The sequence below is a fragment of the Falco biarmicus genome, chromosome 11 (assembly GCF_023638135.1).
Source record: "Falco biarmicus isolate bFalBia1 chromosome 11, bFalBia1.pri, whole genome shotgun sequence".
Lineage (NCBI taxonomy): Eukaryota > Metazoa > Chordata > Aves > Falconiformes > Falconidae > Falco > Falco biarmicus.
In genome coordinates, this window is record NC_079298.1 from 1,894,476 (window position 1) to 2,017,861 (window position 123,386).

The 123,386-nt window shown below is 50.5% G+C and overlaps 1 protein-coding gene and 1 pseudogene across 1 annotated transcript; both read right to left on the reverse strand.

The window, feature by feature from the left end:
• Positions 1-14,296: 14,296 nt before the first annotated feature.
• LOC130157032 (hydrocephalus-inducing protein homolog) lies at positions 14,297-81,530 on the reverse strand (annotated as a pseudogene).
• A 36,143-nt stretch (positions 81,531-117,673) lies between these two features.
• Positions 117,674-120,952, reverse strand: LOC130157033 (E3 ubiquitin-protein ligase RBBP6-like). The gene is made up of 5 exons (XM_056356181.1): positions 120,935-120,952; positions 120,093-120,181; positions 119,888-119,984; positions 118,909-119,048; positions 117,674-117,995 (listed from the first exon to the last, which is right to left on the reverse strand). The coding sequence occupies exons 1-5, from the start codon at positions 120,950-120,952 to the stop codon at positions 117,809-117,811; spliced, it is 531 nt and encodes a 176-aa protein (XP_056212156.1). The 3' UTR covers positions 117,674-117,808.
• Positions 120,953-123,386: the final 2,434 nt, after the last annotated feature.

Here is a 123,386-nt window from a genome sequence, read left to right on the forward strand (position 1 = left end):
GGCCACTCAGCGCCCCTGGGGGAGGGGCCTTCATCAGCCCCGCCTGGGCCGCCGGTGTCCCTGCTGTCCCCCAGCCTGTCACCGCCCCGTGCCCTGTCACCCCCCAGGCTGTCACGGCCTGCTGTCCCCTCCTGTCACCCTCGATGCTGCCACTGCCTGCTGTCCCCTCCTGTCACCACGCAGGCTGTCATGGCCTGCTGTCCCCTCCTGTCACCCCCATGCTGTCCCAATCTGCTGTCCCCTCCTGTCATCCCCAGGTTTTCACGGCCTGCTGTCCCCTCCTGTCACCTCCCAGGCTGTCATGGCCTGCTGTCCCCTCCTGTCACCACCCAGGCTGTCACTGCCTGCTGTCCCCTCCGGTAACCCCCAGGCCTGTCCCTGCCTACTGTCCCCTCTGGTCACACTCCACACTGCCACTGCCTGCTGTCCCCTCCTGTCATCCCCAGGCTGTCACTACCTGGTGACATAAGCTACATAAGATAAAAAAGAAAAAAGAAAAAAACCAAAACGAAAACCTGCTTAGGTGAACACCAAAACACCCATGACTTTCTCAGACTCTTCACTACCCCACATGTGAGTCAAGGGACAGGATCTCCCAAAGGCTCTTTTGCAGGCACTTCCTGAAGACACCCCCACCCCCCACCCCACCCTGCTTTTCTACAAGTGCACAAAGAGGTGAAGAAGAGTTTCATGTTTAAGTTAAAGGAGGCAGTTTCTGAAATTAGCTTAGGTGAAAAAACCAAGGTGGTGTACTCATGGATTTTCTCCTCTGCAAAGCCATGAAGAAAACATGAACCGCACTCCCCAAAGGCAAAGGAGCAAACTGAGGGAGAGCAGCTCATCGGCGCCTTTCAGAGCTTCAGCAGTCTGGGGAAATGGGAAAAAAACCCATACAAAGAGAAACAGCAGCCAAGAAGCACTTTTATAAAATGCATATTGGGGCCTGTTCCAGACCTCAGAATGACTTTCAATATTGCTTTGCATGACTATTAGACCAAGGCCTAAAGTGGAGTGATAGCTTCTGCTTGCCGGGGCATGAGAAGATCCCTCAAATGAGCGACACAGTAACAAGTAAACACCAAAGGCAACAGCGGAGCTTACCATTTCCCTCCACTGGCGACCAGCTGTGCAGTAAACCAGCTTAACCAGCCTCCCTAAGGATGGCTCTAAAGTCACTGAAAAGGAAAAAAAGAAGGTAAGTTCCTAGCCTGGAATGCAAAGGCACCATCTTGGCTCCCAGGCAGGTGGCACTGATGGCCCAGCAGGGTCATGTCCCCACGTTCCAGGAAAGATAAAAAAAGGGCAGGACGTGTTTGTGGGGTGGGTTTGATGCATCCTTTCCGTTTGGTGAAAGCCTGAGGAAGGATGTACCCCACGGTGGGACCGGTGGCACTTTAGACCTGAGGTTAAAAAAGTGCTGCACATCAGTGACACTGCCCAAGCTGCTTTCACCACCAAACAATAAAAGATTTGCTTTCTCCAGTATGGTGGGAATGATGCCATAAAGTCGGTCATGGAGAGAAACCCTCTAAACCTTGCTTGCAAGTTTCAGAAGGCCGGCATTCTTTATGGCAGTGCTGGGAGCACGGGGGAATGTTTCCTCTGAGCGTGCTCACCCAGTTACTCGAGGGCACGCGCTATGGACAGCAGAGCACTTGCACACTCATAGCGCATTACACATGCATTTTCAGTCAGGCACAGGATGGGTTACAAGTTTCTTGCTTTAATACAAATGAGCACACACCCTCAGACAGCACTGCTGAGGTTTTTTACTAGCTCCCCATGCTCCCCAAGCGGGGCCTTGCCCTCTCTCGGGGGGTATCTGAGTCAGAGGTCGCGATCTCCCCCCACAACAATTACCTCTGCCCGACTTCCAACCAACATTCTGCGGATCGCAGCACTCTATCGGCTTGTCTCCTCCTGTGGCCACAACGTCCTCACCCAGAGGCTCTTTCTGCATCACTGAAGAGAACGGAGATCTTTTCCCCATCCATTCTTTGTTCCCCATCCTTCCCAAGGCTGACTCCCTGGATGAGAGGTCCCTTAATTTGTCACTTCTAACAGCTTTAGAGAGTCAGCTTGGCCTAACCTTTGTGCGCAGGTGTGTTTAACGTAGAGCTAAACACCAAATCAGTGTGGTAACTGGGGAGCTCAGACATCTTGTCCCTTTGCCGAGCAAGCAGCCTTCCCTTAACAGAATCCCTGGACATAAACGTATATACAGTGGAATCTATACGGTGGCATCAAACGTCCACCCAGACACCACATCCGTCCCTAAAATCCTTCCCCCCAAACAACCCTGAAAGACTTCCCTTGACCCCCTCCTCCACCCTGGCTGTTCCTGAAATCATCCCCCACCTCCACCTCCCCGCCCTGTCCCTAAAACCTTTTCCCCCAGACCCTGGTCCAGCCCTCCCCCACCCTCGGCCCGTCCCTAAAATCCTTCCCCCAACCCCCCGGTTCTTCCCTAAAGGCCTCCATTAACCCCCCGTCCGTCCCTAAAACCCTTCCCCCAGGCCCACCTTGACAAAGTGCAGCAGTGCTCCCTGGAGAAGGTGCCAGGCAGGAATTCTCTTGCTGCTTCTCACCGTGCCCGGGCAGCCATGTGAGGCACAAAAGAAAATTTCTGCTCCCTGCTTTCTGTGGTCAGAAAACAGAACCATCACTTTTGAAATGGTGCAGAACCAAAAAAAAGTCACCTTGTCCAAGTGCAGCACAGCTCCCCTGGAGAAGGTGTGAGGAAGGAATTCTCTTGCTGCTTCTCACCCTGCCCTGGCAGCCATGTGAGGCACAGCACAAGAGTTCTGCTCCCTGCTTCCTGTGGTGAGAAAATCGACCAAAACCTTGTGCACTCATGCAGAATCAGAGCTCACCTTGGCAAAGTGCAGCACTGCTCCCCTGGAGAGGGCTCCAGGCAGGAATTCTCTTGCTGCTTCTCACCCTGCCCTGGCAGCCATGTGAGGCACAGCACAAAAGTTCTGCTCCCTGCTTTGCGTGGTGAGAAAACTGACCTCTCACATTTGCAATCATACTTGACCTTGTTGCCCCCAAACCACAGCACATCGTAGCCCTAAGGCAAGACAAAACGGAGCACAAAGTCCCTGAAGATCTCCGCCAGGGCAAAAGCAAAGCACAGAGCCACACAGGAGGGTGGGGTTGGAAGGGACCCGTGGAGGTCCTCTGGGCCAAGCCCTCTGCTCCAGCACGCTCGCCTCGAGCAGGTTGCTGAGAACTGTGTGCCCTTGGCCTTTGAAGATCCCCAAGGACAGAGACTGCACAACCTCCTTGGGCAACCTCTGCCAGCATTTGATCGCCCCGAGGTGGAAAATTTGCCATTTCAGTCTCTCCTTTCACTGTACCGCATTCCAGAACAGCCATGAGATGACAAGCTCAGGCTTGAAAGCCAGTGCTGTGGCTGGCCTGAAATTCTGTCCCCCTTTTTTTCATCCACTAGTAGCTAAAGGAGGACAAAGAAGGATTTCTTTCAAAGGAGAACTTCTCTTTTCCTCTGTCCTTCTTCTCTACCAGTGATCTGGATTCTGAGTGCTGTGCCACTGTCCTAATGGCTGGGATAGGGATACTTCTTGTAGGACAGGGAGGAGGTGACAGTGGAGATGATCAGGCTGGGGAAGCTGAAGGGAAACGCAAGCAACTGGAGTTGCCTGGAGCAAGAGTGGCCAGCTTCCGAGCTAGGTCACCTTGTGTCCTCAGCTCCCATGCAGGAGCTGAACCACACACATGGACTGCAAAGCAGTGTGACCCATAGAAAAAAGTTTGCTTGGCTCGGGATCGCCCAGGGGCATTTAACTGCAATTCCGCCCTTGTCAGCAGGAAGGAAACATGCCCTGCAAGCACACACTGAGGCACGACACCTTGCCCGGGGCTAAAGGGTACCTCAGGAGACCTACATGGGACCCCCCAGCACCTGGATTGCTGGCTGGAGGATGGGTAGGTCAAAGGACCCTGATGGGAGCCCTGCAGGCTCTCGTACATTGGACCAACGGGCACCTTCCCTTGTCATACAGAGCATCCTCTCGGATGCTCTGGACAGTTTCTGGTAGATCTCTGGAGAAGAGCTTCTCCCCAGGCCTCTCCCATGGGCTTGCTCACCCCCGGAGCCCTTCCCAAGCACAGCCCCAGCAGGTGGATGCAACCGGCGTTGCAGGGAAGAACAAGCAGCAGGCACCACAGTCAGCACTGCGGGAAAGCTGGGACCCCAGACACCCACCCAGGCTCTCCAATCCCAGCCTGGCCCACAAGAGTGCCTTTATCTCCCTTTCCCAGAAGTGCTGAATTCCCCTTCCAGCATTAGCCACTGGACCCACGCTGCTTCTTGCTGCAGTGTACAACAGCCACAAGAGAATTTGCTAGATGTCTCTGATTTCCTGCATTTTTCCTGAACAGGGCGGGTGTGTAACTCTCTGAATCACTTCTGTTTGAAGCAAGGCATTGCTTAGGGTCAACAGTGAAACGAGACACGGGCCATCAAAAGCTGACTACTTTTCCCCTTCTTTGCCATGGTCACGGCCTACCCCACAGACTCGCCCCTGGCCGTGTCGGCCACCGGCTGGGTGAAGGTCATGGCTAACAGGGCAGGGGCTCCTGTGAGGCGCTCATCCAGCCCTGATTGCCAAGGGTGAAGCCTTAACACCCAGGTGGGATAAAGCCTTCCCAAGCAAGGGTGGTGCTCCAGGGGCACCACAATTCCTGCCGAAGCTCACCACACATTTCATTTCCCTGTGGCGCCTGGCAGGACACGAGCGGCTCTTGACTGCTGCTAGTCCCCCCGTCTTTTGGTAAAAATGGAAGTTTTTCCTCCTGCTGGGCCTGCTCCAGTTCCAGCGCCTTGGGGCCTGAGGCCTGGCACGGCCTGTGTGCCAGAGGCCTTCCGACCGCTAGGCCGGCCTCCACCAAGAGGAGTCTGCCTCAGGCCACAACGGTCATCTCTAGGAAAAACGGCTTCTTTTATCGAGCAGGACCCTGTCCAAACCCCAGGGCAAAGCGCTGGCCGCAGGCGCAGGGAGGTGGCCCTTGCCCCCTGCCCTGTCCTGCGCGGGGCTCCCCGGGGCGAGGCAGGCCCGGCCATACTGGAGAGGGCCCCAGCCCCGCCCCGCAGGCCCCGCCCACTTTCCGTTGGGCTCAGACCGTTGGTCACGGGGAGCCCACGGCCACCACAGGCAGCAGGGCAGAGCCGTGCTGGCACGCAGCGGCGCTGGCAGGAGGCAGCCTCTGGCCCAGCAGCGCTGCCACAGCACCAGCACCCCGCTTCCCAGCCTCGCCGTCGCCGGCTGGGCCCCCTCCTCGCTGCACGGCCAGGGCCCTCCTCTCCCGGGCAGGATGGGCCAGGCCAGCTGCTGCTGCGGCTCCAGGTGGGCTCCCCCCGGGCTCGGGGACACGCGGGCACAGCTGGGCCACGCAGCACTGGCGTTGCTCATGCCCGCCGCTCTCTGCTCTGCAGGGAGGCTCTCAGCGACGCCGAGCCGGTGCTGAGCGCGGACGTGCGGCTGACGCGGGGCCGCAAGAGGAGCGAGAGGCGCCTTCTGCTCCTCCACGAGGAACTGGTGGTCGCCAAGTTGCGGTAAGACCCTCAGAGCCCAGATCCTTGCCCCCAGCCCCGGCCCAGGGACACCCTGGCACCAGCCCCAGGCCCCGGCCCCTCGGTGCTGGAGGCACCAATGTCCGTCCCAAGGGCAGGTGGGGGACAGGGCTCTGCGCGTGGGGACCCAGCCCAAGGAGCCCCCCTCCAGCTCAGTGCCCGCCTCTGCTCTCTGCAGACATGGCACCAGCCTGCGCCCACAGCTCCGCCTGGCGCTGGACCAGCTGTGGGTGCTCAGCAGCGGGAAGGAGGCTGCGGGGCAGGATGGACAGGAGGAGGAGGAAGGCACCGATGAGGACAGCACCTCTGTCATCCTCGCCTGGCCCACCGGCTCCTGCATCGCCACTTTTGGGTGAGTTGTGGTCGGGCAGCAGAGGTTCCCAGCCGTGCCCACGCCATCCCATGAACACAGGCCTCTGCCTTGCGTGCAGAGCTGGGCAGGGAGCAGGCAGCCCGGTGGCAGGGAGGGAGGGATGGGGGATGTTTCCCCATCCTGCATCCCCTGGTCACCTTTTGGTCCCCAGAAGGGAAGGGCAAATGCAGCCGCTCAGGCAGGACAGAGCGACCCAGGGCTTGGACAGCACCTCTATCCTGCCCCACAGCACAGGGCTGTGCAGGCACCCACCTTTGCCCAGGGCTGGGGGCAGCAGGGCCTGACGCTCTCTCTCCTCTCTATCTGCAGATCCCAGGCACTGAAGGAGCTGTGGGTGGCCACGCTGCTGGGGTAAGCCGGGGGGATGCTCCAGGAGAAGCTGGATGGACGGGGGAACACAGCCCCCAGCTGGGGAAGGTGCCCCCGCGGCTGCGAGCAGCTCTCGGGCACAGCTGCCTGACAAGAGACAAGAGACGGCTTGGGGCTCACCCAGCTCTCTCCCTCTCCCTTCCCGGTGCACAGGACACCAGAAGGACGCAAGGGAGCCCGCGTCACCCATCTGACATCCATCAAGCTCCTGGAGAGGGAGCTGAGCCGCCGCCACGCCGTGAGTGTCTCTCTGCTCTGGGCCCTGTCCCCAAGCACTGCTCCTGCAGCCGAGCAGCAGAGCCATGGCTGCTCACCTTCTTCCCCTCCTTCTCTCCTGCCCAGTGGAGGACACTGCGCGCCAGGAGCCTGGAGAGGCTGATGGAGGCACAGGCAGAGGTGAGAATGGCTGCCTTGCACCTGCCTCTGGCTGCGCCGGGATGCGCAGGGACTGGGGTGAGCTTGTGCGGGAGGGACAGAGGGTCTGATGGTGCCACTCAGGGAGCAGAGAGTTTTGGGAAGCCAGCAGCACGCCGGCACGTTCTGACTGGTGACACTGGGAGGAACCCTGCCACATGGGGAAGAGAGCCCGGGAGGGCAGAGGGTCCCAGCTCTGCCGCGCTCAGGCTGCTGGTGGCCCTTTCTGCTGCGGGGCTGCTCTCCAAGCACAGCCCGATTCTTGGTTCTTGCAGGCTCATCCCAAGCAAGGGCCTGCGACGGCCCCATCTGCAAACGCAGGGGGACTTTGCCCCGCACCAGGTGAGTTTGGGAAAGCAAGGCAACCTCCTGCAATGCTGTGCTCACTTGTCCCGAGTGTCGCCATGCAGGTTGGGCAGCCCACGGAAGGATGTCACCTGGACGGACAAGGACAACTGCTGGGCAGTGCCTGCTGGATATGCTTCTGCGGGGACACGGAGCCTCTGCTGCTGCCCGCAGCTTGCAGGAGGGCAGGGCGAAGGCTGGCACAGGCTGACCCCGTGGCACGATGGCTCTCAAGAGCCTCTAAGTCAACACCGCCGAGCCACAGCCGCGGTTCCAGCTGCTGCCTCCCTGCCCATCCTGCCGCACCACACAGCACCGTGCTGCCGGCAGGGCAGCGCAGGGCAGGGCAGGCGCTGGGACCGCTGGCCTGGGGTCTCCATTGGTGGTGTCTTACTCTGTTTTCCTCTGCAGCAGGAGGGAGCAGCAGCGGGAGCAGCACCAGCAGGAGGAGGATGGGGCTGCCCTGGCCCTTCGCCCTGCAGCACACCCCGGCCGCTGCCCAGGCGCCAGGGCAGGCGGGCTCCAGCTGCAGCAGGGTGCTCTTTGGGCAGCCCCTGGCAGCCCTCTGTGGGGAGGACAACACGCTGCCCCGGCCCATCCAGGTAAGCCAGCCTGGACAGACGGGGTCCCCAGCCCTCCCTCCGGCTGCTCTGGAGAGGGCCTGCGTGTCCCCAGCAGCTGCGGGGACAGGGCACTGGGCTCTGCACCCCCAGAACCTGCTTCTGGTCCCAGACCCTTTGTGGCGCTTAGGCAACCACATCTGGGGCAGAGCTCTGGTCCTTGCCACCGCTTGGTTCTTCAGCCAAGCAAGTGGCCTCCTGCCTCTCCTGCAGGAGCTGCTGGCTGTCCTGCGCCAGCAAGGACCAGCAACGGAGGGGATATTCCGCAGAGCTGCCGGTGGGACAGAACTTCGGCAGCTGCGCGAGGCCCTGGACCGTGGCAAGAACATCGACGTAGGAAGCCAGCCTGCGCTGCTGCTGGCCGTCATCTTGAAGGTGAGCACTTCTGACGTGCAGCTGGAGGAGCTCCTGGCTGGCCTGCAGCGTTCAAAGGCTCACCTGCAGCCCTTGGCATTGCAGGACTTCCTGCGAAGCATCCCCACCAAGCTCCTCGTCGTCGACCTCTACGAGGACTGGATGGCAGCCATGGAGAGGGCCAGCAAGCAGGCCAAGGTGGAGGAGCTGAAAGCGTAAGTGTGGGCAGCAGCCTGCCTGGTGAGCAGGGACCGGGAGAGTTCTGGGACCTGCCTGCAAAGGCACGGGCTCCTCAGAAAGCTGTCTTTTCGGGCAGCTGCAAAGCTGTGCAACACGGCCGCTGGCTCCCACCCGCCTGGGGCCAGCTGCAGGGACGGCTGTGGGCACCCTCTGCTTCATCAGCCTTGTCTTCCTCTTCCCTCAGGGTGGCCAACAAGTTGCCTGCGGCCAACCTCCTCCTCCTGAAGCGGCTGATGGCCCTGCTGCAGCACATCGGCCACAACGCAGCCACCAGCAGAATGAGCTGCAGCAACCTGGCCATCTGCGTCGGGCCCAACCTGCTGAGCCCACCCAACGAGGACCTGCTCCCGCTGCAGGCCATGCTGGCGGTGACCGAGAAGGTACGCCCTACCCAGCAGCCAGTGCTGCCTTCCCGGCCCATCGGAGCTTGGCTGTTGCGAGGTCCCTGGCTGCCTCCTCCCTTGGGCCAGTGCTGGTGGGCTGGGTGCCTGGAAGAGCAACCCCCAGCCGCAGCCGCCTGCGCAGGCGAAGGGTCAGCAGTGGGAAAGGCTGCTTGACACGTCTGCAGGCACCTGGCTTGAGACCAAGGCTTTGATGTCTGCAGGTGAACGTGCTGGTGGAGTTCCTCATTGAAAACTGCGGGGACATCTTTGGGGAGGAGGTGGCCGGCCTCTCCCCTCCATCAGCCGAGGAGGTGCCAGCACCCATGGACCGGGGCACAGGTAGGAGGCGGGACTGAGGCTTGTCACAGACACTGGGGCTTGGGATGCCAGAAACCTCAACGCTGACGAGACAAGTGGTGTAGGGCTCGGCTGGGCTTTGCTTAGGTGTTCTTGACTTCCAAGAAGTCGCGCTGCTGCACGTGCTTTTGCTTTCCAGAGCTGCGGTGCGAAGAGCAAAGTGGCCCTGCAGGCACAGCAGAGACCCAGCGTCCAGCAAAAGCCTTTCTGGATGCAGCCGCCTCTCTGCTGGGCATCGACAGCGGAGATGGGGGAGACACAGGGGCAGGGCCCAAAGCGGCAGAGGTACGGCAGCTCCACAGACGCTGGGGCAACATGTCTCAGGTGGGACAGTAATTTCCCAGGAGGCCAAGCAGCCGCTGGGCCTCCTCCTGGCAGCCGCTCTCTTGTGCCTTTGGGGTTCCTCCTCTTCCCCCAGAGTGGTGCGTGTTAAGGAAAACTGGAAAGGCTGTTTCTGGAATGCACTTCATTAAGTGTGATCTGCTTCATCAAACAAAACATACCTACAAAATACCCACAAAAGGACAGAAAGGAGTAGCTGCCACCTTGAGAGGGCTTTTGCTCAAATCCGACTCCGTCGCAGCTTCATCAAGTCTAGGCTGCGTTGGCTGGACTGTGCAAAATGTGCACGATGCAAACCAGCATCTCCTCTGTAGAGCTCATACAGCAATTTGGCAGTCAGGCCCTCACTACCCCAGGCTGTCACTTGCCACCCGTTACCTCCCAAGTTTCTGGTTTAGGCACCTCCAGATTTGCCTCCAGGCACCCCCGAGGGCACGGCAGAGTCCCTGGCACGCCTGCCACAACTGACCAGCCTGCCCCAGGAAACCAGGTAGGAAGAGCTCCCCTTGCCTGACCTGAGAGCTCGCTGCAGGGGCTTGGGGCTTTCCCCATCTCATCACGCTGTGGGATGGAAAGGTTTGCAGGCTCCCAGCAGGAGAAGGAAAAGTCAAGGAAAAGGAAGAGAAAAGAAGCCTGGGCAGAGGAGAGGGACAGCCAAGCACAAATAAAAAGGAGAAGAGAGGAAGTGATTTTGTGGACCCAAACCTGAGAAAATGCAGGAAGCTGCAGCACGTCAGGAAGGCCAGGTGCGTACCACGCGCTGCTGCCCATCTTTCCCAGCCCTGAACACGGCCCTAAGTCAGCCCAGCTGGCTGGCAAGGGCCGGCGAGGGCTGGTGCTGAGCAGGGTTTGGGATGAGCCCCACGGCAGCTCCCCGGGGGCTCCCCGTCGAGCCCTGCTGCGCGGCACAGGGGCACTGTCAGCATCCCTGCGCACGCACAGCTCCCTAGGGACATCACCCCTGGGGAGAAGGCACCGGAGCCGGCCTCGAGTGGAGGCCAGCAAGAGCTGTCCCTTCTGGGCCATGAGGAATTCCTCGGAAACAGCGTCCCCCAAAGAGGGGGGAACCAAATCCTGCCTCTTCCTGCCTCTGGGGGCTTATCAGAGCTTTCTGACTCTGTCGTTGCAGGTGCCGACTGATTTTCACCGGCTGAACAGCTGTGACTCCTGGGCCCCTGCAGCTGCTGTTGACAATAAAAGAATCTTTTCCCTCTCCTGACTGTGTCTGCCATAGGGTCTTGTGGAGTGGGGAGCGCTTGTGCTGGGGTGGACCCTCGGGGAGGAGATTGGGATGGTCCCTTGCCCCAGCACCCTTTCCAGCGGGCATTGGGGCTGAGCTGAGGGGCTTTAGGAGGAAAAGCAAAGCACAGAGCCACACAGGAGGGGGGGTTGGAAGGGACCCGTGGAGGTCCTCTGGGCCAAGCCCTCTGCTCCAGCACGCTCGCCTCGAGCAGGTTGCTGAGAACTGTGTGCCCTTGGCCTTTGAAGATCCCCAACGACAGAGACTGCACAACCTCCTTGGGCAACCTCTGCCAGCATTTGACTGCCCTGGGGGGAAAAATTTGCCATTTCTATCTCTCCTTTCACTGTACCACATTCCAGAACAGCCACGACATGACAAGCTCCCTACAGCTCTGGCAAAACCAAACCGGGTGGAAATCAGAAACTGGTACTGCTGTATAAGCAGCACAGCCTTTAAACCCAAACCAAGGGTTTAATTCTAAAGGTCAGCTGTTGGAGCACCATGAGGCTCTGGTGGGACAGCCCTGGAAAGAGTTAAGCCTATGCATCTTCAAAAGTTCTGCTCACCTTGGAAGAGGCCACATATGCAGGGCTAGCGCTGCCCGTACCCTGGAAGGTTAATTTAACCCTAATTTCTAAATAGCACTGCAGATACCATTTGAAGGGCACAGCACTGTCTGCCTCTGTCTCACTAGGAGCAAACACTGACCCGCTGGCTAATTATTCAGCTGCTTTGGGGGGCGGGGGTGGGGGTGGGGGTGGTAATTTGCAGTAGATTTAAAAACCACCCTCTTGCCAATTCAAGTCTGCTCCGACTTCAGTGAGAGCAGCTGGGGAGAACTGCAGTCAATGCTGACATGCTCTTCAAAGCCTTCACTGCCCCCAGCCTGCACGGTTTGCTCAGAGAGCAACAGAATTGCCCGTCAGCCAGAACAAGGAACAGAATCACTAAAGCAGCATCCCCTCATCGGCACTGTTTTTAAGTTTATCTCCTCCGTGTTTTGCTGTCTCTCCATATGGCCGTTTTGTTAATAAAGGCAGTGTCGCCAAAGGCTTGAGGTAATAAACAATTAAATTAGTAAATGAAAAAAATTGTGTGCTAGAGGGGAGAAGCCAGTATGGGAATGGGAACTGCGTGTTCTGCCCTTGCTTACACCACACCTGACCAAGAGCCTTTATACATTGCCTGAAAAATCAGTTATCTGCAGTGAATCCCAGTGACAAGACAAATAGTTACAGCTTTTTTTCTTTTTTTAAAAAACAAACAAAACTTGGTCTCTTCTGCAAGGTCAGCTCCAGTTGAATGTGACAGCAGCGCATCCCTGGGAACGCCGAAGGGGATCTGCACTGAGCCACCAGGCACCCTCCTGAAGACGAAGCAGCTGGCTGTACGACCGCTGCTGGAAACCAGGCAGCAGCGAGCTTCACCTGGAGCACAGGGCTCTGGATCAGGGAGGTCAGGGACCAGGCTGAAGGAGACAGGACCCCGCATTACGACTGTCATGAGAAGAGGAAAACCCAAGGAAGGTCTTCTGCCTCCTCCCTCGTTACAAGGCGCTGGGAAACCATTTGCGCCCTGTGGCAGCACATAACAGACCCAGCACGGGGGTTATGCAGGCAGAAAAAAGCTGCCACTGATTAAGAAAACTTACACCCTAGGCCTGTCTCTTCTTTCCTGATCACAGAGACGTGACATGCAGCTGCCTTCTGTGATGCCAAGAGATGTCAGCCTTAGCAGCCACATAAAACATCTCCGAGAAGACAGCATGACAAAGAACAAGTAGGAAATGACCTAAGAATGGTGCTTTTTCCTTTCTGCAGGGAGAGCAAACACTTCCATCAGTCCATAACAAGCCTTTGGCACTTGTCAATACGGCAAAAATCAGGCACTTAGGGAGGCAGGAAAAGAAGATGACAATGGAGCAAGGAGGAGAAACAGCCACTTTTGTCAGCAGGTTACATCAGCCCCCAGCTAAGCTGCAACAGCTCCTTCATGTTGACTCATTCCTCCAGTCTTTTTTTACCCAAGACAGACACAAATCCTCCCCTTGCTGGATCCAGAGGATTCCCTAACACGCTGGGCTGCCTGGCAGCTGGGAAAGCAATCTGACAGGGAAAAGCACACCCGACAGACACAGGATTTGACAGTGTGAGCACAGGACGACACACTGGTCCCAAGGGTCGCAGATCTGCAGACAGCCTGGCAAGCAGGGATAAGCCAACCGAGGACGCAGGTATGCAGTCCCTACACCCCTCTTCCAACCCAAAAAGCCCCGTCTCAACACACAGATTTGGCGGGTTTTTACTTATTTTCTTCTGGTGGCAGAGATACTCCCTCCGTGCTGCTCCCTGCAACTGAGAATAGAACAGACACAACTCACCCAGCAGAGAGGAGAGGGGTACAGGGAAGCTGGTGCCTGAGGGGGACTGCAAGGAATTCCTGAAGTCACTATCCCAAAGTGAAGTTCACCACAAATCATGCTGGCTTGCTCAGGTAATGATCTTGTCTCCCACAAAGCCAGCAGCAAGCTTGCCTTAACAGGAAGAGCAATTATCACTCGAGGGTTAAGAGTACCACCGGGGTGGCAGCACGGCCACCTGCATTACAGCATTTTCCTTTTCTGTTTCAAACGAGACACCAGCCTTTCGTTTGCCCTGTTGCCGCCCCTTAAATTAACCTCATTCAGTTTGTCAGGCTGTCCGTCAGTCTGCATAACATTCCCGATGCAACGCTCCTGTGAAAATTTCAGTCGATAACTCGCCCTTTCAAGTGGAGACCATGATCTCTGAGCCTCACAGCCACCGTTTGCAGATTGGCCAACAAACGGGAGACAGGGAAATGATGGCTCACCACCCTGCAGCAACCTCCAAGCAGGAACCAGAGCAGCGGCTTTGGCGCTTTAGAGGACACAAGGCTTGGGTTCAGGGACACGGGGGAATGAAGGATGCCCGTGTCACCCATCAGCTGGGCTAAGGCACAGCGCAGCCTGCTCCGCTCTCAGGTGGACACGTGCACGTCACCCTGACACCCGACTGCATCTCAGGCTTTATCTCCACAATTATTCAGTCCCCTCTGCTTCCCGTCAAGGAGCTGCCAGGCAGCGTAAGGCAGCCAAGGGCAAAACTTCAACTGGGGCAGCAAAAGAGCGGCAGAGCAGGCAGCTGCTGAGGGCCAGGGCGCAGCTCGGGCACATCTCGCCCACGCCCGCGCTGCTCCCATCAGGCAGCCTCAGCAGCACCGTGCCCGGAGTCTGTCTGAAGAGCCTTTGGTGAAGCGGCTGATGGAGCAGGTTCCCAGGACCTGCCTCCTGGCACGTCTCCATGAGAGCAGCAGCTGCCCTGAAAAGCAGAGATGCTCACCATGGGGGAACTCAGCCCCGTGGAGTCAGCAGGGGGGATCATCACACACACAGAGTCACAGAGCGGCTGGGGCTGGCGAGACCTCTGGAGATCATCTGGTCCAAGCCACTGCTCAAGCAGAGCCCGTCTTTATTGCAGGGAAAGAAACCGTCCCTGAGCCGCCTCGTATTACTGCTCTAGTGACTGATCAGCCCCAGGACTGGCAGAGATGGCGGTGAAGCACGACAGGCTTTATTGCCCAGTCCCATGGGTTAGGGCCCTGAGGCAACGGAGGGGCAGATGTACCCTGCAAGCCCCCCGGCTACACCGCGAGCTGCCCGGGGAGGAGGGAGGCATTGCACCGGGGCAGCAGGACCCGAACAGCTCTGCGGGTCACTGCCTGCGACAGGCATGCAAACCCATCATTTCAACACCAGTACCAGCCATCCCTGGTGGCTTGCTCTCGCCACAGGTGGAAAGCGGGTTTTCATGGTGGATTCAAAGAAAGCTGCCCTGGGAATCCCTCCCCCACTTGGAGGTTACTGTTGTCCCCCAAACAGCTGGAAAAGCAGCAAGGAGGAAATTCGCCCCCCTCCCCCTTGGCCCAGGAGGCTGAGCCTGGCCTCTCGCACGCTGCCTGATGCTTTACCCGCAGACCCAACCAAGCCCACAGAGCCAGGCCTGGGTGAACCAGCTCCACAAATCCAGCCCACCTAGCGTGGAGCAGAACAAACCTCCTCCCAACCCTGTTTTTAAGCCCCTCACAGATCCCACCTCCAGTGAGCGGCACATCCCACCCAGCGTCCGCACAGGAGCCCTCCCTGGCTGCACCAGCCCTGCCCCCCCCTGCCAGGGCAGCGACCCAACCGCCTCCTGCCACCTGCCACGCAGCTTGTCAGCTGCAGCCTCCATCAGTTCAACGGCCTTTCCCTGCGGCTGGCCTCCGGAGATGCCCTGCAACGCGACGGAGCCCACACGCTCTGTAGCTACACAACCCTTACCGTTATATTTTTGTGCAACACCACAGCTGGTTGGGCCCCCAGCAGGTGTGAAACTCACCTCACCACAGGCAGGCTGAGGACAAACTTCACACCCCAGACTCTGTCACAAACAGCAGTCTGACACAAAGCAAACGCAGACCTAATGGGGAAAGCGTCGGGAAATCCATGCCCTTCCAGGAGCAAAGGGCCACAGGGGCCTCTTGATCTCAGAGCTCCAAAGACACGACTCTCCGTTAAATACCGTCCAGAAAACAGAGGGAAAACTTGTAAAGATGATCCAGACTCATTTCTGCACAAACATCTATGCAAGCTGTCTATTTTACTGAGGGGTGCCCCAGCTAAAACTGCCCCCAGAGCCAGGCTCCTCTCGCTGCGTTGGGACGGAATATCTTGCTTTCTCTCCGAGACAGCAATATGGGAACGTTGCATGTAAAAATCAGGCCACAGGCTGCTACAGACCAGTCAATTTTCATTGGGAAATAGTCCCACAGATACTTACCATCTCTACACAGAAGGAAGCAGGGATGACAGCCTGATTGGAGAGGTGGAGAGTTTTGGACGCATCTTGTAGAACTTCAATACTGCTGGAATTTATCTCACTCAGATGCACGTAGACAACCCGTTCTTCTCCAATGCTCACTAAACAGGTATTCTGCTCCAGGAAGCAGGTAGGAAAGAAAAAAGAAAAGCAGGGGAAGTTAAAAAATATGAGACAGCTCTAAGTGTCCTCCTCGACTGGGCGATAAGTACGGCTGTTGGAAGTTTTCAGTGTTGCAAGGCTGAAACAGAAGGCCTGGGGCAAGTGCAGGCTCGGGAGTGACCCCATCTGAAAGCCACAAGCTCCCGTTCTCAGGGGACAGAGAAACCCTGGGTCCCACGCTCTCCTTTCCAGACCTCCTCCACAGTTAGCTCTCCTTTCTCTGCCTTGTGCCTGCTCCCGCTCCTTCTGCCGCTCAGCCTTGCCCCAAACCTCCCTGACCGCTGCTGCTGCACAGCGACACTTGGACAGTTACTTCTCTGACATTCCCAAAAATGCACCTCTGAAAACCAGCACAAGCCAGAAGCGAAGCAGGCTCTTCAGAGCAGAGATCGTGCAAGTTATGGCCTCTGATGTGTGCTTATGTGTATTCCTGGTATGGCATGAATAACAGGCATTAATTATTCATTACATCATTCAAGTGGTGTTTTTTCTCTTGACAGTCAGAACCAAAAGCTTTCTCCTTGCAGAACTGGCACAGACTACTGGAGGAGGAACACAGATCCCTTTGCTAAACCACCTTCCCACATCATTAAAAACAACGAGAATTTGTGCACTCTTGCGGTGGATTTCACTGGTTCCAAACACCTCAACACTTCAACAGGATCTGAATGCATAGAACTCCCAACACTGACCAGACGCCGTATGATTCACTGGAGGGCACAGAGTACGATTTAACCGAAAAAGAAACCAGCTTCCACGATGTAAAACCTTTAATGATGTCTGGCTCAAGGAAGTGGTATTGACCGCTGTCAGAATCACCAGCCCAACTCAGCCAGAAGCAGCAGCATCCAGAAATGCTCATCCCTTGGCAGGGCACTGCTGCGTGCAACTAAGAGCCAAAAACCTCACCTACCAAGGCTGGGGCCTCCAAAATAAGGAACTGAAGCCATGCACGATGATGCATGTCTGGGCGATGCTGCCCAAAGCTCCCGGGAAGGAGGAGCTGCAGGGAAGAGCTGCGCCTCGCCAGCCAGCTCAGCTTCCCGGTGACAGCGGGACAGCAGCAGCAAAGGCAGGGCAGAGCCCTTTGGGGATGAGCGGAACAACATCTGGAGGATGCCCAGGAGAGCTGCCTTCTGTCAGCCTGTGTACTAACACCACGCATCCTCACCACCAAGGAGAGGGCTTCAAAAACCCCAACCCCTTCATCTACAGGGTTCTAAAAGGGACAAGGAAAATGCCATGCAACAGCGTTACAGGCAACATGGCACAGGGAAAGGCAGCAACAAGCGATGGCAGCTCTGCCACCAGTAACGCCAGCGCTGGGATTTACCAGCTCCTTCATGCAGATGACACACGCCAGACTGGAGCTGGCACGCGTTCACCTGCAAACAAAATACCCGACAACGGAGCTGTGGAGGGACTCTGCACAACCTGGATGAAAGATCTGTACCACGTTCTGCCTGAAACGGTGGTAAAGACCAGGCATCGACACTGGGCACCCCAGCCTAAGGCAAGAACGAGCTTTGAAGTTCTACTGGAACACACTGCAGCGATTCCCAAGGTCAGACTTGCAGCCATACGGGTAGGATCTGCCACCAGCGCAGGACACGTAACAAGACAGCCAGCTCTTCTGCCAGCCCAGAAAGCTTTGGGTGCGTCAGCTACCAGGGAACTACTGGAACTGCACTGCAACCAGAAGACAGACCTATAGAAAATGCAACGCATCTAGTCCTTTCTTTAGGCACAGCTACGCTTCTCCAGCTGAAATGCTCGCCCTTTGGGCAAAACATTGACACGTTCACGTCCAAACAGAAAAGATTAAGGTAAGGTCAACTTTCAATTTATAAATTGTTAGCCCAAGCGTAAAAGCTTTTCAAGGTACCTGTAGTTCAAAATCCAGCTGACATTTAAACAACTGGTTATTCCAGTGGGGAGAAACCCTCCTCTTTCGGGGAAGCATGCCTTCTGTTTGCAAGCAACTGTTTTGTCAAACGTGAGACTTCCCTGCAAAGCCTGCATTGCCTGGCCTTGCTGTTGACTGGTTTACATGCACATCCCCAGCAGCCAGGGTTGAGATGACCAGTGGCATCCAAGGGATTTGGCATCATCGTTTCAATTCGGTTTATAAAAAGTTTATATCCCTGCAATTGTTTTCAAAATGTCAGCCTTCCTTTCTGTTACAGAAAGCTTCACGTTCTCGGGAATCCTCTGATATCCCCTTCCGTGCTCAGAGAGAGGACAAGACATTTTAAAACAGCTGCTTCAAAAGTTAGTATCCTTTTAAATTAAAGTTTAATTAACTAAATTTGTTCTCGATTTCAGCCAGTGGAAGCCAGGACACCAGATACAACGTTCTCTTGCCTACACTTTGTTGTTGCTGCTGTATATGCCTGAATGCAAATGTCCTGTAGGAGCCTTTAGTCCAGGAATGCTTTGCCTCACCCCTTTTCAAGCTTGGTAGGGAAAAAAAAAGAAAAGAAAAAAAAGCTTGTGCTCCAGATGCAAGCAGTGTGGAGTCTCATGCGTCTTTGGCTGGGGCTTTTGGCAAAGAGATATGATGGATATTTCTCAGGCGGGATGGACCTGACTTTCAGGAAAGCTTAAATCCAGCTTTACAGAAATCATCATTTCAGCACGGTCTCTTACACCGCTCTTGCTTTAGTGGTATTCAGCGATGTCCCCGTGCGCTCCCGAACAAGAGTTCTAATGAAGCAGCGGTTGCTGCTCATCTCGTAACGCAGGAGAGCGAGAGACCCAGGAATTGCTCTGGGTTTCAGACTGGGCTTGTTATCCCGCCTCACACGTCCGTAATTAAACACCATCTCAGACACTTAGATTTCCACCTAAGAGGACACCACCCTTCTCTAGGCATTAGCTGCTACTTATGCCATGAATCCCTTCTTTCCGTGTCCGCACCAGCCACGTATTGTCACGTTCTCCTTTTCCCTGGCAGAACCCCTGTACACTTTATGCCCACCAAGATGAGTCACACAAAGGCACGCATCTCGCCTAGCACTCACCAGCGGGGATCTTTCATTCCCAAACACTGAGACACTAGCCACAGTGTCCTGCCTTCCTATCGCCTGGGCTTCCAGCGTCAACGGGATCTCTACCGAGCTGTGAGGCTGGATAATCCCACACGGCACAGGGCTGGAGTACCACACAGCAGCATCCTCCTTGTGCTCCTATAAGGGACAGAATCAAAGACAACTTCAGAGTGACCTCTGAGGAAACTCCAAGCTTCTTAACATCCACCACAACGGCAATTCACCCACATTTTTAAAAATCCCTAGGAGAAAGCAGAAAGGCACAACACAAGGAGCAAGATTTGTATGGGCCTAATTAGCATCCTCACAGGGTCCAAAAGCTGCTGCACTCACAAACGCCCACTCCGGTGCTGGCGGCCTCCTTGCAGCAGCTTTTCACAACCCTCAAAGTTCTCCTGCATGAAAGCACCCCAAAGACTAGAACCGAAACTGCTTTCTGAAGAGTTCAAACCGCTCCTGAAGTTCATATTCAGGTAGCTTCCCGTTCTCTCCAAAACTTTAGGTTTGAATATAAAACAGCAAGGTCTTATCCAAACCCCGTTTTTTTCCTAACAAACCCCTCGATAACGACGTTTGAGGGCAGGAGGCGAACACGACGCCAAGCCTGAGGAAGGACTCCACAGCAGCCTGGAAGATCGCTGTCGTTCACAAGGGTCAGCATCCACTCGCAAGGGAACTTCAGAAAGCACCGTCCAAATGTCAGAACAGGGCTGAGCACGGGCAGTGGAGGAACGACACATCCGGGTGAAGAGATGACCAAAGGGAATTAGAGACACTGAGAGAATGTAGAAGTTGTTTACTCCCCAAACAGCATGAAACAGACACAAGGCATTTGTCTCTGCCAGATAGACATTTCCTACCTCTACGGCAATCGATCACCTCTAACTTCTTCTTACTCAACAGACTCTTGTAAAGGAGGGGCAGCCCCAGACTCCCGTGGCAGAGGCTGCCCAGTGCCCTGCCCCAGTGCTCTCTCATCAAGCTTTGCCCCTCCCTTGCCCCAGGAGGCCGGCAAGGACCCTCCCACAGTCCCAGCAAGGCACGAGCTCTGCGGGAGCCTTCCCGCTGAGGACCAGCGCTCCCCAAAGCTCAAGGAAAACAAGACTCCCGCATCTCAGTAAAAGCAACTCCCTCCTCTCCCGTACCGCTCTCGCCCTGCCTGAAACCTCAGCCGCTTGCCCCCGCGATGGAGGGCACCAGCACCGCCTGCCTCTCGCGCTGGGTGACCAGCCTCTCCCAGCTCCTGCAGCTGCCTGGGTCCTCCACACACCAGCCCACACACCGACTCTTCCCATTCCCACTCGTTTTACAAAATTGCAGCCCAGGCACCCAGTGGGTGACTCTGCCGGGGAGAGGGAACAGCACCAGCAACTGCGTCCCTCTCGTCATTAAACTGGCACCCGCTGCGGCGCAACGGCATTGAACGACGCTGCAGCTTTTGGCTTAAGTCTGGGAACGTTCATGCTCAAGAGAACCAGAGAAACCTGAGCTCACCTGCCACACCAAGGACTAGTTTCCCCTCACCACTCCTGCCGTAAGCCCCTTTCCCATTTGCACACGCCTTCACTAACTGAGCCAGACCCCAGCTTTCAGCAGGCTGCTCGCCGCCTTCCAAACAAATGCTGCATTTTGGGCCAACCCAGCACGAGCCCACCGCTTGCAGGGAGAAGCAGGGGCAGTCCTTTGGAGATTCATTACTCCTCACGTCCCAGACAACAGGCCAATAGTGAATATAATCACTGCTCCCTTAAAAATAAAATAAACCAAAAAAAAAAAGACAGAGGCATGGCCCTGAGCACTGAGCACAGGTGCCTCTCAACATGGGCTGCTTTCAAAGCACGGCTGTGCTCACAGCGAGCTGGGCAGAACTAGCTCGTTAAGCAACATTTCTCATTTGGAGCTGAAGCCAGGACACCCCACGCCAGGCAGTGTGCTGGGCATGGGTACGCGGGGAAAGGTGGCCAGCTGCAAGGAAAGCGCCGGTACCTGGCTGTGAGAGGCACGCCAACACCTCCTGGCCAACACCATCCACGCCCACCACCAGCGCCAGCTCGTATCGCCCCACCGTGTTGGAACACAGGGTGACCTGGTAGAGGAGAAGAGCGTCAGATACTTAATCACTGCCAGAAGCCATCAGCCACGCATGGTGTCCTCTGGCTCTCACCCACGGTCAGGAAAGGGAGCGATATTTTGCCTTAGTTCTCCTGCTGGTCCACGTGTAGACCACTGTCTTTCCGAGTAACAAAACTCTTCTGGCGATATCCGATTTATTAAGTACGCCTTGCATACCAGGGCATATGTAAGCTAAATTAAAGCACAATTCATGTTCTACTTGCCACTGGGACCAATTTTTACTCTCGACTACAACAGCATAAATCCAGAGGAAATCTGTTGACTTTCACAGAATGAGTCCAGCTTTACAGTGGGAAGCCGAGGGCAAAACGTGGCCCAGCAGCAGCTGTGCAGCTCACGGCTGCTGGAGCTTTTCCAGTCCTCGCTGCAGTGGATGCAACCATTCTGCTCCACACGAGAGGAAAGATAAGACCGGGAAGAATAGCAAACTGCTTTATGCAATGACATCTTTCTTTTAACAGTCACCTTCTGTCCCCATCCTTCCTCGGCCCACTTTAAATCAAATTGCTCTAAACAGCTCAGACACACACGCATGGCTTCTGTGCTTCACCGTAGGGTACATGATCCTTGGCTTACAACTTTGGAAACAAAACGGTGCTCCGCCCCAGAGTACCCCAGCTCACAAAAACCTAACACGAACACCGATCTCTTACTTGCGTTATGCCCAAAGCCAGCAGCACTACAGCCCTCCTGCGCACCAGTGAAGCTTCAGCTCCACCTGCTGAAGCACGTACGGCCGGGCTCGTGCCATACCTGGATACCCAGGGCTCCTTGGGAGCGGATGGTCCCCTTGCAGGGCATTATGGTGAATTCAGTTGGCTTGATGTGATGTTGGGCTCCCTTTCTCCAGGACGGGCAAGTGTTGTCTGATATCTGAGCAAAACTGGTGACGCTGCGCTGTCCTGAGCCTTCGCCAGGGATGCGAAGGTTGAAAGTCATGGGAACCAAGGAGGTGTTAGTGAGGCGACACGGCAGGGTGCGAGGAAAGCCTGGGAAGGTGAGACAAATATCAGTCAAGTCCCCGGTTATCCCGTGATTCCTGGTGTGACTCTCCTGTTAGGACAGACCGGTGCTTGTTGTTTATCTCTTTTCAGTGTGAATGAGAGGTAATGGAGAAGCTCAGGGAGGAGTGAGTTGTGACTGAAGTTGCTTTTTCCATGGATGGCACAGCTTGCTTCCTTGGCAATGGGCAGTGCCGTTGGTGCTGAAGAGCTGTCTCTACCTGTGAGGAGCTCTCTCACCTGCCCCCAAACCAGCCCCAACTCTTTCTCACTGATCAGTGTGCACCCAGACAGAGCATTTATTCTGAAAATTCAGTCTGTAAAATCCCCCATTAACTCCATGAACATTCCCCCAGTTTTCAATATATGAAAGTAGGGCATTGTCATGTAAGGAAAAGAAAGGATGAGACCGGGCACTACAACATGATGCATTGCACTCTAATGCAGTTTCTCTAGGCAGGACCCTTAAGGCATCTCCTGTTTCTGGGCAACCAGACTGAGCACATGACAACTCGGCCCACCTCACTGCAGGCAAACCTGATGCTTCCTTAGAAATGAGCAGGAACTGTGTCTCACCTTACCTAACAAACGGGGACATCACATCCACACTGCCTTTGATTACTGCCCACAAAGCCTGACATCACTTCAGCTCTGACACTTGCTTTCCACAACGGAAAACCAGTGGTACAACCACACTGGGTGAGGGGGTGGCTGTTCTGCAGAGGCAGGACACCAGCCCGCAGCTTGGTCTGGAGCGGACACCAGCTCTGCCAGAAGACACCTCCCATGCCCTGCTTACCAAGTGCTATTTGAATAAAGACAGGGAGGAAAACCACCCGCAGACACAGCAGATAGTTCCTCTGTGCCCAGCAGCAGTGACCATTGCCCACCGCCAGCAATTACTCCGGCAGGGAGGCGGGGGTGGGGCACAGAAAGGACATGCACCGACTGACCCACTGCACAGCCCCAAATGGGACCGAAGTCACCAGATGCAGACAACAGCCAGCAGCACAGTGACAAGAAGCAAAAATACAATAGCTGCCTTCAGCTGAAAAGGCCTTGTTAATGAAATCAGATTAAAGTAGGATGAACCTCCTATTACACAACCGCATTTCTGCCGGTGCGTTTCTTGTGGGTCTATTTATTCAAAAGGAAGCAGAGAAGTGGCCGAGTGGTGATGCAGGGAGAGGGGGCAGTGGCTCAGGGAAAGTATTGAGATTTCCTAGAAAGTCCACGAACCGCATGAAACCACAGAGGCATCCTGGGCACAGAATGATCATGGCCCTTCAATCAATCCCCAATTGATTTCACATGTAAACTTTAGATCATCTCAGTACAAAGCCTTTTCTCTGAGACTCGAGATGGAGAATCAGAATCTGCATTTCAGTGGAGATGCTCTGGGTGCTCAGCCACCGGCTCCGTCAGTGGAGCAGTGCTTCGGCTGGGGAAGGAGAAGGAGCCCACATCTCTGGAGACATCACTGCCCAAACCAATGCCGAGCTACTGCCTGGGCTTATTACCGGGCAGGTGATAACGAGGAGCCCTCACAGCACAAATTAACAGCTCACACTAAAGGTCAAGTGGGTAAGTGGTGTCCTCGCCTTGCAACAGGAACGTTCACCCTGAGCAGCCACAGGCTAGCGTGTGGCTCCAACTCCCTTCTCCTGCAGCCCCATCCCCTGGGCCCTTCTGGGACAAGGGCTTTCACCATCATTCTGCCGCCAAGGATTGGGAGGTTGGGGCTGAGCAGGCTCTGAGGGCACCAGGAAAATCCTGACTTTCTATTCCTTTGGTCCTGTTTGATCTCACGGCAGCAAAATACCACCTGAGCAAGCGGCAGCCCTGGTTCTAACACCCTGAAGGCTGCTGTGGAGGAACACAAGCGACAGACGCTCCCAAAGCGCTTCATTTCAGTAAGGCACAGACCTCCCCACCAGCGGTCCAAGCCCAGGGCACACTCACCAAAGGAGACGTCGCCGAATGGAGGGAAGGTACATGGAAAGGGAAAGTCGGTCCGATGACACAGCCCCTGTAAGGACAAAGGCAGAGGAGGAACTGGCTTGGTTAAAAAGAACTGCAAAGTGTTCGGCTTTCGTTACCACCGGGACGGATAGAAGCTGGTCTCAGCAGCACGGTGGGTTTCAAACCAACCCGTCACCCCTGCGCTCGGCACAGCATCCCTGTGCACAGGGGCAGCCAAAGCAACGTGGTCAGCAGGTGGCAGCTGCTGAGGTGGCTCAGGGCACCAGGGCAGGCAGGGTACACCCCCAGGTTGCTGCTGGCCCAGTGAAGGACCCTGAACAAGTGATGGCTCTGTGCCTCAGTTTCCCCATCTGTCATGTGACGGGCAGAGCTGTCCATGCAGAAGCAGGTTCATTGTAACTAGCCCTCTCAGCCACAGGTTCCCTGCTTTGGTATCTCTTTGCTGGAACTGGCCTTTCCACGGGCTAGATGGACATCTTCCTCAGACCTTATTCCACACTACCATTATGCGTGCAGGATTTTGAGGCACGAATCCACAGGAGCCCCAGACATCTACTGAGAAACGCAGCACAAGTTCTACACAGTGGATGGCGGAATCTTGGAGGAAAGTATCAGCTTGTCACCAGTGCACCGGCTGACACATCCAAGAGCAAGACTATTTGCACCACCAAACATGAGTGTCCTGAAGCCACCACATCAGCCCGCCCATCCCTAAATTCAGAGAGGTTCCAAACTCCCAAACTCACCAACATCCACTGAAATCAGCACTTGAAGCTGCACAACATTCATTAATTTCATGGTTGATGCCAATCAATGCCAGCTCTGCCTCTTGGTGAAAAAAACAAATACAGATCAAGGAGCACAGTGACCCGTGCCTCCTAGTTTTATTCACAGGACTGCCACCGGGTCTCTCGTACACATGAACAGACCCCAGCCTCCCGCAGGAGGGACCTGCACTCACCCGTGGTGTCCCAGTTCCAGCATCCCTTTCTAAAGAGCAAAAGAACAAGCGTTCAGGACCTCGTCAGGTCTGTTTCCAAGCAAAGAGTGATCACCTATGGTTTGGGCATCTTCTGACTGCACGATCAAAAAGCACTCAAAATCTGACTTTCAGGAGTTTCAATCCCATGCTAATTCTCGATTCCTGGAGCTGAATCCGTTCCTGAGAACAAGTTAGGTAGCAAATCCCTTCTGGCAATGAGGTTCCCTCTCCAAGGACCTCACGTAATCAGACTTAACCTGCCAAGCCCCAGCATCCTACTCTGGATGGAGCAAAGGGAGCAGACATGCTTTCCGTAATAGCACTTGCCAAAAGACAACAGAAAACTGCCTCCAAACCAGCCACAACTGGGTCTCACACTGGGAAACTGCCAAGGGTGAGCCTTGCAGCGAGGGGGGAAATAACTGCCGTTTCTGCTGAGCACACAGGAGCTGTGCTCAAGGAAGTCAGACCTGAAGGACTGCCCAGAGGGCTCGGCCAAGCAGCCAGCCCAGAGCCCTGTGCGCTACAGCCGGTAACAGCGCAGCTTGCAAGAGAACGGGGGAAGAGGGCAGTCTTTATGGCAACAGCCACATCTTCCAATAGTGCTTCTGAAGGGAGATCGGGGTCCTCGCAGAGCAGGAAGGAGCACAAGGTAGGAGAGGAACCACCTGCACTCCCACCGCTGTTCCTTCCTCTGCAGCCCCATGTCCCACCAGCCAGCTCATCTCCACTCAAAAGAACTGGGAGTTTTTCCCTCCCTGGAGAACTAAATCCAGTGCACAACCCCCCCTGAAGAGGGAGGCTCGGCTTGCCCCGGTGGGTGGGCATCTCAAAAGCATTTGAAACAAACAGCTTGAGTTGTGGGGCTGGAGAATGAGAGATAAGGGCTGGACAGGGGTCCTTGGAACAAAGGCAAGACAGAAAGCAAGGAGGCAGATGCCATCTCGAGGAGAGGAGTCTGCAGTGGGAATTACTGTGGAGGCACCCCCCAGGCTCCTGTAACCCTCCTCACCTGACGGTCAAGGTCACGGGCTCAGGGGACCCATCCACACTGAACCGGAATCCTTCTGTGAACTGCCCCAGGGCGGTGGAACTGAAGGAGATCTGGATGACTTGGAGGACATCTGGTAAAACGATGCCCTCCTGGGGGAGAAAGGAGAAGCAGGAGCCCAGAGCGGTCGCCGGAAGGACCAACTTGGAGGGGGCATCAATGACTCCTTTGTTAAACAGGATCACCTGCAGCAGCAAGAAAGCAAAATGGAAATACATGAGGAATCTTCTTTCCTTACAGAAGGCTGACTTGTTTTCTAATTAAACTTCTACAAAAGGCAGAAGATGCTGTGTGCTGCTGCTTGGCTGAAGCCAAAGAAAACACAACAGGACAGTTTCTGCCTTTGGGTTTTTGCATGCAAAAAACCCCAGTGATAACTTCACATAAACAGAGTCACTCTGGGTTTATTCCACTGACACAGAGCAGTCCGCTTGGACTTGCAGGGCTGAGGATGTGCTCAGCATCACCAAGGCGATGCAGACCTGCCCCAAAGAGCAGCAAAGGGCGGTCGCAGCATTACAGCGAATCGTCACCTAACTGCTCCCGCTCCAGATGAGCCCAGTCCTGCCAAGGGCAAAACACATTCAGCTCCCGTTACAGCCAGCAAGTTTACTGGATGTAGAAAATACCTTGGGACAGCCCCATAACCAGCTTCAGCAGCACTCCCCGACTCTGCTAGGGTACGTCAGTGAGGCGCATTTTGTTCTTTTCTTTGATCTGAGAGTCTCTTTGTCTTTGCTCAACCAGACATGTCAAGAAAGGATGAGAGTGAGGGGCATAGCAGCTCCACCTGCTCTAAAGAATCTCTTTCATAAATATTCACAGCCATCATCTACTAATTTACCATTATTTACTGTTCCAACAAGCTACACAATCCTGCAGCATTTGCTGAGATTCAGCAAGAAATGCCCACACCTGCCTGTGAGTATCAGCACACTGGTGGTCACCAAACCTACCCAAAGCAAAGCTCTACAGTTTCCGAAGGCTGCAGGTGAAATCCGGCCATTTCTGTGGACTTATCTACCTGCTTGGCAGTTATTTTCCCTAAGTTTTGTCCTCGCAAAACCTGTCAGAAAAACTGAGACAGAAGCAGAGGTACAGCCCTTATTTTTTTAATTTTGCAGCTGCTGTTGAAAACATTCCTGTATTCAAATTCTGCACTGGTAACTTGGAAACTACTCATATGTTTTACACCTTAATTACAAATTGCACTTAGGGATCCTACACTGAAGTTTACCTCCGGTCTGGCTACTTAATACAGCACTTGGAGTATCATCTACTTATTCACATTTTCTCCAGTAATGAAACCAACACATTGATATATATAGAATCAATAAAGAATCAGCATTAAAAAATGCATACATACAGTGCACAATATTTTGGCAAGAAAACACCTTAACGTGTCCTTCCCTGCAACAGTCAAGCTTTTGAAAGTGTCTGGCACCATGTACTGCCTCATTTTCTACCGCCTCCAGTTGCTGTATCTTGGGGGTTTTTTTGGTTGTTTTTTTTTGAGAAAACTTGCCACCATCGGCGGGGGGAGGCAAATACCCAGAAAGCTCCTTTGCTTCATTTCCAGAACTGCCCTGCTCTGTTCATAGAGCCAGAGGGGCACCAGGTCTGAAGGGTGGCAGGAGGCTGCTCAGCAGGGACAGCGCTCCCGGTGCCTGCGCGGGCAGCTCTGCGCGGGGAGGCTGCCCGGCTTCCCTCCGGCGCCAGGATCCAGCAAGTTGCGCTTCACTGAAAGGTGTTTGCAACGGACTCGAGTCGGAACACAACACCTTTGTTCCAGCTGCTTTTTAACCGCCAGGGTACCAGGGCGCAGTGCATCTAGGGCTGAAACAAAAGCCTCTGGATCCTGACCTTTTTGACCCGGTGTTGCTTTCATGTGTCAAGGGCTGGATTTTCTGCATGAAGCCTCCCAGCTGGTCTCAAAGGGAGGTTGCCAAAACGCAGGGATCGGGGCTTTGTGGACAACATACACACCTTTCAGACCCCATCAAAACTATCCAGATTCTGCAAAAACTCCCACATTTAACTTACATCAAATAATGCGTGCACATAACTGCCTGTGTTGCCAGAAATCCAGCAGGTGCACAAAGCTCACTGCTGCCCCAGGGGCCATCAGGATCCACCCCAACCCCAGCAAGCCCCACTGCTCACCTCGTAGCTGGGGGCTGATGCAACAAAAACCTTCCCGATGTCCAGCTGGTCAAAGCTGAAGCGCAGCTGGGGCCCTATGCCGCTCCCTTTGATGCGCAGGGGCAGCCTGGTCTCACGGCCTGGGGAGAGGTTGCCATGTCAGTACAGAATTCCTTCGGTTCGCCTGGATTTTCCAGGCAGCCTCAGAGCCAGTCCCCGACTCCGGGCTGGGTGGCACCAGCACTAGATGCTCCGCGAGAAGATACGGGACCCTTCTCTTCCCTCAGCACATCAACTTTGCGGCTGGTTTCTAACTTCTGACGGAGCCCTTGGGCTGGTTTGTAACTTAGCGATCAGTTTGCACCCTCAGAAAGTGATGCTGCGTATAAAACATGATTTCTGAATTCCTTCCCATGCACTTAAACGAGCTTTGAAATCCATTCAGAGAAGGCACAAAGCTCACAAAACAGAGCCGGAGAGAAAAATCTGCTGTCTGTATCGCTGCAATCGGAGACGACCGCACGGGAGCTGAGAAGTATGAGCCCAAGCAAGGCAGAGCAGCCTGCTGACAGCGATACCCCAGCAGCCTGCTGACAGCGACACGCGCACCCGAGCGCTGCCTCAAGCAGGCAGAGCATCTCAGCCACCACCTGCGCCTAACGCAGGGCTCCGTACTGGGGTGCTCCAGGGCTCACCGCCTGCAGCAGCGCCTTGTTAAGACGGGGCTTTACGGTCTCCAGAGAGCAGCACTCACCTGTTCCCACCATCAAACCAAGAGCTCAGCTTTGTAAAGACGCCCCACCTGAAGCATACTGAGCAGTTACGGAAAACCAGCCTCCTCGCTACTGAAACCAGATAAGCTCTAAGTGTACTGCTAACACACATATCCCTTGCTGCAAAGGCAACTGAGACCACAAGGCTTACAGCTGAACTCCAGGATGCTGAGTTTCTTCCTTAAGTCTGCTAAGATGGCATAGTGCAGGATCTTTCAGTCTGAAGCCTTTCCTGAACCACTGGAGCAGCCTAAAGTGCCTGAATTCTAGCTCAGGTTTTGGCTTAGGTCCCCCTGCTGTTATAGATTTGCTAATAAGTTAAGATTGATTGACTTTATTTGATTGATTATTTGATTTTATAAAATCAATCATGTAATAGAAATATAAGAGGATAAGAAAATATATTTTAATGAAACTTATAGTTATAGTAAAAAGCGGCTATAGAAAACCCTCTGTACAGCCCCGTACCAAGGCCGGAGGAATTGGTCAGAATCACCTAGTAGGAATGTTTAGAACTTAGATAACAGACTTAAGATTTGAGATGATTGTTTATATGTAACCTAGGAGGATGTACTAAAATGTCAAAATGAGAATTTATGTGAACTGGGAAGAGTCGAGTGAAGCAACCCATAGTTGCCGGCCAAGAAACAGTTACCTCAAGTGGCAGGTAATTCCGGCAGGGGGAGATCGAGACCACCGACTCACATACCACCTACCCAAATCGTACCCCAGACCCATTTCCGGACCTTTCTAACCTTTACTGCGCAGAATCGGGTACGAGAGGAGAGTATGTTAATGATTTATGGGAAATCTTACGATTATGCATGGATATTTAATGAATATGTATGAATGAGTTCTATACAAGGTGTATGATTTTGAACCATGGTGTGCGTCGATCGTGAGGGGACTCGCTCACGCACCCGGCCGTCCATAAAGAAATGTCTGCTTATCTACATCACATTGGTGTCGGTAAGTTCTTCATTCCGAGATTTCGGTAACAGTTTTGGCGACCCAGATGGGACCTCGCTGAAGGAGACCGGAGGAGTCGGGGACCTGATCGGTTCCAGCCGGCACCGAGGATTTCTCGGGGATACCCATCGATCCCCGATCCGTAAGGCTCTTCGCGACGTTCCCTGGATTTTGGTAAGACACTTCTTCTTGTAATTGTAGTAAGTGGGTAGGAGTCCCACTATAATAAGTGTATGGTAAGGAGTGGGTTGGAGACCCACCAGTGGGTTTGAGTCTCACTGAGTAAGTCTGCCTGTCAGACGCGGTGAGAGCTGCGCAGGGTTGGACTATAAGGATCCTTGTGGAAGAGGAAGCCTAGGCGCCTGCCCGTAAGACATAAGCGAAAGCTATTGCAGGGTTGGACAAAAGTGGAAACGAGAACCTACATGCTCTAGTGTTCTCTAAGGTAGTGCCTCTAACAAGAAGTTAGGAGGGGTTTTTCTTCTGATACAGAATTGTTTATTGTGTCTGTGTATCGAGAAGAAAATTAAGAAGTGTATAATATTGTGTTTTATGTCTTTGTTTAAAGTAACAATTGTGGAAAAGTGTGAGTGTGGCTGTAAGGGTGAGACGTGCAATTAAGCACGAAAGCGAGTGTGGAGCGTGGATCCGCGGATCGGGGAGACAGAGTTGAATAATTGTGTATTGTACTGTGAGTGATTATACCATGGCATCTAAGTTAACTCGGTTGTTTAAAAGTAAAAGCATGCGTAATCTTGCTGTAAATGATAAAATCCCGAAAAACTCTCCATTGGGATGTTCATTGGCACATTGGGGAGATTTATATGAGGATTTGCCAAAAAGCCAGATGATTGAGTATTGTAATAATTGGTGGCCTCTGTATACATTGGAAAATCAGGAAAAGTGGCCCATAAATGGAACACTGAATTATAATACTATTCTGCAGTTAATGTTATACTGTAAAAGGGAAGGGAAATGGAGTGAAATGCCATATGTGGATTTGTTCTTTTACCTGAGACAGAGAAAAGACTGGCAGGATGAATGCAAGTTAACTGATGGAGATAATTTTGTGATGGCTGTAACTGCTGATAACAAGAAAGTAAAAAGGTGTTGCTCAACTTGTGAGATCGGGAAAGGTTGTTTAAAGAAAAAGATTGTCACTGAGAGTGATGATGGACCAGAATTAGATATATCCCCTCTTAGGAGAGAAAGGAATCAGGGTCGAGAATCTAGGGCACGAGAACAGGCGATTGAACCGGATAGCAGTGGAACAGGAGATGTGGAAGAGAGATTATCGGAGATTGTAATTCATACTCCTGTTTCACGGAGAACTCGGCAACAGACACAGACTATAGCTCCCCTGCGACAGGGAGTTGGTAGTGATGGACCGGTCTATGTGAAAGTACCTTTTACAGCTATGGATTTGATGACTTGGAAGCAGGCAGCAGGAAATTATAGAGAAGATCCTGAAAAAGTGGGCAAGGTGGCAGATACTAAAACTAGAACACAGAATCCAGACTGGAATGATTTACAGGTGATCCTGGATAATGTGTTAGATGATACAGAGAAGCAAACGGTATCAAAAGCTGGTAAAGCTCAGGCAGAGTTGGATGTGATGAGTGGAATTACAGGTGGAACAATAGAACAGAATTTTCCATCTGGGGATCCGCAGTGGGATCCAAATAATGTAACACATAGAGAAAGACTGAGACGGTATCAGAAATGGGTTTTATATGGGATTAGACATGCCATGCCTAAATCTCTGAATTGGTCTAAATTATATGAAGTAAGACAAGATAAAAATGAATCTCCCTCAGCATTTTGGGAACGATTAAAGGAAGCTGCCAGAAAACATACTGATTTGAGAGTGGAAACAGAGGCAGCACAAATGCAACTGGCTTTGATTTTTATGGGGCAATCGGCACCAGATATAAGGAAAAAACTCCAGAAACTGGAGGGAGAGAATTCAAGGAGTTTGAATACAATGCTGGAAGTCGCATGGAGGGTATATAACAACAGAGAAAGAGAAGAAAGAAAATCAAGGAGAACAGATTTATTGGCAGTAATGACAGGAACGGTAGACAGAGGAAGGGGCAGAGGAAGAGGATGAGGATTTAATGGGAGGGGAGGTTGTATGCACTGTGGCCATCGGAAATTTAATACCCCCTTAGGAGTAAATCAGTGTGCTTTGTGTAGAGAGGAAGGACATTGGAAAAAGGATTGCCCTAGAAACAAGAGTGTTTCTCACGACCTTGCCAAGATAATGATTTTAGACGACTGAAGGGGACCGGAGGGAACCCAGCTGAACCTCTGGTTAAAATTTAGCTGGGAGATAAAGAAGTTAAATTTTTAGTAGATACAGGAGCGACATTTTCGGTATTAAATACATGTAAAGGAAAAATAGGAACAAAACCAGCCAATATAATAGGAGCAACAGGGAAAGAAGAGAACCAGGCCATTCCTGCAACCCCTAGATTTGAAATTTGGAAATAAGATAATTACACATGAATTTTTCTATGTACCAGAATGTCCGATACCCTTGTTAGGAAGAGATTTGTTGTCTAAATTAAATGCACAAATTGTTTTTGATGAAGGAGAACTTTTCTTGAAAATACCCGAGTCAAAAACGGGAGAAATCTTGATGATACACGAAAGAGTAAAGGAACAAGAAATTCCACCGGAGGTGGATTTGGCAGTGATCCCTACTGTATGGGAAACAGATATTCCTGGTAAATCGAAACTAGCAGAGCCTGTTAAAATAGATTTGAAGGAAGGCGCAGGAACAGTGAGAATTAAACAATATCCAATCAAATCAGAAGTGAGACAGGAATTGAAGAAATTGAGTGATAAATTTTTGGAGTATAACATTTTGGAAGAATGTGAATCTGAGTATAAGACTCCTATTTTACCAGTCAGAAAACCCTCGGGTGAATATAGGCTGGTACAAGATTTGAGAGCAGTAAATCAACTAGTTAAGGACATTTATCCTGTAGTAGCAAACCCTTATACACTGTTAACAGCATTAAGGGACACTTATCAACGGTTTACAGTGCTTGATTTAAAAGATGCTTTCTTTTGTATACCTTTGGAAAAAGAAAGCAGAAAACTGTTTGCTTTTGAATGGGAAAATCCTCAAACCGGGCGAAAGATGCAGTTGACATGGACTAGATTACCCCAAGGATTTAAAAACAGTCCAACTATCTTTGGAAATCAATTAGCAAAGGAACTTGAAATGTGGAAACAGGATAAATCAAGAGCTGGGCATTTACTTTTACAATATGTGGATGACATATTGATTGCTACAGAAGAAAGACTTACCTGTATACAGGTGACTATCGACCTCTTGAATTTCCTGGGACTAAATGGATACAAAGTGTCCAGGAAGAAAGCCCAGACAGCCTGCCAGACTGTGATATATCTGGGCTTTGAGATTTCAGAAGGACAACGACAATTAGGAAAAGATCGCAAAGAAGCTATTTGTGGTATACCTGAGCCGAGAAATATTCATGAACTCAGAGCATTTTTGGGAATGACTGGGTGGTGTCGCCTTTGGATCATGAACTATGGGCTAATAGCTAAACCGCTGTACGAGGCCCAAAAGAACCCTCCCTTTGCATGGGGCCCACAACAACAAAAGGCTTTTGTAGAGTTGAAACGTGCCTTAGTGTCTGCACCTGCTTTGGGACTGCCGGATCTAACCAAAGATTTCCAGTTGTTTGTTCATGAAAGGCAACACCTTGCACCGGGCGTGTTAACCCCGAGGATAGGAAGCTGGAAACGACCAGTCGGTATTTCTCTAAACAACTGGACACAGTGAGTAAAGGGTGGCCAAACTGCCTTTGAGCAGTGGCAGCAACAGTGATGCTCATACAAGAAGCTCGGAAATTGACTTTGGGAAGAACAATAACAGTCTATGTCCCACACATGGTGATAACTGTCCTAGAACAGAAGGGGGGACACTGGCTGTCTCCCAGCCAAATGATGAAGTACCAGGTGGTATTGACTGAACAAGATGATGTGATTCTAAAGACAACTAACCTGGTAAATCCTGCAGTGTTTTTAAGTTCCATACAGGAAGAAGGACGACTGGAACATGATTGCTTGGCTGCCATCGAGTATGTTTATTCCAGTCATGAAGATCTGAAGGATGTACCACTGGAGTGACCAGACTGGGAACTGTATAGTGATGGAAGCAGCTTCATGGAACAAGGAGTCCGATACGCCGGATATGCGGTAACAACAGAGACTACAGTTATAGAAGCAGGAGCATTGGCGAGTACCATATCAGCCCAAAAGGCGGAACTCATCGCTTTAATTCGAGCCTTAGAGATAAGCAAAGACAAGAAAGTAAATATCTGGACTGATTCAAAATATGCCTTTGGGGTAGTGCATGTCCATGGAGCTTTGTGGAAAGAGAGGGGGTTATTGTCCTCTCAAGGATCAAACATTAAGCATCAAACAGAAATTTTATGATTATTGCAAGCAGTTCAAAGGCCAGATCAAGTAGCAATCATGCACTGTAAGGCACACCAGATTTGGAATACAAAAATAATAGCTGGGAATAATTTAGCTGATAGAACAGCAAAAAAGGTAGCAAAGAAACAAGCATTGCAAATGGCAATAATTCCTTCTAAAACAGTAACCCTTCCTAGGGAAAACCCGAGATATTCAGAGGAAGATGACAAATTGAGTCCGTTATTAAATGCTAAGAAAAACTTAGCGGGATGGTGGGTAACCCCTAATGGACAGGTAGTAATTCCACCTCTTCTGATGAGAGAGATAATTCAAACGAGACATCAGGAATGTCACTGGGGAGCAGAAGCCTTTGTAACATCTTTACGAAAACAAGTAATATCAGTTAAGATGTTGGGAATAGCTAAAATGGTAACTGCAAAGTGTGAAGTATGTTTGAAAAATAATCCAATGATTAAGAAAAAGGTTCAAATGGGTAGACTGAAATCTGGTGTAGAACCTGGAGATGATTGGCAAGTAGATTTTTCAGAGCTACCCAGACAAAATGGGTACCGGTACAACCTGGTAGGGGTTGATACTTTTACAGGATGGCCAGAAGCCCTTCCCTGTCGCACTACACAAGCAAAAGAAGTGGTGAAGTGGTTATTACAAGAAATAATTCCGAGATTTGGAGTTCCTATTGGAATTTCTTCTGACAGAGGTCCACACTTTGTTGCTGAAGTAGTCCAAAGTGTTAGCAAAGTATTGGGTATTAATTGTGACCTACATTTATCTTGGAGACCCCAATCTAGTGGGAAAGTGGAAAGGATGAATCAAACTTTGAAACGACAAATAAGTAAAATTTGTCAAGAAACCAGTCTAAAGTGGCCTCAGGCGCTTCCACTGGCATTATTACGTATCAGGGTACAGCCAAAGAGTGGAACCTCACTCAGTCCTTATGAATTATTATATGGAAAACCATATGAGTCTCCAGAACCAAATCCAAACGTACATGTAAAAGGAAAGCAGGATGTATATAACTATTTGCTTTCTCTAGGAAAAACTCCGGCTGCAATTCGGAGTGCAGTAATTTGGAATAGACCTTTATCCCTGGAAAATTCAGTGCATGATTTCCAACCAGGAGATTATGTCTATGTGAAGACCTGGACCTCTGAACCTTTACAGGAACGTTGGAAAGCACCTTTCCAAGTACTGTTAACCACTTTTACGGCTATCAAGATAGCAGAATCGGATGCTTGGATCCATTATACTCGAGTGAAGAAAGCACCTATTCCATGGAAGATTATCAACCGTGACCCAAAGACTTTAAATTTGACTTTGAAAAATGTCTAATTTTTCATATCAGGTTATGATCGTTCTTTGGATTCCATTTGGGTTGGTAGTGTTGGCAGGATCATGGGCTGACTTGGTGGACAGGAATGGAAGACAAATAGAGACAGAACAAGTGATTGAAATTCCCAAACAAACGGCTGAGGAAAATTTGATGGTAGGATTGATTAAAGGATTTGCCAATTTACAAAATGTTATGCAGATCACTGCTTGTTTACCAATACCGAGGGCAGTAGGTGAATCTATTCCATGGGGAATCTTAACCATGAATCTGACCAAATTAGAATATGAAAATGAGACAATGGATTGTAAACAAGAACCTAGGGAAACTTGGGAATTGCAAAAGGTTAAAGTTGGGGAAGAATCACCAGTATATTCAACCATTTGGGAATGTAAAGGATGATTTGTAGCTAAACCGGGATTATATGGAGATTTAGGGAACAAGGGATGGTGTTACTAGCCTAAAATGGCTACAACAAACACCAGTGTATGGATAACCGAGACAAAATGTGAGAAAAAGAATCGAACCCTACAGGAAAAGGAAATAGTTTGGGATTCGGTTTGGTCTATGACCTTATATTCCCATTTTCAGTATATGGCAAAAACTCCTTGGTGTTTTACCTGGGATGGAAAAGTGTTTTCAGTATTACCCTGGGTCAATGATAGATCAACTTCATTGGGAGAAAAGGAGAATAAAATAGTGCCATGGTGGAAATGTGAAAAAGTGTATGATTGCAGCAATGCAGACTTAATAATTCAAAGAATCCCTCCTTTGGCTGCCGCTTTAAAATATGGTTGTTTTTGTCGAGGTCTTAAGAATACTCTCAATCTATCTAGCGCCTATATACCCAGAAGAGGAATTATGTTTAGTTGTAGAAAATCTACTATTCAAAGTCCAGGACATTTAATTTGGGCATTGAGTGATGGAACCTGGACAACTCATCTACCATTAGATGGTAAAGTGAAACAAATAACTTTAGGCATGCCAACATTGTGTCCGATTTGGAAGAAATCACCGTTTAGAGGATCTCTAGAAAATTTAGAACTGAAACGAACAAAGAGATCTGAGACAAATGATGATAATTGGAATGAACCATCTATAGGAGTGAAAATTGGCTGGGCAATTGAATCACTTTTAAATCCTATAGCATCATATAGAAACAGAGCATGGCTTTATAAGTTAACTGGTCAAGTGGAAAAATTAGCAAACGTTACCAAAAAGGGGTTTAAGGAATTGAATATACAATTACAGGCGACCTCTAGAATGACTTTACAAAATAGAATGGCACCAGATATGCTCCTACTTAAAGAACATGGAGTATGTGGATATCTCAACGATAAACTGGACCACTGTTGCATCCCCATTTCAAATGTCACACAAGATGTGGAACATGATTTGGATTTATTAGATAAAATTGAAAAAGAAACAGAATCAATTCAAGAAGATATGTCAGAAGACTGGTTAGGGAAAATTTTTAACAAATTAGGAAGGAACTTGAGCTCTTGGATACAATCCCTAATCAAAACTTTGTTTCTGTTACTGATTGTCTTTTTGATGATCATGTTGGTATATGCATGTTTGAAGAAGCAGTTTACCAATAGAATTGCAATCAATCGTATGATCATGAGAGAAGTACCAACCAGTCCACCAAGGTATAGCCCACCACCAAAATATGTTGAAACAAATGATATGTAAATAATGTGAAAGTATTGAAATAATGATTTTCAACACTTTCAAAGGGGGGAAATGTTATAGATTTGCTAATAAGTTAAGATTGATTTACTTTATTTGATTGATTATTTGATTTTATAAAATCAATCATGTAATAGAAATATAAGAGGATGGGGAAATGTTCTAGATTTGCTAATAAGTTAAGATTGACTTTATTTGATTGATTATTTGATTTTATAAAATCAATCATGTAATAGAAATATAAGAGGATAAGAAAATATATTTTAATGAAACTTATAGTAAAAAGCGGCTATAGAAAACCCTCTGTACAGCCCCGTACCAAGGCCGGAGGAATTGGTCAGAATCACCTAGTAGGAATGTTTAGAACTTAGATAACAGACTTAAGATTTGAGATGATTGTTTATATGTAACCTAGGAGGATGTACTAAAATGTCAAAATGAGAATTTATGTGAACTGGGGAGAGTCGAGTGAAGCAACCCATAGTTGCCGGCCAAGAAACAGTTACCTCAAGTGGCAGGTAATTCCGGCAGGGGGAGATCGAGACCACCGACTCACATACCACCTACCCAAATCGTACCCCAGACCCATTTCCGGACCTTTCTAACCTTTACTGCGCAGAATCGGGTACGAGAGGAGAGTATGTTAATGATTTATGGGAAATCTTACGATTATGCATGGATATTTAATGAATATGTATGAATGAGTTCTATACAAGGTGTATGATTTTGAACCATGGTGTGCGTCGATCGTGAGGGGACTCACTCACGCACCCGGCCGTCCATAAAGAAATGTCTGCTTATCTACATCACATTGGTGTCGGTAAGTTCTTCATTCCGAGATTTCGGTAACACTGCCATCCCATTCTACTCTTGTACGGAAAGCGAGTAGCACAAGGAGCAGAAGATAGCCCCAGAAGTTGTACACAACCGTCACTGTGGCTTTTGTGCAAAACTATTCCTCTATCCTTTGAGCTCCTTTTGTGTGACACCCACCATTAACTAAAGCTTAGGGACTGAAAGTTGATTTCTTTTTTTATAAAAGTCTGCTGCTTAGTCATTCCAGAATGTCCAAACCAACTTCTTACTGCAAAGAGCAGCCCACGTGTGACTAGATCACAACTCGGAAAAAACCCTCCTGGAACAGCCTTTTCAGTGATCCCTGACTTTGGGCTTGCAACCGTGGCACGGGGATGTTTGATCACGTCCAAAGCCAGAAAGGAAGAGCTAGGGAGCTTTTGCTGAATTCAGTGGTTTTTCAGTGGATCCAGCCGCAGCCCAGCTGACAGCAGAGATGAGTTACACTTCACAGCTCAGGCACGCATCAGAGGGCTGTGTACTTCTATTGCACAGACACCCGAAAAGAGGCAGTACTGGGTGCTCGCTGTTCAGAAGATTTTTCCATCTTGCATCACATGTGGCCTAATTTTCATTAAAAACTTGATGTTCTAAACCATCAAAGCTCTTAGGAAATGACAAAGACTTCCAAGGGACAAGTTTTGCCCATAATCATGGGTGAGGCATGCCCCACGGCCACTATCATCAAAAAAAATCAGTGGCCATTCTTTCCCTTCTGCAGCAGGCCCTCAGCCTCTCCTGGAAGGTCTGCGGAAGCTATCCTTTCTTCTGCCCCACCATTGATGCTGGAACTTTAGGAAACCCTGGGAGTTTTATGCTCTCTCCTTCCAGGTGAACCTCAGAGAGTGCTCTCCTGAAAGGAGGAGGAGCAGAGTAAAATACAGACCATTCAGGACAGCCGAGAGAAAAAGAAAGAAAAAAGAGAGTATGTCCCGCTCCTCGCTAGCAGCTGGGGCTTCCAGGAGCACCCAGCCGCTGGCCAAGGCCTGGGTACCCCGGGCTGGGACCGTGTGATGCCCCCACCACAGCATGTCCCAGAGCACATGGACCAGGGCATGGAGGGGCCGCAGCCTCCTTGTCCTCAGTCCCAAAGCCACACCTGGTTCTGTGGAGTGAGAATTCGGATCTCAGTCGGGTTAACACCTTGGCACATCATGGAGGGATTACAACTCGGCATTCAAAGAAACAGGGGTGTGGGTGGCCCAACAGCACAGAACTGTTTCCCAAGTCCCTAACTTCTGCTGCTTTCTGGCACTCATTTTTTTGCCCACGGAACGTCCCCAGGTTTTGAGGTTGGTTTTGAACGTGATTCTCAACCAACCACATCAACACAGAGATCCAGTTTTACACGATGTAGGACACGGCAAGTGAAGGAGGGATCAGCACTTAGGATTTTGCTTCTCCCTGCAAAAGCGGCTTAGAAATGGGTTTTGGAAGAAATCAGATGTAACCCAGTACATTTCCATATCCAGAAAAAAACAACAAAAAAAGAATTTTAGGTGATTGAGCCCCCCCACCACGTGCTTCCTTCCAGCACTCAAGAGCCATGGCTTTATTTGCATGAATAACTAAGAAAGTTCATTTTGAGCTTAAACAAAACAAATTTCAAACCACTTCTTAACCGCTGGCTTTGCAAGTTGCACAGTGCTGATGAGTTCTGTAAATCACCTGATCCAGAAGCGTTCGGCTAAGCAATTTATGGAGGCAACTGCAAAAACACACATGGAGGCCAGCCACTTCCCCGTGGGGCTCGAGATCCAACTGCAATTTCACAGTGCTGCACTAGGGCAAAGCTTCTAAATATTCCCTGCAAGGGGCACACGCTGTCTGCAAATCGTCCTCCAAAGGGATCTGTGACTGGCATGCAAATGCACGAGGAAGGCTGTCACACTGCTCAGAGTCGTCAAGAAGCAAAATTAATGACTCCCTAGTTAAAGATCACGGGTTTCTTCTTTAAACTCTTTTTGCACCCTGGGACAGTCTCCACCCTGACGATACAGCAGCTCAGCTCTGTTTTGTGAGGGATGGGGGGTAGGTGACCTCCTTGAGGTCCTCTCCCAAGGGGCCCATGGAAGAGTTCAGATCTCCTGAGGGACCACGAGGGTTTTTCCAGAGCAGGCTCCTCTTTCTAAACACCGATCGCTTGCCCAGCTCTGTTTCCTGTAACTCCCAGGTTGCATGTAAGTAATTTTCCTATTTCTCTGCCACAACAACAACAAAAGCTCTCCAGGCACAACCCCTGGAGATCCCTGCAGCAAAGTGATGGACAGCCCCACCACCACAGCAAAAATCCCAGGGCCAGGAGCACAGCGCTGAGCCAGGATTCCCTTGGGAGCAACTTTTTAAATCAACCCTTTCCTTCCACAGCTCTAACAACTGCAGCTGGCGGCCAGGAAGGCGGTTTGTTAACACGAGCCCTGGTTAATTACTGTAGGTGGCATTTGCCAAGTAAACCCTGCGCAATTACCGTATCAATAAAAAGCTGTTTCATGGCCTTTGTATCTGTCAGCTTGGAGCAGTAAGGAATGGCTCGAAGCAGCTGGGTTAGTGATCTCAGCACCCTCCAGAACGGGAGCCTGGCTGCTGGGGACCACGGGCCTCGCACCTCCTTCCTCTTAGATGGGGAAAACCAGAGCGTTCCCTGGATGGAAATCTGACAGGGACCTCCCACTCCTGAAAAACACCTCAAGCAGCACCACACGGACGGAGAGGAAGGACAAGGTAACCTGAACCACGGAGCTTGCTGCAAGCATTCCCTGCCCCGTGCCAGCACAGCAAGGCCATCACCTCTGTAAGGGCAAAGGCGGCGTAACTCGGTGGGTCAGTGATAACTGCTCCCAGAAAAAGACCTGACAGCACTTCTGTCAGCCGGGAGGAGCATAAAGCTTGTCTAGCAGGCTGCTCGCACTCTGACTTCTGGGGAGGGTGCTCACCCTGCTGAGGACAGCGAGCCCTGTAACACGCGACCCAGATGAAGCATAGACTTGAGCCACGAGGTGACGATTCCCACGCAGGGACAGCAGCACACGTGTGGTACGTTCACAGACACCCTGCGCTCAGCAGGGCTCAGCCACTACGGTCTGGCAGCGCCTGGAGAGCGGGAGGTGACCCAGGGGCAGGGAGCACGTTTCACTCAGCTCCTACCGCCTCAGGAGCCCGATGGTGCATCCACGTAATAAAGGCTCATCCTGGAGGTCTACAGGGGCTTAGTGCTCGTCCACCAAAGCTCTTCTGCTGTGTACCTCTCTGCCTTTACAAACACCTTGCAGCACAACGAATGCATGGTATGAAAGCTCGCTGCTTTGGCTGCTCTGGGATCAGCGGTCGGAGCCAGGCGCGCTAAGCCCTGGCTCTGCACAGACCAGCTGGGAGCCACAGGGACAGCAGGAAGGTGCTGGCACTGCCCTGCTGACCACCGGCTCTTCCTAGGAATTCCGTGGGAACCAACTGGGCTGGAAGAGTATTTGTGCCTCGCCTTTGCTGTGGGTAGCAGGAGGAGGAGAAAGGAGCTGTACCTGAGATGTCGCAGCAGACTGTTGATACACTCTGGCTTCTCGGGGTCTGAAGATCACGTAAATTTCAACTGAAGAATTTGGCCAGACATCTCCCTCCTAAGACAGGAGACAACAAACCATTTACCTTCAAACGTTACATTTCTTGTTTTCAACCACAGCCCTGTAAGCCTTTATTTAGAGCATCAATGATGAGCAAGGAGCAAACAACACTTACAAAATGTGTAAGACTTTGGAAGCAGCTGTGAAAAAAATTAAGTCCCTTACCTTAACTAGCACCCGGTAAAGGCTTGCCTTTTTTTTTTTTTTTTTTTTAATTAGGGCTATAATAAAGGAACTAAACTGGCTGGCTTCGGCATATCAAGGATCTCTTCAGAAGTGCCAGCTGACCTAAAGAAAAGATACGGTTTCCCTCCAAACCTTCCCTTATATCCCTGTGTCACTACAGCCATGTGAACACGTCTTCTCAGATCAGAAGAGATTTAGCAAGTCAAATGGATTTTTCCATTCTTAGTTACAAAGACAGAAAGAAAGAAAACCATGCCTGCCTTCATCATTGCAGAAGAGATCTGTAAACCAGCTCACAAACAAAGGCAAGGTCCCGTCAGGGCTGGCTACCCCGGCCAGGGCTCACTGTCCAAGCCTCCCTCTGCTTGCAGGCAACAACTGGCAGAAGAGGAATATCAGGGCTTTGCAATCTGCTCCAGCTGCCTGCAGGTCTCCACAGGGGGTATGAGACATTGCCCATGACACAAAGCCCTAGTTGTCCTGGCCTCCTCCCGTTCCTGCATCACCGCTGCTGTCGGAAGCGGAACCGGAGCTGGGTCAGTGCCCACGTGGCATTTCTCTGACACTAGAATGTGATCCTGGCTCAAAATAACCCAAACCGAACACCAAAATGGTGAACTTCCGCTGCACAAAAAAAATCCAGCTTCAGCAAGAACCTGGGAGAACCCTGCAAGCGTAAATCTTCAAACAGCGAGGGAGTGGCGATGGGTCCCTGCAGGTGTTATTCCCAGCGGCCGAGGCCCCAGCGGGATGATTTGCCCAACACCACCGAGACCACGGTGATCGCTGCAGTGTTGCTGGCATCTCTCTGTACGCTGTATAACTCACCAGATGTCCTGCCATGCTCCAGGAAGCCAGTCAGTGGTGCAATAAGATCCTGGTAAGGGACATATCTCCCTACATCCAGGGTGCTGCTGGATCCCAAGGCACAGTCAGATGAGACTGCTCTAAGGCATCAGAGGAGACAAGCCTACGGACGAGCAACACAACCCATCCATTCATATGCACCCGCACAGCTCTCTGCAACAATCCTAACGCAGCATTATTGATGGAGCCTTGCACTCATATCCTCACTCCCAAGAAAACCTGCACCAGCAGTTAACAGACTCAAACCTCTTGAGCTTCTGACATGAAATCACCATTCTCCAGGATTCAACGTATTTGGACAGAAACTTCAGGCAGTACGTCCACAATCAGCTTCCCTGTATTGTCAGTGAAGCTGCACGCCAGACTGTTTGACTCAAAGGGAGAGGGCAAGAAGAAATCATCAGTTACACATTATTCTACTATTCTGTGGCTAAAAAAAAATTGTGAAGGACATGACTGTTTTGGGAAACCTTTGTCATTTCTCCCTTCATTACTGCTGTATGTCAGACCATAAAACTGGAAAATATTGTGACCTATTTCTCCTGGGAAATGAAAATAGGCTGTTGGAAAGGTTCCTCACATTCCTGCTACCCCACGGGGAAGAAAGAATTGCTGGTTAAAAGGATACACTTCACTACTCACCCTTGCGGGCTACTGCTACATAGGCGTACCAGCCCTAGGACACGGCAGGAGCCAGCGGTCTGCCGCGGCTAGCATATTCTCCGTAAGATGGCAGTTGAGTCAGATCATGGAAAACTACCGTGGATGCTTGCCAGGGCAGAAATGCAACTATGCAGTGCTGTGAACACGATACTGCAACACTTCTGGCTTAATGTCAGCCTCAGGCAGGCTGCAGCTGGCAGGTGGCATAAAATACAGACGGTGGATGTATGATGATCCAGCACAAAAACTCCTGCTGTTGTGCCCTGGCTTTGCTACAGCATATGCCAACGTGATACCCGAGGGGACGGCACACCATGACTCACCGCTACAGAAGTGACCTCAATAAGGAGACCAACCATAAATAGATGCAGATCCTATTTCCCCTCCCTCAGCCCCTAAATAATGCGAATCTCCTCAACCTCCACCAGCCTGAAAAGGAAAAAGCTGGTCTTGGAAAGCGGGGCACCACCAACTGTCGGCCTGCTTTGTTTGGTGGAGGGAGAAGGTGATCCATGGAAAGGAAATCACTGCTCAAAGCACACCAAAACCCCCAAAGGCAGAGCTGGCAACACAAGTACTGAAGTGACTCCCCAAAGTGCATCCTGTTAGTTCAGGGCACTCAGGGAAAAGGCAGCGCCAAAGCCAGTATCTGCCCCTTCCCATCAATAACCGAACCCACAGCGAGCGGAGGGATGGACCATAGCTCCCACTGGAGATGGCGCCTTCTGCCAAAAACCAAAGTGCTCTGCAGTCCCCTCTCATTTGGATGGGGACCAGCTGGGCACCTCAGCTGAGGTGGACGTTTGCAGGAACAAATATCGCTGTTATCTCCTGGCCCAACCTCTGCACCAACAGCAGTAGCACTTGCGTAACCTGCACATCTTGAAGACCACCTCCATCGGCTCAGAGCTGACACGTGGCACTGAGGAGTCGCTACCAGGCAATGACAAGACAGTGATGACTTGTCAAGGTAAGAGCAATGATTACAAATCCTTTTCCTCCCTTTCCTCTGGTTTCCATTTCCAAGGAGTCAGCTCCCACGTGTCTGTACTGTGACTTACAGCTAAGCTGTGGTGGGGAAGGTGCAGCAAAAAGCAAGGACTTTGTCCTTTGACAGCCACCTGGGCTTCTACCACAGATGCTTCTGCTGACATACCATGTGTCTTTGCAAAAATAAATCAACTTTGAGATGCACTCAGGAAGTCAGAGTTACAGAACAGCTTGTTTCCCACAGGCTTGGACGGCTGCTCAAAACGTTCATGGTCACAGGCTGACTGCAAAACCGCTCCTCCTCTTTTCTCTTATTATTTTCATCAGCAAGTTAACCTTATACAGGCTGAAACAGCCTGCTGCAGCTTCCACTGAGAGCAACCCCTGGCAGCTAACGGCCCGCTTACACAGCAAAGCTGCTGCACAAACCCTGCAAAGCCACCCTGCCCAGAGAGCCTTTCCAAGGCTATCGTCCCTCCAGCGGCCTCCTAACCTCTGGGAACCTCCAGCCACTTGTTCCAAGGGTTTGATTCTTTCTATAGGGTGCTCCCAGGCACCACAGGTGATAGGTGAGAAGAGCAGCCGCCGCTTTTGGCCAGAAGGTCCGAGGCAGCAAGGTCCCAGCTCTGGTGGGGCCCCTCCAGCAGATTTACACGGCGCTGCAAGAAGGGTCTCTGTCCACGCTACAAGTTACGGGACTCTCACCGGGGAGAAGGTTGTGGAAGTCAGCAGCAGTGGATTTTTAGATTTTACATTTGATAGGAAAAAAGACTAACATTTGATGTGAAGACACCCGTACGCCAGGGGGGAAGACAGACATCAGCAAAACTATGAATGTGAAACCCATTGGTCCATAAATCATGGAATTAATGGAAATCTAAAGATTGATAACGCTGTACAGGACAGGAGGGGAACGACTCCTGTAGTATCCCACTTACACCCAGTCCTAAGCAAACTGTAACATCAACACAGCCATTCAGGAAAGGTTTCCACTCAAGACTTGAGGCCAGGCTACACTCTGGGTCCGTACAGCGCTACACGGAGCACCAGGACTCAGCGGGCAGCCAGGCTGCTGGACCTCACCCTAATGCACTTCAGGAGCCCAAGAGCAGGTTAAGCTCGTTATGGAGACCTAGCCCAGTTGTAATGAAGCAGGAGCCCTGCGACATGCTCCAAAACCAGCTGGCACAGCTCAGGCGATCGGCTCCCGCTCTCTGCAATACCCCCGCTGCTCTGACACAGGCTCTTGGTCCCATCATGCTGCTCTCAGCTGCAGTGGTGTGAAACTGCAGCTGTGCTCACATGGGGGGCTCTCAGCCTCATTCGGGCTATAGGAGTAACCAAGAAGAGAACAAGATCCCCTTCCTTAAAAAAAAAAAATAATAGTTTCACCTACTATAAAAGAAAGAAGAGGCTCGGATTATTCTAGCGTTTGCAACAGGATGAGAAGGGATTTTGCATTGCTCAGGCAGCAGGCATTCTTCATCTCAGACCATGCAAATACTCAGTCAGGGCTCTGTTTCGTTGAAGGACATGAGGTTTTGATTGCGCAAACACAAAAGCAAAAAGTTTTCTCCAAGTCTGCAGTGAAACTCAAAAAGTTCGTTTAAAGCTGCCAGCCTTGCGTGCAGGCTCACAGACGATGCTGGGAGGGAGAGTCACACATGGTATAAATCCAGATTATATGAAGGGATTGGTCTTTCCGTGATTAAACGGGCTGAACTTGGCCTCCTTTCCATAGAGGACCTTTTCATTCTTCAATAGGTGAACTAAAGCCCATGGTTAATCCCCATACGCTACGTGTAAGGCCTGCCCTTATATATAATAATCAGTACCCCTGAACACTGTAAGGACACTTATGAAGTGCCCTTAATTTACAGCCCTTGCAGCAGAGCTCAGCTTTAGGCAGGCTCTCGCCGCCTGCCAGGAGCTCACTGTTTAGAAACGCTTTTTGCAACAACCTCTCCCAGCCTCACTAGAAACCTCATGTCTTCCCTCTCGGCACATCAAGACGCTGACGCGGGTATCTGCCAAGTGACCTCATTCAGGGAGGAGGAGGAGGAGGAAGAGAGGTTCTCAGCTATCGCTTACCACCGGCTCAATGGCAAAAATATCACTGGAGAAAAGCATAGAGTCTTCTCGCACCTTTGCCCTCTGGTTCTGGAAGGCACGGGAGAGAAGGGAAAGGCGTTCTTGGAGCGTGGGGTCCATTGCACGCTGCTTGAGAAAAGAATCCCTCTCATTCTCCTCCTGCTTCTGCAGCCTGAGACAGCCCCTGCAGCCATGGGGAGACACAAACCAAGCAGATCATTTAATAAACAACATATTTGCAGAGACTGTCGCGTAAGCGCAGGAGCAGCCACGCACTGGGGGAGGAACAGCAGGAGCAGCTCAGCAAGGGGCTGACCCCAAGCCACGGGGTCCCAAGCAGATCAGGTTATCACTTGTTCGCTGGCACGGCAGGTAGTTTTACGCCACACTCACGAGCTAAGAGGAGGTTTTTGAAAGCTAGCAGCCCTCAGGAGAGCCTCCTGGCTCAAAGCTACTGCCACGACTAATGGACAACCCACCAACACCCTCAGATGGATTTTCCTCCCGTAGAGGTGCTGGGGGAGATGGATGAAGATGAAGGAGCACACACTGCAGTGCTTCGCTGGCAAGGGGAGAGCAGCTGGGATTCAGCTGCAGGTTACCAGCATCACTCTTTTTTACCTTCCCTTTTGGACTGGCAGGGATAAGCAAACTAGATCTGCTCCACTGCCTACACTGCCATCCAGCAGAGGATCCCAGAGCATTTGAAAAGCCAACTCACGGACTTTCAGGCATTGCATCACTTCAGTGAAATTAATGGGTTTATATGCATGAAGACAGAGGCCCCGAGAGGTGAAGGGACTTTGCCTAGCATCACCCAATAACGAAGGCAGGACCAGCATCTCTGAATGCAAACCCTTACATCCAGCCTTGAACCACTGCAACATTTTTCTCTTTTTGGCCTTCTCCACAGAGCTTTGACACAGGTCACCTCTCCCTCACTTGGTAGTTGTAGCAGCAATCATTCTAGTGTTTAAAGCTCGCAACCGAGAGGTGAGAAGGGAGCACTGCTGCAGAGCACTTGCTTCCCAGCTGGCACGTGGATGTGCCCCCTTCACGCTCCAGTCCCCTGGCCACCAAGGACCAGCAGGTGACTACTCGAGGGCGATGAGGGGAAGGCTCCATACACAGCACATCAGGGCAACGTGGTATAAACAGGACCGCAATCACCACCCAGCTAAATTCCAATGCATTTAGAAAGGAAACACAGCCATGGACATTACTAGCAGCACGCAGACAGAGCCTCGGGCAAATGCTGTCACCAGTGCCAAAAATACTTTCTTTGGCTTGCTCCCTGTGGAGTGTCATGAGAAATGTTTTTCCACGGCTGACCTACAGCGCTGTGCATGAGGGGGGCTTCCAGGCACCGAGATGAGCAACCCTCAACTAAGCCTTCATCAACAGACAATAATTCCATTGTTGAATCCCAGAAAGTCCTGCAGGAGGGAGACAGAGCAAACCCCTGGGTAGACCTTGTGATGATCCAGGTCTTTTGGGGTGACAGCCAAGCGCAGGGTGCTGAACTGCCTCCTCCCATTGGAAAGGTCCTCTCTGCTCTGACATCTCAAAAGCTTCTGCTACAGCAGCACAGAGGCCTCGGAGCTATGACCACCCCTAAGACTGCAAGTAAGGAAGAACAAAGCACTCTGCTCAGAGTATAGAACACGAGCTGGCATAAGATCAAGTGCCATTGGAAAAAAATGGGTTGAAGTTAACTGTGGGGAAACCTGGTTGCTTCTGAGGGGAGAGAGGATCACTCAGGGTCCCATCTGAGATAGGCAGGTGGGAAGAGATGCTAAAAGAATGGCGCAGGGACGTACTAAGAGAAGGTCATGAGACTTTTTCTGTTAACACACTGATCTTGCACAGAAGTCACACACTGCGCAATTAAAAACAGAGAAGAGTGGAAAACTAGTTTTGGCCTTCAAGGCATTTCTGACCTAATTACACTGAACTTTATTTGCTCAGAAGCCCTCAAAAAGTTCTCCAGCTGAAGGCAGTTTCCTGACCAGCTCTGGGTTCAGACTAACTCCTATACACCTACAGCCATTCAACTCTGAGAAGGCACACAAGGACTCCCTAAATCACCCCAGCTTCTAAGTGTCTTTTCCAGTGCATCCCCTTGGGCTAGAAGTGTTTCCCTGCTGCCCCAAATGGAATTTCAAAGCTTCAGAGACACCCTGTGGAGAGCCTGCCCCACCTCTCAGCACCACGAAGACACAGGTGCTGACGCCCAAAGGCACTTCCAAGTCCTGTGCTGCCCTGCCTTCCCCGCAGAACCCTCCACCTCCGAACTCTCCGAGCCCCGGAGAAGGGGCAGGGATACCTCGCTGTGCTGGAAGCCGGGACAGCGCAAGGCAATTCAGCATCCTACAGCCGGATGGCCTCAACGTTCGGGGCCAGCAAAGCACCCTGCCCTGCGCACTACTGGACAAGAAGGCTGAAGAAGGTTGCCATCTTATCAAAGCTGGAGGGGAAGAAACTGCAGTGAATATCACAACAGGTACGCTGCCTGCAGCTGTTAGGTGCTACCGCTCAACGCAGTCCCAGGTAAGGAGTGCCGACACCTTCCTCAGCCTCACAGACCCTCTGCGAGCCCAGGGACCTGGCCTCACTGACTTAGGGCTCCCACAGATGGGAATTTGCTCTCCGAGGAAATGCAGCCTTTCCTCCCCAAAACATGAGCTGGAACATGGATGGAACCGGAATGGGAAGCACTGAGCTCCATTACCCTGAAGCCCAGGGGGGGACACCCTGGTGTCGTGGATGGTTTACTTGTCCTACGCCATTCAAAAAAGCACCAACATCCCTCTGAGGCCGTACGTTAGTTTTACCCTTGGGCAGCGTGTCTTACTGAAATGAATCTTCCCAATGAACCTCAGCTTCTCCTGATCCTCCCCTTCTTGACTAACAAAAGCCTTCCACTGGAGTGGGCTATGACTTTACTCCGATTGTGGATGACCACGGATCTGTGGTTTGACAGCGTGATGTAGGTCTTCCCAGCTGTCAAGGAGTTCCTGTCTAGCCTGATGTTGACATCTTCAACTACTGCAAAATGAACTCCACGAAAACTATCATGATCTCGCTGTCTAAACCCATGGCCAGGTGGGTCTTGAAATAATGGGTATAGTTCTGATCTTAAAAACCAGGCTGAAGCCTTTGAAATTTCTGCCCTTCTCCGAAGTACAGAGCAGCTTCTATACGAAGACTGAACAGGATTCCTCAACCTAGAAACCACACAGGAGATAGGTAGGTTTGTAGAAGTATGAATGGCCTGGGAAAAAGTGAACAAGGAAAAAATTGTCACAATTTGTTGTAAAACAGGAACCCGAGGGCCTGAAATGGTATTAGTTAAAATGAGAGAAAAGTAGTTCTAGTACTTTTCCTAGGAATATTCCTTCCTTTGGAACGTACTGCCATAGGTGCCTACAGGCGCTCATCGCTATAAATCCACAAAGCAACTGGACAAAGGCTTGGAAGGTAAAACCATCAGAAGCGATTAAACAAAGATGTGAATAAAGCCTCCAGCACAGAAAAATGCTGCCTCCAAGGCCCACGAGGGAGAAAGCATATGCACTGCCTGCTTCTACACGCTTTGCTAAGCATCCCCTACCGCTGCTCTCCTGGAGAGCACTTACACTCCCGGCTGCAGGCACCGAGGACGCTTCTGAAGGCTGGAGGGCTTTGCCGGAGCACCTTCTACCACAGAGAGAAGGATCTGGCATCGTGCTGACTGTGTAAACCCACAAACCTCCCGGTACAGACGAGAGCGTGCAGACGCCAGCGAGTCAGGAGGGAGCAGCAGGTCTTTCTGCCAGGCAGATAAACCGACACAGCAGAGCTGTCAGGGTTGGCCCAGGGCAGCTTCAGGCTTCATGGCCTGGGTGCCAAATTAGATGTGACATTTATTTAAGACTCTTGATGGTTTACTATATAAGTCTGGAGGAAAAGAAAAAAACAACAACAAAACAATCTCTGTACTGTACCAGCAATGTAGCCCTAGGTATTTCACTTGATGGGGTAATGTCCGTGGGTCTGTGCTTTGGGACGCTTTGCTGCCATGAAAGCACATTTACTGAATCCAGACGTACCTGCCCTATCGTTACTTACACAACACAATGATCTTATTACAGGCTGTCAGCTCTCTCATTCTTACAGGCTTTTGACGTATTTCCCAGAGACAGCAGGACACAGCTCACTCTGCAACCTGAACAAAGCAACACCTGAACTTGAAATTAAAAGAGAGGCTTCTTACACAGCAGTAGAGCAGGTGCTTTGGGCTGTGCACTCCTGAGCGATGCTCTCTGAGACAGCGGGAACACCACCGTGTTTTATTCCAGCATCCGTCTGCATGGCTATGGCCACCGGTATCTCAGCACATCATGGTAACTTTTAACTATCTGAAAGTAAGAAACCCAGCACTGGGTCATCCTCTGGGGGGCCTGTTGTGCAGGAGGAGAGGGAATTTACAGAAGAGCTAAAATATCTTTCCGAATATTAAGCAAACCCTTGAACAAGATTTCAAAACAAATTTCAGGTTTTATGAAGAATGCGTTCCCAGCATTCAACAGCCAGTACCTTCCTCCATCGATTACTGCTCTAAATATTAGGAAGCTGGTAGCCAGATGGATTAGACTGAAGAGAAACAAAACAGCACTCTGCTGCCTTTCGTCCTCACCGTAATATTCTCCCTCTATCCCTGTAACTCCCTCCTCGCTGAATTTGGATTTTAAACCTTTCTAGGAGTGCATGACAGTCAGGTTCAGAATATTTGGGTAACAGGGAAAGCAAGTTTAAGTTAATTTGCCCAGTTTGTCAGAAAACTATGCCTGGCTCTCACCTCTTCTAAAAGAGACAGGTCCTGCTGCTTTTTCACTGAAAATACAAGCAAGCAACGAAAGCCGAGCTCTTCACTCAGAAGTGTCATTGTACCTCCACATCGACCCTTTGAGCAGTTCTTTTGCTCCTGCTACTATCACGATACCCAACTGCCTCACCATCACCAGCATATTCTGGTTTTTCAAACAGCATGCAAAGGTCTGCTGGTACCACTTCACCACCGGAGAAGGGAGTCACTTCACCAGGCTAACGATCTCTGGAAAGCGAGAGGAGTCCCCTGCGGCTGGATCCAGCCCTCCCCACCATATGCTTTTGGCTGCACCTCCCACAGAGCTACCTCGGTCAGAGTCAGGAGCGCTGCTCTGAGCTGTTTTGCTGTCAGGAAGCTAATGGCATCACCTACAAAGTGTGCTGGGTCTCTGACAAAGGCCACCTGTCAGTCCCCACGCTCGTATTTCCAGCACTAGAGCAAAACACAGGGCAGCGACAGTCATTTTTAAGTGCTTCTCGGAGGCAGTGCTCATGAGCTACCTTCAGACATCATTAAAACCATCGTGCTAGTTACTCCAGCCCTAGGAGCAGCTTGTTTATAAACCTCACCATTAAATAACTGCTGCCAGCACAGGGGTTTCTACAGGACCATTGCCCAGGCTACAACAAAGCTCAGGGCACCCTAATCATCACTGCTGCCACAGCTGATGCTGTCAACAGCTAAAGCCCCCAGCAAAGCCCCCTCTGAGCCCATGCAGCCCATCGCAAGGAAAGGATCTGCTACCCCAGAGCACTGCAAGCCACCGTGAGACAACAGATGGGCAGGAAAAGGGAGATGGAGAGCAATGACCAGCCACAGCGTCTACGGGACAGGTCGCAGGCTCTTCAGACGGCTCTCCTGCACTTAGGAGTCACCTTGCTTTCCACCAGGCTCCTTGTTGTGCATCCTCCTGTAATGGAGCACCCAAAGGATTCCCCATTACCTCCTCCGCACTGTGCTTAGGAAGGGCTGTTGGCTTTCTTACGGGATGAAATACTCCAGCGCAGGAATATCTGGGAGCCAGCACAGAGCCTTTGTGCTGCCCAGTGTGAAGGAGCCTCGCAGAATGGACTGAAAGGACAATGAAACTGTTGGATAACACAAGACAGCGCTGCCGCATATCCAGGATGCCGTGGGCTATATATAATCATTATTGGTACTACAGCCATGATACGCTGGGGTTGCTGATCACTGAAACACTGCTTTTGGCCCACGGGGAAAGACAGGGCAGGAACCTTCCTTCTGATTGCCTGGCAAAGACATGCTTAGTACGCCACTTCATAAATCAATCACCCTTCAAGCTACTCTTCTGCTTCTCAGCGAACGCTGATTGATCCACCAGGAAAGGAGACTAATGAATGGTCAGTTCTGCCCCGAAACGCATCCAGGGTTCATGGCACCTAAGAACATACTAGTGATTTCCACTGATGATAGAAGAGACAAGCTGCAGTCCAGGATGCCCTGCAAAGAGATGAAAACTACATTCTCCCAGAAATCCTTCACAGGCTAAGAACGGGATAGGCGGCGTCACATGGAAGTCTGCTTCTGGGGATGAACAAAAGAGCCAAAAGGAGACTTTTAACTCCAAATAACCCTCCGAGCACCCACCCCCAAGCCGTGCTCATGCAGTCAACGCCACGGGTTGCTTTAGCAGCTTTTTTGTCAGAAGGGGTGTTACATAGTTTGGGAGATATAAAGCCATGACTAACAAAAAAAAAACCGATCAAGCAAATGAAGCACAAACTTAATTCCTCTTCTTCTACCCTCAAAGCGACAGACCATCGGCTTTGAAACAGAAGGCCCTAGAGAGGGGCGAAGGCCATACTCTGTTTGCAAGAAATTTAACAACCTTATCTAAAACAGTATATATAAAGAAAAATCATTGTTACAGGCAGTTGTGGAAAAGGGGAACAAAGACAGGAAACAGTTGTTAACTGTTAGCTGATCTGACATAAAGGAACACTTTGGAGAGCAATTATACTCACCCATCAATCTAATTGATTTGAACCATAAAAGCCTATATAACCAATTATTTGTATAACGTATTAGTTACCAATCCTCAGTCCGCTGCAGCACTGCTACGATTAAGATGCAAAGTCAACATATAATTGCACAAACTCCTATTTACACCTTTTTTTGCCTACAGTATATGCCACCCTGCACTCGCTTTGAAGCAGACGTACAAGAACATAAAAGTCCAACAGAAACTAGCCAATCCTGCTGGGAATTCTCACAAGTGAAGGAAGAAAAGCACAACATGCACCCACGACCTGAGGCAAGCAGAAAGGAAAATCCCTTTGCAAAGTTCTTAAATGCCTGGCAGTCCAAGGAAAAGCTGGAGCAGCCTCTTGTAATAACCACGGCGTCAGAGCCTGGCTTACACCTTAGGATAACACAGGAAACAAGATCTTTAAAAACTCACCAAACAAAACAAGTCTGTCTGCATCTGCTAGCACTAAACACAAACGGAAATAATTACATCAGTTCACGCACTACAGTAAAGCTTTGGAGCCAAGAGAGGCTGCTGCTTAGGGAAGCAGAAGGTTTCCCCACCTCCCAGCACTGGTAAGAAGCCACTACCAGCCTGCCTGGTGTTGAAGGATCGGAGAATTGCGCGGCGATGAAGAGCTACAGACCTGACCAGCAGTGGCACACAGCGGTGGCCACCAGAAGCTATGGGGCTGTTGCCGTGAATTTAGCTCGATAGGAACCGAACACACTGCGACATCAGAGCCGCTGTGAACGCTCACACCAGACCAAGGTTAAAACCAGAAATGGTTTTGGCATTCCCACCCTGGTACCCTGCACGACACAGGCACAGCTCCGGTCAAGATGCAGCGAGGCAGAGGGTTTGCTCAGGCAAGTCCTGAGCCTCCTCTGCTCTGGCTGGAGTCAGCACAAACCGCGAGGGCTCAGCAACCTGAGTGATCTCAGGAACGTGAAACGCAACACAGCAAGGGCTGAACCTCAGCTAAACCCTGCTGCCTATCCACATCCATCCGTGGGTTTGCAGAGAGAAAAGACAAAGGCTTGATCTAGAGGCTAAGTCAATAGGATTTTCATTTTGTTTTCAAACAAGTTCCTGGAAGCTACTGATGGTAGTGCCAGCCTGGCAAGATGACAGGACCTTCGGTAGAAAGGGGGTTCTTAAAGGAAAGAGAAGAGAGGCATGCAGAGGTGGTTGTCTTCTCCAAAGTCTGCACAAAACCACAGACTAATATCACAGCAAGGTAATGTTTTACTCTTGCGAGTAGCTGAGATGCCCAGAGGTGATGGCACATCCGTGCTGCCGTTACTCGTTCAGCCTCAAACATCAATAAACACGTAGGGCTGGGATTTAATGAGCTTCCTGCGTGTGTACAGTGGCCACTAACACACCGCCAAGCCCTTGCAGAGGTGGCCTCATTTACCAACGTAAGCTGATCCAGCTAAGCCCAGCATCAATTTCAGCTGAAGAAAGGGATTCAGCACCCCAACACACCGACATTCCCGGCTGGGAACCCCATGCTGATCTGTGCAGGAGCTGAGCAGTCAGCAACGCCCCTGACAATTCCCCTCGGCCCATTTGCAACGCGATGCAGCCCCTACCACAGTTTCCCACCGCGGCCGAGATGCACAGGCTGTGCTTGCCCTGCTGCCAGCCGAGCACACCCGGTTCTGTAGTTACCGTCATCTTCACCAAACCCAAATGGCTCTAACACACCACACCAAACTCTCTGTCGTGCCACAGGTGACTGAAGAGCTCCACATCAGCTCCCTAATTAATCGTGTTTCATATGCCTTGATTTTTCCTGTGATCTCATGCCTCATTTTCCCCCATTTGTGATGAAACCTCGGTGCTTTCTCAAGCTGGCGGTTATCACTCACAGCTCCAGAGGCTGCTGCAGCACAGAGAAGCTGCCTGTGGTTAGACCGAGAAGGGCAGAGGCATCTCAGGGCAGTGGCTCAGGCCGTCCTGCGTAGGGCAGAAGACCCAGATCCTCTTCTGACATCCCCTGCCACCCTGAGCATTGCTGCCGCACTAAATACAGTGATCCCCAGCCAGTTCTTCCAGATCTACCCAAGAAATTCTTTTGTTATTATTTTTTATGCTTACGTTGCCCTAAGGAGATCTTGTCTATCGTGCAAGTGTTGGTGCTGGCTTAGAGGAAGGGGAAGATCTGAGGCCAGCTCATCACGCTTACTGACCAACCCAAACCACACATCCCAGTAGCTCTCCGGTGCTCAGTACCAAACCCCCCTGCAGCAGCCCCCCGCGTGCGGGCAGCCTAAGCAGCAGCTGCTGGCCAGCCTTCGGGACTGGGGGGCTGGCGGGAGCCTGCCAGGGAGGAGACGGCTCCGGCAGGGCTTGCTTCTCCACGCTGCAGGCTGGAATCACCACCCCTGACGTGTTTGACAAACACACAGATGTGGTGCTTCGGGACACAGTTTAGTGGTGGGCTTGGCAATCCGGGGTTAAGTTGGACTTGGTCATCTTCAAGGTCTTTTCCAACCTCCATCATTCTATGATTCTACGAGGCTGCTGGCATTTGCCCCACGCCTAGCAAGCAGCAATGGGGAGAAAACGGTGCTGGGGACCCCCTGCTTCCAGGGCCAGGCAGCAAAGCTCAGCGGCGGGGGAACAAGGCAGCCAGACCCCTCCCTGACCCAGGGCAAGGCAAGCTCTGCTCCACATCCAGCTCCCAGCGTGCTGCACTGAAGAAGTCTGTTTAGCTGCTCTCTCCTGCCATATAGGAATAACCTGAATCTGGCACAGAGCAAGTTTTGCTGCCCAGGGCTCAGGAGGGGAGACATGACTTCACCCACTTCCTACGGGGACAGGAACTGAGCCAGCGCAGGAAAACTCACTCTGATTAACAACCACGGAGCCAGAATCAGACCCTGCTCGCACTTTCTACCTGCCCTTGAAGTAAGCAATTGAGGAGCCGAGGCTGAACTCCCCCATCTGTGCCCTGGGCGTGCAGAACCACAAAGGATGCTCTGAGCCTGGGTCTGCCATCCACAGCAAACAAGCCAAGATTTGCTTTAGCACAGCTCCTGCTCAGCAGCTGTCAGCCCTCCTGCAAGCTGTGTGGGAAGTTGAGGGAAAACAGGGTATTCATCTGCCAAACACCTAGACGGTTCCTCAGCAGGCTTTTAGCACAAGGCTGGAGGCTTCCAGCAGGACTAAAACCACCGAGAACTACTCCTGAGCCACACACGTTACCTCTCTTCTGGGGAAACCGCTTTTTGGGGCTCTGAACCAAGGGGAGACAGAAGAGTAATGGAATAGGCAGTTCTGCTTGAGGGCTGCCTCCTCTTGGGTGTGCTGTCTCCTAAAATACTCCTATGGGTATGGGTTCTGATCTCCCCCCTCAAAGAGGGTGAGATCCTGCCCCAGGCTTTTACTTCTGCATTAGACTCACAGAGCTACTGAAAGAGAGCCATCCGCATCACTACTTTTATTACTGACAGCAATAAAAGCATCTCAATACATAGCGTCCGTCGGCCACGCACAAGCTCAGTGGTGCTTTGCTAATTACTGAAGTTTTCTGTGCTGACAAAGAGATGCCAAGGGATGCAGCAACCGATGGGGAAAAACTGCACAGAGGAATTTCAATACCGCACCACAGATCCCCTGGGCTAGAAGCGTGTTGTAGCGCCTTGCCACAAGGGCCAGTGGGCACTGGAGGCACCCACATACAGGCACAGGATCTGGTCCTACACCTTGAAGACCACCCATCATACTATACTAGTACTCGTTGGAGACAGGAGCCTAATGTGAGTCAGCATTTAGGGAGCTCTGAGTAGAGAAGCAATTCTCCTTCCACAACTCCAAGCATCTCGCCGGCACCTCCTGTCTCTGGCAGCCTTCTTCACCTGCATGGAGCACCTGCCGTAGACGTTATTGTTTTGGATGGCATTGGACTGGTGGATTTGCTTTGCACCTCTGGCACACCTCTGGGAACCCGTCATGCATCTCCTCAGCCACGTGTCCCTGAGCAAAGCTCACCTTCCCACACCAAGCTGGTGCTACGCTGCCAGGCTGCAATAAATGTTGTTACTGCAGCAAACTGGGTTTGGTGTACAATCAGCAGCACTCAGGGCAAGCAGCTTGGGCATCATCTCACTTGAGCAGGACTTGACAGCTGAAAGAATATCGAAACTTTATGAATACTGGATTGGTTGAGACTAGGACTTACCTCCATAAACTTATTTTCCCACATCCACACGGTCCACACAGGGTGGGCTGAACGTCATCTGGGAAAGGCCAAGTGACCGACAGGACTTTCAGTGGTATTGAAACCTTTTCCAAAGCTGTACGAGTGCTTCGCACGCAGGTTTCAGAAACCCTTTCAAGTACCATAATCTGATGTTAAGGTGCTGGACAGGGATATGCTGGAGCCCAGAACATCCCAAGTCACCCTCATTTCAGTACGAGCTGGGATTTTTCACACCCAGACACATGTACACAGGCGAAAAGGAGGAGTTTAGGCATGTAAAGCACTGAAGGACAAGTTTTCATTGTAAATCATTACGCTCATAGCAGCAAACATTTTCTCCACACTCATCCATAAATTTGTAGCAACAGAACCGCCACCACACACACAGTCTATCCAGGGGACAGTACCTGTGCTCCTAACCAGCCCAAAAGACACACAATTTAAATCAACCAAATCACACGCTAAGGGAAAAATTGTGACTTGTTCACATGGAAGAGCTCCATGCTTGCTTAAGCAATGCTAGGGACAGATCTGACCCAGCTTCAGCAGAAATTTAAGCAATGTTCACCTGATCCTGCGTAAGTCACCCTAAGAAGGGTGTGATCCATTGAGAACGACTGCTGCCTGCGAGCAAGTCAGTACTGATACACAGCCAAGCGAGGGAAACGCCTCCCAACACCTTAAACTGCTGTTTTGCTCTTAGCACTTCTGTTTCTTAATAAACACTCTGTTGGTGGCTCTGAAAGAGCAACCCGGCTGCTTTCTGTACGCGCGTCACAGGGAGCCTGCCGTGGTGCCGGACACATGAGCCAGGGCTCGCCACGCGAGGTCAGGGAACGCTGTCTGGTGCTCTGCACTACTCCTGCAATAAACTCTGCACCACACCTCGAAAGACTGATTGATTACACGTTTCTGCTTCACTTTAGCCATTCATCTCAGCAGCCTTTCACTTACCTGTACGCTTCAAAGCTAGAGAGATAATCCCTTCATTATCCCCTTGCTCTCCTTCGCAATTCGTAGTTTATTTCAAAATAACTGCAACATTGTACTGGCAGGCAGGAATGAAATCCTGGGTTCATCTCCCAGGGAGCTGCACGTGTTCCTGGGAAAACACCCATCTCAGAGCCAGCAGAGAGTTTATCCCCGTGGCCTACCCACACAAATCACTTTTGCAAAGATTGACTATGGGGGAACCAGCTGTTTCAGTAAGAACAAGACTCTCAGGTTTTTCAAAGCGAGCCACGAAGATCCTGGCCCTAATTATTCGCTCACTCTGTTCCGTCACAAAGTATAAACCCTACGGCCCTAATCTCCACTGTCACTGCTCATCTGCCCCAGAGAAATTCTAGCCCTCTGAATTTTATCCTATAGATTCTGTATAGGCATACAAATAAGGCACGTTTTTGTGCTTCCCTAGCTGGTATTTCAGTCACCCGTCCTAGAAACTGTTACCCAAAACAATAAGCTCCTCTGAGTGAGCATCAACCATTCTCCGTGAATATGTCAATAACTGGAAAACATTAGACAAAGCTGAAATAAGTCGTGAGGCTACATAAGTGTTTGGAAGATACAGGAGCATTTGTAACTTCCACAAACCCAAGACAACTAAAATGCTCTTTGCCGGGCTAAAGCAGCACACAGTATCCCCTCGGTTAGGACACCACACTTCCAAGGACCAACGCTGAGGAACAGGGACAAACCAAACCTCCCTCTCAGGCGAGAGGAAACACACGCCAAGTGCCTTCACGCAACTGAGGAAGCGCCTCGTTCGGCACCACAACATACCCCTGCTGAGCCAAGGCCGACAGAAGCATTCTAACATGGCGCCTTTTCCTAAAGATATTCCCCACTTACTCTTCAGTGAAGCGTAAAGCTGATGGTGTTTCTGTGGCCTGACCTCAGCTTCTCCTAGCCTAATATAAATGTTACACCTATCTCGGGAGGCAGCGAGCTCTTCCTGCCAAATCCCAAGAGCCCTCAAGTCCTGGCTGCATTAGTCCTGATGTCGTGAGCTGTGGGAGAAGGCAAAAAGAAAGAACAAGGCTCTGCGGCAAAACAACGTAGAAGCAGTGCAGGGGACAGATGTGTAAGAGACAGCGGCATTGGAGCGAGTCTGACAGAGGCACGCATTCCCACGTCGCGCTTCAAACATAGCACCGCCAAGGAATGAAGCTTCACACGTGCATATGCACACCGTAACGGAGAATCAAGGTTCCTCCCGCCTCCGACTCAGCAACTCCCAGCAAAACCGGATTCCAAAAAACCTCATTCCTGCTTGAGGGGATGCACTTTAAAAGCCCCCTAAACACCAACTATTTGTCACTTTTCTTTGAGGCAAAGCCGGGACAGGGGAGATACACCTGGAGAGGCAATTAAGGTGACCGGGACAACAGGGAATGATGGCAGATGGCAGTCATGGGGGGTGCTGGGTGGAGAGCACCCAGCCGACACCAGCATCCCCCAGGGAGAGACCGGCACACAGCCACACAGAACGAGGGCACACGCAGCCTTTGCCCCTTACCTGCTCACTTAAGCACCGAAACATACAGAGGTTTTGAAAGAAAAGGTTTTAGAAGTAGTCTGCAAAGCAAGCTTAACATTTTTCTGCTTTGAAAGGTCTCTGTTTTGAAGGACGCAGAGACTGGGCACCATGCAGTGCCCAGACCTTACCTGTGTCATAGTGAACTGTCAGGGGCCTGGAATAATCACCAGTCTTCTCTGGGTGGAAGTCCACCGTTACTTGCATGGCATCGCCAATCCCAAGAGTCCCAGCAGAGGCATCAACAGAGAAAGGGCTGCAACACGGAGAGGCACATCAGGATTATTGTGGGACCTTTGGGGACTACGTTCCTTCTGCCGTCCAGCTCACTCCAGCTCACCTGTATTAGCAAGGGGCCAAGAAACCACAGTCAGCAGCAGAAAAAGAGAACATACAGGGCCAGGAACTGAGCCACCGACCCAACTCCTGAAGAGCTCCAGCCCTCAGAAGATCCTAAGCGATAAAATGACCTCGTCTCCCCCATACCCTGCATCCAGTTTTCTGCAGCAAGGCTCAAGAGTCTGACTGCTAGCGATACGATCGCAGGAGGGTTTTTGAAGGGCACGGAGATGGCAAGAGTTATTTGCATGCACAACTTGACACTGAGTTCCTCAGGAATCCGTCTTTTCCTGCCACCTATAAACCTCAAGAGATGCAAATGTCAAGGCAATACCTGTCCCAGTGAGATTACAGCCTGGAAATCAGACAGGGAGAACAGAAGTTTATTCTTGAATGACCGGAGAATAATTAGACTTTAATGGCAGAATTAATCTATCTTTCTTTTTTTTTTTTTTTTTACCTTGAAAGCATCCTGGGTTTGCCTCAGAAAGGGCACATTTTATCAGCATTTCAATGAAAGCTGTTCTAAGCAAAGAAAAATCTGTACGAGTGCAAAGGCAGATTAGAGTGATACAGAAACAAGAAAACAAGACACAAAAGGAGTATCCCATTTACAGCCTGAACAATTAAATCTCTAGCTAAATGAAGCACCGCTAGCAGGAGCATATCAAGGCACCTTCAACAGGAGGTTTTCTGCGTATTCACAAGCAATGCAGTCTGGGGCTCTGGGTTGTAATCCAGGCTTGGTAACTGTTTGCTTGGCCTACTAGAGAAATTCTGTGCAATGTGTGGGAAATAGTATGAAAATGTGTCGGTGTACTTTAGATTTAACAAGAGCAATTATGATTTGTCGCCAGGTAAACAGCTCTCAGCTGACAGACACATAATTCAGTCCTTTAATGCTCAGGGAAAAGTCAGATGCAACATGTTTCTGCATAACAGCAGCTGGGCTTTGCGGCTCTTGTACAGCCTCACTTAGAAAGCAAAAGTTATTGGATTTAGTGCTTTGCTGGTGGTCAATTTGTCACCTTAAAAATATTTTCTGCAGAGTTTTACAGTGATTGGGGAGTGCAGCCCACAGAAATAATGAGAAAAAATGGAGCCATGCGCAAGCTTCGCTTCGCTCATGGAAGCAGTGACAGCTGATGAAACTGCTGGAGTTCCTGCTCGTTAAGGAGACACTGATGCAATTGGAGGCCTGACCTGCTCCCATCACGACTAGCAAGAACATCGCCAGTGACTAACGGGGAAGCATTGGGCCCGCAATGTTCACGTGCTGGACCTGAGGCTTTTGAGAGGGAGGAGGAAAGCCAAGGCGCCGCCAGCCTCAGAACCGGGCTGCTCTACATGGCCCTGCACCTGCGCTGGGGGTTGTGCCTGGTTATACTGGGCAGGGCTCTGCTGGTGCTTGGCGGGGATCACTGCCTGCTGTGGGAAAGGCACAGAAAAATTCCCCCCCACCTCTTTTAGTTTGTTGTTTTTACCAGAAACATTGCCAGAACAGAAAAGCTGCCGGGTAAGGGCCACACTTCAGCACTACCTCCCATCCCATGCCCTTCCTACTCCATCCCCATGTCTGCATACCCCTGCCCTCGGATAGCTGGGATGGGAATGACACTCCTGAGGATGACTTCAGGGGATGCCCGAGAAAGTAGATACCTTCACATCTTCAAATTACCAGAGAAGAGGATCCCACCGAGGTCAGGACTCATTCTCAGGACGGAGAAACAGAGCACAAGTCAGACACCGCACCTCCTGCCTCCCACCCCACGCTGTACCCACAGGACAACTTGGTTCCTGATGTAGCAGGAGCTTGGTATCCCTCACGTAGACCTGCTTCTCCAAGACCCAGAGGGATGTAAGGTCCGTGCTTCACCTGAACTCTGAACTTCAGTCCACATCACTAAGCTGTTCCCTGCAGCCTACAGATAAGAGATGCTAAGGAAACGTCCCTGACACACTAATAGCCACACGGAAACCACTGCCAACAGATGAAGCTGGCAGGCTAAACTTTGGCCTTTTAGCCATTAATTGTGAGCTGTTCTTTACGGTAATTCTTGTCCTGTTAGATCTACCCTTGTAATGAATAACTACTGCTCCTGACAAAACAGGAAAGATAAGGTTTGGAGGTTTATTAATAGCTCTTCTTCTGACATGCTTTTCAACTACGTCCATTTGTACGTTTGCTTTGTTGTACAACATCTAAACTTTCACAGGTCCAGATCTCCCAACGGTGCCTTGCAATCCCCAGCTTGTATAAACTCATCTAGCCGCACCAATCTGAGGGAGACCTTCCCAGCAGAACCTGCTGAGATCTTGCCCGTAATTGCCCTTCAGAAAGGGAACAACACCAGATTAGTAAGCAATTTCATTGTGATCTGCCTTGGCGTTTACATCTTGCTTGCTTTCACCAGGCATCAGCTCCCCAAGCTGGGCAAAAGTTAAATCCCATGAGGATACCACAGGCAAAATACTCCTGACAATTTAGCAACCAACTGACAAGTGAACAACACTGACAGTTCTGTGGCTCAGGCTTTCCCGACTACCGCGCTGCCTTTCCTCCTGGAACCATACGTTTAGTCAGTGCAGCGTGCAACGAGGCTGCAACATACTTCGTCCCATGGTATGTTTCTCTTCTACAGCCAAAACCCCTTTACTCCTCTGGTGCCTTAATTTGCATTATAAAATCATCTGAGTTTGTGAGAATTGATTTCATTAAAAGCTGCCTCCAACCCCAAGACCGACAGTAAAATTACTGGTGATTGAATTGCCCCCTCTGTCAACTAAGACCTATTGCAGGAAAAAAACCCCAAAGATCACTTAATCTTGGCATACATAATGTTTTGGTAATGGTATAAAAGCCAAAGTCGAGCACTGTAACCACTCCAGTAAACACAGTCTGTTAGGTCAAAGCATCCAAGACTCCATCTCCATACTGAAAAAATCCTGCACAGAGCCAGCATCTCACAAGCTCTCTCTTTCCCTCTTTCCCTGCACGTAGGCTCTGTTGTCACATCCCTGTACATCCCATGGTAACTCTCCAGCCCCACACCTCCATGTAGTATAATGGGTACTGCAGGGAGGGATGCAAGGCGGCTCCTGGCACTGTGCCATGTAGGATCATTTCCTGAGCTTCCAGAGCTTGGTGGGACATTCCTAAATGGACCTTCTCAGACAGATCCTCTCTAACCCATAGCACAGCACAGCACAGTGTAACGTCAGGAAAAGGCAGTGCTGCACTGAGATCTGCTTCCAGGCACCATTTTCAACTGAAATGTACTGGAATGACATTTATCTCCGTGAATGCCGTGGAGAAGAAACTCACTACCCAGCCTTAACAATGAGAACGGCAGGAAAAGACTTTTTATATTTATACTATTGTTATTTTTTTTTATTACTACACTATGCAGTGAACAGCTGGGTATGGGCATGCAGGGGGAGGACAGGCACAGAGCCAAGCTGCATAATGGGGAGTGCTTTGGTGTCAGGGTTCCCACACACACACACACACACACCCTTTACGAAAGAGGAGTCAAAACATGTCCATGTTTTCTGGTAGATACCACGGCAAGGGAGAGTTCTGAACAAGCAACAGCAGAAGGATGCTGAACTGGCCCCGTGGATTCATTTGAGAGCTCTGCCGTGGAGTAAAATACACCACACAAGTCCTTAGATAAAGTTGTAAGAGGCAAGGAATGTCCTTATGAAGTGACCCGCTGCAAGAGCAGAGCTCGCAGTACTGACCGAGAGGAAAGGTTAGCATTGGAGATGGGCTGAAAAATGCACTGAAGGTGAAAGCTGGTAGGTTACACTTGATGCCAAGGGAATTTTGAGAAAGGAGGCAGAGAGAAGTGATACGAGCGGCGCATTGGACTAGGAAACTGTGGCGCCTGCAGCTGCCTTGCAAAGGGGCAAGAGCCTGAATTCGCCCAGGCCAGAAGACAGAAGTTGCAGCAACTAAGAAGTCTCAGTTGTGCAGAGAGAGAATGAAGGACACAGAGGCCAGCTGATGGTCCGCAAACTTTGATCTCTCATTCCCTTCTACTCCACTAAGCCTCCTCCCCCTCTCACGTGCACGCATGCTTACACATAGCGGCACACAAAACTATTACGTGATATTGATGTTGGCTTTAACACAACACTACATCCGTACTCAGCAAAAGTTAAGCACACACTAAAGCTGCTTCAGTTCTCCACTAAATAGGAAGAGACTAAAACAGTCCTGAATGTAAGTCTGTAAGGCTGGCACTCCTACCACCTATGCCATAACTCTTAAATACTGCGTCTCGTATCTACACATTAAGCTCTCCAGGACAGGAAACATCACGCATTAATGTCCAAAGCACAGGTTTAAGTGTTTGTGATGCTGAACAATCATTACGGGAGTCATTCAAAAGAATGCAATGACATTAAACTAAAAACTTCCCCTGTCGTTAATAATGATGCAGCCTTGGTCACAGCCTCTAACGCAGGGAAATTAATCCCCTGACATGAGGAGGAAAACGGTCTCTCCCGCGAAAGCCTCTGTAAGTAGAGTTGTTCAAAGACAATTAACAGCTAATGACCTACTCGCCTGTGGAGCAGTGTATTGGTGAGACTCTCCAGCCAACTTGTCATGCCAGCTGGGAGGCCAGTTCTTTTCTGCTGGGGCTGCTGGAGCCACTGAGCTCACCTGGGACCTCGGGGCAGGCACCTGAGCAACTTCTCACAGCACAAGCAGCAGGGAACCCACTGTCACCCAGCGCAGTCCCCAGCACTGGCTGGAGAAACCACTCCTGGCACACCATGGCCTCATCGCGCAGGGAGAACGTGGTTGTTCTGCTCCCAGGCTGCAAGGGGACGTGGTGACCTGGTCAAGAGTGGGGAGCACTCGGATTTTGAGTGGAGGATACAAGCTTGGGGGAGTACAGTCGAGATACTGGAGGGCTGGGCTGCTATTCAGGGGACACAGCAGAACCGCATGCAGCCGAGGGATGGAAAATGCAAAAACCTGTATTTGGGATGGAAGAATCCCTGGCAGTGCAGGCTGGTGGGCACGAAAGCCTTTCTACAGAAGAGGAGCTTAGGGGCTGGAGCACAGCACATACAGGGAGATGCTGGGATAAATGGCTTTGCACAGCCTTGAGAAGGAAAGACGAAGGCTGGTATCACTTGGTCTTACTTTTCGTGTTGAGTGCACACCTGATCAAACTTTGACACTGGTCTTGCTTTGAGCACTGTGTTTGCTCACATGATCTCCAGAGGTCTCTTCCAAAGTTATTCTAGGATTTTATCTTCTCCAGCAGCCCAATTCCATTTCACGTGTTCCCCAAATTTCTCATATTATTTCTTATACATCTGTGCATATATATAGGCAGATGGTAGACAGACAGGCATTAGAGGAACTCAACCTTTAAGAAAGTTCCCAATGAGGAATTCATTATGACATTTCGCTGAACACTTAAAGCAAAAAAAAATAAAAGAGCAGAAAGACAGGAACCTCAGAGTATTTAAAAAAGAAATCTGAATGAAAGTGGGGGCGACCTAATTAGAATAAAACGCTGCTTATATTCAAAGATCATCAGTTTGAAATTTCAGACTGGCTTTCAAAAGTTCATAACGAAATGGAAGAGATGACTGATGCCTTTGGCTGACATGGGAAATCTTACCAGCTTTTGATCTCTGCGCACACGCAATCCAGTTATTCAGAATTGTACTTTCTTGTGTAGTTTGAAATAAAGCTTTCGTAACGCTTCCCATCCCTTTGTTGCAAGTCAGGACTGAAACATTCAATTGGTGAAGTTCAGCATAAAATCCATATCAAGCAGGATTCAACGTACGCCGTATCACGCGATAGAACAGTTGGCAAGGACATTGCCAAGAGATGCTACACACGACTGGGTACTTGTTTTGGTGGTGACAAGTAGATCTGGAAATCCCAGAGGGAAGCTGTACAGGGATTTACAAGTTCCTGCCTATGTATTTCCACAGTGAAAAGAAGCAGCCTGCTTGAACAGCATCCTGGAAGCCTGCTTCAACAGCCTTGCCAGGCTTTGGTAGAAGCCTCTTGGACCTTCGCATTTCCCAGGAGAAAGAGCAAAGAGCCTTCTCTTGACCCCTGTTTTCCTGGGGAAGAAACCGAAGCAACTCAGGTGCACTAAGGCAGATGGCACGTCTTTGCTGCATTCTGGACCTCAGCTCCTACACCAAAACCTCTGGGACCAAGCAACACGGAGCTAACTACCAGCCAGCTGAAGTGGTTTCCTTGCAGGTGCAGTTTCCAAAACGCATTACCCTCTCCAGTTCAGCAAACTGGAAAACCAGTGACTGTCTTCTCAGACCAAGAGGAACAGTACAGGCTGTCCACGACACAGCACACATCAGGCGCTTGACCAGGAGACTGCCGAAATGCCACGTGCTTGTGGCCTCCCAGGGAATGGGTATATTTGGCCAATAGGGCCACACAACCATTTCAGAAGGTACTGAAGATCAAGGGGGTTGCTGGTAGCTACCACAGCATGCTAGAGCACTTTCCAGGAGATCTGAGAGAGACAAAGCTCTAGAAAAGGCTCCCAACCCACGCACCAGGTATTTGCTGCACCTTTTGCCTGTGCGCCCATCGGCATTCTGCTTTGGGGCTAAAGTGCAGGTTTGAAGCCGCTGCCAGCTCATCTCCACTTAAGAGCTCATTCTAATGAAGAATAGTGGATCCCAGGGACCAGATCAAACCTACTGGAAAACCAGGTTCTGGACCCCACAGGGTTTTTGTCAGGGTCTCAATACCAGTTGCTTTGATCTATCATCTCTGATTGCACTTGCTACTATAGACAAACTGCTGGTAAAGCTGATGATAAATTCTTAAATGTCTCTTCCACCAGCTCAGAGCTTGCCCATTTCTTAACACTGCCTTTGGTCCTCAGGAACTGAGCTCCTAGAGCTGTCGTCTGCCACGCAGGATCTTACACAGCCCGAGGGCAGTCCAGCTGCCTTCCTACATTTGCTCATTCAATCTAACAGAATCAGTCTTGCACGACTGTGCACTGAAGACACCGTTGCACTATAAAACTCCACTCTGCAGCTTGCAGAGTTTTAGCAGAGGCTGCGCCATGCTTCAAACACTATAATCAACAGCAAACCCCACGTGCCCTGCCCATTTCCAGCCACGGCAGCAGTACAGCAGCTCACACGCTCTGGCTCCTTTTTGTCGCTGTTTACCAACTGCATTATCACACAACAGTGTTTTGCACAAAAAGAGATGAGCTCCCTACCTCTGAGGGCTGATGCAGTAGCGGGCCGCCCCGTTACCGATGTTGCGAACCAGCAGTGTTTTCTGGGTGCTGTACTTGACTGGACAGGCTGAGAAGTTCACCTGGTCGGGGAAGTCCAGGATAGCTCGGGCACCTATAGCTCGGAGAGGCACAACAAACTTCTCCCCTTTCTGTGATGCAGATGAGCTCGTGGAAATAATCCTGCGGGGAAAGAAACAATCTCGGCACAATGCTTTTAGTACTTTCCCCACGGCAGAAGGAAAACTGCTGTTTTCTATGGCTGTAGCAGTATCATTCAGTAACGCAACAGTACTTTTTACCTTCATGAGCTTTCATTCCAGTAGCATGACTTGCACAGGGTCGTTAACTTGCAAAGGAGAAACAACCCCATTGATTCACCTGCTTTTGCAGCAAGCGGGCAGCACCACAATTATCTGATGCTTTGATTCTGAGACACCAGAACAGTCTCTTCATGCAAGGGATCACAGCACTAACGCAACCTGCTTCGATCGCCACTGCAGACTATTGGAAGCACCACTGAGAACCCAGCTGTGCCACAGCACTAACTCCAGTGCCAGCAACGCGGCGACCTCGTTGAAGCTTGGCAGGGGATGCTCAGGTACACTTTCAAAAGGACTTCACCACATGCATAGTCAATGGTCAGTCTTCGGTGAAATACTTCACAAGCTGGACACGGTAATTGCGGCAGCGTCAGGGCAGTGCAGGGTACGGCTGTATTTCCTGCCCCTTCTCACAGCGTTATAGGGCCAAGGCTGGGGACACGCACCCTTCAAAAGCCACCTGATCCATCTCCCCACACCAGAGCTGGCTCAGCTCCAGACCCAAACTGTTTTTGCGAGAGGTTTCACAAGTACCTAGAAGTGCTAACAGTTCCACCCCTGCCCTCAGCACCCTATGCCACCTCTGCGCTAGAATTAAAGGGTGTTAGTTCTTCCTGTGTCTGAACTCCGTTTCCCTTTACATCTCACCCAGCCTCAGGGGGCACAGGAGACAGCTCTGGCTGATGCCGTAATCACACCCCTCTGTAAGGTCTGTTCTAGAGGAGTAAGTGACGGCGTGCCTGGTTAGCACACCCACCCCAGGCAGGCGGCATCGGGAGCTGCACACGAGGGACACTCAGACACCCCACCAGAGCAAAGCCGGCTGTGCAGTCCCAGCCACTGCCTTCTGCAGAACAGAGCCAGGCAATCCCCCCCGCGCCCCGGCTGTCTGGCGTTTAGCAGCAGGAAGGCAAATCAAATTACCAAAATCATGTTACTGTAGAGATGAGCAGAGCAGTCTCCAGATGTATGGCGTGGCATCGCTGCGCTGGAACTATCACCTTGCCCCCACTGAAATCAGTGGTAAATCTGCTGCCATAGGGCCAGGAGCCATTACCCCCAGCAGCGCTCTTATGGATGAGCTGATAAAAACTCTGCTTCTCGTCACTCACTGGCTGCCCTGATTTTTTCCTCAGTGCTTTTAATTAATTTGATATTTTTATCACTGTTGAAGCAGCAAGCGCTTTAGGATTTTAATGATTTAGGAATTGCATACAGCAGCAAACTCCCTTCAGCAGAACCGATCCAGACTCCCCCACAGCTGGGATTTCCTGCTCCTGTCCCCATCCCCTCCTGGAAGGGCCCTAAGGCAGCCAGCCCAGGCACAGACACGCACCTATTGCTCTAACGCAAGCGCTGACAGCCAGCGCCTCACCCACCACCCAGCACCTCGCCTACCACCTGCTCAGCTGGGGTTTAAGCTTGTCAATACAGATGCTGCCCCATCCAAGACAAAAAGAATAATCTCCTTTTCTAGACATCTCAAATATTCACCCTAGAAACTGCAGAAGGGCTTTTGCTTTTCCTATTTGGAAGGTAAAATACTAGGAAGGGAACTGCAGCAAGCAACCTGCATGATTTAATACCGCATTTCAGGAAAGCGTTTCATCTTCAGCAAGTCGTTCTGAGTTAGCAATTTTGTACTCAATCTTGCAGCCTAAGCCCTCTAAAATAAAAGCTATGGGCAGCCCATATGAATTTAAAGCACCTATTATCTGGCTACTTCACGTCCTGCACTGTTTCGATCCTCAGAAACTCATTAGCAAATGAAGAATGTTATTTGCTTTTGTTGTTGTTGTTCTTTTGGCCACACTACTGTAACAAAGGCATTGCAAAGCCAATTGAAAGCTACCTGCCTTATTAAGTCTTGGCATGCCATATTTACTTAGCTCCCTCTTCCAGGTGCCAGGTAGGCAGAGGAGGATGCAAGTTCAGATCAGCAGGAGGATAAAGAAAAAAGGAACTTCAACAACTGGAGCTACTTGGAGCAAGTAAAAGGAAGTAATTGTCAAGGTGTTGTCATTGCTAAGGAGCAAATGGATCAACAGCAATGCAATTAAGAGCCCAAGAAATAAATCCCCCCCAAAAGCAAGCACAGGCAGCCTTCCCAGCTCCGTTGCTGGTGAGGGGCGCTGGGACCACCTGCACAGCAATGCACAAGGGATTTCTCCAGGGACCTGAGGGCAAGGCTAAAGCAACAAGGATTTGGTTTCACAGAGACAACCACGACCCTGAGAGAGAAAGATGCCTCTCGCCATTCATGCAGATGCACATTATGCTCCAAGCCCCCTCTCCAGGGACACCGTGGGACATGGCATCCCGTGCAAGGCTTGACTCAGCACTTCAGAGCGGGCTGACCCTTCAGCCACGCTCTACCACCCCACCAACGTGGGACCTTGCACCAGGCTGAATGCAGCGCCAGCCCAAACAGGGGGAAACCCAAGGCAAGAGGGGTGCTAGGCAGAAGCTGGCTGTTTGTGCCACTGTGAACCCATGGTCCCTTAAGCTTTTGAAAGCTGAATTGCCCTCCCTTGGGGGCAACAGGTTGCAAAGTCTCTACTGCAGCACTGCCTCGTGTTACCAGGGCACTAACCCTGCTACGCACTTGCTTGCAGCCTAGGGGCACAGTTGAGACCAGTTCAAAATGTTGTTCTGCTTCGCAACTGCAAACCCTTAGCAGACTGTTTAAGACCAGGTTTCTAAATAAACGTGCCTGGATGACAGAGGGGTTGCATCCCATCTATGCTTTAAAGTTTGCTGTGTTTAGACACAGCTTCAGGCTATAGGTTTTCATGAAAACACGACTTCATCCTGCATACAACTCCCCTCTCAGTTTCACGGAAGATACAGACAGTTGTACGATGGCTCCCCTTCTCGTGCTCCCCTGTGACAAGCAGTAAATTACAAGCTCTGGCCTTCCAGGTATCACCACTGGCGTCTGAACTGGCACCCACTGAGACTGAAGCAGCTGCTCGTCTTGGGTGTTGTTTCAGGCTCTTTGTAAACTCAGGCTAACAGTAATTACTGTCGCAGCAATATCAAGCCTAACTGCCCAGAACCCCAAACTCAGATGTCAGTTTCCCTGCATAACCTATCCCAAATGCTTCACTGAATTCCTTGCAGCAGCCAACTTGCACAGAAAAGATCCTTGTAGCATGAGGTAACACAGCAAGCCAAGCAGGGAAAGCTCCTGCTGAAACCCTGATATAAAAAAAGGCTGGAAAATAAGGGCCGTGACAACAGAGGAGAGACCAGAGGATGAAGATCCGTTCGCAGCAGAGGGGGTGCCCCTGCGCCTGCCCCCCTCAGCCGCCGGTTCGCAGGAGTCTTTGAAATGAGTCACTTGGCTTCAGGTTCCTGTGGCGCCGCGCCATTTGCCTTGGTCTTCTGCCCCTTTCCTCCTCACAAGAGTCATCTTAAAAGTATTCTTGGAATAGCTTCTGTGCACAACAAAACATCTAGCAGGGCTGGGCTGAATTTTAAAGGACTTCATTTCAGTCATGCAATAACTCACCGTCCTGTCATATTTCAGAGTAATCAATGTGCATTAATTCAGTCTCCACTGAGCATCAGCAATGAATTTCACAAACCTCACAGACTGAACTTGCACTGCCTGAAAACAGTGCACTGCTACAGTGAAAAGAGCAAGAGGACAACACAGAATAAGCTCTGCTATGGTTTTATGTGCTTCTTGCTTCCTTCTTCCTTTACAATAAACTACTAATAAGCCTGAAGGACGCACAAATGGAAGTATTTCTGTCTGTTGTTTATCTGCCGGTCAGTGCCACAATGGTTTCCAGTTCAGCAGAGGCCGTCAGACCATAACGCAAGAACACACGGGAACAGGGGCTGGCACGAGAACACCCACGCTGTACAATGGAGCCATAAAACAGAAACGTGCAAATCAGAAGCAGCAAGAGTAACAAACTGGAAATGTTGCCCAGCAGAAAAATTAGCAGTTCATTTATAACACGAGTGCCAATAAACCAAGAGGCGCGTCAGCTATTCCTTTTCTGACAGTCTGACCACGTGGCACATTCCCAAATGACTGCGAGACAGTAGGAAACTGCTCATTTTCCAAGAAAGGGCTACGTGGCATTTCAGCCACTAACAACTCACATGGCCCTATTACTTAGGGCTGAGGCACAATTTTACTCCTTTCAATCAGGAGTGACTTCACTGAAGTCAGACTTACTCCAGGGAAGAACAGATTCAAAGCAAGAGAATGACACAAACCGGCTCCTCATCAGGAAGACCCAGACCCCACTTCACTGGGTTACCCACAGTCCCTGTGGATCATGCAGTATCAGAGATGTAGGAGTTATTCAAAGGCAGCACTCCTGAGCCTTCCACAACTAACACACAGATACTCTGCAGGCAAGCAACTGCAAGCCCAGCACAGGTGGCTTTACAGAACCATCTCCCAAAGCCTGCCTCTTGGCTAAGGGCTTTTCAAGGTGCTCTGCACATCCTGACCATGCTACTGATGCATTTCTAGCTGAGCGACAGCACTCCGGCACTTTCCTGACTCACACTCCATCAAGTACGAGACAAAAAGTTCGATTTATACAACATTCTGGTTCTGCTGTAGAGTCCCCATGTGCTCCTCACCAAGCAGCCCACATCCCTCTCCCAATGCCCTGCAAGGAGCACAAAACCCAGGTCGGCAGAAACCGCCAGGGTGTCGCTCAAGCTGTGCAGAGGACCTCGCTGGCACAGCTCCCTAATGCCACACACTCACCAGTTCAAGGGCAAGACAAGGGACAAAGTACTGGACATGAGTGTTCCTGGGAGTTACCTCACCCTACTTCTATTTGGGGTGATGTTCATGTGTTGCTCTGCTGCTTCTCTGTAGTTGAAGAGCAGCTCTTTGCCCTTCATGGGAACCGATTTACTTCCATCCCAAAAATGAATGCTCATGAATACTAGTCAATCACATTTTAAAGGAAGCAGTGTCCCCTGCAAAGCCTACCTCGGTGAGGTTAAGCTCTTATGTCACTTGGGCAGTATGGAGAACTGCCCTAAGCCAACATCATTTTAACCTTCCATACGAATGACGTAAAACAATTTCTCAGTCCCTCCGCAAAGCAACAGATCATTTCACAAGCATGGGGAGCCAGGCACCACAGGGCATTTCCTCTCTAGTTTGCTACAGCCATGCTGTTTGAGGATAGGACAGGGTGTTCAACTACATCTAAGCAGCAAACAGAAGATGAGAGAACAGCTGTGCCCAAAGAGAGCCTGCACCTCTGGCCTGGCACAGAAACACCAGCTGGCTCAGAGCGACCCCCTCACCTTGCATCACCCACAAAGTCACGCAAAGAACTGTGCCAAGAGGCAGCAGAGTGCTGGTGTAAAGAGTCAGCCTGTCTGTCTGTGTTCCCCTGCAGGGCTTCCTCCCTTCCATGCCAGGTACTAAACCCTTTTGCGTTAACAAGCCTCCAGGTAACACCGCCGCCCCTTCACATCACGGCACAGTGCCAGACTTGCCAGGGCCACAGCACCGATGTTCCAACCTCCGAGCAAAAGCATGGCACACGGGGCAGGGAATAGGTGCCAGCTGACACAGCAACCACAGCCCCATGCACGCAGGCACAGCCACACCAGCGTGACTGCCCAAAGGCTCCAGGCTAACACTCTGCCTGCAGATGCTACCTGCCCCTTCACTCCTGTGTGCGCTCCAGATGCCTCAGTCCTCTGCAGCACACCAGCCTCCTGCTGGTTAAAGACATCTGGAGCTCAGCGTGTCTGGGCCAGGCTGCCTCCCTGCCACGAGCACAGCGCATCTTCTCCCCTAGAATCACAGCTGGAGCACAGGTGGGCAAGTATCCTCAGGGGCAGCACAGCGGCAAGGCTGGAACACAGAGGGTATGAAAAAGCATCACCTTCGCTCCAGCCCAGGGTGAGGCAGGGAACTGGTTGCCAGACGGGAAAGGGGAAAGCTCTCTGGATCTAGCCATTCCCCTAGCGTTTTCCATCATAATTAAGCCCCTAACATCGAGTAGAGAGGTGCGATGGCTAAACACCTTACCAGCACCCCTCCCTGCCATTTCCCTACTGTCCCACGTGCGCCTTCCCCTGAAAACGCCCAGGAAAGCACAGGGAGGGAACGCACAGCTCGTCAGTCCCTGCTGCGGTGGCATCGCATGGTGCTGCCAGCCAGGATGTGACCAGCTGCAGGCTGCCTGACCACAGCCTAGAGCAAACCTCGCAGCACGGCATGGGCTATGACCGGTGTGCAAGAAAAGTGCCGGCTTCAGACAGAACGTTCCGCCGTCTCACTACTGCGGCCAACACGCCATGCATTCAAGAAGCAACTCCAGTTTTCAAAGGTGGTGGTCCTCACTCTGATCAGGCTCAGCTTTGGGTCCTCCAAACAACAGGTTTGTATTTATGCAAACAGGCTTTTGTATTTATAATTATCAGAGCAAACCCGTAATTATGCAGCAATAGTCAGATACTAGAAACCAACACCATGAGAGGCCACCCCACCACACAGTGCACTCTTATCCCTGAAGCCAACAGACATGGCATTAAACGTTCCAGCACCAAAGGATAATCACAGTCTGAAGCATAGAAGAGCCTCCAGCCTATGACAGCATCATCTTCACCACAGGAAAAGTTTCCCCCAGCTGCAGATCCAGTGCAATGCCACCGAAACCAGGACAGTGCCTCAAAACCCACAGCAGATGCCCTGTTCTGAACCCAGCCCCGCAGGTTCACCTCCCACTGAAGGCACACACCTCTCGGGACCTCCAGTCTCACCTTGTTCTCATCAGGGGAGAAAACGATGCGGAAAGTCGCAAGCATGCCAGGCAGTACCTTGCGGCACACAGCATGGTGGCTGATCAGCTTGAAATAAGGTGAGCTCTCCAAGATGACCTTCACCAGCCCAGGAACCTGCAGAAAAGAGAGGAAAGTATGATCTTGCAGCTTGTGGAAACAGGAGGAGAAGAGGCCTGGTGATACCACCTTCACAAAGCACTTTTAGCTCTGGAGGTACATGCACGTAACACATAAGAGTGAACATTAATCCCTTCTGCCTGGGCAAAACAGCTCGAGGCCAGAGGCAGCAGGGCGATGAAGGAAGGGCCAAGCAGGGAAGACACCAGCAGCACGGCGGTATAATATCTGAATCAAGTCACCCGTGTATTCAATAAGCCCAGAGAATCTGCTGGCTTCTGCCCGTACACATCCAGGCAGACATGCCCCTAGAAGGGGCATGTATTATCTGAACGCCAAACAGTACGTGTTAATCCTGGCGGAAGGAAGAAATTCACTTTAACGTGCTGGGTTTGAGTGGGGCAGTCAAGCTGCGGTGCTACAGTCATGTAGGCAGACCAGCAAGAGGGGACCACAGATACTGTGGCCTTACTGGGAATAAAAGCAGCAAATGAAGAGCAAAAGGAGGAACCACAGGAAGACAAAGAGACAACCCCAGAAACAGAGAGATGGCTGGGAAAATCCAAAGGGAGCTGGAAAGAAGCAAGGGAGAAGCACAATATGCTACAAGGAAAGGCTGATGCAGAGGATGAGAGCCAGCAACCTGGCCAAGTGATGGAAAGCCAGGCGACCCCCCAGGCTGTGCCTATCAACTAGGGGCTTCAAAGGCATTTTCTGCCCCGAGATACATGACTGGCACTGCCTGGTGGTGGTTTCATTATTAAAAGCCAACCTCTGCTCTCCGGAGGCTCCTGCTGCCTGTGACTGTAGCCAGGCAGCTGCCAGCGCGGGCAAGCCAGATCCCTGGGGACCCCTGCCCACCCCCAGCAGTCCCTGCAGGCACCCTGCTGCACGGTTCTGCCCTCTGGGGCACCACCAGCACACAGACAGCACACAGGCATTTTCCTAGCACATAGAGAGCAACCCCTGAGCGCCAAATCTCAAAGTCTGAAGCAGGTGATTTGGACTGGTGGGCAGCTTCACGGATCAACAACAACCCCACATGAGGCTTGGAAAAAATGGAGGCTCACTCTGCGCCACCCACCCGAGCCTGGTAACCCGTGGCCAAGGCAGTCCTGAACTCTCCAAACGCCCTTGGAACCCAGCAATGTCCTGGGGCAGCGAGTTCCAGGAGCCAACTTCACAGTGCAGACAAGCATTTTGGTCACCATGTCCCTTAGAAGGGGAGCACGTGTGGCTCAGACCTTCAGCAAAAGCCACCCAGAACATCTGAGGGTGCTGAGGAACAGCCTGAAAATAGAAAAGCAATTTTTACAACACAGGTAAGAGCAGGAAGTATATAGTACAGCACTTCTGTAGTTGCATGATTACAGAGCCTCTATGCGGAATATATTTTGCTGTCAGCTGGATTTTTATGGGGCAGACAACTTCAGGCTACCATGCAGTGTAACTCAGTATGATTCAGAGGAATGTGGGAAACTGGCACGAAAAACTTGAGACGGAGCACAACGTTGCTTTTCTCCAGGACATCGCCAAAAGCCAACCAATTTAGAATATAACACCCTCGCAGGATTATCCTCTCTGTCTTTCTGTATTTAAAACATACCAAAGATTTTCCTGGAGCTTATCTTACTTTTACACCCATGCTCTCCAGTGGTTGAGCTCTAACTAGCTTCAAAACGACATTGTTTTGGGAAAAAAACCACAGTTCACACATTGCCTCCCCCTTCACAGGGCACGTAAATCCCAAGGTGCAGCTTTACACAGTACAAGTTTATTATCATTTACTGGGAATGGCAGAAATGTTAATGCAGATGATCTTTTCCACTTGAGGAAGCATGAATAGAGCAAATTAACTGTTTGCCTGTTGGCTGGTACTTGGCAAAGATAAACATTTTGAAGTGCTGCATGGATAATGGAGCAGGTGAAGCCAAAGACTCAGTGGGAATGAAGCAGAGAGTAGGAAGAGAGAAACTGAGGACTGAGGCACATTTTAATCAGGGACGAGGATACCTACAGCAAAGACTGCCCAAAACTCAGCGCAGATCACACCAGTGGCATCCCCCGGGTGCAGGCACACATGCTGCATCTTATCAATGTTCCCAAGTTAAATGCCAGACCAGGAATGGTGCAGTACTCTCCCGGAATAACTGAGGGAGCACACCCGCATCCTTCCTTGCCAAAGGGTCTTCCATTTTCACCCATATCCCTGTCACAACCTGTTATCTCAGGAGATACTTGGACTTGCTGTTCTTCCACCTGCAATATGCCTCGACAGCTTTTTTTTGTTGTCCACCTGTTTGCCCTCCCCAACAGGGAAATTTGGAAAGGAGGCGACTTCACCGTCTCTTGTGCACACTTCCATCTTCCCATCCCACCCTGCCCTCACGCATACCCCTTCCTCTTCATTACAGAAGAGTATCCTTAATTACACCCCTCTTTCTGACCTGTCTCTACTGCCCGTGCACTTACTGCTATGTATCAAGAGAAACCCCTGCGTGTATGAAAGTGCGCAGGGAGAGAACACCGAGCTCAGCTCCTTTCCTCCCTCCTGCCTTTTCCCACCAGCTTGCCCTTGGCACATGCCTCATTCCAGCAAACGTTTCCCCAGCTGAAGTTCAAAAGGTCCCAATTTCCCTCCTGACAGTGGAACAAAACTGCTGACATTTTTCAACTCTTCCATTCTCAGCTTTCTTGGGAAGTCTCAAAATGATCGTTTTTTTCAAGTAAAGGTGGAGACCTTTGAGGGCACTTTACTCCAAACAGGCCGTGGCTCTCCAAAGGGGAAGCAGAGCATCACGTTGTCTCAGGAAAACCTGAGCAGAACCCAATTAAGCTTAGCAGGAGCCTGAAGGGGCACCTAAAGGCCTCCCGCTGCTGCTGCTAAATCAGCCTGCTTCCACTGCTGTTTCAAAACACCTTTCCTGAAGCGCTGTTACCACTAATTATAACTTACTCCAGCATAAAGTGGAGAAGACCCCACCCCGAGCTCTGACAGCCCGTTCAGCTCTCTGTGCAGCTCACCCAGAGGCAGAGGTGCCCTGTGGAAACTGAGATTAACCACGGAGCCACCAGGACGCGGTGCACACTCGAGGGAAAGCACGAGGGCAGGGAAGAACTGTACAGCCCCCAACATTCCCACCCGTGCAGGGCTTCCACGGGGAAAGGTGCTGACCAGAAAAGCTCCTTTCAGCTAGGTACCACCAACACACAGCCAAAACCAGGGGGAGAAACCTCAGCACGGCAAGATTTCCACCGTCTTGCAAAATAAAGGCGGTGAGACGTTTTATTCTGGATGCGCTGTGCTGCAGCAGGCGACTGGCTGTGCTGTGCACCGCACGGATGACACTGCTCTCCAGTTCCAGCACAGGGTTAAACTTCCACATCCCAGCACTTACCTTGTCCACGTTCCTCAGAATCAGTGGCACTTCATAGACCTCATCGGGGACGTAGCTCTGAAATACCACCTCTGATGGGAAAGGCCGGAACAAGCTCTGTTCCAGGGCAACTGCCGAGAACTGGAGATGCAAAAGAGAGCAGAGAGTTTCAGCCGCGGGGAGAAAGACTCATCGGTGAGAGAATACAACACTGGCCTCCAGCGAAGGACAGTCCCTTGGTGAGTACGCCTGCCCAGCTCACGCTAGGGGAACAGAAGCTCACCCACCTGTGTTCTGAGCAGATCAAAAGTTTCTGGGCCACACTAGAGCAGGCTCAAGCGAGCAGCTCTTTTGGCAGGTGTTTCTCCAGGTCTCCTTCTCCAACAGGCAAGGCAGCACTTACCTCCGGCAGAGCCCTGGGCTAACACGGTCACACAGCTCCAGAGCACTCACTGCAAGAGCTGTAAGCACTCGTGGAGCAAGGGAAAGCCAAGAATTTACAGGAGACCCCATGGGAAACAATTTGGGGATCATCTTTACATTGAGACACAGAGACCGAGCCCAACACATCCTCAAATCTCTTTTTTGACACACAGCCCAGAAACCAGGAAGAAGAGAAGACAGGCCAGAAAGGAACACCGCCGTTAAGAAAGCGACAGATGAGGTGGTAAGTTCCAGGTACTTTCCCAGCATCACTGGGCAATCTGAGTAAAGCTGGACTTGGCATCTCCTTTTCCCACGAGCTTTAAATGGATGCTTCATTATATTCTATTATTGCCATTTTCTTTAATACCACTACAGCAGCAGGTCTGAAAACATACAGAAACAGCAAATGCTTACAGCGCCGAGGCGTTACTTTGAGAAAACTCCTCCCTGCTCTGCCTCCCCCCTTCCAGCTGAACTCTTCACACTCACAAGACACAGGCACGTCTCCTGCTTCTCCACAGGAGTCAGGGTCGTGCTGAAGCCAGCGGCCACAGCACACGGCCAGTTCTGTGTGCGCTCGTCCGAGGCGTTCCCAACCTCACGCGCTGTCTAGGGCAATCCTTAACCAATTTGCTACAGGTCTCTCGCTGGCAGTTTTCCACTCAACAGCCTACCTCAGTCATCTACCCCTTTGGAACGTGTGTTATACTAAGCAGATCTGTAAGAAAAGCAGCTTTAAACACACGTGTAAATAAACATTGATCCAGATAAAGCACACCCACTCCCCTCTGCCCAGGGCCATTCCCCTGTGTACCTGGCAGCCTGAAAAATCTAACACCCTGTACGGGTCCCACTCGTTGTTCCAACCCAAAGCATTCATGCAATTGCTTTAGCTACACCTTGAGTAGTTACCGTAGGCCCTCAGCCCTCAAAGGCCAACGCTGCCACCACTGAGGGCATCCTATGACCCCAAGTGTTCGACAGAGACTACACCAAACCAAGGGCTGGCTATTTCAGCAGGAAGGTGGGAAATTGCAAGCTTGCATCCTTGTGGCCCGCCCCAGCCTTCCCCCAGTATCATGCTTTAGCCGCAGTAGCTCATCTCCAGCAAAAGCCACCAACTTCAACAGAGGTTGTTTATATGGGCTTAGCGCAGGTCAGGACTTCAACATCTCACTGGGGAAAAATGTTTTACCTTTCCCCCAGCAGAAGGAACTCCACACCAGCAGCAGTCTGAAACAACAACAGGACTTAGTCACCAAGGCATTTAGATAAGCTGGAGGCAAGCCTGTCACAAGCACGCGCTCTCTTCAAACGTCACATCAAACAGCAAGGAAAAGGGCAAGAAAAGGCTACCTTACCATGGGAGGCTTCACTCATGTCTAGAATCTGGATAATCTGGGGTCGCCGCATCTCCCGAGTGCTGGCCAGCCTCTGCTTGGTGGTAAGAGACATCTCCTTCAGGAGGGCAGAGGGAGTCAGCTGAAATGCAAAACACCAGCAAGAGCTACAGAACTGCCTTTATTCAGAAAGGCTTTTCTTCTTCAAGAGCCACCGATGAATAATTTGTGATCATAGCCGCTAGGATAGTCCTGGAAGTCCCATAACTACCTGTTGAAATATTTACCATTAGTAAATTAATGATAGAGAGCGCAATACACATGCTCCAAACAAGTAGCTTTGTCCCGTTAGCTTCTCCTTCGTGATTTGATGTGACATGTTGGGGGTTTTGCTCTTCGGGCATTTGTTTCCTTTCCAGTTTGGCCGGAGTGAGCCAGTGACCTTTGAAAAAGGTTGGGAGGAGTTACCAGAAATCCCTTAACTCCACCCTTGCACAACGCTCACAACCACCACACATGTGGAGATGTCACTGCTGGGTGAGTCAGGAAAGCAGAAAAGCAGTGTTGTGCCAAGACTGAGGTGGAGAGGAATGGCTCCAAGTTTTAGTTATCTCTTTTGAATTAGCACTTGTTTTCTCTGTTTGGGCCTCCGAGACCCCTCCACAGAAGTATGCAAAGGTATCTCCTCGACAGAGCTTCAGCACCAGGTCATCTTCAGCCAAGTGAGCTCTGGTCAGCAAAGGGCTGTCTGAGGATGGGGAGGAGGAACTGCCCTGACTCCGCTGCTGTCTGCAGCGCTGGATCTGTGCTCCACACGGGATACGGGACAGAACAACTGTTTTGGAACCCGTTCCATCTGGGACCAGCCATACCTCTCGAAACCTTCAAGCAGAGTTTGAGCAGCCCACCACGTGCCCAGCTGCCTGGAGGGCAGGTATGGTCAGCGCAGCGCTGGCAAGCATCCCGAGGTGACAAAACGTTACTGCCCACACAAAGGGGGCGGAGAGAAGCACACGCTCACGCTTCAGCTATTCCGGTGCAATGCCCGGTACGTTCATTTAAATGGCTCCAGTGGCACATCCAGACACAACTCTGGACTTCCCCTGAAGCAGCACACAGTCCATCCCCTACCGCACCATGGTCACCACCTCTGACAGAAGCATGGCAGCAGAGAGACGGGGAGGTGGTGTCCAGCTTCACAGTGCTGCCAGACAACAGGAGGGGCAGGTAGAGGAAGGACGCGGGGGCAGTTTCCAGCCTTACACAGCTCCTACCTGGCCGCAGCAGGTACTTACAGTTGCAGGCTTCTCTGTCCCTCTGGCTAGCTTCGGCTTACGAGGCACTACCACTTGGCTCGGGAATCTACCAGCCATCCTGGAGGACCCCGTGAACCAGCGGGGCTTTCCAGTGGCCATGCCTCAGTTGACCTGCAAGGAACAGCAACGGGACTTGGAAAACCCAGCATCCCCTTCCATGGCAGACCCAAAGGAGACAGCTGTGTCTCCGGGCTGTGGCTCCTTCATAACTGGAGAGCAGCCGGCATCCCCACCCTGTTTCATAACTAGACCATATTTCAGTGGCAGAGTTAAGACTGATAGAAGTAAAAGCCCAGAACAAACACTCCAAAACAGCCTTTTGCTGTGGGCGCAGTCCCACAAGCCACAAACACACATCAAAGACTGCGGCCACTTCTCATCTTCTCCCCCTCTTCCATGTATTTTGGAACTATTTGCTGGAATTATTATCCAAATCTCTATTAATACCCAAACTGTCCTTTATTACTCTTTAAAAGTTTTTTGGTGGGAACAATGTCACTTCACTGCTTCATTTTGCAAAAACAGCTGACCCGATGTGACTTTGTGCCTGACCCTACTAAGTGCTCAGACTATTATGAACAACCTTAAACCCAGGGATCGCTGCTGCCCCAAGCATCAAAATCAGACTGCTCTCCTACTTTGCAAACCAAACGCCCATCCTTTGTGCAAGGAGGTTGGTGATGTTTTTAACTAAGGGACCATAGAGTTCAACACTCTGATTAACAACTATGGTTTCTCAAAGCTAATTTGGTTAGGTTACAAAACTTATCCAGCAAATATGACTCCTTCCAGGCATGAAATTACCATGCCCAAGAGCCTTTCTCCATGGAGAATGAGGGCCTTATTTTTCACTTACTAACACCCAAACTCTAGGCTCCCTACAGGCATGAAAAGCTGTAGCAGCAGAAATAAAAGCATGAAACCATTAAAGTCGCATGAGCAATTAGCTCAAATAGAAATACAACAGATGTGACAGCTTGGCCACTTCAGGCTATCCTAATGGCAGTTCCTCTCAAGCATCCTTATCCTGCAGGCAGCATGGCTTGACAGGTCCATGGGCCATCCTTCTTCTATCACCAGCCTGCTGACAACCTCCCCATCTGTCTCTCAAAAAGTGGGTGTGCAAGAAAGGGAAAGAAAACACCCCCAGAAAGTGGGTCTCAAGCACCGACAAAAGTCAAAGGTGAGTATGTACAGCATTTACTAAGCACTACTTTGGACGAGAAATCGTTTCCCCTCCCTTTCTGGCTAACTGGACCAAGGAACAGATGGATGTCCCCACCTCTTTTTTTTTCTGGGACTTGAAAGACCAGTGGCCTCAAACCCAGCTCTACCCTAAAATTATTTTACATCCTGACAATAAGTAAAAAATCACAGATCCTACCCCCTCCTGCTTCCTCCTGTTCCACATCATTTTTCTTCATGTGGACTTGCTGTACACAGCTAGACACCATTCTATGCAAAGACCACCATTCCCTTCCCCTCAAGTTTGACCCACATCCTGCAAACGAGGCAATACTTTCAGCTCATTACTCCCGAAACAGCTACAGCATTGCGCATGTTCACGGTACCAGGCCCTTCATAGTTTCAGGGAACAACAGGGTTGCCATTTCCTTTTGTCCTTGCCCGGAACATGAGAGAACAGCACGGTCCTACGGACACAAGGGCATGCTGCAGCTGGAGCTCGGATTGAAAGCCAGAAATAACTATTCGTTAAGAGAGAAATCTAATGGGGATGATACAACACTAATCTGGGTATCAGTGCTTTATTACTGGGTCTTGAGAGTAACTGGATTATTTGTTTCAATTTTCTAACTGTAATTTCACTTCACTTGAAACTAATCCTGCTCATCATGCCCACACCAGTTATTTCCAGAGGGCTTCCAGTCTGCATGCCCCCATACCAGTCCAGCAGCTTCCCCTACCCTCTAGCCCCAGAGTTAGGCACTTCCACAGCCCCACTTCCCTGGAGCCTGCAGGGACCAGCCTCCTGCATTAGGAGGAAAGCAGCAGAACTAAGAAAGCAGCCACATTCTCCTGCGGGGGCAGGACAAAACAGCAACCGCAACACAGCCCACCTCCAGCCACCACCCCTGGCTGCTGCACGGGGAGCTCCATCTTCCCCACCTCAGAGAGCCCTTCACCCCCCCCAGAAATTAAGGACAGACTGCAACTGCCCCTCTGCTCCAGGCTCAGGGCACAGACGGCTCGGGCACCTCGACTGTGGGTTCAGAGCATGAACGCCCCAACCCTGGGCAGGGGAACCAGCTGCGCCAGGACACAACAGCTACCATCACCTCAGAAAAGCAATGAGGAAATATACCCAGGGCTGGGGTACAATTCCTGACGTGTCTCAGGAAACCCACATGTGCCAGAGCAGGGTGCCAAGCTCCAGCCCCCTCCCCCACGCTCCCTTTACTCCAGTACCTACTACTATGTACTGCTCTGCTTTTGTGCTGTGCCTCACATGGCTGCCAGGGCAGGGTGAGAAGCAGCAAGAGAATTCCTGCCTGGCACCTTCTCCAGGGGAGCAGCGCTGCACTTTGCCAAGGTGAGGTTTTTTGGCTCTGCATGATTTCAAATGTGAGGGGTCTGTTTTCTCACCACAGAAAGCAGGGAGCAGAACTTTTGTGCTGTACCTCACATGGCTGCCAGGGCACGGTGAGAAACAGCAAAACAATTCCTTCCTAGCATCTTCTCCAGGGGAGCAGCGCTGCGCTTTCCCAAGGTGATTTTTTTGTTCTGTGAATGATTCCAAGTATGAGAGGTCAAATTTCTCAGAACAGAATGCATGGAGCAGAACTTTTGTGCTGTTCCTCTCATGGCTGCCAGGGCACGGTGGGAAACAGCAAGAGAATTCCTGCCTGGGATCTTCTCACCATGTCCTTGCAGCCACGTCAGGCACAGCAGAAAAGTTCGGCACCCTTCTCTCTGTGGTGAGAAACTGGACGCCTTTACATTGGCAATCATGCAGAGCCCCAAAGAGCCACCTTGGCAAAGTGCTGCACTGTCCCCCTGGAGAAGGTGCCAGGCAGGAATTCTCTTGCTGCTTCCCACCCTGCCCTGGCAGCCATGTGAGGCACAGCACTAAAGTTCTGCTCCCTGCTTTGCGTGGTGATAAAATTGACCCCAAAATTTTGCACTCATGCAGAACCAGAGCTGACCTTGACATAAGTGCAGCACTGTTCCCCCCTGGAGAAGGTGCCGGGAAGGAATTCTTTTGCTGCTTCTCACCCTGCCCTGGCAGCCATGTGAGGCACAGCACAAAAGTTCTGCTCCCTGCTTCCTGTGGTGAGCAAAACTGACCCTTCAAAGCTGCAACCGTTAAGAGCCCAAAAAAGGCACCTTGGGAAAGTGCAGCACTCCTCCCATAAAGAAGGTACCAGGACAAAATTTTCTTGCTGTTCTCACCCTGCCCTGGCAGCCATGCGAGGCACAGCACAAAAGTTCTGCTCCCTGCTTTCTGTGGTGAGAAAATGGAACCAAAGTTTTTGCACTCCTGTAGAGCCAAAAGAAAAAAATATATCTTGGGAAAGTGCAGCACAGCTCCCCTGGAGAAGGTGCCAGGCAGGAATTCTCTTGCTGCTTCTCGCCCTGCCCTGGCAGCCATGTGAGGCACAGCACAAAAGAGCTGCTCCCTGCTTCCTGTGGTGAGAAAACTGACCTCTTTTCATTGGCAATCATGCACAGAAAAAAAATAATCACCTTAAAGCGCAGCGCTGCTTACCTGGAGAAGATGCCAGGCAGGAATTCTCTTGCTGCTTCTCACCCTGCCCTGGCAGCCATGTGAGGCACAGCACAAAAGTTCTGATCTCTGCTTTCTGTGGTGATAAAATTGATCCTTCAGAGTTGCAATGGTTAAAAGCCCAAAAAATCACCTTGGGAAAGTACAGCACTCCTCCCATAAAGAAGGTACCAGGAAAAAATTCTCTTGCTGTTCTCTACCCTGCACTTGCAGCCATGTGAGGAACAGCACAAAAGTTCTTCTCCCTGCTTTCTGTGATGAGAAAATGGACCCAAAGTTTTTGCACTCATGCAGAGCCAAAAGAAAAAATATATCTTGGGAAAGTGCAGCACAGCTCCCCTGGAGAAGGTGCCAGGCAGGAATTCTCTTGCTGCTTCTCACCCTGCCCGGGCAGCCATGTGAGGCACAGCACAAAAGTTCTGCTCCCCGCTTTCAGTGGTAAGAAATTTGACCCAAGCATTTTGCACTCATGCAGAACCAGAGCTCACCTCAGCAAAGTGCAGCGCTGCTCCCCTGGAGAAGGTGTCAGGCAGGAATTCTGTTGCTGCTTCTCACCCTGCCCGGGCAGCCATGTGAGGCACAGCAGAAAAGTGCTGCTCCCTGCTTTCTGTGGTGAGAACATTGACCCTTCAGAGTTGCAGTCGTTAAGAGCCAATAAAAATCATCTTGGGAAAGTGCAGCCCTGCCCCCCTGGAGAACATGCCAGAAAGGAATTCTCTTGCTGCTTCTCACCCTGCCCGGGCAGCCATGTGAGTCAGCACTAAAGTTCTGCTCCCTGCTTTCTGTGGTGAGAAAATTGACCAAAACCTTCTGCACTCATGCAGAACCAGGGCTCACCTCAGCAAAGTGCAGCACTGCTCCCCTGGAGAAGGTGCCAGGCAGGAATTCTCTTGCTGCTTCTCACCCTGCCCTGGCAGCCATGTGAGGCACAGCACAAAAGTGCTGCTCCCTGCTTTCTAAAGTCAGCAAAATTGACCGTTCACAGTTGTACTCGTGTTGAGACAAGACTTTCTTACTCAAAAGCAAAACCCAAGAAACCACGTACCCCTGGGAACCCCCTTGTCCTTCCGTGTGGCTGGTGACTTCCCATGGCTCTTCCACAAGGCAGGACAGATAACCACAAATTTGGAAGCCCGCGTTAGTTCAAGTACACTTAGTCCTCTGACAGTCACTACTTATGGGCCAGCGGTCCTCTCACCCCTCCACAGATCTGCCTGTTAGTCCTCTAGCAGTCATTCCCCATGGAGGGACCACAAGTCCTCCACACCTACCCACCAGCTCACCAGAAATGAGTCAGACCACGCCAGAAGTGACACTGCCTGACCTGCAGGAGATCTATTAGACCACTAACGATGGTTTCAAGACAGAAAAGCCCACCACCATCCACCAGCACAGCAGAAAAACCACCAGAAGAAACTTCGTACACAAACCAAAGGCACCCATCCGTACTGTACAAAGGAAAAAAAAGCTGAAAAAGGCACTCTCCACAAAAAAACCCACCACACAGATCACAAGATAAGATAAAAATGCCATAACCCCAGGAACACAGGGCCAACAAACACAGATTCTGTCCATAACAATAACACACTTTGACACTAACTCGCTTGACCTCTGGCATACCATAACCTTGTTGCTGCCAAACCCCAGCACACTGTAGCCCTAAGGCAACACAAAATGGAACACAAAGTCCCTGGAGATCTCCGCCAGGGCTTTCAGGTGCTCCCTGACCTCAAGTATCACAACCTTCAAGAGAGAACAAGATGGAGGCACCAGGACAACACCGCCATGCGCCTTCACACCCTGGAAAAGGGCCTGAGATAAACGCTCCTGGGCAGAGAGGCTGAGGCACTCGGAGGCTTTGAGCCAGCCCTCCACCACCACAGGGCTTCAGCTCATCATTTCTGTGTCAGAGCCACCAGGCAGGTGGCCCCATCCTCCCTGAGAGACCGCTCAGGGCACCTGTACCCAGCTCCAGGGGGCTGGACACACAGCCTCGGATCCATGGGGGGAGGGGTGCTTTAATCCTGGGAGCAGGATTTCTGACAGTGCCCCTGAGGAGGAAAGCCTCCTCAGGCCTGGAAGCCTGAGAGACATCCCTGCGCTGCTCCACACGTCACCAAAAGCAGGGGCTGAGGAAGGCTGCTTTGGGGCCCGTCGAGGGAACCAGCTCCCCTGGGCTGCTCTGCGGCCACCGGCTGCCGTTGCTGTCGCGCGGGTCTCAGTGCTGCTCTGCAGTCGGCCGTCACCTCCCCGCGGGACACTCCCCAGCGCAGCACACGTCTGCACTGGCTCTCCCTGGGGACAAAGATCACAAGCGAGGGATGGGCTTGGCTTTGCCCCCAGTCCCAGGCTGCCCCCAGAGAGACCTGCCACCCCCGCCCCAGCTGTGCGATGTGGGCACCACGTACAGCTGCAGCTGTGGGTCAGGGCAGCTGTGGGCAGGGGGCAAGCCCCGTGGCGGTGCCCCCGGCGCTGGCAGCAGGCAGAGCTGGGGGAGCGAGGGGCAGCCCAGGGCAGCCGGCAGCCGGCGGCGGGGCCCGGCAGGGTGCAGCACCCTCAGCAATGCCCGGCTCCTTGCGCCTCGGCCCCAGGGCTGCAGCGCAGGGCTGGCCCCAGCCGGGGCTGGGCTGGGAACAGCCAGGCAGGGCCCCTGGCACCCCGGCACGCACCTGCTCCCTGCGTGGGGCGGCCTGGTCCTTTGCAATCGACCCCGTGGCACCCAGAGAAGAGCCCTGCCCTGGGCCTGAGCCATCGCTGCAGGGATGAGGCCTTCCTCGGCGTCCGTCCCTCAAATCCCTCCCTCCGGCCCCCACGGTCCGTCCCTAAAACACTTCCCCTCGCCCCCGGTCCCTGCTGGCCCTGAAGGCTGGCCACAGCACTTGGTTTCAAGCCTGAGCTGGTCATGTCGTGGCTGTTCTGGAATGTGGTACAGTGAAAGGAGAGACTGAAATGGCAAATTTTCCCCCTCGGGGCGATCAAATGCTGGCAGAGGTTGCCCAAGGAGGTTGTGCAGTCTCTGTCCTTGGGGATCTTCAAAGGCCAAGGGCACACAGTTCTCAGCAACCTGCTCGAGGTGAGCGTGCTGGAGCAGAGGGCTTGGCCCAGAGACCTCCACGGGTCCCTTCCAACCCCCCCTCCTGTGTGGCTCTGTGCTTTGCTTTTCCTCCTAAAGCCCCTCAGCTCAGCCCCGATGCCCGCTGGAAAGGGTGCTGGGGCAAGGGACCATCCCAATCTCCTCCCCGAGGGTCCACCCCAGCACAAGCGCTCCCCACTCCACAAGACCCTATGGCAGACACAGTCAGGAGAGGGAAAAGATTCTTTTATTGTCAACAGCAGCTGCAGGGGCCCAGGAGTCACAGCTGTTCAGCCGGTGAAAATCAGTCGGCACCTGCAACGACAGAGTCAGAAAGCTCTGATAAGCCCCCAGAGGCAGGAAGAGGCAGGATTTGGTTCCCCCCTCTTTGGGGGACGCTGTTTCCGAGGAATTCCTCATGGCCCAGAAGGGACAGCTCTTGCTGGCCTCCACTCGAGGCCGGCTCCGGTGCCTTCTCCCCAGGGGTGATGTCCCTAGGGAGCTGTGCGTGCGCAGGGATGCTGACAGTGCCCCTGTGCCGCGCAGCAGGGCTCGACGGGGAGCCCCCGGGGAGCTGCCGTGGGGCTCATCCCAAACCCTGCTCAGCACCAGCCCTCGCCGGCCCTTGCCAGCCAGCTGGGCTGACTTAGGGCCGTGTTCAGGGCTGGGAAAGATGGGCAGCAGCGCGTGGTACGCACCTGGCCTTCCTGACGTGCTGCAGCTTCCTGCATTTTCTCAGGTTTGGGTCCACAAAATCACTTCCTCTCTTCTCCTTTTTATTTGTGCTTGGCTGTCCCTCTCCTCTGCCCAGGCTTCTTTTCTCTTCCTTTTCCTTGACTTTTCCTTCTCCTGCTGGGAGCCTGCAAACCTTTCCATCCCACAGCGTGATGAGATGGGGAAAGCCCCAAGCCCCTGCAGCGAGCTCTCAGGTCAGGCAAGGGGAGCTCTTCCTACCTGGTTTCCTGGGGCAGGCTGGTCAGTTGTGGCAGGCGTGCCAGGGACTCTGCCGTGCCCTCGGGGGTGCCTGGAGGCAAATCTGGAGGTGCCTAAACCAGAAACTTGGGAGGTAACGGGTGGCAAGTGACAGCCTGGGGTAGTGAGGGCCTGACTGCCAAATTGCTGTATGAGCTCTACAGAGGAGATGCTGGTTTGCATCGTGCACATTTTGCACAGTCCAGCCAACGCAGCCTAGATGATGAAGCTGCGACGGAGTAGGATTTGAGCAAAAGCCCTCTCAAGGTGGCAGCTACTCCTTTCTGTCCTTTTGTGGGTATTTTGTAGGTATGTTTTGTTTGATGAAGCAGATCACACTTAATGAAGTGCATTCCAGAAACAGCCTTTCCAGTTTTCCTTAACACGCACCACTCTGGGGGAAGAGGAGGAACCCCAAAGGCACAAGAGAGCGGCTGCCAGGAGGAGGCCCAGCGGCTGCTTGGCCTCCTGGGAAATTACTGTCCCACCTGAGACATGTTGCCCCAGCGTCTGTGGAGCTGCCGTACCTCTGCCGCTTTGGGCCCTGCCCCTGTGTCTCCCCCATCTCCGCTGTCGATGCCCAGCAGAGAGGCGGCTGCATCCAGAAAGGCTTTTGCCGGATGCTGGGTCTCTGCTGTGCCTGCAGGGCCACTTTGCTCTTCGCACCGCAGCTCTGGAAAGCAAAAGCACGTGCAGCAGCGCGACTTCTTGGAAGTCAAGAACACCTAAGCAAAGCCCAGCCGAGCCCTACACCACTTGTCTCGTCAGCGTTGAGGTTTCTGGCATCCCAAGCCCCAGTGTCTGTGACAAGCCTCAGTCCCGCCTCCTACCTGTGCCCCGGTCCATGGGTGCTGGCACCTCCTCGGCTGATGGAGGGGAGAGGCCGGCCACCTCCTCCCCAAAGATGTCCCCGCAGTTTTCAATGAGGAACTCCACCAGCACGTTCACCTGCAGACATCAAAGCCTTGGTCTCAAGCCAGGTGCCTGCAGACGTGTCAAGCAGCCTTTCCCACTGCTGACCCTTCGCCTGCGCAGGCGGCTGCGGCTGGGGGTTGCTCTTCCAGGCACCCAGCCCACCAGCACTGGCCCAAGGGAGGAGGCAGCCAGGGACCTCGCAACAGCCAAGCTCCGATGGGCCGGGAAGGCAGCACTGGCTGCTGGGTAGGGCGTACCTTCTCGGTCACCGCCAGCATGGCCTGCAGCGGGAGCAGGTCCTCGTTGGGTGGGCTCAGCAGGTTGGGCCCGACGCAGATGGCCAGGTTGCTGCAGCTCATTCTGCTGGTGGCTGCGTTGTGGCCGATGTGCTGCAGCAGGGCCATCAGCCGCTTCAGGAGGAGGAGGTTGGCCGCAGGCAACTTGTTGGCCACCCTGAGGGAAGAGGAAGACAAGGCTGATGAAGCAGAGGGTGCCCACAGCCGTCCCTGCAGCTGGCCCCAGGCGGGTGGGAGCCAGCGGCCGTGTTGCACAGCTTTGCAGCTGCCCGAAAAGACAGCTTTCTGAGGAGCCCGTGCCTTTGCAGGCAGGTCCCAGAACTCTCCCGGTCCCTGCTCACCAGGCAGGCTGCTGCCCACACTTACGCTTTCAGCTCCTCCACCTTGGCCTGCTTGCTGGCCCTCTCCATGGCTGCCATCCAGTCCTCGTAGAGGTCGACGACGAGGAGCTTGGTGGGGATGCTTCGCAGGAAGTCCTGCAATGCCAAGGGCTGCAGGTGAGCCTTTGAACGCTGCAGGCCAGCCAGGAGCTCCTCCAGCTGCACGTCAGAAGTGCTCACCTTCAAGATGACGGCCAGCAGCAGCGCAGGCTGGCTTCCTACGTCGATGTCCTTGCCGCGGTCCAGGGCCTCGCGCAGCTGCCGAAGTTCTGTCCCACCGGCAGCTCTGCGGAATATCCCCTCCGTTGCTGGTCCTTGCTGGCGCAGGACAGCCAGCAGCTCCTGCAGGAGAGGCAGGAGGCCACTTGCTTGGCTGAAGAACCAAGCGGTGGCAAGGACCAGAGCTCTGCCCCAGACGTGGTTGCCTAAGCGCCACAAAGGGTCTGGGACCAGAAGCAGGTTCTGGGGGTGCAGAGCCCAGTGCCCTGTCCCCGCAGCTGCTGGGGACACGCAGGCCCTCTCCAGAGCAGCCGGAGGGAGGGCTGGGGACCCCGTCTGTCCAGGCTGGCTTACCTGGATGGGCCGGGGCAGCGTGTTGTCCTCCCCACAGAGGGCTGCCAGGGGCTGCCCAAAGAGCACCCTGCTGCAGCTGGAGCCCGCCTGCCCTGGCGCCTGGGCAGCGGCCGGGGTGTGCCGCAGGGCGAAGGGCCAGGGCAGCCCCATCCTCCTCCTGCTGGTGCTGCTCCCGCTGCTGCTCCCTCCTGCTGCAGAGGAAAACAGAGTAAGACACCACCAATGGAGACCCCAGGCCAGCGGTCCCAGCGCCTGCCCTGCCCTGCGCTGCCCTGCCGGCAGCACGGTGCTGTGTGGTGCGGCAGGATGGGCAGGGAGGCAGCAGCTGGAACCGCGGCTGTGGCTCGGCGGTGTTGACTTAGAGGCTCTTGAGAGCCATCGTGCCACGGGGTCAGCCTGTGCCAGCCTTCGCCCTGCCCTCCTGCAAGCTGCGGGCAGCAGCAGAGGCTCCGTGTCCCCGCAGAAGCATATCCAGCAGGGACTGCCCAGCAGTTGTCCTTGTCCGTCCAGGTGACATCCTTCCGTGGGCTGCCCAACCTGCATGGCGACACTCGGGACAAGTGAGCACAGCATTGCAGGAGGTTGCCTTGCTTTCCCAAACTCACCTGGTGCGGGGCAAAGTCCCCCTGCGTTTGCAGATGGGGCCGTCGCAGGCCCTTGCTTGGGATGAGCCTGCAAGAACCAAGAATCGGGCTGTGCTTGGAGAGCAGCCCCGCAGCAGAAAGGGCCACCAGCAGCCTGAGCGCGGCAGAGCTGGGACCTTCTGCCCTCCCGGGCTCTCTTCCCCATGTGGCAGGGTTCCTCCCAGTGTCACCAGTCAGAACGTGCTGGCGTGCTGCTGGCTTCCCAAAACTCTCTGCTCCCTGAGTGGCACCATCAGACCCTCTGTCCCTCCCGCACAAGCTCACCCCAGTCCCTGCGCATCCCGGCGCAGCCAGAGGCAGGTGCAAGGCAGCCATTCTCACCTCTGCCTGTGCCTCCATCAGCCTCTCCAGGCTCCTGGCGCGCAGTGTCCTCCACTGGGCAGGAGAGAAGGAGGGGAAGAAGGTGAGCAGCCATGGCTCTGCTGCTCGGCTGCAGGAGCAGTGCTTGGGGACAGGGCCCAGAGCAGAGAGACACTCACGGCATGGCGGCGGCTCAGCTCCCTCTCCAGGAGCTTGATGGATGTCAGATGGGTGACGCGGGCTCCCTTGCGTCCTTCTGGTGTCCTGTGCACCGGGAAGGGAGAGGGAGAGAGCTGGGTGAGCCCCAAGCCGTCTCTTGTCTCTTGTCAGGCAGCTGTGCCCGAGAGCTGCTCCCAGCCACGGGGGCACCTTCCCCAGCTGGGGGCTGTGTTCCCCCGTCCATCCAGCTTCTCCTGGAGCATCCCCCCGGCTTACCCCAGCAGCGTGGCCACCCACAGCTCCTTCAGTGCCTGGGATCTGCAGATAGAGAGGAGAGAGAGCGTCAGGCCCTGCTGCCCCCAGCCCTGGGCAAAGGTGGGTGCCTGCACAGCCCTGTGCTGTGGGGCAGGATAGAGGTGCTGTCCAAGCCCTGGGTCGCTCTGTCCTGCCTGAGCGGCTGCATTTGCCCTTCCCTTCTGGGGACCAAAAGGTGACCAGGGGATGCAGAATGGGGAAACATCCCCCATCCCTCCCTCCCTGCCACCGGGCTGCCTGCTCCCTGCCCAGCTCTGCACGCAAGGCAGAGGCCTGTGTTCATGGGATGGCGTGGGCACGGCTGGGAACCTCTGCTGCCCGACCACGACTCACCCAAAAGTGGCGATGCAGGAGCCGGTGGGCCAGGCGAGGATGACAGAGGTGCTGTCCTCATCGGTGCCTTCCTCCTCCTCCTGTCCATCCTGCCCCGCAGCCTCCTTCCCGCTGCTGAGCACCCACAGCTGGTCCAGCGCCAGGCGGAGCTGTGGGCACAGGCTGGTGCCATGTCTGCAGAGAGCAGAGGCGGGCACTGAGCTGGAGGGGGGCTCCTTGGGCTGGGTCCCCACGCGCAGAGCCCTGTCCCCCACCTGCCCTTGGGACGGACATTGGTGCCTCCAGCACCGAGGGGCCGGGGCCTGGGGCTGGTGCCAGGGTGTCCCTGGGCCGGGGCTGGGGGCAAGGATCTGGGCTCTGAGGGTCTTACCGCAACTTGGCGACCACCAGTTCCTCGTGGAGGAGCAGAAGGCGCCTCTCGCTCCTCTTGCGGCCCCGCGTCAGCCGCACGTCCGCGCTCAGCACCGGCTCGGCGTCGCTGAGAGCCTCCCTGCAGAGCAGAGAGCGGCGGGCGTGAGCAACGCCAGTGCTGCGTGGCCCAGCTGTGCCCGCGTGTCCCCGAGCCCGGGGGGAGCCCACCTGGAGCCGCAGCAGCAGCTGGCCTGGCCCATCCTGCCCGGGAGAGGAGGGCCCTGGCCGTGCAGCGAGGAGGGGGCCCAGCCGGCGACGGCGAGGCTGGGAAGCGGGGTGCTGGTGCTGTGGCAGCGCTGCTGGGCCAGAGGCTGCCTCCTGCCAGCGCCGCTGCGTGCCAGCACGGCTCTGCCCTGCTGCCTGTGGTGGCCGTGGGCTCCCCGTGACCAACGGTCTGAGCCCAACGGAAAGTGGGCGGGGCCTGCGGGGCGGGGCTGGGGCCCTCTCCAGTATGGCCGGGCCTGCCTCGCCCCGGGGAGCCCCGCGCAGGACAGGGCAGGGGGCAAGGGCCACCTCCCTGCGCCTGCGGCCAGCGCTTTGCCCTGGGGTTTGGACAGGGTCCTGCTCGATAAAAGAAGCCGTTTTTCCTAGAGATGACCGTTGTGGCCTGAGGCAGACTCCTCTTGGTGGAGGCCGGCCTAGCGGTCGGAAGGCCTCTGGCACACAGGCCGTGCCAGGCCTCAGGCCCCAAGGCGCTGGAACTGGAGCAGGCCCAGCAGGAGGAAAAACTTCCATTTTTACCAAAAGACGGGGGGACTAGCAGCAGTCAAGAGCCGCTCGTGTCCTGCCAGGCGCCACAGGGAAATGAAATGTGTGGTGAGCTTCGGCAGGAATTGTGGTGCCCCTGGAGCACCACCCTTGCTTGGGAAGGCTTTATTCCACCTGGGTGCTAAGGCTTCACCCTTGGCAATCAGGGCTGGATGAGCGCCACACAGGAGCCCCTGCCCGGTTAGCCATGACCTTCACCCAGCCGGTGGCCGACACGGCCAGGGGCGAGTCTGTGGGGTAGGCCGTGACCATGGCAAAGAAGGGGAAAAGTAGTCAGCTTTTGATGGCCCGTGTCTCGTTTCACTGTTGACCCTAAGCAATGCCTTGCTTCAAACAGAAGTGATTCAGAGAGTTACACACCCGCCCTGTTCAGGAAAAATGCAGGAAATCAGAGACATCTAGCAAATTCTCTTGTGGCTGTTGTACACTGCAGCAAGAAGCAGCGTGGGTCCAGTGGCTAATGCTGGAAGGGGAATTCAGCACTTCTGGGAAAGGGAGATAAAGGCACTCTTGTGGGCCAGGCTGGGATTGGAGAGCCTGGGTGGGTGTCTGGGGTCCCAGCTTTCCCGCAGTGCTGACTGTGGTGCCTGCTGCTTGTTCTTCCCTGCAACGCCGGTTGCATCCACCTGCTGGGGCTGTGCTTGGGAAGGGCTCCGGGGGTGAGCAAGCCCATGGGAGAGGCCTGGGGAGAAGCTCTTCTCCAGAGATCTACCAGAAACTGTCCAGAGCATCCGAGAGGATGCTCTGTATGACAAGGGAAGGTGCCCGTTGGTCCAATGTACGAGAGCCTGCAGGGCTCCCATCAGGGTCCTTTGACCTACCCATCCTCCAGCCAGCAATCCAGGTGCTGGGGGGTCCCATGTAGGTCTCCTGAGGTACCCTTTAGCCCCGGGCAAGGTGTCGTGCCTCAGTGTGTGCTTGCAGGGCATGTTTCCTTCCTGCTGACAAGGGTGGAATTGCAGTTAAATGCCCCTGGGCGATCCCGAGCCAAGCAAACTTTTTTCTATGGGTCACACTGCTTTGCAGTCCATGTGTGTGGTTCAGCTCCTGCATGGGAGCTGAGGACACGAGGTGACCTAGCTCGGAAGCTGGCCACTCTTGCTCCAGGCAACTCCAGTTGCTTGCGTTTTCCTTCAGCTTCCCCAGCCTGATCATCTCCACTGTCACCTCCTCCCTGTCCTACAAGAAGTATCCCTATCCCAGCCATTAGGACAGTGGCACAGCACTCAGAATCCAGATCACTGGTAGAGAAGAAGGACAGAGGAAAAGAGACGTTCTCCTTTGAAAGAAATCCTTCTTTGTCCTCCTTTAGCTACTAGTGGATGAAAAAAAGGGGGACAGAATTTCAGGCCAGCCACAGCACTGGCTTTCAAGCCTGAGCTTGTCATCTCATGGCTGTTCTGGAATGCGGTACAGTGAAAGGAGAGACTGAAATGGCAAATTTTCCCCCTCGGGGCGATCAAATGCTGGCAGAGGTTGCCCAAGGAGGTTGTGCAGTCTCTGTCCTTGGGGATCTTCAAAGGCCAAGGGCACACAGTTCTCAGCAACCTGCTCGAGGCGAGCGTGCTGGAGCAGAGGGCTTGGCCCAGAGGACCTCCACGGGTCCCTTCCAACCCCACCCTCCTGTGTGGCTCTGTGCTTTGCTTTTGCCCTGGCGGAGATCTTCAGGGACTTTGTGCTCCGTTTTGTCTTGCCTTAGGGCTACGATGTGCTGTGGTTTGGGGGCAACAAGGTCAAGTATGTCAGAGGTCAAGCGAGTTAGTGTCAAAGTGTGTTACTGTTATGGACAGAATCTGTGTTTGTTGGCCCTGTGTTCCTGGGGTTATGGCATTTTTATCTTATCTTGTGATCTGTGTGGTGGGGTTTTTTTGTGGAGAGTGCCTTTTTTCAGCTATTTTGCCTTTGTGGGGTTTGGATGGGTGCCTTTGGTTTGTGTATGATGTTTCTTCTGGTTGTTTTTCTGCTGTGCTGGTGGATGGTGGTGGGCTTTTCTGTCTTGAAACCATCGTTACTGGTCTAATAGATCTCCTGCAGGTCAGGCAGTGTCACTTCTGGCGTGGTCTGACTCATTTCTGGTGAGCTGGTAGGTAGGTGTGGAGGACTTGTGGTCCCTCCATGGAGAATGACTGCTAGAGGACTAACAGGCAGATCTGTGGAGGGGTGAGAGGACCGCTGGCCCATAAGTAGTGACTGTCAGAGGACTAAGTGTACTTGAATTTACGTGGGCTTCCAAATTCGTGGTTATTTCTCCTGCCTTGCAGAAAAGCCATGGGAAGTCACCAGCCACACGGAAGGACAAGGGGGTTCCCAAGGCTACGTGGCTTCTTGGGTTTTGCTTTTGAGTAAGAAAGTCTTGTCTCAACATGAGTACAACTGTGAACGGTCAATTTTGCTAACTTTAGAAATTAGGGAGCAGCACTTTTATGCTGTGCCTCACATGGCTGCCAGGGCAGGGTGAGAAACAGCAAGAGAATTCCTTCCTGTCACTTCTCCAGGGGAGCCGTGCTGCACTTGTCAAGGTGAGGGTTTTTTGGCTCTATATGATTGAAAAGGTGAGGGGTTAATTTTCTCACCACAGAAATTAGGGAGCAGAACATTTGTGCTGTGCCTCACATGGCTGCCAGGGCAGGGCGAGAAGCAGCAAGAGAATTCCTTCCTGGCACCTTCTCCAGGGGAGCCGTGCTGCACTTACCCATAGTGAGGGTTTTTTTGGCTCTTCATGATTGCAAATGTGAGAGGTCCATTTTCTCACCACAGAACGCAGGGAGCAAAACTTTTGTGTTTCGCCTCACATGGCTGCCAGGGCACGGTGAGAAACAGCAAGAGAATTCCTTCATGGCACCTTCTCCAGGGGAGCAGTGCTGCACTTTGACAGGGTGAGCTCTGGTTCTGCATGAGTGCACAAGGTTTTGGTCGATTTTCTCACCACAGGAAGCAGGGAGCAGAACTCTTGTGCTGTGCCTCACATGGCTGCCAGGGCAGGGTGAGAAGCAGCAAGAGAATTCCTTCCTCACACCTTCTCCAGGGGAGCTGTGCTGCACTTGGACAAGGTGACTTTTTTTTGGTTCTGCACCATTTCAAAAGTGATGGTTCTGTTTTCTGACCACAGAAAGCAGGGAGCAGAACTCTTGTGCTGTGCCTCACATGGCTGCCCGGGCACGGTGAGAAGCAGCAAGAGAATTCCTGCCTGGCACCTTCTCCAGGGAGCAGCGCTGCACTTTGTCAAGGTGAGTTTTTTGGGCTGTGCATTATTGCCACTGAAAAGAGGTCAGTTTTCTCAGCACAGAAAGCAGGGAGCAGCACATTTGTGCTGTGCCTCACATGGCTGCCAGGGCAGGGTGAGAAGCAGCAAGAGAATTCCTGCCTGGAACCCTCTCCAGGGGAGCAGCCCTGCACTTTCCCAAGCCATGTTTTTTGCTTCTGTATGAGTTCTAAAGTGCTGTGTCAATTTTCTCACCACAGAAAGCAGGGAGCAGTACCCTTGCGCTGTGCCTCACATGGCTACCATGCACGGTGGGAAGCAGCAAGAGAATTCCTTCCTGGCACCTTCTCCAGGGGAATTTCCCAGTTCCCGAGAGACTCCTGGCACCAGCTGCAAGGGGGCTCCCAGCCGAAGGGAATTGGGGTGGGAATTGGTGATGTCTCCTTTCCTTAGGCATGTTAACACTTTGGAATAACAATTGGATGCTTCGCTTCTGTTGCTCTTTTCTCATATTGCTCACAGTAACTGCTACTGGTTCCTTTTATCATATTGCATGCTATTTTCTTTTATTGTAATATAAGAAACTGCGTTTGATATATTCCATCATTTGATATATTTGATAGATTTGATTATATTTGATGTAGAGTTCAGCTTTGCTGTGTATCCAGTCAGTCAGCAAAACATAATTTGGCGTAGTCGGCATCGTATGAAGTAAAACTCTATTTAAGAAGAAAAAATGTTCCTCGACTTGCTATTGGCAGGTGGGAACCATTGCCTTATGGTGTTTGGGCCAGAGTGGTCTGGTGGTGCTGGGCAGTTGGGCCGTGCCAGGGACAGAGGGACGGGGGCAGGGGAGGGGGCGGGGGGAAGGGGTTTAGGGACGGACGGGTGGGAATGGATGAAGGTGTTTAGGGATGGAGCGGGGTGTGTGGGGGTGGGGCAAGGATGTGTGTTTGTGGGAGTGGGTGGGGGGGGGTGGGGGGTGGGGGGAGGTGGGTGTGTGTGTATTGATAAACCGGGGGTGGGGGCGTGGGGGGGGGTTGAGGGTGTGTGTTATTTAGAGAACAGATTGGGGGGCCTGGGGGAAGGGTTTTAGGGACGGACGGGGGGTTGATGGAGGCCTTTAGGGAAGAACCGGGGGGTTGGGGGAAGGATTTTAGGGACGGGCCGAGGGTGGGGGAGGGCTGGACCAGGGTCTGGGGGAAAAGGTTTTAGGGACAGGGCGGGGAGGTGGAGGTGGGGGATGACTTCAGGAACAGCCAGGGTGGAGGAGGGGGTCAAGGGAAGTCTTTCAGGGTTGTTTGGGGGGAAGGATTTTAGGGACGGATGTGGTGTCTGGGCGGACGTTTGATGCCACCGTATAGATTCCACTGTATATACGTTTATGTCCAGGGATTCTGTTAAGGGAAGGCTGCTGGCTCGGCAAAGGGACAAGATGTCTGAGCTCCCCAGTTACCACACTGATTTGGTGTTTAGCTCTACGTTAAACACACCTGCGCACAAAGGTTAGGCCAAGCTGACTCTCTAAAGCTGTTAGAAGTGACAAATTAAGGGACCTCTCATCCAGGGAGTCAGCCTTGGGAATGATGGGGAACAAAGAATGGATGGGGAAAAGAACTCCGTTCTCTTCAGTGATGCAGAAAGAGCCTCTGGGTGAGGACGTTGTGGCCACAGGAGGAGACAAGCCGATAGAGTGCTGCGATCCGCAGAATGTTGGTTGGAAGTCGGGCAGAGGTAATTGTTGTGGGGGGAGATCGCGACCTCTGACTCAGATAGCCCCCCGAGAGAGGGCAAGGCCCCGCTTGGGGAGCATGGGGAGCTAGTAAAAAACCTCAGCAGTGCTGTCTGAGGGTGTGTGCTCATTTGTATTAAAGCAAGAAACTTGTAACCCATCCTGTGCCTGACTGAAAATGCATGTGTAATGCGCTATGAGTGTGCAAGTGCTCTGCTGTCCATAGTGCGTGCCCTCGAGTAACTGGGTGAGCACGCTCAGAGGAAACATTCCCCCGTGCTCCCAGCACTGCCATAAAGAATGCCTGCCTTCTGAAACTTGCAAGCAAGGCTTAGAGGGTTTCTCTCCATGACCGACTTTATGGCATCATTCCCACCATACTGGAGAAAGCAAATCTTTTATTGTTTGGTGGTGAAAGCAGCTTGGGCAGTGTCACTGATGTGCAGCACTTTTTTAACCTCAGGTCTAAAGTGCCACCGGTCCTACCGTGGGGTACATCCTTCCTCAGGCTTTCACCAAACGGAAAGGATGCATCAAACCCACCCCACAAACACGTCCTGCACTGTTGCTAGGTAGGGCCTGGCGACCGGAAGATCTCGCGCTGTACGGAAACACAGGGCCCCCCTCCATGTAGCCAACAGCTTTAGTTTATGATGTAAGCAAACGGAAGTGACAGTGTAAACCTAGGCTATATAGTGTCACGCCGTTCAGCAATAAACGCCATTTGCCATCCACCACATTGGTGTCTGTGAGCTAATGGACCGCGCGGCCAGGGGTCGGCCGCCATGCCGTTCCTGACCCAGGTCACCGTGTGCCTGTGAAGGCAACACTGCACTTTTTTTATCTTTCCTGGAACGTGGGGACATGACCCTGCTGGGCCATCAGTGCCACCTGCCTGGGAGCCAAGATGGTGCCTTTGCATTCCAGGCTAGGAACTTACCTTCTTTTTTTCCTTTTCAGTGACTTTAGAGCCATCCTTAGGGAGGCTGGTTAAGCTGGTTTACTGCACAGCTGGTCGCCAGTGGAGGGAAATGGTAAGCTCCGCTGTTGCCTTTGGTGTTTACTTGTTACTGTGTCGCTCATTTGAGGGATCTTCTCATGCCCCGGCAAGCAGAAGCTATCATTCCACTTTAGGCCTTGGTCTAATAGTCATGCAAAGCAACATTGAAAGTCATTCTGAGGTCTGGAACAGGCCCCAATATGCATTTTATAAAAGTGCTTCTTGGCTGCTGTTTCTCTTTGTATGGGGTTTTTTCCCATTTCTCCAGACTGTTGAAGCTCTGAAAGGCACCGATGAGCTGCTCTCCCTCAGTTTGCTCCTTTGCCTTTGGGGAGTGTGGTTCATGTTTTCTTCATGGCTTTGCAGAGGAGAAAATCCATGAATACACCACCTTGCTTGACATGATCTTGCTGGAAAGTGGTCGAAAGCTTATTGCTGCCCCATCTTGCAAATGGCATACATTCTGGTTCTCATTTGATGGGCAGCGTGTCGGCTTGTCAGTTGACTGTAGAACAATTCAATTGCTCAAAGCAGCAATGCTGATAGGGAGAGTTTACGTACTTCCTTGCACAAAGCGGTTTGGGCTTTTTTCCCTCTGTGTGTGTTTCTGTGCAGACATGTGCATGAAACACAGGTGTCTCTCTGTGCCACAGGTGGGACTGATGACAGCTCTTTATTTCATTTCAACTAGAATTTAAACAAAGATTGTGCCTGCAAAAGAATTAGAGCAGCTGTCCTTGTTTCCCAGAGCAAGCATCCAGGCGCTGGGGAGCAGTTGGCAGGATCAGAACCTGAGCCTGCTCTGGGTGGTAAATCCTCAGGAGAGGAAAGAGAAACCCCACTTTTTTCAATACAGGTCTAGTTCCCTTAATATTTCGAGCAGCAGAGGGGGGTGAGATGGGGCGGTGTGGTGGCAGGAGAGGGACAGGAGAGGGACAGAGGAATGAAGAGAACAGGGGTGGAGCTGGGCAGGGAGTGGAGGAAGGAAACCCCTGCTGAAGAGCCAGCAAACCATGAAGTATTCCTATGTGCTAAATTTCATCACACCAGCCTGTTTCCACAGCAAAGGCTCCAAAGTTGCCCAAAGAAGCAAGGAACAGAGCAACTGGTAGCAGTGATGGCAAACACGATGGAGTTCTTGGCCGCATGAGGAAGTAGATAACCACTGTAGGAAGTTCTGCGCCCTACCCTGATGGAAACAAATCTCTGAACCATTTACGGCAGCTATTGCGTAATTTTTCTGTCCGTCTGACTATCTATCTATCGATCAATCTTGCAGAAGACTAAGTTGCAAGAACTTGAGAAATACACCTCTGTTCCCGGTAATAATAGTAACCCTAAGACTTAACCCTAAGACTCAACCTTAAGACTTAACCTTAAGTCTTAACCCTAAGACTTAAATTTAGGACTTAACCCTAAGACTCAACACCGAGACTTCACCCTAAGACTTAACCTTAAAACATAACCCTAAGACTTACCACTAAGTATTAACCTAAGACTTAACCCTGAGACTTAACCTTAAGACTTAAATTTAAAACTTAATGTTAAGACTTTGCCCTAAGACTTAACACTAAGACTTAACCCTAGGACGTAACCTTAAGACTTTAATTTAAGACTTAACCTTAAGACTGAGACCTAAGACTATATGCCTAAGACTTAACCCTAAGACTCAACCTTTAAGACTTAAACCTAAGATTTAACCCTAAGACCTAACCTTAAGGCTCAAACTTAAAGATATAACGTTTAGACTTAACCCTGGGAATTAACCCTAAGACTTATCTTTAAGATTTAACCTTAAGACTCAACCTTAAGGCTCTATCCTAAGATTTAACCCTAAGATCTAACCTTAAAACTTAACCCTAAGACTTAACCCTGAGATATAACCTTTAAGACTACTTAACCCTAAGACTTAACCGTAAAACTTAACCCTAATACTGAACCCAAGACTTAACATTAAGTTTTAACCCTAGGACTCAACCTTAAGACTTAACTTTAAGACTTAACCCTAAGACTTATCCCCAAGACTTAACTCTAAGAGTTAACCCTAACACTTAAACTTAAGAATTAAACTTTTGACTTAACCCTAAGACTCATCCATAAGACTTAAACTTAAGACTTAACCTAAAGACTTAACCCTGAGTCTCAATCCATAAGATATACACTAAAGACTTAACCCTATAGACTTAACCTTAAGACTTAACCCTATGATTTATACTTATGGCTCAACCTTAAGACTTAACTTTAAGACTTAAGCCTGAGAATTAACCCTAAGACTTAACCCTAAAACTTAACCTTAAGATTTAACCTTAAGAATTAAGGTGAAGGGTTAACCTTAAAGGATGAAACTTAAGACTCAACCCTACGTCTGAACCCTATGACTTAACCCAAGACTTAACCTTAAGACATAAACTTAAGACTTAAGCCTAGGACTTAATCTTAAGACTTAACCCTGAGACTTAACCCTAAGACATAACCCTGGAACTTATCCTTGAGACTTAACTCTGAGACTTAACCCTAAGACTTATCCCTAAGACTTAATCCTAAAACTTAACCTTAAGAGTTAACCATGAGACTTAACCGTGAGACTTTACCATAAGATGTAATCCTATGACTTAACCGCAAAACTTAACCCTGAGATTTAACCTTTAAGATTTTGCCTTCAGACTTAACCCTAAGACTGAACCATAAGAGTGAACCCTAAGACTTAACCTTCAGACTTAATCTTAATACTGAACCCTAAGACTTAACCCTAAGGCTCACCGTTCAGACTTAGCCCTAAGACTTATTCATAAGGCTCAAACTTAAGACTTAATGTTAAGTCTTAACTCTGAGAGTTAACCCTAAGATTTAACCCTAAAACTTGTCCTTAAGATTTTACCTTAAGATTTAACCGTAAGTATTAACCTGAATAGTTAACCTTAAAGATTTAACCTTAAGACTTAACCCTGAGACTTAACCCTAAGACTTAACCTTAAGATTTAACCTTAAGACTTAACCTTAAGAGTTAAATTTAAAACTTAACCTTAAGACTTAACCCTTAGACTTAACACTAACACTTACATTTAAGACTTCACCTTAATATTTAACCCTAAAACTTAAACCTAAGACTTAACACTGAGACTTAAACCTGACTTAACCTTGAGACTTAACCCTTAGACTTATCCCCAGACTTAACTACAAGAATTAACCCTAAGACTTAACCTTATAAGTTAACCTTGAGAATTAACCGTGAGATTTAAAGTATAAGACTTAACCCTATGACTTAACCGTAAAACTTAAACCAAAGACTTAACCTTAAGATTTAACCTTATGACTTAACCTTAAGACTCAACCCTGAGACTTTACACTAAGACTTAAATTAAGATTTAACCTTAAGACTTAACCCTGAGACTTAAAGGTAAGATTTAACCCTAAGACTTAACACTAAGATATAACCATGGGACTTAACCCTGTGTCTTAACCCTAATAGTTAACCCTAAGACTTAGCCCTAAGACTTAACCCTAACAGTTATCCCTAAGACTTAACCCTAAACTTAACCCTAAGATTTAACCTTAAGTTTTAACCTTAATACTTAACCCTAAGACTTAACCATAAGATTTAACCTTAAGAATTAACCTTGAGACTTAACCGTGAGATTTAACCTTTAAGACTTAACCCTAAATCTTAACCCTGAGACTTAACCCTAAGAATTAACCTTAAGGCTTAACAATAAGATTTAACCCTAAGGCTTAACACTAAAACTTAACCCTACAAATTAACCCTAAGTCTTATCCATAAGACTTAACACTGAGACTTAACTCTAAGACATAACCCTGAGACTTATCCCCAAGACTCGACCCTAAGGCTTAACCCTTAGACCTAAACTTAAGACTTAAACTTAAGACTTAACCCTAGGACTCAATCCGTAAGGCTTAAACTTAAGAATTAACCCTGAGACTTAAACTTAGGACTTAACCCTAAGACTCTAACATTAAGACTTAGCTCCAAGACTTATGCCTAGGTCTCAACAATGAGACTTCAACCTAAGACTTAACCTTATGCTGGCCAGGTTTTCCAAAACGAAAGCAAATGTACTATGGTGGAGGTGGATCCCAGGGGTCTTTCATGTAACTAGAAGTTTTTTGAAAAAGAAAAAAAAAAAAAGGAAAAGGTATGCATGCATCTCTCTTCTTAAAACAAACATCTCTACAATGTTCCCATAACCTTCAAGGAACATACCTGACACTTCCTTGACTGGGTTGTATTCACAGCAAGACTGTACCATCATAGCCTGTACCTTATCCTCTTTGGTAGCACTGTCTTCAGCCAGGTTGTCAGTCTGTTTAACAGGTACTGATTATTTGACACTCATGTTAGGCTACAAATAGGCTCTCTTTGTACCTTACATAAAGACTTGTTTAACCAATCCAGTTTTCTTCCAAGCGGACTGAAGCTATGTGTAGAAAAAAGCACACCACCAGCATTTTGAAGCTGGCCTTTAAGCTCCAGACTGGTTGAAGAAGCTAGCCACGGTACATTTAACTGGGATGCATGCAAGTAGCATTAGTTATGTTTTGCGGCATTAAAAGGACACACAACTTAAGAGTTGTGGCAGATGCTTTTGCTTGCTGAAATTCAGCTTCAGACCCAGAAGCACTAAAAGGAATCAAGCTTTTGATAATCCCTTAGCAAGGGATTTAAGAATTTTCTGTTGGTACTGGATTTTCTGTTGGTTTTTGTCTGCCCACAAGCTCTGCTCCTGGCCAGGAAAAGGAGTCCTTAACAGCAGCTATTGCCAAGTGCAGTGGAACTGCAGGTCCAACACGTACTCAGAAGCTGCTCTTTGTTGATCTTAAATGATTCCAAAACCATCCTCAGCACTCCTTTTCAAAACAATCGCCCTTTGACACCCAAAAGGAAACCTTTGGGATCAACGTGTCCCCAGGGAGGGCTCGACACAAAACCTCTGCGCAGACCTGCTGCCCTGTGATGCCTGCCAGCAGAGCTGGTGACGCGAGTGCTCCTTCCCCGTCTCCGTTGAGGATACTAAGGTTAGCAAAGCCCTCCTGTTTGTCTTGTTGACAGGCGTGCTCAGCCTGAAAGGCGGTGAGGGAGCGCTAACCGGCAGCCCTGCCAGCCAGCCTGAAGGGCAGGGGGGATGTGAAAAGCAGCTTGGGGCCGCCTGAGAACTAGCACAGGCATTTACGGAGGGAACGCGCGGGAGCAGGGTGTTCTCTCGCTTTCACTCGCTGGGAATGTGCAATCCATTCCTTCCCCTGGAATCTCTCACCTCTAAGTGAGAGACAGTCAACGTTTTAACTAATGTTTTACAAAATGCCTCTTTGTAAATACCTACACATACATACACATACACGTTCTGTTAAAGTCGCAAAGAGTATGTTTCCCAGAAAAGAAGTACCTGAATTCTGAGAAATTTTGAAGACTCTTTGATGGCCATCTGAATTGTGGACCGCATCATCTGATTTGTGGACCCCATTTTAAACTCTATTTAAGGAAAAGGAGGTATGGGAATGATACCACTATGGAAACAGACAGTTAGGCATTTCACAGGAGTCAGAAAATGGTGCGTCAGCCACAGCTGGTGACTACCAGCTCCAATATTTTGAAGATTAGGAAACTATTTCAAAAAACTTGTTGACAAGTCTTTCCTAGAATTGTAATGCTCTTTCTAAGAAATCGTTCACGCAGTGCATTGCAAGCGTTGAAAAGCCCCTCATTCTTCTTCCTTGCAAAAAAAGAGAAAAAAACTGTTTACATTTCTCTTCCTCTTCATTGTACTCCTCATTGTCATCTTCACCACTGTAGATGACAGTGGTGAAGACGTATATCAGTGCAGAGCGTGTTGGTCTTAAAATATTCTCTGGAATTCTGCGTGATTATTTATGATGGGCTGGATGCAGAATCCCTTCCTGAAGACCCCGTTGCAATGGGGCATCTACAGCAAAGAACATTCTATTTATTTGGTTAGGAGGGAACTAGAACATGAAATCCAGGTTCAGACCAGCAGGCACAGTTTTTAAATCATTATCAGGCTGAAGGAACACTTAAATGGACAGATTATGCCTTTTAGGAAAACTTGTCTGTGGTGGCTGGCAAAAACACTTCTTCCAGCTACAGAAAATCTGAAAAAAGATGGACATGACCTCCTCTGCATGGACAGGGGAGGCACTGCTGATTAAAGCCTTTAGATAGCATACAAAGCATGACTAACCCCTGATTTCTCATTTTTATAAAAAAAGGAGTAGTCTAAGGAGTTCTATAAAAAAGAAAGAAATGTTGTGGTTTATCTGTTTTTAAGCTTTTTGTGAGCTTTCCCAATCTTAATGGCTGTCCATTGCACGTCTAGTTAGAGCTCACAAAACAGAAGCCACTCTGTGTAGCTGTACCCTCAGCCCTCTGCACTACTGGCTTCTGCAGAAGCAGCAAAGGTACAAAGAAAAAAACCAAAACTCCATTGGTGAGGGGTGTATGTATTTACCTGACACAATGTTATTATTGTCCAAGGAATTGCATTTTAAAGACTGATCTTCAGTTTTTGAAAATCACATGCCGTCTTTACACTGCAGCACAGTGAAAATGTCACAGAGGTACCTTGGTGCCAAGAACCCAGCTCATCAGAGTGGTGGGCTTCTCCTCTGCCTCATTTAACCTGCTACCTCACAGACCTTGTGCTGGCCAAGTTCCGTGGTTCCCAGTGATGATCCCAGATTGACCGGAGCCAGATCAGGAGCTTCTACCCATTAGGTCTTAGGGTTGAGTCTTAGGGTTAAGTCTTAAGGTTAGGTCTTTAGGTTAAGACTTATGGTTATGTCTCAAGGTTAAGTCTTAGAGATAAGTCTTAGAGACACGCTGTAACTCGCCAGTATACTTTATTTATTGAGAACTAACATTAGAAAGACACGGCATAACCACAAGTCAATAATATCTACTAATGGTGGAGGAGAGGTCTGTCTTGAAGAAGGCTGGAAAACATGACCATTCAAACCATGCTGACGCAGCTGATACAGAACTGGACTGGACGAATACATCGATGACAGCAACAATGCTGTAGTCAGGCTTACATTTGAATATCTGCAATTGTAATCAGATTCTCTGTCCTCCATAAATCTGAGGAATACAGCAGTAATACCTGGAGCACAGAGAGCAGCTTAGGGTGAAATCAAACTTAGAAAGGTAACTACCAACATTTGGGAATGTGCCCAACTGCTTTCTGAGCTTCAGGTTTGGAAAAGATCAACTGCTCCTTCACCGTCCTGGCACAAAAGGCAATACGCTCTAGGACGTTGCTCTTTTTCTCTTGCCCGACACAGGCACTGTCTTTAGGAAACTAATAGGAATCACTTAAGAATGAAACTTCTTGTTCGCACGGTTTGCCAGCTGGCCACTCTCAGTCTTTCCTCTGGAGACAGCATGCAGCCCCGCCACCCCCACCCCTCTGGGGTGTAAGAATACCCTGCCCCCCCGCCCCCAAACAAAGGAAGCAGTCAAACACTGGGACTCGGACTGCTGGCAGATGGGAACCAATTACCAGTTCACACTGCAATGTGTCTCTCCGTTTACTCTAAAAGCAATACAAGCAAAAGCATAAAATAAGGAATCTCTCTGCATAGAGGAAACAGGATGGAGAACTTGACTCTCAGAAAAACCAACCCCAAGAACAAACCCAATTCAAACGTCTGAACAGCTACCACTGTTGGACTTTGAATGCCACGTCCCAGCGGGCTGAAAAATCTAAGTCTGCTTTGGGACAGATACATTCAAATCTGCCCTGTCACAACACAATTTAACAGCAGCTTTAACAAGAAAGAGACAACCGGAATGCCTCCGTAAACCAACAGCCACAAAGAAGGTGAACACACTGAAACCCCTCCCAAAGAACACAACGCGTTATGGCTACTTACCCAAGGTCTGTCTTGCCGGTAGCTTTAACTCCTCTAACAGGGACTCTCCTAACAGTTACCGATGAGTGCCTTGGAATCAGGGCATTGTCATCTGTGTATTCTGAAAACAACATCAATACAGAGAAAGCATCAGTCAGTTCGTAAGAGTGATATTAATATGTCGTGACATAGCACTTCAGGGAACCCTTTACGGATAGAAAAGCAACATTTTACACACAGCGTCATGCTTTTATCATGTCCACACACTCACGGTACCTTTCCAGAAATCTTCAGGTCTGATAGTCAAACACAAGCAGCAAAATCTTTTCCATTTGTTTTGAATCGTTTCAATGCCAACAGCAAAATGGTCTCTAAAGTCACTAAAGCAGAGTCTGCTAAAACATGAGGCTCTTTCCTGATCTAACTTTCATTGCTTTTGCTCCTGTTAGCTTACAAAACCCTAGAACATGTCTCTATAATAGCGAGCACGGAAGAGGACACCCCCACCCCGCCTCCCACCTTTTAAAACACATCCCAACCATCCATTTTGCCTTCCCACCATCTTCAAAAAGAGTCCACCATCTCTTTTTTTTCCCCCCAGTGATGTGTAAAATCCTGTTTACTTTTAGCTTCTATTAGCATTGCTTCTATTACGAGATTTCCGTGATCACGCGGCTCGGAAAACTCTGAACAAGTTGGCCATCTTCACTCAAGGTTCACTGAAGGGTCTTTCCAAGATCATGCCAACATTTAGTCAGGACTCCTGCACAAAGTTATAAAACCCACTACCATATCTCCACAGGGAGGATCTCCAAGAACCCCCTTTAGGCAGAGCATCCAGGCCTAGTTCTTTCCTTCATCTTCTGAAGGTGACTTTAAGCACGCAGATGCTGTCCAATAAAAACGGAAAGTCACGGTTATGTATAAAACCCCAAAATCTGGCATACACATAAATGACACCGGAATGTATTCCTTAGCTTTGCTCTGACAACCGCTGGGGAATTTTTTGCATTTTCACGGGGAAAACACCCTTACAAAAGTTCCAGTAAGCATCTGTGTCACAACCTGTACGTCTGCCTCTACCTGCGTGTCTGTCTCTACTGCTGTATATGACACGCGATCCCGTAACACCCCCAAGACCCCTAACACTGTGCTGTTAAGTCTGCTCACAGATACTCTCCTGAACCTACTTTACCTATCTGTAGGTAAACAGTGTCTTTAGGTCCAACCACTTGAAAGGCTGGGGCCAAAGTTACAGTTACCGCAGCAGGCATGTTATTCTGTTTAAGTTTTAATACATCAAAGAGGAAGAGGAAAAAATCCTATGAGTACACATTGTAAAGACAAGACTGTTGTGGGAATGTCACAGAACCACAGGAAAAAAGAAAAAAAACCCCAACCGATAAAATTTGAATGTTTAAGGAATGGAGATGGTTTCCAAGTCTTTGTATTTCTGACAAGTCATATTCCAAAGTCTTTAATCACATGCAAGCTTTGCCAGACGGTAGATTACCAAACTGAAACAGCACACTAAGTAATACAAAACCATTACCGTCTCTGAGAATCAAGCACCATTTCTCAGATTCAAAAGAACTTAGGGTTTCTCTAAGAACATTTCTAGGTATATTCACCATAACTGATCTGCCATAAAACTTCAGTACTGCCCTGACACCGTTTAACACGCAGTACCACGACAAAAATGCACCGTTTGAAAGAAATGAAGAAATGATGCTCAATAGCATCTGAATGAATGTGTAGCATGGTGCAGCAAAGAAGCTGTATTAGCAAGAAATGCCAAGTATACTTTAGACAGAACACTCGTCTACAAGATGGCTTTCCAGGGTCTGCATAGATTCTCACTCACAGATACACTCTTGATCCAAAACGTTGCTACTGAGCAGTTTCTGCAGCAGCCAAGCACCGCTTTTCCAATGCGGTGGAGTAAAAGTAGCTGAAGACAAATTTCAGTCACCAAACCCACTTTTTTTTCCCCTTTAAATTAGCCACCCACTCCTTTTCTATCATGTTCAGCCTTCTCTGCCGGCTTTCAAAGAAATCTGGCAGGTCTGTGATGACAAGGCATTGTCCCACATTCCCTTATCGTTTTACCTAGAAGGGTTCCCAGAAACCAAACCTCTTCCACGCGCGGTGTCGCACACGGACCCCGTACGCTGCTGTGCCTGGCTGCGCACACAGCCCTGACGGCAGCTGCCAGCGCACAACCACGGAAGAGCAGCTCTGAGGCCCCAGCACAAGTCACCGCTGCCGGCCGTGGCCCAACCGCCTCACTGGCCGCCTGCGCCATCGCCAGCCGGCCGGTCCCCGGTCCCCGCGCCCGCCGCCCCCACGCACCTTCCATGGTCTGGGCGTTGGTGACCTGCAGGTCGCAGTGGGTCGCCTTCAGCCTCTCGCGGCCCATGATCTGGCGCCTGAGGTCGCGCAGGGAGATGTGGGGGCCGTGAAAGGTGACCACATCGGAGTTCAGCCTGGAGGAGAACTTGTAGTGGACACACGACATGGCTGGGGCCAGGCGGTGCCCGCTCCGCGATGGCACCTCACGCAGCAGCTGGCCTCGCGGCCCCCACAGCAGGTCAGGGCCCACCGAGGGGCTGGGGCCAGCAGCGCGGGCTGAGCCCGCCAGCTCCTCCTCGCAGCCCCAGTGGGAGGACGATGGGGACAGGCCCTGGCTCGGCCTCCGCTCCCTCCTCGCACCAGCGCTGCCAGGCCAAGCTGCTCGCTATGGCAACCCAGGCGGCTCCGCATTGTGACAGAGGGGCTCAGGGGGCCACTCAGCGCCCCTGGGGGAGGGGCCTTCATCAGCCCCGCCTGGGCCGCCGGTGTCCCTGCTGTCCCCCAGCCTGTCACCGCCCCGTGCCCTGTCACCCCCCAGGCTGTCACGGCCTGCTGTCCCCTCCTGTCACCCTCGATGCTGCCACTGCCTGCTGTCCCCTCCTGTCACCACGCAGGCTGTCATGGCCTGCTGTCCCCTCCTGTCACCCCCCAGGCTGTCACGGCTTGCTGTCCCCTCCTGTCACCCCCCAGGCTGTCAAAGCCTGCTGTCCCCTCCTGTCACCCCCCAGGCTGTCATGGCCTGCTGTCCCCTCCTGTCAACTCCCATGCTCCTACTGCCTGCTGTCCCCTCCTGTCACCCCCAAGCTGTCCCCAGCCGCTGACCCTTCCTGTCACCCCCAGGCTGTCCCCAACAGTTGTCCCCTCCTGTCACCCACCAGGCTGTCCCCACCAGCTGTCTCTCCCTTCACCCCCCAGGCCTGTTACTACCAGCTGTCCCCTCTTGTCACACCCAGGCTGTCCCCACCTGCTGTCCCCTCCTGTCCCAAGGCAGCCTGGGGGAGATGCTGGGGCTCTGCCGAGTGGCACTTGGCTGCCTGCACCGCAGGGACAGCGCAGGGAGGGGACATCTCAGGGTGTCGCAGTGTTGTCCTTGTTGTACTCCTCCATGGTATTAATGATGGTTCCTTTTGTAACTGGCTTTTATTCACTCTGTCTGACGGGGCTTCCTCTGGTAGAACCAGTGCCAAGAGGAAAAAAGGGCGCAGTCCAGTCGCAACGGGCGCGGTGCACACTGTCATCTTTTGTAATGCTTCATAAAATAGCTTTTATTTAAATTCTGTATCTGCAGTATTTTTTCCAAAAATGTTCAGTTAAGGGAAGACGAGCGAAAGGGTGAGTCCACTAGCACGAGCGGGGAGAGCCATGTGACCTTGACCTTGAGCGGGGATAACCACGTGACCTTGACCTAGAATGACAGCCCCGACTCTTCTCTCTGCCTCTTCTTGGATATGGTGCTGATCGTGGGTAGGAATGAGAGGGGGCATGACTAGATGATTGAGAGCAGCAGCGAGGGTGGGAAGGACCTGATCTTGACTTGCAGTAGGTATGCGAACTTCTAGAGCGAGAAGAACTGGCATAGGGAGACCTGGACCTTAAAAAACAAAACGCAACACAAAGGAAATGAATGAAGTTAATTCAAAACAGTCACTCACACCATTTTTTTTTCTCCCAAATTTGTTTGGGTTTGGGGTTTTTTCCTCTCCATACGCTTATGTCAAAGCTTCTTTCAGCTGCTGATATACTGCTGCTGCAAACCGAAGAGCATGGCGGCGTGTAAAGGTTTCTGCTTACGAGCCAGAACGGCTGCTGCTGTGGTAGTGTAAAAACACGCAGGAAGGGTAAGTCTGTTCCCACTCACTTCTATCGCATGGACTGCCCTAGCTATGGATGGATTTCAGGGGTGTCTACTGGTCTCTGCTGGTACATGGACATGCAGATGTCTCACTACCCAGCATCCACCTGCAGCGCAAATCACTCTTGTTGCCGTAAGATGCAAAACAAGTGAGTCTTAATGGCTACAGCGCAGTATCAACTGTCAGGAAAGCAGGGTTTAGCCTGGAGGCAGTAAAGCTCCATTTGAAAATGCCAGCTTAGTCTATTTAACTTCACTACGTATTTGGCAATTTGTACAGCATGCAAAATGCCCCACTTCTAGCCAGTGGTAGCCAAATTCTGCACATACCTCTAGCTCCAACCAAGGCCGGTGACTGCATTTCAAGAAAAATCCTAGCTAAAAGCTTCTAAACTCAGTCTCCAGTAAGCTGACGGAATGCCACTACTCTGGGAAAGATACTGACAGCATTACTACAGAGAGCTCTTCAGATTCCTGCCCAAGGGCTTTTTAAGGACAGAAGACAGCAGCTATCTTTAGATTTTTCTTCACGAGTTATTCCACGTATGTTCATTCCTCCTCCAACTTAAGATTTCCTTACGCAAGTCTGATCTTTTAATTTGTAAGAAAAATTTAAGGATGTCAGCAGAATCTGAGCAAAAGGCGCCAGTTTGCAGTCAAGGCTGCAATCCGTCTGTGCGAGATTAGACGACAGAGGCAACAAAGGCAATTCCTCTCACGTATCTCCTCCAAAGTGCTTTGAGGTAACAGTTACAGTCAGAGCACGGAGGCACAGGAATCCACACCTGTCCAGTTTCTAGCCTCCTCAGGGCTGTCAGGAGGCGAAGGATGTCACTACAGAGAAGCTTTGGCAAAAGAGACACCCGTTCCTTCTCAACTGCTGCCCAGTTATAACTATCAGTCACCTGTTATCCCTGCCATCTTTGAGCTAGTGACCTACATGTGGAGCTCCCATCACTGCTCGTCCCTTGAACCATCCAACCCACCTCAGGATAGAGAGGTGGACTGGAACTCCTCCTGATTCTTCTAGACAATCTGCTTCTCCGTTAGGGACATGCAACGCAATTACCTGGGAAACGAATGCCTGCGCTCCTCCTGAAACTCCTCACGTGCCACCAATTCCATAGAAGAAGTGTTTGTGAACACTTCGGGTCTGGGCTTTTTCTCTTCCCTGTTAAAATCAGTTTGACCATTATTACAATTATAGTTGGATATTTATTCCAAACAGACACCAAAATACAAAACACGGCCAAGATGAGAAAATGTTTACTGCATGTAATGCCAAACACGAACATCCTAGTCAAGCAAAACGAGTTTAGAATTCCCCCAGGATTCAGGGAAAGTTCTACAACTCCATTTGTCTTGCTTGAGTTTTGCACATTTACCATCTGCAATGAAAAGGTCTGTTGGATAAAACACGATGCCATTTTTGCTTCTGCCAGATGGACTTTAGTGTAACTGCAGTCCAAGGTGCTAACGAAATACCAAAGCGCAAACCCGTGCAACTTCCTGGAGCCAAACACTTACTCCTTTTGAAGTCTCCATTGTTCCCGTAAAACTCCTCCCTAGACAAGGGAGGCCAACGGCATCCTGGCTTCTGCCTGAAATACGGTGGCCAGCAGGACCAGGGAAGGGATTGTCCCTCTGTACTCAGCCCTGGTGAGGCTGCACCTCCAACACTGGGTTCGGTTTTGGGCCCCTCACTACAAGAAAGACACTGAGGTGCTGCAGCGTGTCCAGAGAAGAGCAACAAAGCTGCTGAAGGCTCTGGAGCACAAGTCCTGTGAGGAGCAGCTGAGGGAACTGGGGTTGGTTAACCTGGGGAAAAGGAGGCTGAGGGGAGACCTCACTGCTCCCTGCAACTACCTGAGAGGCAGCTGTAGTGAGGTGGGGGTCGGTCTCTTTTTTTCCCAGGTAACAATTGATAGGAGGAAAGGAAATGGCCTCAAGTTGCGCCACAGGAGCTTGAGATGGGATATTCGGGAAAATTCCTTCACCAAAAGGTTTGTCAAGCGTTGGAACAGGCTGCCCAAGGAAGCGGTTGGGTCACCATCCCTGGGTGTATTAAAAGAAATGTAGAGGTGGCGCTTAGGGACCTGCTGTAATGGCAGACTTTGTAGGTTTAGGTTAACTGCTGGACTCAATGATCTTAAAGGTCTTTTCCAACTAAACCTAAATGACCCTGTGATTCTATAAAGAAAGTGCTGGTGTCGCTGGGAGGGTATTTGAATGAGTCGCTGGCCGTGCTGTTGGCTGATGACATGTTTGCAGGAGCTGGGGGATATTCTGGAGCGGGGCGGGGGTATACCCAGCAGATGGAGGCTGACCAGGTGGAAACTGAGGAGGTAGTGGTGGTGGTGGTACCGCCAGCGGGAAAGGAAGCGCCTGGGGTGGGGGAGGATGCAAGGGAGGTGGAGGCACAGGTACAGAGGCTGCTGTTGATGATGGCAGTGTCGGGGCCTGAGTCCTCTGGGTACGTGTGCTACGTGGATGTCCTCCATTTGAACTCCCAGAGAAACCCAAACCCGCGTGTCACTGTCACACTCTGCCCTGATTTTAAAGAGGAATGTGAATGAAGCGGGAGCACGGTGGCGAGCCCTTCTTGTTCTCAACCTGAGCATTTTTCTGGCAGCTTCCTGTCCATTTGAGCCTACCCTCATTTCTGGATCCTCACACTTGCCTTCCACATCCTCACCCCAAGTAGTTGCCTCAGGCTTCTCCCCCTACATTCAGCTTTGTGACTGTGGGCAGAGGCTGCCCATGCTTAAAGGAGACTCCTATCTCCCAGGTGCCAGGTGCCCACGGCTCCTCTGCCACTCCTCCATACACCTCCTACTTCACACTTCCGAGCTTCAAAGTACTGCACAGATATTAACCAAGCTTCTCTCCTACTTCCTTTCAGTTCTTCCCCACAAACTACCTAGGTTGTTGCCTCGTGATGATCTGTTTGGCCTGGTCTTGTCCCTGAACTGTTCTTTCCTTGCTTACTGAACCTGAGAATTTTAGGTATCTCTGGGACGGATTGCTGTGTTTTCTTTTGATTTATCTTTAAGATTTTATAAACACGATGCACACTTATAATCTATCCATAACAAATACATACCAAAAGGAAGAACTAACTGGTAGGGCAATAACAGCAAAAACAGATTCCTCTCTCTCCAACGGAGAGAAAGCAGCTTGGCTATTTGAGATGACTAGACTAAAGAAATTCAAAATGGTCATAAAAAAACAGCACTGACTCTTCCAACAATTTGCTCCATCACTAAGTCATTAAGAATCAAATGTTGGAGGCTGACTTCAATTGGGAAATCAGTTTCTTCAGCCCTATCCAGCCAGTAAGTAATTCGAAAGGGTGGCTTTGCACCTCATCCTGTCGTTATGTTTAATTTTGATATATACTTACGGTTTCCTCCAAAAGCGTTTCTTTTTCAGAGTCTACTTTTGGGTCACATACTGGAGTTTTATTTGTAATCGTTTTACTGCAAGCACAGATCCCCTTTGTTAGAGCCAACTCAAGCTGAGCCACTTAAAAATGAATTGCCACTTGTATTCTCCACAGCGATCTGTGCATACGCATTTCATTATAAATCAGCTACTGTAGAAGTAATGTAGGTGTTACAGCCTGGTTTAACAGTTTACAAGTCGTCAGAGACTGAATTTCTGTGAAATACTTACAGTCCCCAGCCTGGTCTGCCGCCTGCTAAGCGAACCGCACTGGCTCTCATCGGATGACCTTTTGGAGTGGGGAGAGGAAAAAGAAATAAATCCCATTCAGTTCATCTGAAGATAATTTTTTTAGAAGAAATTCTAAAGTTACGGTCACTCACCAGGTGTGGGTATTTTTTGCTCTTGGGGGCCCAGAAGACATGGTACTGCCGGTTGTCTTGCTACAGGAACCGGAAAGCCCTTGTGAATAAATGCAAACAGTTGGAAAATAAGCTCTAATAAATACTGTATTTCAAAAGCATATGTTGAAATAAAACTTAACAGACCGCTGACTGACAGAGAGGAAGATTTAGAAAGTTTGGTGGCAGTCACCTGAGCAGCAGGTGTCACAGTCACAAGTGGTCGTGCAGGCGGTGACGGCGGCTGTCGCTGCTGCTGCTGAATCTCCTTATGGAGCCCTGTTGTGTAGCCGGTTCCATTGTGGAAGTTGTTCACAGCCTAGAGGCAGAAGAACATGGACAAAAAGATCAAAGTGTCAGATTATGATGACAATAGATGAAGAAAAGCCTCCACAGGGTAAAATGACTTGTACAGTCCTGTACATGCTATCAAGCCTAGAGTAAAGCAGCACACAGAGATAGGAACACATCACATGAAACACTGCTATTAAGGACTGGTAGCTCAGAGTATCTGTAGTTAAAGGACTTCAGTGTTAACAGCGAATCTGAGAGGCAGGCAAGCATGTTTAGACAAAAGTTTGACCTGAGTTTGCCTGATTATCTCTAAAGAGTTGTCAGCTTCTGTAACAACAGACAATGCATTTGAAAAGTAAATGCAGCCTTATTCAGTTTATCCTTCTTTAAGGAGATGTCAATAATTTCCTCCCTTTCAGCTTTTTACAAACAGACTTTCCTTACAAACAGTTGATGAAAAAGTCACCACGTTACCTGGCGCAGGAAGTTGTTGGCAACTAAAGTGTCAGGAGAAACACCTGTCTGATGACACGCCGGGCAAGTATGTTCCTCCGATTCCAGTAAAGCTGTTCTAATACCTGTGTGTAATTAGAAGCGTCAAAATAGGTTTCAGCCAAAGTAGGGAACTCTTTGGGGTTCTCATCAATTATAAGAACACACAGACGATTAATGGCTGGATATGGTCTTGAATGGAGAGCATGAAGCTATAAATGTTCATTAGTGTAAAAAATGCCCAGTATGCAGCAAATCGCTATACAGTTTTGACATTTCCCTGTTGTAACAGCTGAAGACCATAGAGTGGGCTGTGTCCTGATGTTTGGACTAGTCTTTTTTCTACTACCGAGTACAGGAAGAAGCCACCAACATCAAGGCTAATGAACAAAGCACATCTCAAAAAGCCATGAGTCGGTTCGAGTTTTGAAGGTTTAACCAACTCCTGTGGCAAAGAATGTAGATTAAATGCCCGACTGCCTGTTTGTGGCGGACCAGAGTCAGTCACCAGAGCTGGCTCTATAGTTGTGTATGAGAGAAAGAGCTGTGGACAAACTACGTGCATTCCATATCTAATACTGTATTCACCTGCACAATTATGCACTCTTCTCGTACTCGACCTTCCGCATGTGAAGAAGATTTGACTAGATACACAGAAAGGGAAAAAAGCTCTTTGGCCTTTGGGTTTGTTTTTTTTTTCCCCCCCCATTACGGAGAAGAGGCCTTTCCTACTCCGGGCGTACTGAAGTATGAAATAGACCTGGTAGCACAGGTGATCTCCTATTCCTGCTTTCAGAAGATCTGATGTGGTGTTTTGGATTAAAAAACACGGGAGGGGAGTTTACTCCTTACATTACATTACGCACTTACATTCGTCACAATAACTTGCTCCACAGCATGGAATAAGCGCTGCATCCGTCACTGGATCTTTACAAATGGGACATAACAACTCGTTTGGAACAGGCCTGTCTGCGGAGGAGGAGGAGGGCTCCTCTGGTAAAAAGGGTGGCTTTTCCTTTTTCTCTCTAGCATAAGCTTCCCTGGAGGGCAGGTGGGGAAGGAAAAAGAAAAAAGTGAAAGATGGGAAAGGAAAAATTTTCCAAGCTTTGGATTTTATCAAACAAAGGTAATAGATGGAAGTCTTCTCACTCCACATTGGCTTTCTACAACGTAGGCATTTACGCTAAATGACTTCTCTAGAGCCACACTATCAGAAGAAGAAGGAGGGGGGAACATTTTTCCTTCTGCAGAACTCTCCCATCCGTTGGATCAACTACGAAATGAGCTCAGACTAGAAAAATAATTGCTTGACAGCTAGAGAGCAGGGGAAAGGAATCCCACCTCTCCTTTGCCAGAGGGTAAGTGCAAATTGCTGGATCAGGGTAAAGTTCGTCCCCAAGTAATTTCATTTTGTAAATGAAAGAAGTCTGTGCTACAGCTTCTACAACAGGAGATCCATGACAGAAAAAGGGAAGTGCTACCGAGTGCACTTTCCAACAGCCACTCCTGTCAGCACACAGCAGTAATTTCTTAGTTTATAGCAACAGGAACACTTCAGCCCGTTTCACACATGAGATTTGTTAAAAGTCAGAGGAGGAGGAAATCTCAGTCCAAGGGCTATTTGTTAAATTTTGCAAGAAGCCTTTGAAACATAAACCAGAAGCAAAATGAGCATTCAGAGAGAATGATGCCAGCTGGAAACACTACTGAAATGCCTTGCAGAAATACAGGTTCTTAGCATACCCCAAGGTCAGCCAGCTTCCCGGGGCATGAACAGTAGGACTACTCTATTTCAATATGGGCAAGTATTGCAGATTTTAAGGTTAAGATACGACGGTAGTGCTTCCTCCCTCGTAATTAGAGGCTGGCCACCTCGGCTGCATTGCCACTCAGACATTTACACATGGTTGCTCTCATTCGCATTTTGGTCGGTCCGATTAATTCCATACTTACGCATTAATAGTTGGTATTGCGTATTTCCCAGCCTTTGTCAGCATGGCACCTTTTGTGTTGGGATCCTTCACCTCCACCAGGAAACTCCTTGGAATTCCGGTGCTCCTTTTAATTCTGCAAACAGGCTCCACATTTTTGTCCTGTTGAGAACAGAAATGCAGACATCTCTCCTCTTCAGACGCACACTTAAAATGACGTTTCAGAGATAATTTTAAGCAGCGAAAGCCTTTAATCCCCTCCTTTTACCTAACATAATGGCTGCTCGACTCAAACTCCTGCTTTCCCCAACGAGCATAGCCAGGACGTACCACAGGTTTGAGCAGAGTTTTGAACCCAGTCGTCATTCTTTGGCTTAACTTCAGGACCCTTCAGGGTGAAACAGCCCTTTGCTCACCGTCCGCTCAGAGCAGAGGCACAAACCTGTTCCCCCTCCAAAGCCCCTGGGCAACGTGTGAGAGCTTAATTCAGGGTCTCCAAATCAGCCCCCATGGAAACTTACATTCACATCTATATAGGAAGGCTGAATTCATTCCTCCTGCACGTACATTCAGGGACTGATGTTAAACGGCATGAATATTCAGCCAGAGGCTTCTGTAGTTAAAACTGACAGATACTCAATAGACGGGGTCGACAGAAACCTCTTGTTTTTAGAGGAAATACCAACAACTTTGAACTGTCATTAGAAAGAGTTAGAACCAGGAACATTTCCAGTACTATTGAAATAGATACAAATATGTATGAAAGTTCACTGAGAAAGATCTATGGACATCTTTAATGTCTGTGACCTAGAGAAAAAAAAAGTTTCACATTTAGAATTCCAAGTTTCCCTTGAATTTGGGAGGGCTTTGCAACATTGCCATGTAACATTTCGCCCCGAGAGAAACAATTCTTACTGGGAGTGTTCATGTCTTTGTCACATAAATGCCAAGGTAAAAAACCCTAAAAGCTCGGTAACACCAGAGGCCTGCCCCAATCTTACCCTATTTACCGGGCAGTTCTTGGCATAGTGGCCAGGTTTTCCACAGCAAAAGCAACTGGATGATGGTGGAGGCAGATCCAAGGGTTCCCTCAAGTAACTAGAAGGTTTGGGGAAAAAAAGGAAAAGGTATGCATGTGTCTCTCTTCTTAAAAGAAACATCTCCATACTTCTTCCATAACCTTTGAAGGTCACATTTGATACTTACTTGGATGGATCGTATTCATGGCAGGACTGTATCATCATCGCCTTTATCTTATCCTCTTCGGAAGCATTGGCTTCAGCCAGGTTGGCAGTCTGTTTAACAGGTAATGGTTATTTGACACGCACATTAGGCTACAAATAGGCTCTCTTTGTACCTTACATAAAGACTTGTGAAGCCAATCCAAGTTTTGTCCAAGCGGACTGAAGCTATGTGTAGAAAAAAGCCCACCAGCCAGCATTTTGAAGCTGGTCTTTAAGCTCCAGACTAGTCAAAGAAGCTAGCCATGGTACATTTAACTGAGAAAGATGTGTGCAAGTAGCAGTATTTACATTCTGCAGTGTCAAAAGGACACACAACTTCAGAGTCGTGGCAGTTGGTTTTGCTTGCTGAAATTCAGCTTCAGACCCAGAAGCATTAAAAGGAATCAAGCTTTCTATAATCCCTCAGCAAGAGAAAAGATTCTTTTCAGCAGACATCTGACCATCATGTGCTGTAGGCAGTCCAAACCGCACGGTTCCGCCCCCTCCCCCACCGCCACTCGCTTCTTCATAGGAAGTGACTGAACTACAATTTTTTTCCAGTTGGCACTGTCCTTTTAACACGCAAATTGTAATATAAACCTTACGCAGAACTAGATCTTCGAACTATGGAAGCCAGATGGTTTTTTTTACACAGTACTTCTTCAAATGTTTCTATTACACACTAGTCCAGATACAAGCAGGGTCAAAGGGGGTGACTGTAAATTATTTGGAACTTCAAGCACCTATCCTACAGACCAACTGCTCATGTTTTCCTTTTCACATGCATTCACTCACGAAAGCAACCAACTAGTTTCCACATGTTACTTCATCTAGCTGTTCCATATACGCAGGAACATAATCCAGATCTCCATCTATGAAATCATTTCCAGTAACATTTGCAGAGAACTTTTTATAGACACTTGACTGATTTGTCTGAACCCAAATGGTTTACAAAACACATCCAAAACCCACAACACATTTCTAGGAACAGACCACCATTCAAATATGGCATTCAATACATAGTCATAACAAAGCAGAAAAGTTCTTACTACACATTGCCTCCTGTGCCAGCCTGCACTAAAGGGGCTAGGGTAACAGTTCGGAGCTGCTTTGTTACCTATCTCCGTATTTCTGAAATCTTTGAATTTCTCAAAAGCTTGGACAGTTTTCCACATTTTAGAGTAAATTTCACATGACTTTACAGAACCAAGGGACAGCCCTGAGGGAGACCAATGTCTTTTGGTGGCTGCTTCCCAAACTAATTCTGCACACACCTCCACCCCCACCCCCACCCTGCCGCAAAATGTTAATTAACACAATTAAATTTATTAAGAAAATAAATAAGTGCAGCGAGCGAGGGAAGACGTTCCCAGTGGGAAGGATTTCTTTCTCTTGGACATGAGCTCTGGCCTTCATTTTCAGAGGAAAGAACTAGCTCCTCTGCGTTAGGCCCTGCCTTCTCTAGTCTTTGTAACTTTAAAGACTATGCTTTTAATCACTTCTGTGGCTAGCACTACGCCTCTTCACCAAGTGCAATCACTAGTGTTTCCCCAGACAACGTTACACGTTGCTGAGCACAAAATACAAGCAGTTCCATTACAAAATATGCTTTCAGGCGGTCACGTCTGCTGATGTGCCTCGCATAAACACTGGCACAGTCCTATCAACAATTAGGTGCACTTGCACACTTTTCACAGTCTGCATGTAAACAAATTAGGTTGCGTCGTCCTCTATCTGTATGCCACAATTCAAGCAGTCCCGCACCATTCAAAGAATGGATCTGTAACTGTAATGACTAAAAATTCAAAAACAGCCATGCAATTGTCCATGTTCCAGAAACACGTCTGTTCCGGCTGTTGCAAAGGCCCTAGAAATGTCCATGACTTACAGCCAATTAAATCCTGCTGTAAAAATGGTGTTAGTTTCCAATGAACAATGAGCGGGACGTATGAAAAATGGTAAACAGCTTCTGAAGTGCTGCTTCTTTGTGTCTTGCAGATGAGTAACACTGCAGCATTACACTGAGGCCAATAAGGTGCTCCCCTTCCATCTTCCCAAGCTGGGAACTACTCTCTACAGGATAGTATCAAAGTAATATTTTAAAGTTAGGAGAAACACTCTGAATTATTAACAATTAATGTTTTGCTCATATTACAGCAGTTATCCAGCTAGAGAGCACAGTGTAAGGTTTGAAAATACAAGGATACACACCCACACCCACCCCTTTCTTTTTAACACGATTTCACAAGCAAGTACATCTAAGCATACCTTAATAAGCTGGGCCAGAGAAAGAGGTGCGGAAGGGTCGCCAATCTATTCAGAAAAATTAAACACATACTCAAGTTCTACAATCAAAACAGAGCAATAGTTCACCCCTACTGCTGTATGAAAGCCTGCGCTATATCCTCTGAGTGTCACTGGAAGAGCCACCTCCAAGCCAGTGGAATTTATACTTGTTCAAAACAAAGTCCAAACCTTAAACAGCTTAAGTATGCCTACGTTGTTAATGAGAAGAAACTAAAGCAACCAACCCCTCCTGAGATCAACCTATTGCTCAGAATACCTCAGAGGGGGACCCTTGTCAAATGCTCACAACTGCTTAAAAGACGGAGGGTTAAGGAAGCTGTCCATTTGCAGCTCGAAAGGATCTAAAAAAATTATTTCCGTTTATTTGAGTAGGAAGTGTCACTACAGGAAACATTGTCAGTGCAGTTTATAAATTAATCAGTTAATAGCTCATCATTTACTAAATGCACACAAGTATGATTCATGAATGCAGTATAGTTTTTGCGCTGTCTTTCATTTACTTTAATTAGACCCCAAGTTCACGAATTTCTCGATTAAGTTATCCTAAGAGCTTACAAAGTGATCAGATCCAGTGACCTAGAGCTCATGTAATGCCTCACTCCATTCTAGTGAAGAACAAGCAGTTATACTTACAGATGAAAACCAACCACCACCACAAAGTAATGTTTGTACTATGAGGGCTATTTTGAAATGCATCGTTGCACGTAGCATACCCCCCAAGGGCCAAGTGGAGATCTAGGCCATTACTAGTCAAGTGTCTCCTCGAGTTACTTATTCATGTCTTAGCAGCAGAACAACAGTGTTTTCTGACCGGAAGAAAAATGCTGCCCCTTTTCCAAATGTAAATTCAAAGTGGTGGCGTACTGAAGAGTGGCACCAAGTTCAGTGGTGCAAACCTTGAACCTACAAGCTCTAAAAATGAGCATACATTATCGGTACAACACACAGTCACACAAGAAATATTCTAGCC

Excerpts from the sequence above, each read along its gene's own strand:
- LOC130157033 (XM_056356181.1), bottom strand. Across the intron at positions 119,985-120,092 it reads CATGAATACGATCCATCCAA|TTACTTGAGGGAACCCTTGG; the intron begins GTAAGTATCAAA and ends CAAACCTTCTAG. Across the intron at positions 117,996-118,908 it reads GCAATACCAACTATTAATGC|GGAAGCTTATGCTAGAGAGA; the intron begins GTAAGTATGGAA and ends CCTGCCCTCCAG.